The sequence below is a fragment of the Carex rostrata genome, chromosome 1 (genome assembly GCF_964058835.1).
Source record: "Carex rostrata chromosome 1, lpCarRost1.2, whole genome shotgun sequence".
Classification (NCBI taxonomy): Eukaryota; Viridiplantae; Streptophyta; class Magnoliopsida; order Poales; family Cyperaceae; genus Carex; species Carex rostrata.
Genome location: NC_135918.1, coordinates 3142526 through 3286704, shown reverse-complemented (window position 1 = coordinate 3286704; position 144179 = coordinate 3142526). Strand labels below are relative to the sequence as shown.

Here is a 144179-nt window from a genome sequence, read left to right as displayed (position 1 = left end):
GCTCGATATGTCTATTTGGCCCATGATTTTTCTATTTTGTGCCGATCTGCCATTTTGGCCCCAAATAAAAATAGATTTTCGAATACAGATGAAGAAATTTACAATTTGAATATTATATGAACATCAAACAAAATAGATAAAATATTTTATAATTTAGATATACTAGAAGTACTATGAAACATTTTTCAAGTAAGATTTTTTGCGACTGTAAAAAAAAATTAATATATTTTCTCGTGTGTTACTGGAAAAAAATAAAAATATTTTAGATTTGTGTTATTGATCTCAGTTCAAAAATCACTTCTGGTTAATAAAAATTTATCATGATAATTATAGTACATTTTCATTCTAAGATACTCCTCTACAGAAAGATACTCTATCTATTTCTCTAGAGGAGTATCTTAGAATTTGAATGTACTAGAAGGACTATGATATTTTTTTTTATTTATCCAGAAGTGATTTTTGAACAAAAATCAATAACTCAGATCGAAAACATTTTTATTTTCTTCTAGTAACATATGAAATAATATTTTAATTTTTTTTTACAACCACAAAAACTCCTGCCTAAAAAATATTCGTAGTACTTCTAATACATCTAAATTATAAGATAGTTTATCTATTTTATTTGATGTTCCTTCTAGGTTCAAATTGTAAGTTTCTCCATTCATTTTCAAAATTAACAAAATAATAAATAAAAATCTTGGCCGAATTGTTATTTAGGCACAAAGTATAAAAAAAAGAGTAAAAATATCTTTGAGCCGAATTGTCATTTGGGCACATAGACCTTAAACCAAAAGCCACAACATTTATTTCAAAAATCTGTGAAACATGGATGGACCGAATAGGCTGATTGGCACAGAAAAATAAAAAATATTTCACGAGATGCCATTTCAGTAAATATGATTTTTTTAAAATCAAATCAATCTAAGTTAGTTTGATAAAAAAAATAATATTTATGGTTTCTAGCCACCAGCCGATAGGGCAACTGGCTGTTCCTCGGATAGAGCCGGGCCAGGTTTGCCCTCTTGAAGTTCTTCTTGTCAGTTGTCCCTTTTATTTTGAAATTGTGGGCAGAGTTTAGAATAAGAGTTGATCTAACTGCTTTTATTTCCTGAAAAGAAATGATGGCTAGACTTGAAATAAGAGCTTGCTTAATCGTTTTTCATTTTCTAGAAAGGCATAGTTACAGATAATCTGACTTCAACGGTTTGTAGTTACGAATTACGATAGCTATTGTTGGTAGAAAATTATGAGGCCAAAATATGATTTTTGTTTTTTTAATGTCTTTTTTTATAATGTTTTGCTCAAGCAAGACACTAATGCTTAACCACATTTAATTAAGATCGAAGGAAACAGAAACGGAAAAAGAAAAACAGCGTTAAAAAAGGATACATGACTTATGTATTGCAAACTTTGCAGCTAAAGGTGTAATGAGTTAACAAAACAAAGTAAAGCAGACGAGTAGAATTTCGACTAGTTACATGGTTGAAAACAAGCACGTAAATGCAGCGGAACTGACACGCTAAAAAATGAATTCGCATCCCCTCAGGTTACCTTTTTTTTTTGAGGAAACCCCTCAGGTTACCTTACTGAGTACAATTGAATTAGACGGTCTAAAATTAGAACTTATAACTTGGCACGAATCTCAAAGAACAAATAATACTGCTCCTGCGACATCTCAAGTAAACACCGATTGAGATTAAATCTAAACCGTCCGTTTCAATTGTGTTGAGTCAGGTACCTGAGAGGATATGCTCGTGGGTGTGCGTCTGCCACGCCCAGTGGGCCTCGTCTCGTGTCGCGTTTGTCGTCGATTCGACACTCACAAGTCACAATGTCTCGCCAACGCATAATTATTCCTCCTAAGCCCCTACGACCGAGATGTGCGAGAATTGCATGTAATAAATGGCTACAATTAGTTACTTTTTTGTCTAACAGCACGCAAGGCCTTGCGCAGTTGCGCTCACGAGTCACGACCACAACCTCCTGTAAACTAACGGAAATAGTATTTTCTATAAAACCGCAAGGCTTTTTCAGTGGCCCTGAAACTTTCCAATATAGAATGTTTGAGTAAAACTAGTGTGTTTTTAAGCTCACTAAGGTATTTGGTGAATTTAACTCAAAAATTTATTAAATTGACTTCAAACAACAAATTTAAACTGTTCAAATCCATCTACTTCACAAGTGATGAATTTACATGCAAAGATTTTAAGTTTTCGAATTATTTTAGTATAAAATCAAGCGGTAAAAATTATAAGATTTATAAATTAATTTTGGTGCATCCATATTTTTTTGAACTTTTTTGACTACTTGACTTTATATAAAATTTATTCATAATTCTAAAAAATTTACATGTAAAATCATCACTCGTGAAGTAAATCGGTTTCAATGGTTCAGATTTATTGTTTGAAGCCAATTTAATAGATTTTGGAGTTAAGCTCACCAAACACCTTGGTGAGCTTAAGAACACCCTAGTTCTACTCTAGAAGGTTCTATTGATACAAGTTAATTTGATATTTTAATGCATATATTTTCTGCAACAAACTAGGGGTGTCAATGTGTACGATACAAGTAGAGTGGAACCATTTGCATACCCATATCATATTCATACCTTACCCATACCCATTAAGAATTTAATTTACTCTACACTACCCACACCGTTAAGATTAATGTGTAACGAAACGATAGTGGACGAACATGGCCGGTCCTGAAGATTTTGGGGCCTGGGGAGAGAGGGAAGTTTGAGATCTTAATATAAACAATCTTTTTTATTAATATGTCAATAGGTCGTATAAAATAGGGACAACATAAAACTAATACCCCTCAAAATAAAACATATACAATGAGTTAATGATTAATATACCTATATCATGTTTCTTGCTACTTGTTTTGTACTTCATGCTTCTAAAAAGTACTCTTCTACTTTTATTGGGCAACTTGCAACATCAACACATCTAATTACCAAAGTCATTTGTTTTGTGTGCATCAGAAGTGCAATCAAGAATCACAAAAAAGTATTTAGCTTCTTTAATTTTATGTATTATTGAATTCTTGACATTTGATTCCAACGTAGCAATTAATTCCTGACATTTGTTTCTTCATGCACCTCACTTTTAATTTGGTTTTCCAAAAACTATGTGGTTTAATTTTCTTCCAAAGTTTTTGAGTAGAACCTTTTTGGGGTTTTATTTTTTTTCTTCTCCCTCTCTTTTTTTGTTTCTTTTTTCTCCACCTGATGCATATTTTCTAAGAAGCATTGTTTTAAATTAAAAAATAACACAAAGTAATAGAAGGGTAGAACCTAGGTGATTAGGCAAAGACAGTCCAATTCAGAGGCTGTGGTCCGCCGCCTTGCCTCACTCAGTTCAATTGCTACCGTACTACCGCGTTGCTGCTGCCGCTACTTGTGAGAAAAGCTAAATTTCTTAATTTCTTTTTCACTCGTTTATTAAGAGAAGAGCAACATAACTAGATTTTTTAATTTTTTTTTTCTTCTACAGCGAGTAGAACTGATTTACAGAGATTTTTCTTCTTACACGAAACTAGATTTTCAATAATTTTTTACCCTGTTGTTGCCTTGTGTTGGATTGGTAAGTTATTCAAAAGAAAAAAACTTTTTGGGCAAAGAAACAAAGAAATGAAAAAAAAAGTAAATAACGAAGTTAAAGGATTGTAATTGTAAACCTTTAATTTGGGCGACAATTGAAGAAACGAAATTATAGCAAGATTGCTTGTTCTCATTATGATATATATTATTAATACCTTCCGCTAAATCTTCCAATCATCGGCTGTCTAAACGAATACATCTGCTGTTATTGTTTTTGATATACTAGTATCGTGCCCGTGCGTTGCAACGGAGACATATTATAAGATTGAATAGAATATGAAGAGACTTTTTTATTTAGCATTCACACAAAATAAAAAAAATGAAAATAAAAGACAAATTACGAGAAGATATTTTTTTATGTAAAATAAAAGTAAGTTATATAGAAGAGAGTTCCAATACAATAATTTTTATGTGCAATTTGAGTTATAAATTTTGAAATATGAATGAAAAAGTAAACTTTGAACATTTTATAGCACAAAAATTTTGTCAGAGAATTTTGAATTTTAAAAATTATTATTAAATAATATAGGAAAATTAATTGAGTGCGTCAAATTTTCAAAGGTCTAGAAGGCTCTGAGTTAGTAGTTTGAATTAAAACTTTTGAACCAGGTTAGTAGTTTAGATTCAAACTTTGAAGCCGAATTAGTGGTTTTGACTTAAACTTTGGACCCAAACTACCAACTCAATTCCAAAATTTAAATCTGAGTTACCCACTCAGTGCCTGCTAAGCCATAAAAAAATTCACGTACTAAATCTATATTCTTATATTATTTAATAATAATTTCTAAAAATAAAAATTCTTTATAATGCTATGACATTTTGTAGCAAAATTTATATTTTGTTTATATTTGAAAAATTTTAACCCATTTTTCACATTAAATTGGTTACATTGAAACTCTCATCTGCATAAGTTCACATAAAGAATACCTTGTGATATTCTTATTATTATTTTTTTATATGAATTTATATTCATTATAATGATTATTCTCTAGATAAATTGTGGTATTATTATTTATTTCATAAAAAACATTGGATTGTATTTTTCTATCTTTGTTCATTATGTGAGTTAATTTTTCAGCATTTAAAAAACTTTCTATATAAGTTAGTCTACACATATTAATGACAATTGATTATTGTAAAAACCTTCATTTGAGAGTTAACAAAATGTGGCATACACATATTAATTAGTTTTTATAGATGGCAGGGAAATGAAATGGAGGAAATGGAAAAATAAGGAAATAATTTAATTAGAAGAATAGAAGATAGCTAAGGATTTATTCAATTTTAATGTGATAAACCATGTAGCAGTCTGTGTGGTGAGCATGTTTTTAACTAAATTTAAACTTCTACTCATAAGATAGATGTATATAATCAAAAGAAGACAAATTATGTGATTGGAGGGTTGATATTCAATTTGAAAATTAATATTTCAATCTCAGCCGTTGAAGGATCAGGACAACTACGTGCATAATATAATAATGAAGATATAATTTTTTTTTTGGTTCGGGGGCCCTTTTGGATTTTGGGCCCAGGGCTAGGCCCGGCCCTGTGGACGAATAACGAATAATACAAATATAATAATTTTATTATTTTTAGTTTTATCATGTCATACATATGCAATCACAATTACCAATATATAAAATTAAAATACAAATATACAATCAATTCTAACTAATAATTTTGTTTATAAAGTAAAACAAATCAAAATCACAAATAACTCTTTTAACAAAACAATCAAATAAAAAATAACATGTTTAGCATAATATGCTTCTTACAATAACATGCATAAATTTTCTCATGATGTAATTTATGTTATATAATTACCCGTTATCCAATGGGTACGAAATAACATTTATCCCATACCAATACCCGTTATCTAACAAAAAAAAAATCCTTACCCATATCCAATAAGCTAACGAATTTTTTTTTATCCATATCTGTCTTATCGAATGCGATACGGGTAGGGGTGTAAACGGTCGGATACGGATCGGATAGTGGTCAAATCGTATCTGTATCTGTTATAATTTTTCGGATACGGATACGGATAGTCCCGGATATTAAATGGATACGGATACAGATCGGATTTCGGACGGATACGGATACGAATATCAATAAAATTCGGATAATTAAAATTAAAATACTAATGTATATTCTAGTAAAAAGTAACATCTAAATATAACTTTTTTTTTCATTTAAATTAGATTTAATCTTTTTTCATAAGTTCGTTAGTTACAAATAATATATCATGTTAACAAAATAATAGATACTACTCATGTCATATTGTTCATCAAAATATACCCATCTAAGCTGAATAACATTCTTTCAACCATATAGGATAAAAAGAAAAAAGAAAAAAGCATGAAGAGTAAAATCTGAAGCTCGTAGAAGAAGCAAATATTAAAATTACCTAAGAGAGTTCGAAGCTTGTAGAAGAAATACGAAGAGTCACAGTAAAAAGTAAAAGGAAGGCTATAAGGAAATAAATATTAAAATATATTATTTGTATATTAATTCAAAGGTGTAAAGTGTAGAATCAAATATTTGAAAATTTGATTGTAGAAGCAAATTTTGACTGTAGGCCCAAAATGTAAAGTTGATTGTAGAAGCAAATGTTAAAATTACCTAAGAAAGTTTGACTATAGGCCCAAATATAATGGTTCATTTATAACTTTTGTGCAGATCAGATCAGAGATAGTTGACTATTAAAAAATCCGGATATCCGAAATAAAGAAAATGTCGGATACGGATAATTATCCGTATCCGACTTCATATTCGAAACCGTATCTGTATCCGTTAAAAAATTATCCGAATCCGGATCCGTATCCGAAATTATCCGTATCTGAATATCTGTATCCGAATATCTGTATCCGCTTTTTTTCGAATACGGAACCGGATAAATCCGGATAATATCCGATCCGTTTACACCCCTAGATACGGGTAGGGTAAACGGGTATCCTTGACACCCCCTAAGTTACAAACATATGGTTCCGTTAATATTGTTTTCTCATCATATTTTTTCTAATTGATACAAGTAAAATAAGTCCAATGCTAAATATATTTCAAAAATATTTTTTGTTCGCTTCTTCATGGATTTTTATACTTTCCGTTAATCGTTTGTTCGCTTCTTATTGAATTTATTTAAGCAAACTAATAGAGTCAACGTAAATGACGCGCACATTCAGAAATCAAAACATGTATTAACATTTCATATAAGAAATATATTTGCATGCGACTTAATTAAAGATTGTTTTGTCTTGACTTGGGTCAGTGGGTCTAGAAGGACAAGGATAGGAAATATATTTCCATGTGACTTAATTAAAAGATGTTTCTCCCGCACTTTATCTTCAAATAAAATGCCCTTCTTAAATAATGTTATCTTGTCTGCATGTTTAATTTATTCCCCTCCAACTAGGACATGCGCACTTCGTTTAGATAGGGTAAAGTTACTTGTGCTGTGAAGTTCCATTTGAGTCTGACAAATGGTATTTCCCTTGATATTTTTGTTAGTGTTTTTATTATTTTTACCGTTGTAATTTTTTTTTTAGTTTAAACGCAGCCATTAATACGCAGAAAATTAATCAAATTAAAAAAATTATCACAGCTATTATTTTCTTTTCTTAGCGAAAACAGCTCTTTAGACAGGACCAATTTGAGCTGCCCAATCAAAACTAGAAAATTCAGATCATCAATTTGTGTATTTCCCTACAATTTGAGAATGACACTCAATGAAAGTAAATAATACTTGTAGCCTAAAGAGCTCTTTTACAACAGATGGCCAAACAGCAGCAAATTATTCCTTGTCAAAAGATTGTGAAAGTGGCTTTGCTCTATGATACTCAGTGAACCATATAACACCATAAATTCTCTGTAACTAAAACTTGTAGAACATAACTACAATTTAAGCAGTCTAATGCCGCATGAAAACTACCAGAAACCAAAAGATACACTAGGAAAAATAGAGGCAAAAGAAACCACCCAAGCATATCAAGCCCAATTTTTATTTAAATACATTGCACAGGATATCTCGAGTGACGTTGGACCCATACTCCAAAAGACACATTTTAACAAAATTACTCCATACTCCAAAAGACACATTTTAACAAAATTACTCTCTTAACCATCCATGCGAATGATGCAGCGAAGGCCTTCTCCTTTGAGCATGAGGTCAAATGCTGTGTTGATCTCTGAGAATGACACACTGTGTGTGATGAACTTCTCCAATTCCAGCTCCTATACAAGAATTGCCAGGTCAAGATGTCTATTATGAACATTTTATGGAAGGAGACACAAGCTGACCCAAACTGTAACTCCTAAGAGAGAAACTATCTCATGAAACAAGATAGGAGCTTACCCCAGTCATGTATTTCTCAACAACAGAAGGAAGGTCGGTGCGGGGCTTGTAGTTGCCAAAGAAGGTTCCCTTCAGTGTTCTCTCATTTAGGAAGTTCATTGGATGAGTCTTAAACTCGGCATCCTTGTTTGGTACCCCGACCAAAACTGCCACCCCCCATCCCTAAAATACAAAAATGTTGTCAGAAATATAGGTATATTAGTTGGTCTCAATTATAACTCTAAAATACAAAAAATGTTGTCAGAAATCTAGGTATATTAGTTGGTCTCAATTATAAGGATAGTGAAGTGGCATATTACATCATGAACACATTCAAAAGCTTGTATCATGGCATTGATGTTTCCAGTGCATTCGACAGACCGATCAACACCGCCATTAGTCATCTCAGCAATAACCTGGAACATGGAAAAAAAAAAAAAGAGCATTAAAATTTGATCTTACCAAGTACAACAAAAATGGTAAAGTATGCGTGAATATAACCTCCTGCACTGGCTTGGTGTGTTCCTTCGGGTTTATAAACTCCGTGCAGCCAAATTTCCTAGCTGTGAAAGGGAATATTGTGCAAACCAATAATTAAACCAAGTGAACTGAAGAGCTTATATTAGATTCCAAAAGAAAATATAATTTTTTTCTTACCTAGTTCAAATCTGTTTGGATTCAAATCAACACCAATAATACGCGATGCTCCTGACAGCCTGGCTCCCTCAGCAGCCTAATTACTCAAATAAATCACTCCATATTGCAGCTCAAATTAACAATCCATTGAAAAAAAGAAAGCGAAGAAGAATGGATTTACCGCCAAGCCAACAGCTCCCAGACCAAAAATTGCCACACTAGAACCCTTTGGTGGTTTTGCAACATTAAGAGTAGCACCAAGACCTAAAAAATGAGAATACAAAATAGAAATCAGATCATGTTAATCTACAATATCATAAAAGAATAATTACCTTACTATGTACTAATGGCATCAAGAAATTAAAATAGTTTGGAGCAAAATCAGAAGATACTTACCAGTCGAAACGCCACAGCTGAGAATGCAGACTTTGTCGAGCGGGGCTTCAGGGTTGATCTTTGCAACACAGCCGACATGGATAACGGTGTACTCGCTGAAGGTGGAGGTGCCGACAAAATGGAAGATGGGCTTGCCATTGATGGAGAAGCGGGACTGGCCATCACCAATCATGACGCCACGGTCAGTGTTGATACGCAGGAGGTCACACATGTTGCCCTCTGACTTGCAGTGTGCACACTCCTTGCATTCTCCCGTGAATACTGGGAGCACATGATCCCCTGGTGCCAGCTCTGTGACCCCCTCCCCCACACTCTCAACAATCCTGTCATTAAGCAATAGGATCAATGAAAACAATTGAAAAAAAAATAAAAAAAAATGATATGAAAGAATAGTTTAAGGTCTACTGTCTGGAACTGAGAAGTACACAGGCAAACAAAAAAAACCATGAAATGACTACCAAAGGATATATTGGAACTGCAATAGATTCAGTCTGTTGCAGGACTTGTGTCCCAAGCCAAAAAATTGTATATTGGAAGAGTAAAGGGTATAGTAATTTAAGTGCATACTGGATCTATTGCAATGACACTTAACAACTAGAATAGCTTGTTAAAGGGGAAAAATATTTCATTCATTCTTCCAATTTTAAACGATAATAGTAGAATGTGGACTAGTACTCAATAAACAATGTCTGAATTTCTAATGCTTAATAACTAAAATCATATGCTGTAAATACTAATTTCGTAAGATAAAGGTGTACAGTAATAAAATGAGAGAAAAAATCAAAGAAATTTCAACATACCCTCCAGCTTCATGACCAAAGATCCGAGGAAAGACAGGATTCTGGCCCTGAAATAATTAAAAAACATCTTGAATTAGTCAAAAATCATTTCCATACATACAAACAAAAAAGAAACAGATAAGAAATCATAACAAAAAAAGTTTGTAGCAATAGTAACCTTAGCTTCCCAGAAGTAGACATCAGTGTGACACAGTGCTGTATAGAGAATCTTGATGCGCACCTCCATTGCTTGTGGAGGGGCCACCTCTACCTCCTCTATTACTAGCGGCTTCCCTGCCTCCCATGCCACAGCAGCTGTAACTCAAAATTTCCCAAAATTGTTAGATCAATTTGCAAGAATAGGAGAACAATTTCAACAATTAGCGCATTGATTTCGAATATAAATTGAAGAGGTATATGTTGGAGTGATATAAACAAAATAGATCTCAACAGTACATAAATAATCCCTTGGACGTTTTTTTTTTTTTTTTGCATTTTAAGAAATCAAAGCTTCTCGTCGATCAAGTTCCCTGTAAGTTCGATCCACGGGAGTTCGGTGCTTTCGCACAGGGCAAAATAACGGCCAAAGAGAGATTAAAAAAGGTCTTAAAATTGAATTAGCCGAGCTAGCAAACTAAATCAAAAGTTTGTTTGAAAATAAACCTTTGCATTTGATAACTTTCCCAGCAGTGCTTGCCATTTCTAACTTCTCTCTCAGTATACAATTCTCAGAAATGTTAATAGCTTCACTCGAGTCTCTCTGTCTCCCTCAAATGAGTAATGATGAGAGGTGGATCAAAAGACGCCGAATATATAAAGCCAGAACCAGAAGGCACAAAAGATAAAGGGAGACGGTGGAACTGGACTAAAAATAGTACCGAGAGTGTGTGATAAAAAATAAAAATAAAAATAAAGAGAAAAGGTGGGAGCGAAACAAGCGACGTGTTTCAAAACCAGAGATGGTTTTTAGGCGAGGCTACGACACGTGGGAATCTTAAACTGCACGGCGGTGAACCCGAAACCCGTCTTGGTTTCGCACCGCACGCACCTGGTTCATTTCTCTGGTCTTCTGTGGCTGTGCCATGTTTGTAACCATGTTGTTGTCCTACGGTCCTGGCATTAAAAAGTGGAAGTTCAGATATGTACTAATGTTCACAGTTTGAAAGGTTGCACTGTGAATGAAAGACAATGTAAATGATAAATTTTGGTGCAATTTGGAAACTGTAAATAATTTTCATAATTTAAGTTTTATATTGACAGATAAATATTTTTCATAATTCAAGAAATATTACTAAGAGAGTAATTTATCTGAATATAAATTATCTAACAGTTTTATGGTGTTTGTCGGATGTTTATATAGTTCAAATAACAAAAATCTTCTGCGTTTATGCACATTTAAAAGCTCCCCATAGTCCTAGTTTTGCATGTAGTCACATCAAGCGATATACAGAAAATCAACGTACTAGAATAGATGCAAAGATCAATTCTTAATTTTGCATATTATGCCAGTTGTCAAATTGACTTGTTTCCTGCTGTGTGTACTGTGTAGTGGCTAGTGCGATACCGCGACATGACAAACTGTTGATCGCTTAGCTCATGGTTTTAAAAAATTCATTCATAATTATGTGGTTAAAAGTGCTTTATCATATTTGACAAATTAAAATTAAAAAGTGGATGGGTATGTGTGTGAACTCATAACGATTCGCTAATAATATTTACCAATTCGTTTTAAGTAATATACCGTAGCTAATTTCTCGGATAATGAACACAAATTAAAATAGTTCTTTACAAACAATAAGGCAAATATTTGCACATTCTTTTAAAGATGACCAAAAAAAAAAAAAAACTGTTTCTAGTGATTCCCTTTTCTTTTAGAGTACATTTGGATGATAAATGTTAGAGTAAAGATGTTGTCCCTCTTGAATCTGTCCCCTATCTGTCCCCCTAACAACTTTCCTTTTTTGTTCCCTCACGTGGTCAAAATCTACCCTCTTCAATCTTCAATCTTCTCACGTGGCGAGGAGAGCGTGGTGCACCGCCGAGATCCGGCGAGGAGAGCGTGGTGCACCGTCGAGATCTGACGAGGAGAGCATGGTGCACCGTCAAGATTCGGCGGGGAGAGCGTGGTGCACCATTGGAGAGGGTCCATGCTAGCCCAGCGAAGGTTGTCACAATGCAACATATGAATACTTCATTAGTTAGATATGAATACTTCAGTTGTTAGATATGCGTACTTCATGTTACATATGAATACTTCTTGGAAGAGGTGGGATGAGAGAGATGAATCTGACTTTGAATTTTGAATTGTATAAATTATTTCGAACATGTATGAATACTTCGTAATCGTCAGTATGAATAATTCTTTAGTTAGATATGAATACTTCATTGTTTTAGATATGCATACTAGTATGTTGAGAATATTTCTTGGTCCCAATCTGGGCAAGTGTGAATATTATTAGTGTCAGATGTGAATATTGTTAGTGTCATGTGTAAATACTTTATTAGTTAGATATGAATAGTTATATATATGAATATTTCATTTGTTATATATTGAGTACTTCATTAGTTAAATATGAATACTTCATTTGTTATATATGCATACTTCATGTTAGATATAAATACTTCTTGGAAGATGTGGGTGAGGGATGAATTTGATAATGAATTTTGAATTGTATAAATTATTTTGAACATGTATGAATACTTCGTAATCGTCAGTATGAATACTTCTTGGAAGAGGTGGGGTGAGAGATGAATCTGACTTTGAATTTTGAATTGTATAAATTATTTCAAACATGTATGAATACTTCATAATCGTCAGTATGAATACTTCATTTGTTTAGATATGAATACTTCTATATTTAGATATGAATGATATATAGTTTCGCTGTAGTGGTCCCCAATCTTGGCAAATGTCGCTTTCAGACGATTGCGGTCCCCAATCCAGGCTGTCACAAGACGTCAGCGGTCCCCCTGGTTGTTACTGGTCCCCTCCAGCTTGTGTTTACATATGACAAATAGTTATGATAATAAGTATGAATACTATAAATTCGTAGGTATGAATACTATACGTTTTGACTATTAATAAGATAGCATTAATCTTGCTCTTTGGTGGTAGTTAACACGTTTTAACTATTTTTTTTGTCTTTTAGTGCGGGGGACAGATAGGGAACTGAAGTAGGGGGACTGTTAGTCGATCCCTAAATGTTATTCCTAGAGAGTTATTCTCATTGTTTAATGTTTGAGTGAAAAAAATATTATTTTCATCACAAGAAATAGCTCGGATTAGCTGTTATTCCATTAAAATGTTGGGTTAGCAACTATTTCGAAATGTTGAGTTAGCAGCTATTTCGAACTATTCTTTGTTTCATCCAAACGTATCCTTAATATTTTTTTGTACTTTCTCATTTTACATTATCAATTAAAGAATTTCCGTTAATGACACGAACATGGAGTTAAATACTCTGAATTAGTCATCCATAGAAATAATTATGAATTGCGGAGCACATTTCAAAATCTAGTTCAATTAATCATTTATCTATAGCACATTTCTTATAAAAAAATTTCCCCTTTTGTTTGCCCCCTTCAACAAGAATTTGCCCAATTTACGGGGAAATCTAAACAATAATATTTATGATTATCACGCAAGATATGGCTTCCTGTACAAGAACAAAACTCAGACTTGCTGTGCAAGAATAATATATTAACTCATTTATTACCCAATAATTACAGGAAGACTCGTAGCTGACAAACATGAAACTGTTATAATTAACATTAATTTATAGCATGCTTCCATTTCCAAAATAAACACAGATGGCGAGTTTGTGACAATTCGGACTTCGTAAGTTGTTACTAACGGGCTTTTTAAAATTAAATTAGCACTGATTTTAAAACTAACTAACGGGCCGAATTTGCGCAAAATTTTTTTTACACGGGATATACCCCTGGGCTTGTTTCACAAAAGAGAACTTAAATTTTTCATTGAAAAAACATAATCTTTTTCTTAAAACTATGTAGTATGACATCATTAAAAAAAAGGTTGCGTCTTTTATTTATTTATTTTTTTTCTAAAAGTGTACTAAATTCAAATACAAAAATATATTAGAATAATTATATTGATCCCCTCACCTCTGTCTCTCCATTTAACCCCGCACTCTCTCTCTCCAAATTAACTCCCTACCTTTTATCCCCGCATTAATTCCTCTGAGAATTTTCATTTATCCCCGCATTAATTAACAATCCCCACATTAATTATACTGTCCTCTAATAACAATCCCCGCATTAATTATACTATCCTTTAATAACAATTCCCGCTAATAAATATTTATCTGTTTATTGATGTTCAAGAAAATATTTATCATTGTTCTGACAAGTATTTATCCTTATGTCTGAGAAGTATTTATCATTGTCCCTGACATGATAATACTTTGATTTGATTAAACATTACTTATTGACAAGTTCAAGAACAAAGTTCAAGAAAGTATTTATCGTTGTTCTGACAAATATTTACGATTTTATATGGGAAGTATTTATCATTGTCATAGATGTTTTACTGTAAGTTGTAATTATGTCTGAGAAATATTTATCCATGTAACATAAAGTATTTATTCATGTAACATAAAGTATTTATCATTATGTCTGAGAAATATTTATAATTGATATTTTACTGAAAGTTGCAATTATGTCTGATAAGTATTTATCCATGTAACATATAGTATTTATCAATGCATAATAAAACATTTATCCTTATGTCTGAGAAGTATTTATCATTCATATTGTACTGAAAGTTGTAATTATATATGATAAGTTTTTATCCATGTAACATAAAGTATTTATCAATGTATCATAAAATATTTATCTTTATGTCTGAGAAGTATTTATCATTGGGTGAGGGGATAGTTTATTTAATGGTCCCCAGTTGTGCGGGGACAATCCAGAAAAAAAAGGAAAATTTGTGCGGGGATAAATGACAAGTATTTATGAGGGGATTGTTTATTTAATGGTCCCCAGTTGTGCGGGGATGATTCAAAAAAAAAAAAAAATTTTGTGCGGGGACAACTAATGGATTGATTTATTCTTTCATAAATAGAGATCATTGCATAGAGATTAACACTTTGCAAATTCACGATAAATACTTTGATGCTTTAAGTTAAATACTAACAGTTTCTGCGGAGTATTAATTATTGAGCGGTCCCCCCCATGATATTTTTGACATTTTGTGCGGGGTTTTTTGCGGGGATTGTTATCAGGATCCAATATATTAAGCCATCAGATTAGATATTCATCGTTTGTTTTACGCACGTGTAGAAATTTTGACATGTCATTTTTTATTAATAGGCATCGTAACTTTATTAAAATATACTAATGAAATATGTGTTATTTTTTTAATACTTTGATCTGTATATATTTTACATTTAGAAAAGAAATAAGATAGATCAATCAATCTACTATTTTTATTACAACTTTCATTTATTTTATTGCATCCTACTGGCCTATGATAACTGAATATACAATACATTACAGACTTTAATATCAAAATGATAATTAAATGGCGCTGTAATGCTGAAAGATTTATTAATTTACTCCATTTTAAAACTGTCATACGAGACCCAATTCTTAAAATCAGGCCCATCATTTCAAAAGTAATGAAGAACCTACGAGATTTTTAAAATCATAATCGCTAAAATTTAGATTTTAACAAAACCCAAATAAAATTGCCTTACGAGGGCCCGTTTCGAAGCAACCATAACGTAAACTTCAAAACAAAAAAAAAGTTTATGAATTGATTTATGGGTTGGGATCAGATCGGTAAGATGAGAGCGCCCAATATTGTCGTAACAGGCTTTAGGCGGGCGCCCCTCTCGCAATATAGCGAGATTATTACCACTCATCATGTCCCGTTTCTGCCTGAAGGATCATGAATCTTTCAGAAGGCCTCAGGGGGCTAGTTATAGCACCGCTGTTTCTCCTATTTCTGTCCGCTTTCTTTGTGGGACTAAAACTTTGCACTCGCGCTTCTGAAAAGCCGGATACAAACTATGTGACTTGAGAAACCCTAGCCGTCAAAAGCCGAAAAGGATTTTACACTTGCTGCCAATTTCAAGAAATCCCGGAATTTTTTTTTCGTCTGCGCTGGTTTTTTAAATTAAGGAGAACATTGTTTTATTTGAAAGTTTTATGTTTAAATCCTACAGGCAGAATGGGAAAAGAAAATGTGTCCGTTAGTAAGAACATTTAAATACATGTATTTATATGAAGGAGGTGATTCAGTCACAGGGGGCTGCTGTTCAATTTAGGAGACAATTTGATCAAGTCTCTTTAGATGAATGGTTAACCATTTTACATTTGCCAAGTACCACCTCTTTTACACATTTACATGATGCTATAGCTTGGAAATGGAAACCACATAGTATTTTTACAGTTAAATCCTTATACAAGATTCTGAATTTTAGAGGGGTTTGTTATCCTAATCCTATGTTATGGTGGAAATTACCTCTCCCTCATAAGATTAAGATCTTCATGTGGTTGGTAGTTCGAAATAAAATTCTCACCAAACAAAATTTGCATAAAAGGGGTGGATAGGAGATACAAAATGCCAATTTTGTCACCAAATTGAAACAACTACTCACTTATTCCTTGAATGTCCTCTTATACAACAAATATGGTTTTGGATGGGAACCAGTCAATATCATTTTACTAATTGGCACTCTATCCAAGATATTATCTCATTTGCAGGATCTTTGACGGGACATGATAAAACAGCGTTTTTGGTTGTGTTCAGTGCATTGTGTTGGACAATTTGGAAATTACGCAATGAATCATGCTTTAACCACACTCCTCATAAAACTTTTCGCACAATCATTTTGCTAATAGTTTCCCTTCTTCATTATTGGACAGGTGTAATCAAGAAACCAATCCGAGACATAATACTCACTGACTGGATGCCGGAGGATACTGAGATCATTCCCCTGCAAGTCTGGGACCCAACTACAGCTGACTTTGACAACAATGGGATGCAGATGGTGGTGTTTCAACCATCACCACTAGGAGACGATTCTGACTCTATGGAGTCAAGGGCTTGACTTAATTAGATGCTATTATTATGTTCCGTAATATATTAGCCTCTAGGCCTTTTTGGACCTCAGTGTTATATTTGCAGTTTTTTACGCATTTATGATAGTAGTATGTTTTGTGCAAATATTTGGAACAAAGTTTGTAATGATTGACGGTTTCTCTAATGAAACGGGCGTAAAGGCCTTTTATCAAAAAAAAAAATTTGTTAATTGTTTTCATTTTTCTATTAAGCTTGAAAGTGCGAAAGTTGAAATGTATAATTCAGGGAAAGTAGGTAAAAGTAGTTTTGAACCTTCACTTGTATACTCAGACCTTCACTTTCAAATTTTAGCAAAAAAAAAATATTTAATTTACAGTAGGATGTGAACAGGTAATATTGTTGTGTAATCATATGTTAAAAATTATGATTCTCAACCTTATCTAAAGAAATGATAATTTTTATATTCAAATATATTTTTAGAATAAGGCTTAAATACTATGAATAACATAAGACTTTTTGTGTTATTATTTTAAAAATTTATCTTATAAATTTTAAACTTTGACTTAAATAGCTCAATAAATTAACTATATAATAAACTTGTAGAATATCAATTGCTACTATTTAAAAAAAAATACTATTTTTATAATTTGTGAAAGATGATAAAAACTAAAAAATAAATTAAAAATAAAAGAAAATTGTTAATATTTTATGTCATTTTTTGCCATCTTTTATAAATTATAAAAAATAAATTTTTTTATCAAAATAGTAAAAATTGATATTCTACTAGTTCATTATATAATCAATTTATTGAGCTATATAGATTGAAGTTTGAAATTTATACGATAATTTTTTTAGGTAATAGCATAGAAGGCCTTATGCTATTTATAGCATCTAAGCTTTACTCATATTTTTATATGAATATTATGTTGGACAGTTTGGATCGATTGTCTAAATAAACAGAGATGTAGATTCATAGCATAGACTGTTCCGTGCTTTGCAAAGTATTGTAACCTCACTAACCTTTCATCGAATTTATTAATTTATGCAATAATCGAGCAACTTTGAAATCTATTGAATCAACTTTTACTTCCATGTTGATGAAAATGATAAAAGTTATGGTAACGGCACAGACATATAATGCGGTGATGAAGTCGGTTGATACGGTGGTTGTGATAAAAAATAGAGATTGGAGATGGACGCGGACTTGAGATAAACACTCTTGACTTGACTTTATATCTGCTCCTGGTTGAGCTCCTATATCTCATCATGTTTTTCTTGACACAAAATTTTAAAAATAATATAATTCCAGTTTCAAACATCTCTCAATATTTTGTTTGCGGTCCACTAGTTGTATATTTTTCTTTCGCAGTCGATGTTAGTCTAAAAAAACATCAAAACAAATCTCTCCTCCTTTTTTAAAATTTGGGATTTTATTTAATCAAAGTGTAAGAACTAATCTTTGATCTCAGTCACTAAAAAATGCACTCTGTACTCTGTGCGTGAGATCGTAACTTTAAAATCTGAATAAAAGATATTTTATAAATATTTAAAAACAAATAGGTTGCTCTTCATTTTTATGATTATCTAAAAATATATTTCGGTAACTATATATAATTCTCTATCTCAACCTCAACCTTTCTACAAGTAGTTTGAAAAATATAATACCAAACGTAAATTTCCAGTGAGGATTGGATACAGAAAAATTGCACCAGAGCACTGTACGTCTGTACCCCGTTAGGCCGTTAACCCATACCTAAATAATAATGGAAGGGAGCTGGAAACAATTTAGGAATAGTTCAACCCCAGCATGGATAATTTTATCTTTTTGTAATGCAGATCATAAGTTTCCCGTGTAACAACCTTGCCAATATACAAAACCTAGTACTAGAGGAAGTCAAATTGAAATATTACACGATATTTACCTCTAGCAGTAAGCAAGCAATTTTTTCTTTTTGAAAGAAAGATGGAGGTCAAATCTTCAAATTTTATATTCCTATAATTACAATAAGGAATTTTCTTCATCCGGATTTCAAGTAAGCAATCATAGTGGTGACATATTGCATGAATTAAAATTCAGTAACTTTTTTTTTGGTGTTTATGCAGTTTTTATGATAAAAAAATTATCCATATATTTTGAGAAAAATAGAAAGCATGCAGTTGTGGTTCCCGTCTTGCGCATGTTAAGATGTTCTTCATTTTGAGAAAAACTCATTGCATACGAAAAACCAATAAATAAAGTTTATTATTTATAATTTTAATGAAGGACAAAAGTTTTGCATTTAATTCAGTTGGTAGCTGTGTCCGATGCCAATTATATATTTTCGGTGATGGTTTATGCAAATTCTTTAGACAGGCATTTAACGGCCAAAGTCCATTTTCTAGCCAATCATTTAGTCGAGCTCCCCGTTTATGCCTAATCTTTTGATTTCAAGAACAAGAATACTTAAGTAAAGATTGAAGAACCAGAAAGGAAACAAGATTGAAATGAGAACCAGAAAGGAAACTATTTATTATCAGTTAATTATCTTTCTTTCTTTTTTCCTTTCTCCTTTTCAATGCTTAAAAACATCTGACAACCTCAGTCCATGGAAAGGTGCGTTGTATTCGGTAATCTTTTGCCATTTACAAAAGATCGAAAGAGACGAAGGGATCTGTCAGGTTGGGCAAATGGTACCATATGAGCAGCACCTCGTACAGTTGCAAATGTCAGCATATTACCGTATTCGGTATACCAGCCACCAACCTTGCGGCAAAATTGAAAAAAAAAATGAAAATGTCAATATATTTTATATACACAAACCTGAATAAAACAATATCCAGTATCAGCTGATTTCTATGATGGACCCAGATTAGGTTTTTCCACTAAACTTGTACAATTTAGATGTAAAATTACCAACACCATATGGTGGATTGTATGAATGTTGATTAATTGAACAAACTGGCATTCTAGGAATGTTTCACTCAAGGTGGAATGACATGAATATTGAGGAACTTCTTGTATGCTAATGTAGAGGCATTAATGATCTGGCAAAGTTGAAAAAAATATGATATGTACCTGGCCTTTGTGAAACCAAGCCCCATAAGGCACTGTTGTTTTTAGTTTCATGTCATGTGCAAGTTCTCTCACTAGTGTTCTAGAGCCCAACAATGGCACGACAGAATCTTGGTCACCACTGCATTTAGGAAAAAGAATTAGAAACACCATATAAGTGAGAAGAAAAGAACAAGTATTGGCACAGCATGGATGCAAAAATTATACCTGAAAACCAACACTGGAATTTTATTGCTGATAATTCTCCCAAGTGTAGGCAAGATGTTGATGTTGCCATCTGTATTACTGTAATTTAAAACCCTGAAAAAAATATTTATAGAACAGATAGTGTTAACTAAATGTGAACAATGCCACACTATATTTCAGCTTTTGCTAGATGAAGGCATGAACTGGAGAACAGAAAGCATGGATAGCTAGTACTGGTTAGATTCAGACATATACCACCAGCACAGACCGATGTTGAGTGCCACTGCAATAAAAAATGGCTGCCCCAAATTCATATTGGAAGGAGTACAACACTGGTGATCCTGTAGGCGTAAGCAGTACCAAACTCCATATGAATTTTTGGAAGGGGTGGAGAAGGTGTAAGCAGTACCAAACTCCATAGCTACTACAACACTGCACCTTTTTCTTGTGTACATTGAGGAGTGGAGAAGGAACTAGGAAGGGGGAGGGATAGATAGTAGGTTGTGGGTCATGGGATTTTTGGAAAAAATTATTGATGCTTGATGCTATCTGGTCATGATTCCCAAGTGGCATATCTAGTAATTAGACCACTCTACTAATTAGAATCAATTAAGGCCGTGAAAATGAACTAGATCTGAAACTGCAACTAGACTGTCCATACCAGTATTAAAACCTATTACAAGGCACAGTTTCCCAATACTCACCTTCTTTAGTTTGGACTTTTGAACCATAAAAACAAAAGAAACATAGTGAAAGGAACATTTGAGGCAGTGTTGAAACAAAATGCTTACTGACTGCACATGCTCCAGCTATATGGCAATTTTGTCCTGTTGGCATGTAGTGCACGTTGAACTTCTGGAAGGTTAAAGTAGAAACGTCTTTCGTATGTCATGCACACATCTACACCAACACTGGTTTTTGTGGCCTAATCAAATTGGAAATAGAAAAAGAAAAAAAATAAGATAAGGAGTTAAGTCAAGCTAATTGAGGGCACATTGATCATGGACATATTAGTTATGACTTGTAAGCCCAGGGAATACTATAATTCATACTCAAACAAAACCAATCACACAACAATTTCACGAACTTATATTAGACAATAAATTATACATTAGCTCTCATTGAAAATGCTCCATTGTGACAAAATCAGGAATCTGTTGATGCTTAAATCAATATGTGGAAATAAAGCCAACAAAATAGACAGGTAATAAGGACTTGGTATACATTGGACAATTTAACTAAAAGTATAAAGTAGTTTTGTGTTTGCAGGAAATCTAACAAAAACCTCAAATTAAAGAAGTCTTATCAAAAGCATTCCAAACACATTTCATAATTTTGCAATTCAAATTTTAGCATGCTTGTTTTTCAGGTATATTGATGCTTACCCCCACCCCAAAACAACCACAAACCTTACAATTAACTATCATATTGAAGATCAAGCAAAACTTCATATAACAGCAAAATTCAACGAAAATGCCCATGAAAAAATATTTCTATTTGAAAAATGAAAATCAACGAAAGTATTTAACCCATAAAAAACGATCGATACGATACTTACATATTTCTTTAGTCTCAGCTCCTGCTCTACAATGGATGGATAGCACACATCTAAAATGACGTCATAATTGTTCACATAGTTCCCAACCACAAGGTTGGCCTCTGCAATGGCATCATTACATCTTCCCGAAACATTGTGCGGAGCATTAAAAACATAGTCTTCAAAATCACAATCACCCATGATGGCAAGGCCAATCTCATCAGAAATCATGCCATGTGACCAGAAATACTCATACGTCGCTGGTATGTCACGATCCAACTTCAATAGTGGATTCCCAATCTGTTTAAATATTAGTAGATGAATTAGTAAAAGGGAAGATATACAAGTGGAGAGATGCTTTTTGGATTCAAAAGAAATCATCCACAATATGCTACAGGGATGGCATTTTTTCACATAATAAATTATTTTATCTAGCGTTCTCTTCTTGTGTCCATCTTTTTGTAAACTTTTGACGTAATTTTGTACCCTTTTGAACCAGTCTAACAAATGGTGATCTGAGAACTTGTTCAAACCATCAGTATAAGCCCTATTGAGCAGGTTTATTACAATTTGTTTGTTTTGGAAGGTTTCTGCAAAGTAGTCCATCTATGTGTACCAAAGCATAGAGTCTGGATTCTTATTTTTTATGAGAATTTCATTTTATAAATAGAAATTAAAACTGAATTAAAGGATCAAAAAAATAAGACCGACTAAAGTTAAGTAAGATACTAAAAAAAAAATGGTATATTGAGAAGGTAGAAATGAGGCAAGAAAGGATCTCCTTACAGCAATTCCTTTTATATTAAACTTAAAATCTCTTGAGTTCTTGTTATGAGTGAGAAGAACATCAGCAAGCTGTGGTATGTAGTGCCCTACAATAGAAAGTTCCCATTTAGCAAATTAGCCAATGAAAAGAACAACTTCTAAAAAAGGTACAATGTATTAATTGCTTAACCTGCGTAGCTTTCTCCTGTTAAGAACAAATCTTTTGTTTTAAGCTCTGGAAACTTCTCAAACCATCTCAGGAGGAAAATATGCAAGTTGTTAGCTGAGAAAAGAGGATATCAATCAGCACAAAAATATATAACAAACATGAGTACAATGACCATTTTGAGTAAGGATAGGAGAAGAAGAGTTTTGCAAGAGAACTGCCACATTATTATCAAGAAAGACTGTAACATATCTGTTACTGGCAAAATATTGCAAAATACAAAACCACCGCCTATAGTTCTAAACAGACTCCTGAAAAACATAGAAAACATTTGAAACGTACCCGCAGCCATGTCGCCACTGTTGTAGTCCTCAGTGTTATTGGAATAAGACCAACCAACACCAACAGGAGACTCAATGAAGAGAAGATTTGATACTACAAGGATATGGCAAAACTGTTCAAGTCAAAGAAAAGGAACAGCAATATGGGCCCAATTACTTTGGAGTTTAAAAGAAATATTTACCTTTGTTCCATGACTTCTTGTTTTGCCTAAGGCCTCTTCCATCTCCTCTTGGGTAAAATGGGCCCAACTCTGTGAAAGCACCTCCTCCAATTGAGGAGCAACCGGGTCCTGACCATTGATCGAATTGCAATAGCTATGTTAACTTGAACCATAGCCTTGTTAACTAGGCTAGTCTAATGAAGGAAGAAAAGACACTTCTGATAGCCAAATTTGACATAATAAGAATAGAACTAGAGTGTTCTTAAGCTCACCAAGCCTCTTGGTAAGCTTAACTTCAAAACCTATCGGATTAGCTTCAAACGACTAATCCAAGCAGTTGAAACCGATCTATTGCACGAGTTGTGTGTTTCCATGCAAAATTTATAAATTTTTTAATTAAAGTCAAGTGGTAAAAAGGAATAAGGTTTATAAGTTAATTTTAATGCTTTATTTTTCATCATTCTTTGACTGCTTGACTATATGCTAAATGAACTAAAAATTTGTTAACTTTACATGTAAACGCACCACTTGTATAATAGATCAGTTTTAAAAGTTTGGATTTGTCATTTGAAGCTAATTAGATATGTTTTGGAGTTAAGCTCACCCTAGTTGTACTCACATAATAGAGTATCATACACAATATTGAATCCCGATACTAGCTTTTTTTCTTTTCAAATTGTCTATGTCGATAATTAGGATTTAGGATACACATTGCTTTACACAAAATTTCTAATTTTCTATAGTTGCAAAAGACCAGGTTTTTAACCTAGCAGGAAGCTACTAAGCAGAGTTCCTCTGATAAAGGGGCAAGCCCAAGATAAAATTTCAAATCTTTTTGTCAAATATGACAAATATAATTGGGCTCCAGAATATGGCATCCCACTCTAGCTTTTCTTTTTTCCTTTTAAAATAGTCTATGTCAATAATTAGGATATGTGTTACCTTACAAAAAGTTTGGTATTTTCAATAGTTGCAAAAGACCAGGCTGGCTTACACGACTTGCAAAAAAACCAGAAAACTACTAAGCAAACTTCCTTTGATAAGGATAGACCCAAAATATTCCTTTTCACCAAAAATGACAGAGACAATTGTGTTCATCTGTTCCCTACACGACACCCAACTAAAGCTTCTTTATCAAGGAAAAAAGATAAGTAGTATGGTGATAGAACATTAAAAACTGTACTGATAAAGCCGAGAAACTGTTGATTAGAAACTAACTTTATGTCTTTGCTCTTTCTAAAAGAAAAAGGCATTTTCTCAAATTTACATTACAAACAAAAAGGTCCTTTTCTTTTTTGAAAAAAAAAAAGCAAAAATGTTGAGGGGTCTTATAGGCATTCCTTGTTTAATGAAAGAAGAATATGCTCCTGTTGCAGTTACACGATTGGTAATTGATTAATAGAAGACTTGAAGTGTTAATAATATACTGGCAGTTATCATCTCCCTATATTAAAATCTGGCAATAGAACCTCACCCATGCACATAGCTATACAAAAGCCGTAAGTCTAGCCAAACATATCTCACAAGAAAATACAACCTGGGAACTGCGACAAGTAAAGCCTACTTATTTATTAAACTTAACTGATTCAAACAAGACAAGAAACCTTTACAAAACCAAAACATTAAATAGTCATGCATGTATAGAAATAAAATAAATTTTATGTAAGTTGCAAATGTGTTCATATGTCTCCTTTTTATTAACTAAATTAAGTGATTCAGGAATCTATGATATGATGCTCAAAATTGGAAAAATAAAGAAAAAGGACGACGAATAAACAGAGTTGAGTGACCTAGCTAATTTCCCCTGTCATTCTGACCACATTACTTGCATCTTCAATTTAAAAATAAAGCATTAACAAATAAAATCGTAAAGTAAAAAAAAAAAAAATACAAGAATTCGTTGAGAATTCCTTACGAACAAAACACAGAATTCTGACCAAGAGAAGAAAAACAAACTAAAGAGGGGCAAAAAAGAGCAAAAATATACCTCCATTAAGCCAGAGAGTGAGAGGCTTCTTCTCAGGCTCTCCATCGGCCTCAGTAAAATAGTAAAAGAGACTCCTCCCAGATTTTACATCCACATCTATATACCCCGCGAACTGCCTGAACTCGGTCTTTGGCTGCCCTGGTAGACCAACCACCAGATCCTCTTCAGGATAACCTTCTACATTACCTCTCTCTCCTAAAATCACCACCACACAGATCATTAACACACACCATTTCGGCCCACGCATCTTTAGTTTCGCAGAAGCCGAAGTATCCTGTCGCTCTACTATTTTAATGGTGAAATTGGGGAGAACAGAGAGTTTAAAACAAATGCTGATTCAGATAGAGAATGGCATGCGATGCGTGATGTAAGCTGGCAGTATGACGATAACATTCGGTTAATAAATTTGGAAGGAGACGATTCAAAATTGTTTTAATTTGGTTTGGTTCAAGGAAGAGATTTCTCACTGGTGTGGAGTTTGGGGTGCGGGAAGGTCGTTAGTTAAATGGAGAAAGGGAAGGGCACTAAAAGGGGCAACCTATGATGAAATGCGGCGGTTACTAAATTTGGGAAGAACCGATTGAAAATTGTTTTAATTTTGTTTTTGTTAGGCGATTTCTCACTGGTGGATAATTGGGAGTGCGACCTGAGCGCGAGTTAAAATGGACAAAGGGAAGCGGACATGAAATAGCCGTTGGCGTTAGGTGTGGGACTTAGAGACGGGATTATAATTGCTCGCCACGTGGCAACAAATCATATCTTCTGGAGTAACTTAAATTTTAGGTTTAGATCGGACCGTCCGATTTGTTTTGACACGTGCATTTCACCTAGAACCATATTGGTCCGATCAGTCCAAATTCGAATCGGATGGTCCAAAACTAAACTCAATATTTGTGTTACTTCAGAGCATAGAAACTCAACGAGGCAAGGGATCGGGATCTAAGAAGGGAAGACGCAGGCAGATTAGGTCTCTCAGATTTCTTGTGACATAAAATTGTAAGTGTATGTTGTCGATGGTTGTAAGAGGTAAGAACAATTTTATTCTTGTAGTTTTGTAGTTCTGTTATCCTAAGTATCTACTCGAGAGAAGAAATTTCACACGCTTTAATCTATAACTATTAATAAGTATGTGAGAAGCATAGTGACAAGATTCGCGTATTATATCTGAATAATAAATAATTCGTTTTTTTGGTGATGTCGAACCGAACGCCGAATTATTCGGTTGACCGAACTTTGACCGAAATAAACCCAAATAATTTACAAATTTTACTAACTTTTCCCAAAATTTACAAATTTTTCTCGAATTTTTCTCAGAATATATATTTTTTATATTTTCCCTTTTTTTATTCTCTCTTGCGGGGACTAATATCTCTGATCCAGATAATTCCGAATCATTTCTGAATTATACCTAAATTATTTCTGAATCACAAATTTTTGACCTCACCACCGAATCGAACCCGAACAATTCATTTGTGACTGGTGAGAACTGAGAAGTGTGAACTTGCAGAACGTTGTCAAGCCGAACCTAAGACATCAAAGTTTGTCAACAGAAGATCTATCTTAGAATGGAAATAAATCTGCTGTGATTCCAATCTCAACCATTCAAAATTTTTCATACGCGAATCTCAATAAAGAAACTTTTTCATACACAAATCTTAACGATGTTGAATGATTGGGATATGAATAACAGGACCATGTTATTCCATTGGAATCACATCAGATTTATTTCCATCTTAATTGGGGGTGGCTCTAGGTGCGTGGGGACCGTGCATAGCATTGCAGTAATGATGAACTGCAAAGGCTAATGATAGGCCCAGATCCGCTCACTGTGAACGAACAGGTAGTAGGATGTCTTCACTCTTGATACTCTGATCGATCCCATTTAGATTCGTGTTATTAGAGATCAACCGCTCATGATACTTGAGCCCTGGGCACCAGTGGAAGTGTGATGTTATGTAAACTTAGCTTGGAATACGGTGTGCTTTGTCTTCATGCGTGGGTTCATTTAATTATTCTTATCATTTAATTTGCAGTACCTTTCGCGGCCCCCTCGCTTGCTTCGCTTTCGAGGTGACAGAATTTTATATAAAAAATATATATATATATTAATAAAAATTATTGTTAAATAATATATAAAAATAGAATGAGTCAATGAGAGGTAGGAACTTTCAATATGTAAAAAAAAAAATTTCACGAAAGTAAAGTTCATACAAAAGTTTATAGAGGAAATATCTTATGAGTTCGTATTTCGACGTCTGAAACCTAGCACCTCTAATTAACCAGCTTCGAGATACCTCCCTCAAATGAAGCATTTATACGGGCTTAGCGTTGTCTGTATAAATTCATTTTTAATCTAATGCCAGGCTAATTGGCAGTCATTTTTTTTTTTTTGAAATTATAATTTTTCTCACCTATCCATCTTTTATTTCTTCTTCAAACTATCTAACTTTATATTTTAACTATAACTATCATGAGAAGGGTTCAAATGCCTCCATTTTTCTGTGCCTCCATCATGTCTTCATTTTTAAAAACTTAAATAACTCAAAATTTTAATTATAAATGTCAAAATAAAACCGTTAGATGTGATCTATGTTATTTTCTCTATATACTCATAAACTATTATTACATTTCAATTTTGTTTTCATGTGAATTAATAACTTGAAAAATCAACGTATAGAAATTATCCACATTAGTACATTTTTTTACAATATATCTTGATGATAACCAAAACAAAGTTGAAATGACGTAATATTTTACATGTGCATAGATAAAATGATGTAGATCATATCCAATGGTTTTATTTTGACTTTTAAGTTTTAATTTTTTAGTTATTTAAGTTTTTAAAAATGGAGGCATTTGAATCCTCTTCAATTACCATTTCTAACAACTTTTATTTCTTTCCTCTTTCTCCATTCCTCTTCCACCTTCATCTTCATATTCCAACTCCATCTTCTCCTCTCACCTCTCTCTCACACATCTGCCTCCACCTTTCTCTCCCACAACTGCGCTATTTGAGCTACAACCGCTATAGCGTGTAACGCGTAGCGGAAATAGCGGTCCGCTATACTACATGGGTTTATGATTTTACAATTTTAATGGGCTTTAATGTCCATATGAGTTTTTTTTTACTTTATCAAGATATATCAATACAATGGAACATGTGCAGACTATACTGTTATATCAATTAAATTTTGTATCATGCATTAATATATGGTAGTGGTATATTTTGAATATAAAATATATCGATAGTTTTTGAATTAGGGATATTTTGAATGTCAATTTGAACTTTGTATTGGTTCAATATGAATATTAAAACTTCTTAATCAATTTGATGTTTTTTTCTTGATGAGACATGAGAAATATAAAATATAATTTTTGAAATAAAACAAACGCTATTTATGATAGCTTTCGCTATAGCTGCGCTATTCGCTAAAGTTTTTTTTTTTTGGTCTTTCCGCTATGCCGCTATAAATACTATTTAGAACCTTGTATAAAAGAAAACAATCTTGGTACCAACCTGTTATAAATGAAGCCCTAAATATTAAGTCACATAAGATCAATTTATGTTTTATCTTTTGAGAATCTATATTATTATATAATAAATGAGGTTCAAAGACTCCCTGTTGAGAATCTACATTAATTTATATTGAAGCTCAAAAAATGTATGGCCTGCAATCTTCTAAATGAGAATGAGAATAAATATATTATTTTATAATGAGCTCCAGGATGTGTGGCTGCGCATGGTTTCAATCAATGTACATTGAAAATCATGAAAAAGAACTCCAAACTGTGGATATTTTTCACGGTTTGAATATTTTTAAAAATTCCGTTCAACACTGATTATTTTTATTAAAATATTTTACAAAATGGATATTTTTAAAATGTCGAGCTAGGCTGCTACTTCAAACAAAATAATACTAATAATAAATAAATAAATAACATGCAGGGTCTACCAAAAGTTAGGTAGTGTCCTAAGAAATGAGTAATCAAATTTCCAGCCGCCAAAGTGAGCCGGAATAGTCGCAGCGACCATTCAAAGTGCTAGATAATTTAGATACAATTAATATTTCTTTTCTTTGTTTTATTTTTATTTATTGTTTAAATCTCCGTTTATTCTAATGATTCTAGATTTGGGTTCAAGATCATTAGAATAAATGGAGTTTTAAACAATAAATGAAAATAAAACAAAGAAAAAAAAGATTGATTTACTTTCAAGTTGAGGAGATATAGAGGTATTCGGTCTACAATTCCTTGCTAATTCTATCTATTCGGTGTTGTTTAAATTCATGTTTGATTATGACGAGGTTTCTAACCTATGATGTTCTTTGAATAAATATTGACACCATTATCTTGGGTGGATGGTTTAATGTTCCTCAAACTCTAGGAGTTTTACCTTGCCTAGCGGGATATTTAATACACATGCTCCAAAACAAACATCAATATTTATTCTAAGAAAGCTAAGAATTGGTTTATAATTTGTGTTAGCTGGAACAAATAATGATACAAATACTTTGGGTGAACGGATTAATGTTCCTCGAATTCTAAGGCTGTCACTACCTAGAGAAATTTTTAACACACATAATTCAAAGTATATATCAATATTTATTCTAAGGTGTCCTAATTAGGTTTTGACTTCAATTTAATACTTCATCAAATCCTAACCTTAATTTCTATAGTTCCGGCTTAGATATCAAAGTTCGGTCGCTTCTAATCCAAACCTAAGGTATATGTTTATGGTTTCAATTAGTATTTTCCTTACCTAGACCAATGCTAGAATTTTAATAAACTAAAGCGAAAAGACATGATATAACATGATTTCAAGCTACTTCAATTCACTAAATCTAACCAGGTGAACTATAATTCAAGTACTAATGAAATTCATAAAGAATACATCACAAAAATTAACATTAAATCAGACAATCATCATAAAAACTAAAATCCGAATAAAATAGAATTAAACAAGTTCATGCATTGACCTAAACCCCTAGAGAGAGATCTACTCCCTCTTGGAGAGATCCATTACAAAGATTAGCAAAAATAAGAAGAAATAGAATAAAGAAATGATTACACCCTTTATCAAATTAAAAATCTCAATCTTGCTGAAATCTTGGGAAGATCTTCTCCTTCTCCTTCCTAGAAAAGCCTCTGGAACTCCAAGAATTGCTGCAGATTTATCCCTGTATTTTATAGAAATGGACATGCACCCAGGAGGAAAGAGACAGATAAGAGTTGTATTTCTTGAATGGGAATGAACCCCCCCCCCCTTTTATAGCAAAAGACCATGCCCAATCAAAAGGCATAATTGTGGGGTTAGTGAGTGCTATCTTTGAATTGTTTTACACACTGCCATATCCAAGTTTGGCTGTAAAAACGCGTCCCTAGTGCGCCAGAAATAGAAAAACTGTCAAACCGTGTAATTCTGGCTGTCTGCGAGTCCAGTGCATCTGCATTGACTCCAAGTTTCTTTTGTAAGATACTCAGATTATAGATCTTCTCGTTAGCTTTCAAAAAAGTGGTAATATGCTCAAAACGGAGTTATGAGTCAAAATCTACGGCTATTTTAAGTTCAGGCTCCAGTTTTGTGTTCTACTACAGTGCGGCCAGGCCACCCGCACTGGCTGCTACAGTGCGTTTGCACTGGGCTCGGACCAGATTTCGACCGCATCAAAATTTGTGCGTTTGCACAAATTTTGATGCATAGTTTATTATATCTTTTTAAAATTGGCGCGCATCCAGAAATCTATCTAAGTACTTAGTGCGGACATATCAAAAACCGTGCGTCTGCACGGAGCATTTTTCTTCGGTTTTATTCATTTTTCTTCATTTCCTGCAAATTAAAGCCAAGAAAACGTAGTAACTTGATTCTAGGTATATTCTATTAACTTTATATTCAAAATACAAGATATTTGGTGTTACTTTATGATAAAAACTAGATCGAATGTGTATATAATTTATGCTTATCAAAATGAATATGAAAGTGAAAATGAAGAAGAAATAGAGAAAATTTCTCACTTTGAAGAAGCACCTTTGAGAAGGTCAATTCGAACAACACAACCCTTAACGAGGCTAATGGATTTTATAACCTACAAGGTACAATATCATATAACCACACAACCACATAGCAACCAAGCCTTTAGTCCCAAACGAGTTGGGGTAGGTTAGAAATGAAACCCAATCACAATCAAACAATAAAGATAAGTAATAATAAAGTAATCATAAAATAAAAGTAATAAAAATAAAAGTGAAAGTGATAGTAATAATACTAATACTAATATTAACTATATTCTACCTAATCGTAGAAGTTAAAGTCCTAAGCTTACATCCTAGACTCCAACTTCCTACTCCTATGACCTAAGACCTATAATACTATCTCAAAATAATCCCTAACCAGCACTAGGTCATGGGTCTAGTACGTGGATCGCTAGCTTCCACGCGCTTCTGTCCGAAGCCGACTCCTTAGCTATATTCCACTCCTTCAAGTCTCTTTTTACTGCTACGTCCTATGTCAATTGTGGCCGACCTCTGCCTCTCCTTGTGTTTTCGATACGCCTTATAATTCCAGTACGCATCGGTGCTTCAGGAGGCCTCCTTTGGAGATGTCCAAATCATCTCAAATGATTTTGGATGATCTTCTCTTCAATCGGTGCTACCCCAAGTCTATCACGTATATCATCATTTCTTATGCGGTCCCGTCTTGTATGCCCACAACTCCAACGCAATATACGTATCTCTGCTACACTTATCTTCTGAACATGTTGCATTTTATAGCCCAACATTCTGCACCATATAATATCGCCGGTCTGATAACCGTCCTGTAGAACTTGTCTTTGAGCTTTTGGGGGACTTTTCTGTCACATAGAATGCCAGATGGCTGTCACCATTTGACCCACCCCGCTCAAATCCTATGACTAACATCTTCATCAATCTCACCATCACTTTGCAACATCGACCCTAAATATCGAAAGGTGTCATTCCTAGGCACTACTTGTCCAGCCAAAGTGAGATCTCCATCATCTGACCGGACACCGCTGAACTCGCACCTCATATACTCGGTTTTAGTCCTACTAAGTCTAAAACTCTTCGATTCTAGAGTTTGTCTCCACAACTCTAGTTACCTATCAACTCCTATCCTACTCTCGTCGATTAGCACCACATCATCAGCAAAGAGCATACACCAAGGGATCTCCCCTTGTATGTCCCTTGTAACTTCGTCCATCACCAGGGCAAAAATGTAGGGGCTCAAAGCTGACCCTTGATGTAATCCTATCTTAAGAGGAAAGTCATTGGTTTCGCTATTGCATGCTCTGACACTAGTCACAATGTCATCGTACATATCCTTGATGAGGTTAACGTACTTTGTTGGAACTTTCTTCATTTCAAGAGCCCATCACATAACATTCCTTGGTACTTTGTCGTACGCTTTCTCCAAGTCGATAAATACCATGTGTAGATCCTTCTTCTGCTCCCTATATCTCTCCATAAGTTGTCTCGTCAAGAAAATCGCCTCCGTAGTCAATCTCTCAGGCATGAAACCAAATTGGTTCTTCATAACGCTTGTAACTTTTCTTAAGCGATGCTCGATGACTCTCTCCCAAAGTTTCATTGTATGACTCATAAGCTTAATTCCTCTGTAATTTGTACAACTTTGAATATCTCCCTTATTCTTGAAGATTGGTATTAATATGCTTCTCCTCCACTCGTCAGGCATCTTGTTTAATCTGAAAATGCTATTGAACAACTTAGTTAGCCAAGCTATTCCTACGTCTCCAAGGCACCTCCACGCCTCGATAGGGATGTTATCAGGCCTCAACGCCTTGCCTACGTCATCCTTCACCAGAAGTCCACCATTCTCGTCCTTAATGCATTTAACTTGATTAAAGTCTCTCGTCTTCCTCTCGCGGAGTTTAGCTATCCTATAGACGTCCTTTTCGCCCTTCTTCGTACTTAGCTTCTTATATAGATCTTCATACGCACGACCCCTTGCTTCACTCACCGCCTTCTTTGCGTTCTTTTTTGCCACTTTGTAATTTTGAATGTTGTCCTCACTCCTGTGATGATGCAAGCATTTGTAGCATTTTTTTTCTCCTTAATAGCCTTTTGCACGTCCTCGTTCCACCACCAAGTATCTTTAGGTTCTCGTTTATTTCCTTTTGTCACTACAAACACCTCCATAGCCACCTTTCGAACGCAAGTTGCCATCTCCTCCCACATGCGATTTGCTTCTCCTTCTATGTTCCATGCCCCTTCTCCAATCACCCTATCCTTGTGAGGCGTCCTCGTTGAGCTTCCACCATTTCGTCCTTGTGATTCTGGCGCCTTTGTCCTGCCGAACACGTATCCGAAGATGAAAATTGGATACCAGAAGTTGGTGTTGTGAAACAACACATTCTCCAGGTATCACCTTACAATCTACGCAAGCTCGTTTGTCCTCTCTCTTAGTAAGGACAAAATCGACCTAACTAGAGTGTTGGCCACTACTGAAGGTAACTATATGAGATTGTCTCTTTCTAAAGAAGGTGTTAGCTAATATGAGGTCATAAGCTACGGCGAAATTCAAGATCTCTTCTCCTTCTTGGTTCCTATCGCCATATCCAAAACCTCCATGCACCATCTCAAATCCCCCACTAGTTGTACCAACATGGCCGTTAAAATTTCCTCCTATGAAAAGTTTCTCACTACTAGGCACCTCTCTAACCATGCCATCAAGATCTTCCCAAAATTCCCTCTTGGCTGCCTCACTTAAACCTACTTGTGGGGCATACGCACTAATGACGTTCAAAACCTTATCCCCAACTACCAACTTAACTAGAATGATCCTATCCCCTTGTCTCCTAACGTCGACAACTTCGTTCTTGAGGCTCTTATCAACTAATATGCCCACCCCATTCTTGTTTTGTTCTTTTCCTGTATACCATAGTTTGAAGCCTATATCCTCCACCTCCTTCGCCTTCTGGCCCGTCCATTTAGTCTCCTGAACGCATAAGATATTTACACGTCTCCTAATCGCAGTATCAACTATCTCTCTTAGCTTACTTGTTAAGGTCCCTACATTCCAACTACCTAAACGAATCCTACTTTCCTCGGCTAGCTTCCTTGCCCCCCGCACCCGTCGAGTAAGGTGAGAAGACCCTTGCTCATTTACCACTACATCCGGGCACCGATGTAGCGCGCCACTAATGAGGTGACGACCCAACCCTTGCTCATTTAACACCACACTCGAGTTCCGATATGGCGCGTCGCTATAAGGGTTACGCCCCAACGAAATATCTATGGGTTTCATTTCATAAGAGAATGGCTAGTTTTTTTACTGTTGGCTCGCCAAGCCTATCACGAACCCTCCTCCTTTATCTTGGCTTGGGACAGACTGTGCAGAAACTACACAGGCGGAGTTACAAGGTACAATATCATATACAAAATTTTATTACATATGGTAATGTCTCTTCCAACCATAAAGCTTTTTTGACCTCAATTGCAAAGGAACAAGAGCCAAACAATTATGAGGAAGCCATAAAAAATTCTGCATGGACCAAAGCAATGAAAGAAGAGTTAAAGGCTCTTAAAAAATGAAACTTGGGTCATTGTGCAATTACCAAAAGGTAAAAAAACCCGTAGGTTGTAAATGAGTATATAAAATTAAGTATAATTCAGATGGTACCGTAGAACGGTACAAAACTCACTTAGTTGCGAAAGGGTATACTCAAATTTATGGTATAGACTATTATGAAACCTTTGCACCTGTGACCAAAATGAATACGGTGAGAATACTATTTTCTATTGCGGTTAACCAAAATTGAAAACTATACCAAATGGATGTCAAAAATGTCTTTCTTCAAGGAACACTTGAAGAAGAGTTATATATGACTTTACCACCCGGTCATGAAAAAGAAAGAAACCATGACTTAGTTTGTAAATTGAAGAAAACAATCTATAGATTGAAGCAATCTCCAAGGGCATAGTATGACAAACTAAGCTCTTATTTAAAATTTTGCAATTTTAAGATTAGTCCTGCCGATCATTCTTTATTTATTAAAATTGAAGGAAATAACACTACCATTATCTTAGTATATGTAGATGACATTATAATCACTGGAAATAACCAAGAAGAAATCAATAAAATAAAATTTCACTTGAAGGAAAAATTTGACATCAAAGACCTTGGTTATTTAAAATATTTTATAGGAATAGAAATAGCACATTCCAAAAATGGTCTCTTTATTTCTCAAAGGAAATATACCCTAGATTTGTTAAAATAAACCGGTAAATTAGGTTGTAAACCGGCTTCAACACCAATAGATGGTAGACATAAATTAAATAGTGAAGAAGGTGAACCATTAGATGATATAAATCGATTTCAAAGACTTGTTGGGAAATTAATGTATCTAACAGTAACTCGACCGGATATATCATTTTTCGTTAGCCAAATTAGTCAATTTATGCATGCTCCAAGAACACCCCATTTGGAGTCAATAAATAGAATTCTATAATACTTAAAATGGACACCCGGAAAAGGGATTTTCATGAAAAATAACAATTATATTAAAGTGTGTGGCTATTCCGATGCAGATTGGGCTGGAAGTTTTGATAGAAAATCGACAACCGGATTTTGCACATTTGTAGGCGAAAATTTAGTCACATGGAAAAGCAAGAAACAAGGTGTCGTGGCAAGATCAAGCGCAGAGGCGGAATATCGAGCCATGACATCCACGCAAGCGAGCTAACTTGGATCAAACAACTTCTTGCGGATATTGGAATAAAAATACAAGAACCAATAAAAATGTTTTGTGATAACTAAGCGGCAAGACATATAGCAACTAATCCGGTGTTTCATGAAAAAACGAAATACATCGAAGTGAATTGCCACTTCATTAGAGAAAAGATTCAAACAAAAGAAATTGAAACTCCATTTATGAGAAGTGAAGAACAATTGATGGACATCTTTACAAATGGTTTAGATCCAAAACCATTTGAAAGAAATCTAAGCAAGTTAGGCTTGATTGATATCTACACGCCTAACTTGAGGGGAGTGTTGAGAATGAAGCATAAAATTGTATTAGACCCGTTAAGTTTCAAACCCATTTAGGAATCCTTTTAGAATTAAAAGAGAGCAGCTATAGATATAGGCACCCATTAGAATTAATAGGGAGCTGTTATGTGTCCAACAACTATTTTTTAGTTAAGCCTATAAAAGCCCCAATACTGTACAATAAAACTTAGAATGAAATTATAATTTTCTTTCATTCAAATATTTCTGTCTCAAACTCAAAAACTCAACACTTGAAATGTTTATTATGGCTGCCGATGTACCAAGCAAAAGTTTCCAATCAACATGCCTACTAAAAACAGCATATTCAGCCACTCTACTGACTGAATTCAGCGTTGTACTACATCAACTCTAGCATTACCAGTACCAATTCAGGCTTTAGAAATCTGATACACAGTCTATGCAATTTGGTAGGCATCTTTTGCTTATCTGGCATGGTTGTATTACATAGGGAGAGCCCCATTGAACATGAAACAAGTAGGTGAAATAGGTTGTGGCTACAACTTCTTCCTGCAAACATCACTGCCTGATGAACTCAAAATTTATGACCCAAAGAAAGAGACTGAGGATTCATCGATGAAGGCATTTAAGACTACGTATCCATGTGTATAGCGGCCCCCCAAATATAGTGTACAATTCGGCATTGGTCTTATATGGAGGGACCTTTCCTAGGCCATGCCCCCACCGGGAAGAAAGTTGAGTTCTATGGCATGGCACACTTTGAGGTGAAAATAGAATAATATTTAATTGTTTCTTTATAATATTTGTACGTACCTTGTCTTTTATGTATATACAATTGGTATTTGTGGTTACTAATTAATCTGCAAAGAAACGAACATTGAGCGAAAATAAACAGAAAGATAGAAAAGTTAAATATAATAACAAAGAACAAAACAGAACCAAAGTACAAGCAATACCTAAGTTTTTCCTTCCCTTAGTATAATTCTCTTTTGGCATCATTAATATGATAGGTTGATGACACATGGAAAGTAAAGAAAGCAGAATTCTTCTTCGACCGTGGCGATCTCCTCTCCGGGCTTGTTGAGGGCCCGTTGTTGCAGGGATCAAAGACAGAAGCATGTTTCTCTTCTGTGGGTTGCCCCATGATGAAGCAAATGTAGTTAACAATGCATCACTATTAACAGAGATCAGAAAATAATGAAGCAATGCTTCTTAGCTTGTGTATGCTCATGTGGTTTGTGTTAGAGCAAACAAGATGGTTAATTAATTACGCATTACACATTATTAAGTAGTCAATTCTAAATTGAAGTCATATATTATGGGATCATTGGATGCTGTAAGAGAAGTCTAGTGTTTTAGTTTTCATTGAGTTCATGCGCTTGTTTAAGAAGACCTAATAAATGATTCAAGCATAAGCATTTTAGATAGTGTCAAATCAAGGCCGGTCCTAAAAATTTTGGGACCCAGGGCAAAAAAAAAAGCTTGAACTCTTTATATATACAATTAATTTATTGATATATCAAATATGTCAATAGATCAAATCTATTTATAGAAAAATTTGATCTCTAATATTTTATTTATTTTTAATATATACAAACTAATTTTTTTTCTTTGGGCCTCCTTGGATCTTAGGGTCCGGGATCATTGCCCTGGGTGCCCATCTATATCCTAAAGTGCTTTGAAACTCCTATACAATATTATTCGAATGATGCCTTCTGTTCGGGCTTGTGTGATAAAAAGACAAACCGTTTACATTTGCTCAACCAGACTTTTATGAAACTTCAACAACTTGCCCTTCAACCCCCTTCAAGGCTTGAACATGCAACTACACTTTTGTCAAAGTTTCCCACGAGCATTTAAATTCAGCTCCAATCCAGTAATACAGATATAATGATCACGTCGTTCTGCATCGCTCATTTTAGATCAGAAGATCTACATTGGGTAAAATCATTAAAATCAATCAAAATAGCAGGTAAAGAACTGTAATATCACCAGGTTAGACCTTCACCATCTAATGAACTCTGTATGTTTGGAAAACATAAGAAATGATGAGAAATGGTACCTATTGCGTATTATGACGATGCAAAAAGTATGTTGCCGACTGGATTTTTTTTTTCTTTCAGTTAGCAGGCGAAATACCAATGACCAAATTATATAAGATCTCGACGAATGGGAAAAAACCAACGGAAATCATCTAATTGGAAGGAAAAAATAATGAACGCATTGTTGCCCTTCTCTTTAATTCTCACCCATAACTATCCCAAGTTTAAAATCAATACTAGATGTCAGCAATATTCAAGATTTTAGATATAAACCAAGGCACAGTAACTTCTCAACCAACAAAGGATCTATTTTGGGAAAAAGTTGTAGGCATGTAGCGGCGCTTCCATCAACAAAAAAGCTGGAAATATGTGTACATAATTCATTTTAACGAGAAACAACGGGCTGCACAAAAAGATGTTATTCTAGTCTATTTCTATGATATTGCTGCCAGTTTGAATTTTGCATTCTACAGGACTTGGGCTAGAATATTCTGCTGTATCCATTCCTTGCGACTCTACTTCTGATAATTTCTTGTTCCTAGAAAGAGAGAAAGGAGTCAATGCTATTTTTTTTGGTAAAAAACAAGAACTAAATAGCAATCAGATGTGAAGGAAGAATCTTACTTTGAAAATGACTCAATTTCCAGGCTGAAGTTGTCAAAGTCATCCTCAGTAAACCACTCTTCAGTAAGCTGGATGAAAATTGGAATGCAAAAAAAGCACAAAATAATTATAATGCAGCTCTGGTGACCTCTTCTGAGTTTGAAGACTGGATTATGCCATATCGATTCCAAATCTCAATAGGTTCAGTCAGGCTAGTATCAGAAATTCAGAATGCTACCCGTCTGCCAGTGGGGAAAGTTGCTTCAGTGAGTAGCCAGGCTTCAGTTAGTACCAGTCAGGCTAGTACAAGAGTACTTGATCATCTTTCTTCCAAAAATGTTTTTTTGGTAAACCAATGTTTGTACAACTGAATTTTTATTCGATATTCAAACAGAACATTTCAGTCTAAACAATAATTTATAATAAAATGAGAAGTTATTGAAATTCCTAACACTGTTAGTGCTAAGAACTATATAAGCAGTAATAGTCATTTCACCAAGTTAGCATAAGATATACTTACAAAGTACGGGTATCCTTCTTGGGTGAAATTATCTGGTGCGCTTTCTATAAAACGGTAAATGAAATAGAGAACATATGAACCACATTCATCTCCACTTCTTTGCTGCGGCACCTACAAAGTAATTAATATGACAATATTGGTTTCATTGATTTCTAAAATAAAAACATATGTTAGAAAAGAAATGCAGATTCAAAATAGACACCTTTGGAACTAGGAGAGGGATATCTGATATGCACTTTCTGCTCTCGTTCCTTCCTTCAGATTCAAAAATATCAAACACGAACCTGATTTTGACAACATGGCAACATAACTCAGTATTCTCGAACAAAATAAATGAATGGATAAAAAAAAATAAACCTTCTAATGTCAGGCTCCAATCTCTTTGGTTCAAGACCCAACAGTGAATCAAGTAATAACATGCACGGTCTTCTTGTTCTTAACCGATTCATCTCTCCAAAGTGGCACAATATAAGCAAATTCCAGTGACCCCTGTTAGTGCATAACACCAGTGGAAGTAATTTAATAAACAGCATATATAGTACTTAAATATAAGTTTGAGTTAGGCTACTATATAAATTTATATTTTTTCAAATATCTAAAAGGATTACAAGATAATAAATTTGGTCTTCTACAAGCTTTCTGATAGGTTAATCATATTAAGCGGTTTAAATCAACCATCCAAATATGAAAGTGTAATTTGGACCATTTGTGTTTAAGCCGAAATACCAACCATAATAGCCTAACTCTATAAATTTAGTTACAAGTGGATTGTTAATGAATAGAAAACAAAGCAAAGGTACACATAAGTTGAGCAAAAATGCTACAAACAGGTTTGAGACTTACCAACAAACCATAGGAACAAAAATGTAATTCTTTGAGAAAATCTCTTTATTCTTTATCCATTGAAGAACTTTTGTATTATCCTCTTTGTATAGGGAGAACCACAATGAGTCGAAGTATGCACATGACTTCCTCTTTTCTTCTGAAATCTTGCTCCAAAGATCTCTACTTAAAAAAAATAAAAAAAAAATTAATACAAAATAATATGACAACTTACAACCGATGTGCAAGGATTAAAAAGTAAACTCGTGATTACTATGCGATAAGAGATTAAAAAGTAAACTTGCAAAGTTAGTCTATATCCAGTATTCTGTTACAAAATAGTCCGATCATAGCTCGAGGAACCAAATAAGAACTGTCTGATTTTCCTTTGATAAACCACTACAAACTTATGTTACTACGTGACCGTACATGTGGTTTCCTTTGCTGAGAGCATGTAACAGACAAGAGTACTGCTAAAAGCCTAAAACTTTAACTAGATATTTATCCATATATCTGTTTTATTTATCAATCAAATTACAAGCTGTCTTGATTTAGAATCTGTATCCTCCCAGGTACCGAACTCAGTAGAATGAGCTCCCAGCCGAGCGATTGGAATTCGGTGCCAATTTAGAAATAGGGGGTCCGTTTTGAGATTCGTACCAGATTAAAACCGATGGCTCAGATCTCATTTTACTCAGTCAGGGATTGGCACTGGATCTGAATCCTTGATTTAACAGACTTTTCATTGCTGACTCACTTCGCACATTCATACCTTTTGATGAATACTGAGTATGCAGAGACAAGAGGAGAAATGGTGGCAGAGATTTTTTAACTTATTTGAAGACATATATGGTTTGTTAGAGGTCGTACAAAAATATTATGCCCTCTAGATTAAACTAAATTGAAGAAAAATATGGCTCAGGAGAGGGTTGAACAGAAAAGGAACTTGGCCCTCTCTAGCTTGGGGCCAAATAAATCTATTGCAGCCCTCTCAATAGGACTTCATAGGGTGTATCTACATGGCCTTTCCATCTTCATACGAATTGAAACGTGAGTTCCTGATTTGAATATTTTAGTTTCTAACTAAAAAAGTTCAGAACAAAAATTGACAAGAGTAGTGGTTTTTTGAGACTCTATTAAGGATCCAGGCTTCTTTTTAGTCCATGTGACCCTTGTTTTCTGCTGCAAGTGTGCCTCTTTAATATAAATCTGACCATCCAAACTCTACGTCAGATCGTCCCTAAAAGAAGATGACGTGTCTTTCATATAACACAGCTTTCATCAAGGGTTTTTCTTTGTTTTGTGGATAGCCAAAATATGGACGGAACCCACATCAAACTTTTGACACTCACTTGATTCTTAAAAAATGCAAATAGCTTTAATGAAGCATATTGTGAGTAACTCACTCTAAGAAAGACTCAAAGACATCAGTGTCTAGTTTCTTGTTGTCCTTGGATCTTCTTGTATTTCTAAACTGCCTTGTGTGTTTAATTTGGGGAAGTGAGTCAAACTCGGTATCATCAGAAGATGAAGAAGCATCGTCACTGCTCCTATTCTTGCATCTTTTAGTGGATACTACAACAAAGAAATTAAACAGGTCAGTTACAATCAAATCTAGCACCTTAACACCAAAGTCAAAACTGACATGCATATACATATTTTTCTACTGTATAAAATGGAAGTTATTTTCAAGGAAACAGGATATCAGGTATTCTTCATTTTATTAAATATGTTCCCTTCATTTATATAAGCATAATTAAGGATTCTCATATCAAGAAAATATCAGGAAAAGGAAGAGAACTTACAAATGTGTTGAAGTTAGATCTAAAACCCGCATTCTAACCAAAGTACACAACAATGATTCGATTATATTTATAAGATCATTGAAAGAGACTATACATCTCTTATGAATGAGGCAGTTAAGTATTTCAGTTTTCTTAGATCACATCAAGAAATTTATACTATGCCCAATAAGGTCTTTAAACCTCTAACATAAAAACATAAACTCTATGTCAAAACATCAGAAACAGAAGACCATACACTTGGCTTTGGGCAATATTCAATCAGAGTAAATAAAAACTACATAATTATATTTACAAAAACCAATGGAAAAAATCCTCCAAATTAGGCCCAGTATCATGCTACACATATTATACTTTCACTAGAGACCCAACCATTAATATAGAAATGGTTAAATCAAATTCCAGAAACAGACTATAATGATCGACCCAAAAACTCAATTAACCCATTAACTGATAAGTATAACCCAAAACCTAAACTAACTAATTGATTCATTTGGCATCCTAAAACCAATTAACCCTAACTGATAAGTATAACCCAAAACCTAAACTAACTAATCGATTCAGTTGGCATCCTAAAACCAATTAGCCCATGAAACATGACCTGACCCATAACTGACTGACAGGAACTCAACTAATATCACAACTAGAAACGACATGACCTGAAACCCACATCTGACCAGACAAAGAACTAAAATAACCCATTGTAAAACAGGATAACTTTTCTTAAATCCCCCACTTCTCAGAAAAAAAAAATATATATATATATATCTGTGTCCGAAATGAGCTAAATCTGGACCTCAGTGGTCAATGCCAAACAATTCTGAATATAACCCAAAGCAAAATAAAACAAACAGATGATAAACTAACAGTCTGTGACCAAGAATTAACCCCAATCCTTAATGACTTAATAACAAGCTACTTAAATTTGTGTATCTACTTGCATATTTCATTGAATCAAGCAACTAATTGCAAAATCATTGCCTGTATCTTTCTTAGTAACTACATAAATGTCCACATAATTTATAAACTCGTCCAATAGTACTATCGATACCAACATTAATGTCAATATAATTTACTAATACAAGGGCAATAATGTTAATATTTTACTGTGCAAACCTCTTTAATGGTGCAAATAAAAAGATAGATGGATTCACATGCAACTATCTCAAACTGTGAAGGCACCAATTTCAAACACTATAAACATCAGGCGTTACCTGCACTCAAAAGAGCACAACAATTTGGGTAATTTTCATTGATAAAAAATAGGAGAATACCATGTCCCGCAGCCCTCTCGGATTTCTTCTTTGCAGACGCTTCAAGATGCTCTCTGATGACCCTTTTGGCCTCCTCAGTTGAATTTGGGCATGGAATGATGTCACCTTTGATATGTGCAATGTGCTTCTTGAAGCGACTGATGCCTCCACTGGTTTTCTTCCCACAGAAACGACAAATAACAGTGTTCGGCGCTGTCTTATCCCCATACTGCCATCCTGGGTCTGTTGAGTTGGGCACAACCCTCAATTCCTCTGACGTGGCGGCTGACTTGGAGTTCGGCATGCTATCTCTATAACTACAAAAGAAGGAAGAAACAGGCAATGCTTAGATCGCATAGTTAGGATGAATCTAATCCAGGAGTTGAGTATCTAATATCAAATCAACTCAAGTAATCTCTCTCTCTTTGAAACCTTGGGAGTGACTGCCAAACTCTCTCTCTCTCTATACCTATCTATCTTTTTCTCAATCTCTCTCTCCCTCAACAAATTCTTCTGGTTATCCCTTTCCCTTCTCTAACCAATCACCGACTCTTCTTACACTTTCAAAACTCAAAAACCTCGATTTGTCCCCATTACCTATCATACAGTACCTGTATTACTCCAAAGTTCTCACAAGGAGTCGCACAATCTGATCATTAAACAGAAGCCTCCTCCTCACTTAAAATCAGTGTTTTCTAATTGAATTTTTGAGAGGTTATAACTGGGATCAGCATGGTACAATTTATAAAAATGGACGCTTCAGATTAATTTAAGCCGGATCAAATTCATTCCAGTGCCTATGAAGACTGTAGAGATTCTGCTTTGAGATTGGTGCAAGTAAAAATAACAGTCTGGATTTAGCACTTGCAACTCATGTATGATACCGATTCTATTATGTCCTTATCGTGATTTTTTTGGGGGGAATTTCACGTGTACCCCTCAAAAACTTCAAAATTACGTATTTCCTCCTCTAAATTTCATAATATCATATTTACCCCTCTAAACTTCAAAAACTCACAAATTTACCAATTTTATTACCTTTTCTACTAAAAATCATTTTAAATTTATAAAAAGTCAATTATGTCCTTCCCCTACTCTTCCTTTCAGTTCTCATATTTGTTAGAACTTGGAAATTTATAACACTCCCATGATGCTCAACGATCTAGCTTGATGCCCATTACAGAAATCCAAACCAAACATTTTTTCTAAACTAAGACAAACTTATAAATAGGAGAGACAGACATGTTGGAGCACGTTAGCAGAGACAAACTTGTTAGATATCATTCTTTAAGTAGGCTTCATGAGATCTTTGAAGAAAAATTAAAGAAAAACTCGGTTTTTGCTTGTATTAGATGATATATGGGAGTTGAACGATGCAAACTGCTGGGAGACACTACTTGATCCAATGAATTTTGAGTTGCTGTATTAAGGTTTCCGGCTTTCTTGCAGTATGCTGAAATTCTTGGTTCTAAGTTTACTGGTATAGCATTCTTATGGGTTTTTTTTATTCGTTGTTGATGGACTGATGAGAATGGTTGTTATTGATCCTTTTTTCTGATAATGGTACAGCCCCTCTTTTGCTGGTACAACCCCTTTTGTTGCTGGTTTTTTGTTTAATTTCTTATAATGAAACCTGTAGATTACAAATTAATCATATCTCTTGATGGAACTCTCGTTGTTAACATATTAAACATTATTTTTGGATGTCAAACAAACACTACTGGTAAACAATTTTATGCTCAAATTTGCATTTGCCATTATAAATAAAAATAAAAATATACACTTTTAATTAGTTTAAATTTCCAGTTTGTTATTCTCAAGGCATGACTAGTTTATTGCTAAAGAGGAGTAATTAACAGGTTAAAGTCTTCCAAGAAGAAATCAATTTCATAGGAGAAAGAGGAGAATTTAGTCAGCACAAAACCGCTGAAGAAAAACCTCATTTTAGAAGAGAAGTTTCGTATGCAAGTCTCGAGCTCGAAATCTCCTCAAAAGAACCAGTATGATTAATGAAGTATATTAGATATGGTAAGAACCGAAGCCGAATGCTTGATAGCTAAATGTCATTTAGACTTGATAATTTTTATCCAAAAGAATAAAATTTTCGTACGAAACCCTATACATTGTGAAATCAATTACCGGTACAAAATCTGACTAAAATTCAACATCACAGATGACACAGTTGCTCGGTTATAACGCCAAAACATATAGCGAAAATCACTACTTTTTAGTACGAAAAATAGTGGAAATGCGTATGCAAAGTACCCATTTTCTCGAATTATTCACCGCAAATGTGCTTTTAGGCTATTTTGACAAGTTTTGGAGAAAGTTGCTAATTTAGGCCGAAAACAGAGCAAAAATGTCATATTTAGGCCAATTCTAAAGGAGACGTCAAAATAGGACAACACATAGAGTATGCAAACACCTCACACGAAGTGCACAACATGTAACATGACAAAATTCACTGAAATTCGGCTAAGTACAGTGCCCTACGGCCTCGGGTATGTCGCATGCGGCATAAAAAGCCTATGCCATAGGGGCACACGGATTCAATCCGTGGACTGTCTAGTTTGGATTAAATCTCAGTCGTTGGACAGCAAGCTTCTAGAATGACGCGTTTCCAGATGTGGCAGGCCTTGCCTCGCCTTGAAGCCTAAGTTTAACACTCCAAATATAGCATTTTATGCTATATTTGGCACCCATGATCTCCATGACTCCTCACCCTTAGGCTAGGCTATATAAACCCCTCTTGTAATAAGAATTAGTGTGCGTGTTTTAGTTGTCTAAGTCCATAGTTTAGAGCAGAATATTGCGTGAAATATTTGGAGTCGTGGAGAAGAAGAGGCGCTCAAAGTCCAAGGCAGAAGAAGAATGAGTCTTCTAAGGAAGATGTGTTCTAGGTTCTAGGTTATGTATTTCTTTTATTAGTTCTTTTATTTTGTCATGACTTTGAGTAACTAAGCTCCTCCTCTCTAGGGATGGATGTAATGAATTCTAATTGCTCTTTACTATAATATTTATTTTTCTTTTACGTCTATTTGAGATTTCGTTATACTTAGAATGCTTTTGAAATATGTCATTGCATACATAGTTATGTCTACAGATAGTCCAGTGTCCTCCACATACCAATAGGTGTTATAAGTCATTGTACCTCGGTGTGAGAGGGGATACATGTAAGTAATATAAACACTTCGGCAAACGAGGCCTGGCCGCTGTTCAAAGGCTAGGGTTCGAACCCAGTGGGCTCCCTTGGCAAGACATAGATTAGATAGCATCTCGAGGTTTAATTAGGAATTTTTTTATTACTTATAATGAATAGGGTTTAGGGTTATTACTTAGCGAGTAATAGGGGAATATAATTAATTAGATTGGTGTGAGTGGTTTAATTACATTATACCCTGTGATAATCAGAATTGTCCCCAACAAGTCGACCTTAGAGTCGGAGAACCTTTCAAATACGCATATAACCAAACCCAAGTAATATGTAGGGAATAATAGTACCGGTATGCGGCTCTGCTCTGCGGGGTGGTCTATATCGCATACGGTAGTGACAGAAGGTCGTAGGCGAGGCATGAGTACCATAAATATTGTATTGAGTTAATTAGAAAGAATTCATCCGAAACCTTAGAGGCTCCCTAAATTTGGTTTACAACAATTAGCATCTCTACCTATAAATTCTCCAGAGTAAACTGTAAAATCAACTTGCACCTATTATTATCATTCACGCAACCCAAACAAACCCGAAGAACCTAGACTAGTATTATTGTTGTTAAACTACTAAGATCTATCCCTGTGGATCGACACCCAACACTACTACACGGTAGGATTATGCACTTGTAATCCGATAGAGTAGCATTAGGGTAATTAAGTATATATATATATATACTAAAAGTTAGTAGTCTCATTTCGAGTCATCACTCGGTTACGTTGTGTACCTGGTACAATAGCTTGTAGACCTATTAACGATTTTCGCTTCCTCAGCTAGTGAAGGAAGCAGAGTACTGGCACTGGCAAAAACGCTAGTGGGGCCAACTGTTGGACTACATTACTATGCGGTCATATTCCAGAGGGAAGTGATGGGAGAGCTGCCCCGAGCCAATTGTCACGTGCACGGTGTATATACCATGTGTTTCATGCCGATATGTGCATGAACACATGAAGTTGAGAGTTGCAGGAGAAGAGAAGGGAATGAGATGAGGAAGGGCATAATTGACATTTTATAAATTTAAAATGAGATTTAATAGAAAAGATAATAAAATTGGTAAATTTGTGAGTTTTTGAAGTTTAGAGAGGTAAATATGATATTATGAAGTTTAGAGGGGAAAATACGTAATTTTGAAGTTTTTGAGTGGTATACATGACATTCTCCCTTTTTTTTGTCAAGTAAAAACATATTATTATAGTAAAAACAGGCTGCCTGTAGGAGTGTTAACGGGTACGGGCTAGGTAGAAGCATTTTCATAACTTTATTTGTTGAGTTTGTTTTTTTTTATTCATACTCGTATTGAATTAGTTAACAACAAAATTTTAACCAAACTCATATTATCAAATACAATACAATCGAGTAAACCAATAAAAGAGTATTATTATCACTCCTACATTAGAGTAAGAGTAAGTAAAACCTATTTTGTGTTCGAAATTTTATATAGTAATTAATAAATATAAAATTATATATGATGCTTTTTATATATTTATATACATCATTTTATATAAATTTTTTCATTTAGTAAAGTATGACAAATTTGATTTATTCAAATATTATATTATATATATATATAGAGTGTGGCTAATTTGCTACCGGAAGCACTTCGGCCGAGGTGCTTCCGGGGTTATATTTTAGTGTGTGATGATCAAACAACAAATCTAAACCGTTAGATGTTCAATCTATTATAAAATCTGCTTGGAGACCAAATTTTACATTTTTTGGAATTTTTTTACTATTTATTAAGATGGTTTGAAATCGTTGTTTTTTAATGGTGCGGAATTTTAATAGATGGCAAGATAATAGGGAATTTACAACCAAAATACAACACTCCAATTAAAGGTGTTTAGTGCACTCTAGTTGTGTCTCCAGATGACATGATAATGGGGCATTTATAACCCTAACACAACACTCCAATTGAAGGTGTTTGGAACACTATTGTAGTGTCTTCAGATGGCAAGATAATAGGGCATTTACAACTCTAAAACAACACTCCATTTGAAGGTGTTTGGAGCACTCTAGAAGTGTCTCCAGATAGTAAGATAATAGGGCATTTGCATCACGAAAACAATACTCCAATTGATGGTGTTTGGAACACTATTGTAGTGTCTCCAAATGGCAAGATAATAGGGCATTTGAAACCCAAATACAACACACCATTTGAAAATGTTTGGAGTAGTCTAGTAGTGTCGCCAGATGGCAAGATAATACCGCATTTACATCCCTAAAACAACACATCAATTGAAGGTGTTTGGAGCACTTCAGTAGTGTCTCTATATGACAAGATAATAGGACATTTACCACCCTAATACAAAACTTCAATTGAAAGTGTTTGGTGCCCTCTAGTACTGTCTCTATATGGTAAGATAATAGGACATTTACAAACCTGATACAACACTGCAATTGAATGTGTCTCCAGATGGAAAGATAAAAGGGCATTTACATCGCTTAAACAACACTCCAATTGAAGGTGTTTGGAGCACTCGAGTAGTGTCTCCAGATGGCAAGATAATAGGGCATTTCAAACCCAAATACAACACACAATTTCAAGGTGATTGGAGGACTCTAGTAGTGTCTCCCGTTGGCAAGATAATATGACATTTACAACCCTACTACAACACCCTAATTGAAAGTGTTTTTTGCACTCTCTAGATGGAAAGATAATAGCACATTTACAACCCTAATACACCACTCCAATTGAAGGTGTTTGGAGCAGTCAAGTTGTGTCTCTAGATGACAAGATAATAGGGCATTTATAAAACCCAATACAACACTCCAATTGAAAGTGTCTAGAGCACTCCAGTAGCGTCCCTAGATGGCAAGATAATAGGGCATTTACATCCCTAAAATAACACTCTAATTGAAGGTGTTTCGAGCACTCGAGTAGTGTCTCAATATGACAATATAATGGGGCATTTACAACCATAATATAACACTCCAATTGAAAGTGTTTGGAGCACTCTAGTAGTGTCTCCAGATGACAAGATAATAGGGCATTTGCAACCCTAGTAAAACACTCCAATTCAAGATATTTGGAGCACTCTAGTAGTCTCTATGTGACAAGATAGGGCATTTACAACCCTAATACAACACTCCAGTTGAAGGTGTTTGGGTGTCTCTATATTGCAAAATAATAGGGCATTTACAACCCTCATACAAGACTCCAATTGGAAGTGTTTTGTGCACTCTAGTAGTGTCTCCAGATGGCATGAAAATATGGCAATTATAACCCTAATACAACACACAAATTAAAGGTGTTTGTAGCACTTTAGTAGTGTCTCTAGATGTCAATATAATATGGCATTTACAACCCTAATACAACACTCCAATTGAGGGTGTTTGGAGCACTCTAGTAGTGTCTCTTGATGGCAAGATAATAGGGCATTTAGAACTTTAATACAACACTCTGATTGATGTTGTTTGGAGAAATCTAGCAGGGTCTCCAGATGGCGAGATAATAGGGCATTTACGACCCTAAAACAACATACTAATTGAAGGTGTTTCGAGCACTCTAGTAGTGTCTCTAGATGACAATATAATGGGGAATTTACAACCCTAATACAACACTCCAATTGAAGGTCTTTGGAGCACTCTAGTAGTGTCTCTAGACAGCAAAATAATGTGGCATTTACACCATAATACAACACTCCAATTGAAGGTGTTTGGATCACTCTAGTACACTCTATATGGCAAGATAATAGGGAAATTACAACTCTAATACAACACTCCTATTGAAGTTGTTTGGAGCACACTAGTAGAGTCTCCAGATGGCAAGATAATAGGGCATTTACAACCCTAATACAACACTTTCATGGAAGGTGTTTGGAGCACTCTAGTAGTATCTCCAGATGGCATGATAATAGGGCATTTACAACGCCTATACAACACTCCAATTGAAGGTGTTCGGAGCACTCTAGTTGTCTCTCCAGATGGCAAGATAATATGGCATTTATAACCCTAATACAACACTCCAATTGCAGGTGTTTGGAGCACTCTAGAAGTGTCTCCAGATGGAAAGATAATAGGGCATTTACAACCCTAATACAACACTCCAATTGAAGGTGTTAGGAGCACTCTAGTTGTGTCTCCAGATGACAAGATAATATGGCATTTACAACCATAATACAACACTACAATTGAAGGTGTTTGGAGCACTCTAGAATTGTCTCCAGATAGCAAGATAATAGGGCATTTGCATCACGAAAACAATACTCCAATTGATGGTGTTTGGAACACTATTGTAGCGTCTCCAAATGGCAAGATAATAGGGCATTTGAAACCCAAATACAACACTCTAATGGAAGGTGTTTGGACAACTGTAGTTGTGTCTCCAGATGGCATGATAATATGGCATTTAAAATGCCTATACAACAGTCCAATTGAAGGTGTTTGGAGCACTCTAGTTTGTCTCTCCAGATGGCAAGATAATATGGTATTTACATCCCTAATACAACACTCCAGTTGCAGGTGTTTGGAGCACTCTAGAAGTGTCTCCAGATGGAAAGATAATAGGGCATTTACAACCATAATACAACACTCCAATTGAATGTGTTTGGAGCACCCTAGTAATGTCTTTACAACCCTAAAACAACATTCCAATTGAAGGTGTTTGGAGCACTCTAGTAGTGTCTCCAGATGGCAAGATAATAAGGCATTTACAACCCTAATACGACACTCCAATTGAAGGTACTTGGAGCACTCTAGTAGCGTCTTTATATGGCAAGACAATAGGGCATTTACAATGCTAATAAAACACTCCAATTGAAGGTGTTTGGAGCACTCTAGTAATGTTTGCAAATGGCAAGGTAATAGCGCATTTACAACACTAAAACAAAACTCCAATTGAAGGTGTTTGAAACACTCGAGTAGTGTCTCAAGATGGCAAGATAATTGGGCATTTACAACCCTAATACAACACTCCAATTGAAAGTGTTTGGAGCACCCTAGTAATGTCTCCAGATGGAATGATAATAGCGCATTTACAACCCTAAAACAACGTTCCAATTAAAGGTGTTTGGACCAATCGAGTAGTGTCTCTGGATGGCATGAAAATAAGTCATTTACAATCCTAATAGGACACTCCAATTGATGGTGTTTGGAGCACTTTAGTAAATGTCTGCAGATGGCAAGATAATAGCGAATTCACAAACGTAAAAGATCACTCCAATTGAAGGTGTTTGTAGCAATCGAGTAGTGTTTCCAGATGGCAAGATAATATGACATTTACAACCTTAATACGACACTCCAATTTATGGTACTTGGAGCACTCCAGTAGCATCTCTATATTGAAAGAAAATAGGGCATTTGCATCCCTAATACATCACTCCAATTGTAGGTGATTGGAGCACTCTAGTAATGTCTCTAGATGACAATATAATTGGGCATTTACAACCCTAATAAAACACTCCAATTGTAGGTGTTTGGAGCACTCTAGTAATGTCTCTATATGGCAATATAATAGGGCATTTGCAACCCTAATAAAACACTCCAATTGTAGGTGTTTGGAGCACTATTTTACTGTCTCTAGATGGCAAGATAATAGGGCATTTACAACCCTAATACAACACACCAATTGAAGGTGTTTGGAGCGCTCTAGCAGTGTCTCTTGAAGGCAAGACAATATGGCATTTACAACTCTAATACAACACTCAAATTGAAGGTGTTTGAAGAAATTTAGTAGTGTCTCCAGATAGCAAGATAAAAGAGAATTTACAACCATAAAACAACACTCCAATAGTGTTTGGAGCACTCTAGTAATGTCTTCCGTTGTCAAGGTAATATGGTATTTACAACCCTAATACAGCACTACAATTGAAGGTGTTTGGAGGACTCTAGTACTGTCTCCAGATGGCATGATAATGTGGCAATTACAACCCTAATACAATACTCCAACTGAAGGTGTTTGGATCACTCTAGTTGTGTCTCTATATGGTAAGATAATAGGGCATTTACTAACCTAATATAACACTCCAATTGAAGGTGTTTGGAGCACTCTAGTAGTATCTCCAGATGGCATGAAAATATGGCAATTATAACCCTAATACAACACACCAATTGAAGGTGTTTGTAGCACTTTAGTAGTGTCTCAAGATGTCAATATAATATGGCATTTACAACCCTAATACAACACTCCAATTGAAGGTGTTTGGAGCACTCTAGTAGTGTCTCCAGATGGCAAGATAATAGGGCATTTACAACTCTAATACAACACTCCGATTGATGTTGTTTGGAGAAATCTAATAGTGTCTCCAGATGGCGAGATAATAAGTCATTTACAACCCTGCAACAACACACTAATTGAAGGTGTTTCAAGCACTCTAGTAGTGTCTCCAGATGACAATATAATGGGGCATTTACAACCCTAATACAACACTCTAATTGAAGGTCTTTGGAGGACTCTAGTATTGTATCTAGACAGCATGATAATGTGGCATTTACAACCCTATTACAACACTCCAATTGAAGGTATTTGGAGCACTCTAGTAGTGTCTCTATACGGCAAGATAATAGGAAAATTACAACTCTAATACAATACTACAGTTCAAGTTGTTTGGAGCACACTAGTAGAGTCTCCAGATGGCAAGATAATAGCGCATTCACAACCCTAAAACAACATTCCAATTGAATGTATTTGGAGCACTCGAGTTGTGTCTCCAGACTGCAAGATAATAAGGCATTTACAACCCTAATACGAGACTCCAATTGAAGGTACTTGGAGCACTCTAGTAGCATCCTTATATGGCAAGATAATAGGGCATTTACAATTCTAATAAAACACTCCCATTGAAGGTGTTTGGAGCATTCTAGTAGTGTCTCCAGATGACAAGATAATAGGTCATTTGCAAGCCTAGTAAAACATTCCAATTGAAGGAGTTTGGAGCACTATAGTAGGGTCACTAGATGGCAAGATAATAGGGCTCTTACTAATCTAATAAAACACTCCAATTGAAGGTGTTTGGAGCACCCGAGTAGTGTCTCCATATGACATGATAATAGGGCATTTAAAACCCTAATACAACACTCTAATTGAAGGTATTTGGAGCACTTTAGTAGTGTCTCTATATGGCAAGATAATAGGGCGTTTACAACACAAATACAACACTTCATTTGATGTTGTTTGGAGAAATCCAGTAGTGTATCCAGATGGCGAGATAATAGGACATTTAGAACCCTAAAACAACACTCTAATTGAATGTGTTTCGAGCACTCTCGCAGTGTCTCTAGATGGCAATATAATGGGGCATTTACAACCCTAACACAACACTCCAATTGAGGTGTTTGGAGCAAACTAGTAGTGCCTCCAGATGGCTATATAATAGGGCATTTACAACCCTGATACAACACTCCAAATTAAGGTGTCTTGAGCAGTCTAGTAGCGTCTCCTGATGGCAAGATAATATGGCATTTACTAATCTAATACAACACTCCAATTGAAATTGTTTGGAGCACCCGAGTAGTGTCTCCATATGACAAAATAATAGGGCATTTAAAACCCTAATACAACACTCTAATTGAAGGTATTTGGAGCACTCTAGTTATGTCTCTATATGGCAAGAAAATATGGGATTTGCAACCCTAGTAAAACACTCCAATTGAAGATGTTTGGAGCACTCTAGTAGTGTTTATAGATGGCAAGATAATAGGGCATTTACAACCCTAATACAACACACTAATTGAAGGTGGTTCGAGCACTCTAGTATTGTCTCTAGATGACAATATAATGGGTTTTTACGACCCTAATACAACACTCCAATTGAAGGTCTTTGGAGCACTCTAGTAGTGTCTCTAGACAACAAGATAATGTGGCATTTACAACCCAAATACAACACTCCAATTGAAGGTGTTTGAAGCACTCTAGTTGTGTCTCTATATGACAAGATAGTAGGGCATTTACAACCCTAAAACAACACTCCAATTGCAAGTGTTTGGAGCACTCTAGAAGTGTCTCCATATGGAAAGATATTAGGGTATTTACAACCCTATACAACACTCCAATTGAAGGTGTTAGGAGCACTCTAGTTGTGTCTCCAAATGACAAGATAATAGGACATTTACAACCCTAATACAACACTCCAATTGAAGGTATTTGGAGCACTCTAGTAGTGTCTGTATATGGAAATATAATAGGGCATTTGCAACTCTAATAAAACACTCCAATTAAAGGTGTTTGGCAAGATAATAGGGCATTTACAACCCTAATACGACACTCCAATTGAAGGTGTTTGGAGTACCCTAGAAATGTCTCCAGATGGCAAGATAATAGCGCATTTACAACCCTAAAACAACATTACAATTGAAGGTGTTTGGAACACTCGAGTAGTGTCGCCAGATGGCAATATAATAAGGCATTTACAACCCTAATACAACACTTCAATTGAAGGTACTTGGAGCACTATAGTAGCTTCTCTATATGGCAAGATAATAGAGCATTTACAATGCAAATACAACACTCCAATTGAAGGTGTTTAGAGCACTCTAGTAATGTCTGCAGATGGCAAGGTAATAACGCATTTACAACACTAAAACAACACTTCAATGGAAGGTGTTTGAAAAACTCGAGTAGTGTCTCCAGATGGCAAGATAATAAGACATTTCCATCCCTAATACGATACTCCAATTGAAGGTGTTTGGAGCACTTTAGTAGTGTCTCTAGATGACAATATTATATGGCACTTACAACCCTAATACAACACTCCAATTGAAGGTGTTTGGAGGACTCTAGGTGTGTCTCTATATGGCAACATAATAGAGCATTTACAAGCTTAATAAAACACTCCAATTGGAGGTGTCTGCAGCACTCTGTTAGCTTCTCCGGATGGAAATATAATAGGGCATTTACAACCCTAAAACAACATTCCGATTGTAGGTGTTTGGAGCACTCTAATTTTGTCCCCAGATGGCAAGATAATAATGCATTTATAACCCTAATGCAACACTCTCATTAAAGGTGATTGGTGCACTCTAGAAGTGTCTCCAGATGGAAAGATAATAGGGCATTTGCAAACGCTACAATTGAAGGTGTTTGGAGCACTCTAGGAGTGTCTCAAGATGCAAGATTATAGGGCCTTTACAACCCTAATACAACACTCCAATTGAAGGTGTTATTAGCACCCTAGTTGTGTCTCTAGATGACAAGATAATAGGGCATTTACAACCCAAATACAACACTCCAATTGAAGGAATTTGGAGCACTCTAGTAGTGTCTATATTTGAAAAGATAATAGGGCATTTGCAACCCTAATAAAACACTTCAATTGAAGGTGTTTGGAGTACTCTAGTAGTGTCTCAAGATGGCAAGATAATAGGGCATTTACAACCCTAATACGACACTCCAATTGAAGGTGTTTGGAGCACCCTTGTAATGTCTCCAGATGGCAAGATAATAGCGCATTTACAACCCTGAAACAACATTCCAATTGAAGGTGTTTGGAGCACTCGAGTAGTGTCGCCAGATGGCAAGATAATAAGACATTTACAACCCTAATACGACACTCCAATTAAATGTACTTGGAGCACTCTAGTAGCATCTCTATATGGCAAGATAATAAAGCATTTACAATGCAAATACAACACTCCAATTGAAGGTGTTTGGAGTACTCTAGTAATGTCTGCAGATGGCAAGGTAATAACGCATTTACAACACTAAAACAACACTTCAATGGAAGGTATTTGAAGCACTCGAGTAGTGTCTCCAGATGGCAAGATAATAAGGCATTTGCATCCCTAATACGATACTCCAATTGAAGGTGTTTGGAGCACTTTAGTAGTGTCTCTAGATGGCAATATTATATGGCATTTACAACCCTAATACAACACTCCAATTGAAGGTGTTTGGAGGACTCTAGTAGTGTCTCTAGATGGCAAGTGTCTCTACATCATTGTAGATGTACGTGGGCAGAGTGGTTTAAAAAATAATTTTGTAAACCAGAATATGGATTTATATAATTTTTGTATAATTTAGTTGTACATGAATTTTGTATAATTTTTTCTATAATTTAGTGTACATGAATTTCGTTTAGGGGTTTTGGTATTCTTATTTTGGAAATTCTCTGTTTTGGAATTGATCTGATTTTAAATGGCTAGCAAACTGGTGGCTAGCCAAAAAAAATATAAAAAATATAAAAAAAAAATAATACAATTATACACGGACATTTAGCTAAAGTACGTGTAGAAAGGTATTTAAACATTTAACTAAATATCCATGTAGAACGGTATTTAAACATTAAAAAAATATTAAAACAAATTAATAAAATAAATTAATAAATAAAAAAATAAGAGAGCTACATGTAGCTAAATATATGTGTAGAAATGTATTTAAACATTAAAAAAAATATTAAAAAATATTAAAACAAATTAACTAAAAAATAAGAGAGCTACACTGACATTTAGCTAAATATCCATGTAGAAAGGTATTTAAACATTCAAAAAATATTAAAAAAAAATAAGAGAGCTACACGGATATTTAGCTAAATATCCGTGTAGAAAACGTAACATGGACGTTAAGGTAAATGTCCGTGTAGAATAGTAATGATACATGGCTTTTTATGTAATAATCCGTGTAGCTCGGTTATGGAGAGCGCCACTGTTAAGGAATTGTACACGGCTGTTTATGTAATAATCCATGTAGGTCTCAATAATCGCACATGGGTAAAATATTCGTGTGTAAATATTCAGGGATTTCTACACCCTCGCATTCCACACGACAGGAAATCCGTGTAGCTCGCCTGTTTATGTCCGTGTACAATCACTTATTCTGTAGTAGTGATACCAAAACACACTTAATAACTTCCTAGAGACTCTAAAAAGACTCTCCTAGAAACCACAAAACAAAGCTGGATACAAACACATTTTTTACCATATTAAAATCCTACTAAAAACTCACAACTAACTAAGTAATAACAAGTCATCTTAAAACAGATCAGTTCTGTTGGCATGCCTGTTTGACCATGATGATATGTTTAGAATCTGGACAAATGTATCACATAAACGTTGTAGAGCTTGTTGTCAGCTTTCCACGGAATTTTGGATCACCTAAATTGGAGCTCGTACGAAGAATCGATGGCCAAAATACTAAAGACATGTTAGTCAGTGCAATGCTGGACGGATAAATTTGCTACTACTGGACACATTCAGTTTTATTTTAGCAACTAGTTGTTCTCAAGACCTGTTGAAGCATCCCATATGACATATCACTGAATGATAAGCCTATCTGCTTCAAAAGTATCAGAACGGTGCAATAAGGTGGTGTAACATGAAAAGGTCTTTGTTAAACTAGGTTCATGCAAAGGTTATATGAAAGAAATAGAAAATAATGAACTAATAATGGATTAAGACAGCCTCATGAGAAATGAGACTGAGCTTCAAAAATGAAAGAAAGGAAAGATTAAAAATTCAATCTTTTTTTAATCTTTCTGCATTAAGCTCCAATTACAACGATGCTCAACCAATGAACTGCTGTCCATTCTTATCATATAAACATTGACATTTGAGTTTATATCAAGTACTTGTTTAATGAAAGCAAAAACACGTCAACTTAGAAATGATTTGGTTGTTCTTTTGAAACAATAAGGGGCAAAATTATAAGTAGTGTATGATTCTGCTTTGACAGTTGGGTGCTACGTTACAAGTGTCAGTTATAGAAAAATGTGAAAAATGCAGGCTATGATTTGCATACACAGTAAAAGAATGGTGTTACTTGGTACATACAAATCAATGAATCACAGATTCCAGGCTTATTATTTAAACATACAATTTCTTTCTTATGTTTTCAGGCTTATTACTTGAACATACAATTTCCTGTGGAAAAGGCACCGACAGAGATGATAACACTATCAAGGCTGAGTGGTGCATCAGAGAATGTTGTCAAGATCTCAAGATTGATGAACTATCCAGTAAGGAGCCTGGTTTTCACAGAAGGCAATACCATTGGAGATCTTGCTGACGTGGTGGCCAATGCTTGCATATGTCTACAACTAAACAATATTCCTTTTAATGTACTCATCTCTGATTATGGCCATCGGGTTTACCTCTTCCCCCAGGTATGAATCTTCACTCCTTGTGTGCATAATTTTATGGAGGAGTTTGTCAAAAGGCCTTTATTGGGCGAGAAAGGGAATAGGAGAGAATTTAGTGGTGATAATTGAATGGGTTGTGTCAGATTCGAGTCTGGCCGGGTTTACTTTTGAGCAGTGCCAAGCTTGGATCAGTTTGATTTTCCAATAAGTTCAAGTTGAGTGGGTCGAGTAGGTCGAGTTCTTCGGGTTGAGTTAGATTTGTTACTTCCAAAATAAAAACAGACGTGTCGGATCATATTCAGGTCGAATTGGGTCGAGTTTGGTGTTGGGTTCTGCGGGGTGCTAACCGGAAACCCTTTTAGGCTTAAGGTGCGGAATGACCGTAGAACAAAAATTTCTACGGCCAACTTAAGCTTAGGATTAAACGGGGTATGTCAGGAAACTTTCCAAGGCGGTCCACCTTCAGTATTCCTTTGGCATCAAAACCCAATTTAATCATTTTACAGATCTACTCCATGATTGATTTCTAAAACTTTAATCTACTTACAAATTAAATAGATTAATATAACATATTTATACCTTGTTTCCAAATCACAGTTGGAATGCAGACCGAGCGAGTAGAGCCTCACCATGGAAGGAATCGACTCGGAGTATCACACGTGTGATACCTCTATCGGTTATCCACCAGGACTAACCAAAGAGCGGTTTATTTCTTCTGCCAGAAATACCATAAACCGCGGAATTCTGCAAAAACACTATTCACGGGAATAAGACGAAAATCCATAAACACGAATTTTCGGTTGCTCAGTTTCATCAATATGCAAAACTGACATACCGCTAAATTCGGTAAAACACTATTCATCGATCCCGTAAATATACTCCACAACAACCCGCAAGATTATACGTCAACTACGTATAACTTTCTTTTCTCAACCGAAACACTATTTGGGAGAGAAACCGAGAAAGAGAGAAAATACCGATTCGTTTCTGCACGAAAAGATACATGTGAATGTGCATATATATATATATTTCTCTCTACCCCTCCACCCCTATTTATAGTGTTTAGATTCGGTTGCAAAAGACCAAAATGCCCTCCAAGTTCGGCCTATTTACAAGATATGTCATTGACACCTCATCCTTTTATATGTGAAATGACCAAAATACCCCTTCCACACCCTTCCACATTCTTCTCCATGCTTCTACACATGCAAGGTGGCATAGGTGTGAAATGACCATTTTGCCCTTGTGGATAGGATTAATGACATGTCATCTGGATAGGATCAATGACGTGTCATGCGGATAAGGTCGAATCTGAAAAGACCCGAATGCCCTCGGCCCGAACACAAATAATATTCGTATAATTATTCTGAACAATTATATATATATATTTCTTTCGGTTATTTGTTTCGGTGTCGATGACGTGTCATCTGGATAGGATCGATGACATGTCATGCGGATAAGGACGAATCTGAAAAGATCCGAATGCCCTCGGCCCGAACACAAATAATATTCGTATAATTATTCTTAATAATTATATATATTTTTCTTGCGGTTGTTATTTCGGTAATTTATACAATGTGTCCTGCACATTTATAAATTAACCGGTTAACTTTTATACAACGTGTCATACACGTTTATAAATTAACCAATGTTTTTGCTTGTTATTTTTACATAACATTTATAATTTAATTATAACATGTATAATTAATTATAACCATCTTATCATTGATCATAACCAATTTATAATCAATCAAAATAAGATTCTCCGATTAACTCCTATATGGTGTGACCCAATAGGATCTGTGTTATGTTGGTAAATAGAGTTAAAACCGTTTTAACTTCTATAATCATGGGTGACGTCTGGCAACACATCATGACCATCCAATTACACAGATGATGCTGTACTGTACAATATCACGATCCAGTAAACAATTTACTTGTGTCTGTTCTTCTGTCTCATAGCTATCAGATTAGTTTCAAGGTAGATGTGTGTCATCCTTGCTAACTGAATCTTTTCTTGATCTTGAGCAGATTATCAAATATAATTACTCTTGTAATTATACCGCTAGCAGATAATCTTACTCTATCAAGGGGCCCAGTGATGCTATAGCTCGTATAGAGATACGAGGGACAAATAGTATTCTTGGTAAACTATCACTTCCTCAGCTAAGCTATACATATGGAAAAGCTACCGTTATGACTGCTTTTTACGGACAGCGGTGGATAACAATCACACATACATATTTCTCAGTGGGAACGATAAATACCTCATACTGTAGAACGTGACACTGAATGAAAACATAAATGACACGAACACAATTCTATTTAATGTTTCATTCGGGGTCTGTCAAATACCATGTTTCTAGAACATGTATCTATGTGATGAAAATGACATCTCGTGTCAGGTGGTTTGTAAAACTTAACCATCTTTTAATCCACATACTAACCTTATCGCGGTAATTAGTGTTCCTGCTAATTACCTTGGTCAGTGACCTTTTAAGAGTATATATTATCTATATTATGGAGTTTCACAATTTCAGTCATGAACTCGAAATGATCCATAAATTCAATAATACTCAAGGCAACAAAATGATATTAATCATCCAATTCATGAACAAAGCTTTATGATAAATTATCGTATTATTGACTTCTAGATTATTACACTAACATTTGGTTCATTTGATTTTGGAGAATTGTCGATTCACGGTCCAAATTGGATCATGCCGGGTCATGTTGGGTTTTTAGATTTTGTAAGGTCTCAGGTCAGATTGGATTGGATTGGGTCAGATTTTGCCAACTCTAAGGGCAATTTATGGGTCGGATTCACGGTCCGAATTGGATCATGCCGGGTCATGTTGGGTTTTTAGATTTTGTAAGGTCTTAGATCGGATTGGATTGGATCGGGTCAGATTTTGCCAACTCTAAGGTCGATTTACGGGTCAGATTGTAATACTGTTTTACTACCTTAAAATTGGTGTAGTTTTGTTAACTGAGTGCCCAATTTTTATAAAATATAGTAAAATTAGAGTCATCTAGATCTTCAATTTTTAAATTGGGGTCTATTTGAAAAAAATGTTTTTCCAAAGGAACCATCCTCTAATACATCATATATATTCCTTTTTTCTAGTGCTACGCCGAGAAACAAGCATTAGGAGAGGTAAGCCAAGAGCTCCTCGACACGCAAGTAAACCCAGCAGTGTGGGAGATAAGTGGCCACATGGTGCTCAAACAAAGAAAAGATTACAACGAGGCATCTGAGGAATCAGCATGGCGGCTCCTGGCAGAGGTATCTCTCCCCGAGGAGAGGTTTGGAGAGGTGGAGGAGTATATTTTTGAGGCCATATGTATAGTGGAGAGCAAACATGAGGTAAGCAAAGAAGTTGAAGTGAATGCTGAGGAAGACGATATGCTGGGTAGAAATGGTTATGAACCGGTTACATCTCATTTTCAGGAAGGATGTATTGTTGTTGAGTAAAGCAGAGTAACATATATGAACCTTGAAAAAAAAAATTAAAGAGCAACATATATGGATATGTTTATTTGGTGAATCTGCTTAGGCGGGTAATGATGGCGTACATGTGCTATGCATACTATTTTATATTGCTTTGTAGTGTTATTGACATTTGTGTGCGCATCATTTGTATGAATCAGATATTTACTGGTATGTTATGTTACCAGTGACACTGTAATTAAATTTCAGTTAAATAATGGGCAAATAAAAAAGTTGTCAATTTTTCAGAGTTTAATATAAGCTAGTTTTATCCAGGAGGTGGCTTGTTGTTCTCGAATTCAGGATTTTTTAGGAAATCAATTGAACAGGGAGATCAAGATGGGTTTTCACTAGAATGAAAGATAAGTTGATCTGCAAAATTGGCCACCATACCTTCAAAAAATATATATTGATCTGCGAAATATATAGTAATGGAGTTGTGTTCGAATAGCCATACAAATTATATGAATTTTAACCTGGGAGATCTATATAACAAATTTACTTCACGAACTTGACAACCGATAAAAAAAACAAAATTACAAATTTGATACAAATATAAGATATGTTGTTATTAAATTAGACGACGCTTCCTCTGGTTTTGGCGTAGTATAGTAAGGAAAAGATATTCCTTGATAAGTTGGACTCGAGTGTGTAGAAGTAAAGATTTAGGGGGATTGGGTGTACTTGATTTGAAAGTAATGAATGATGTTCTTTTAGCCAAATGGCTTATGGGATTTTTCGATGATAATGTTGTAGGTAATTGGAAGGATATAATGAAAAGTACGAATATTATAGACGTTAGTACGGATTGGCAGGTAGGCAATGGGCATTCGATATGTTTCTAGCTGGATAGATGGGTAGGTAACAGTGCTTTGGCTACTGTTTATCCAAATTTGTTTGATATTGCATGTGATAAACAGATTTTGGTTTCACAGGTATTCAGTCCTGCAGGTTTACATATTGACTTTTGTCGACAATTAGTAAGCACATATCATACAGAATGGTGTGCTTTATTAACTCAATTTCATAATTTTCAATTAGGTACCATTAACGACCACATTGTATGGCGGTGGTCTAGCACTGGTAGATTTAGTGTCCATTCCTTGTATACTTGGCTTATATTTGGTGGAATACCTAATTCTACATTCACTAAAATTTGGAAGGCTCATATACCCCTCAAAATTAGAATCTTTCTTTGGTTGGCTAAACAAAATAGAATTCTAAGTAGGGATAATCTTAGTAAGAGGGGATGGCAGGGAGACCAATCATGTATTTTCTGTCATGAGCAAGAAACAGTGTCTCATTTGTTTCTAACTTGTTCCATGGTAAGTCAGATATGGTACTGGATAGCTAGGTACAATAATTTTGTGTTTACTTGTGTAAGTTTAGATGACTTATGGGATATAGGTACTTGTATACCTATGAAGGATGATAATTTGGTTATGATGCTTATAGGTGCAATCTTGTGGACTATGTGGCTCAAGAGAAATAGGTTAATTTTTAAAGGGGGGTTGCAAAAGGTCCCCACACTCTAGGTACACAAATTATAGCGTTTGTTAAATTTTGGTGTTCCCTTCATAAATATGAGGCTATAGAGAAACTAATCTATATCTTACCTCCTGATGCAAAGGACCTATTAGGGGGTTTACTTGCTACCCATATAGAGGATACTCGGGCTATAATCCCTATGCTTGGGACAGAAAGCATAATGGAGGATGAGGCTACAGATGGAGGGTGAAGATATTGAAGCTGCTATATGTGTTTTTGTTATAATAGTATCTGTTTTGCATATTTTGCTTTGATGAACTGTTTTGAGATTTCTTAGCTTGTAGGCTCTATTATGCATATGTTGGTCTATTGGTGATATGATGGCTTTTCAGGGGTTGTTTTGCTTATTTTCTTAGGTATATGAGTGATATGCAGGTTGTAATAGGATTTAAGTGTTCTGTTTTTTCTTTTGGCATATTTTGTTTGTTAGTCTAGCTTATCAGTATGCTTGTATTGTACTTGGTTGGTACCACTAGTACCAATTAACTTTGTAATGGTTTCTTGCAATGGAAATCGGTGGCATAGCCCACTTCTTTCAAAAAAAAATGATACAAATTTATAAGTTGATTGATCATCCATCGGACGTTTGAAAAATTAACGATTCACCTTATTAATGGCAGGTTTAATTTATTTGACATGTTGTTTTTAATTAGTAGGCTTAGAGCATCTCCATCTCAGCCACTAAGATGAAACACTAAATAACTTTTAGAAATTAAAGCCTCTAAAATTTATAAATTTTCATAATTTCTGAAATTAATTTTAGAATTTCTATTAAGCCACGTTAGATTATAAATCATGTATTCTAAATAATTTGAGCGAATCGTTTGATCAGCATTGTGTTTAGAAATAGTTTCTTAATAAGAAACTTTGTCCAACAGTTTCTAAATAAAAACCGCTATGTCACATTAGAAATCCATAAAATTTCAGAAATGAAGATGCTCTTAGATTATGGTAGATTAAAATAAGAAGCATGTTGTTCAATTAAGAAGAAATAGGTTTTGTACGTATTTAGTATGTTTGATAGTTTTAAGGGTTTATTTTTGTTAGTTCTTTATTTAAACAGAGAACATGTATTGCTATAAATAAGTCATGTATATTCTATCTAATTAAAGTTAATTTGAAATAATTTTCTTCCTCATCAAACTTGTCTTTTGGCCTCTCTTTAATTTTTACGTCTCCCTAACCTTAACAATTGGTGATCAAATAATATATTATTTGCACATAATTTAATACGCTATAATTTGTGATCATTATTGATAATTTGTATGCATCTGAAATGAAACCCTATCTTATGACCACAATTTGTAGAACTTTAGCCGTCCAGGGTGGTCAACGCATGAAGAACTATCCTTTTGACTGCCAAAATCAATCTATGACCTGACCTCCTTTATCTCTAACATAGGCCAGCTAAAGGCTATGGGTCAATAAAGAACAACTCCAAAATAAGGCTATGAGGCGTGTAAGAGCCTAAAGGACCCAATGAGAAATTTACATATCTACAAAAAAAAAAATGGTTTTCCCTTGCCAACACTGCAACACAACCCAACTCTCCCTTTGTGCCCCGTAAAAACTAACAGAAGGGAGCAAATAGTACAACTCTTGTAATAAATAAGGTTCGTAGAATAGCTGGTCGAATTAAATTACATTATATTGCTTCGTATTACTGCATATTTAAAGGTTTTTTTTTAAGGTTGGCTGAAAGCCAACATATATTAATCAAGAAAAAAATATATACAGAAATGTAAAAAGAGATGAAATGTAAATTATTTACATAATCCTGTCATATTTAGAATTATCTCTAACCAGCATCTAGGATCGTCAACAGTGAAACAAAGTCACTTGCCTGATCAGTACCACCTTGGCCTCTTGAGTCGTTAAATATCGTGCAGCCACCGCATGATATCATTGGTCATATTATCGATTTACAAATACACTGGTTTTAGTTTATTGGAGAAAAGCCTTCTATTTCTCTCTCCAAATTGCCCAGCTTCCTGCAGCCCAGACAATTCTTCGCAGCACCCTTTCTTATGGGGTTAAGTTTGCCATGTCCGCTAGCCATAGGTCTCTCGCGTCCGTTCGATTGTCCCACCTGATGTTATAGTGAGCACATAGCCCTCTCCAAAAAAGTCTCGCATAGTTACACTCCCACATGATGTGGTTTGTAGTTTCCATCCCGTTAAGGTGACACAGGTGACAACCTGAAGCCACATTGCACCCTCTTACCTGTAAGATCTCTTGTGTCAAGATTTTATTTTCGAGCATTAGCCATAGGAATACTCGAACCTTCAATGGAACCCTCATTTTCCCCAGGATTTTGTGGTTTGGCACAATTTCTCCCGTGTTGTGCATCATCTGATATGCAGAAGCACAGGTATAAGTATCCGATGTAGACCACTGTCATCTGCATTTGACTGCTAAGGGATCAAAGACCGTCGAGACATTGAAGAAAGGCAATAGGTTGGCCAGTTCTTTCAGGAAGGAAGAAGATGTCGCATGCGTTCTTACCTGGCCGGCGCTACTGATTCCATACAGCCTCCTAAGGGTTGAAGCCCATAACTCTTCCGGGTTGTTGTTAATTGATTGTTAGTGTTGGTGTCCTAGACCCAGATCATATCTATGATATGTTTAGTTTATTAGTGAATGATTTAATCATTTTGTACCTTGAGTATTCATATTAGTGGATCATTTGAGTTGATGACTTAAATTGTAGAACTTCACAATGAATAAATTTGTTTACTCTTAAATGTTCCTTATCTTGGCAATTAGCAAAGGTACACTGGTTGACCATATAAGATAAGTGTGGTGATTAGATGATGGCCATGTTCTATAGGTTATACGATAAGGAGTTATCGATCTAATCACACATGTGCATACATGGAGATGTATGGCACTGGACAGACCCAAGAATGAAATATCATATGGATTGTGTTATGTGTCATTGATATTTCATTGTGTCTAGAATTCTTTGGTTGAGATATTTATTTTTCTTACATAAGGGATGTGTATTGTTGGTACTGTCCAACGCTCTCTTTAACCAGGAGTTATAAAGGCAGTTACTGCAGTGCATATAACTTATGCGGAAGAACGATACGTATCAAGAAACCATTGTCCCTTATATGTTAATATAAGTGATGATATCTCTGGGCCCCTTGATAAAGTTTATATTATGTGCATGCAATATGATTATATGATAATCATATCATAATTAAACTTCAGGAAATCAAGAAAGAATAATTGGTAAGGATGACACATTCCTACCTTACGATTATTTGGATATCATGTGGCAAGGAATTGACACAACAACATTTTTAATGTTACAGGGATCGTGATTTTGCATTGTGCTTTTTCATCCACGTCATTTGGGTAATCAATATACCATGGCTAGTTGTATCATTGATTTATGGAATTAAAATGTTTAATTCTATTGCCATAATGATGGGATCCCATAGGGTCACACCATATGAAAGATTAAAAGAAAATATATTAATAAAGCATATGTGATATGTATATAATATGTGCTATGTTAATTATAAGAAGTTATAATTAATTTGTACAAATTATATGTTATTAATATATGAACAATTTTATGACATGGAGATGTTATAAAATAATCCTAGTAATATTTAAAGTATGTGTGACATATTTTAAATAGCTTTTGACACATGAGAGATGCATATAAATTAACATGGAATATTAATTTATATGTTGGCCTCTTTTAATGTATGGGATTGTGGACTTAATTAAATATTAATATGATTAATATGTTTAAGACCAAAGCCCAAATATATGCTGGGGAGAATTGATTAGTAATGGCATGATTTAAGGAATATTTAAATATGTCATTAAATCTAATCAATCTCATTAAAGAGCAAAGAAATTTCTGGACAGATTCTTTAGGTAACTTTGAACTGAAATTTGAAAGGGCAAATACTAATCATTCTGGACGCATGACTATGTAATCTATAGCCCTTGGAGTCTAGAATCCAATGGTGAAGATTTCAAGTCGTTTGGAGTTACCTAGAAAAAGATATAAGGATTTTAGTACCGAAAGGTCAGAAATTCTGTGAAAGATATCTTGGCCAAAATTTGCTCTTTTCTCCTCTCTTCCAATTTTTCTCATGTGTTGAGATCTAGAAATTCTCTAATAAGTTTTTAGAAATTAAGAAGAGGGTTAAAACTAGGATTAAGGTTCTACTTGTTAATCTCTTACTAGCCTTAGAGATACAAGTATTTCTTTAATCTCTCGGTGGATACCTAAGGAGGCTTGTCATTTGAGGGGCTAAAGCACAACCACCATTGAAGGAGGAAGGGAATAAGAAGTTGCTAAGCAAGACAACTCTTCTTGATTTGATTTGGAGATCAAATCCAAGGTATTATGTTATTCCATTCTTGATTAGGCTAATTGAGATTGTTTCTTGCACTTATAATAACTAGATCGTTTGTTTTGAGTCGAATAAATTTTTGTTTTATTCCTTGCTATCTAAGCATCAAAACTTTCAAATTGACCATAACCACTTGATGAGTAAGGCATCATTTTGGCATCCTAGGTCGATAATTCCCATACCACCATTCAATTTCATTGTACACACCCTATCTCAGTTAACCAAGCAATTTATCCCTTTACATACCTCGTTTCCTTTCCACAGGAATGATCTTCTCATTTTGTCGATATGTCAGATAACCCCTTTTGGCACTTTCAACGCTTGCATGTAGTGTAGTGGCATTATAGTAAGTACCGCCTTAACCAGGGTGACCCGTCCCCCATATGACGGGAATTTCGCCTTCTATCCTTCCAATTTATTCTGTACCGTAGCTATCATTGGTTGGTAGTCTATGGTCCTCGATTTCTTAATAGATAACGGCAGACCCAAGTATGTTATCGGCAGATGTGATGATGGCAAAGAGAAGATATTCTATATGACACCTATGAGTTGTGCCAGGATGGCAACCGGTACAAAATTGCTTTTTGCCATGTTGATTTTTAGGCCTGACAATAATGCATATGCTTTCAATACTGTGTGATGATCTTCAAAGCAGCCGAGTGCGCTTCACTTACAATAACTGTATCATCAACATATTGTATTGTCTCAAGTGCAATCCTTGCATATAGCGGCATGGCCTGCCTGGCCGCCTGTAGGAACCTGCTCAGTTTATCCGCCATTAAGATGAATAGCATTGGCGATAGCGGGTCCCCTTGACGCAAATCCCTCTGATGGGTAAAATAATTAGTGAGGTTATCATTTACCTTTATTGCCGAAGATGAGAAGCGGAGTATACCAAGTACCGCTGATGTCCAGCACGATGGGAAGCCTCGCTCAATGAGAAGGTTGATCAGAAAGCACCAATCAACCGTGTCAAATGCTTTCTTAAAGTCAACCTTATATAATACCGCCGGGAGTTTTTCCTCTGCCCAGAATGACATGAACTCTTGTGCCGTTAAGAAGGATTCCATGAGCGATCTACCTTTAACAAAGGCAGTATGGTTTGGAGACACCAATTTCGGTAAATGTTGTTGAAGCCTATTTGTCAAGATTTTCATGATTAGTTTGGCAATTGTGTTGATCACACTGATCGGTCGATAATCTGATATTCCGGTCGGATCTTGTTTATTTTTTATCAGTGTAATTGCTACCTTATTCACCACGTGGATGGTAGCCCCCTTCTGATGGAAGTCAGTGATGAAATCCATGACATCCTTCTTGATGATGTGCGAGAAGGCCCTGTAAAACTCTGCCATTAGTCCGTCGGGGCCGCTGGCCTTACCATTCGGCAACCCTTTAATAGCAAATAGAACTTCTTGCTCCATGATTGGATCATCTAAGTCTGCCAGAGCAGCTGTGAATGGCGGACCCACTTTATTTGACAGGTCAAAAGGAGTTAAACGGATTCTTTTTTTTCCCCATTAAATTAGTGAAGTGCCTTAGTATGAAATCCGACAGGTGCTGTTGTCATATTCTTTCTCCATTTGAAGCTTGTAATGCTATTAAAGAGTTGGAGTTCTTTGTGCCGTTTGCTACCGCATGGAAATACTTGGTATTGTTGTCACCGAGCCTCAACCAAGTGTTCCCTGATTTTTGTTTCCACCTCGCTTCCTCAACTCTATCTAAATCGAAATTCTGTTGTATTTAGTACCTTTTGTTTCTCAACTCTATCTAACATTTCAAGTACTCATTTTGATCTTTTGAGGTAGGTTTCCTTCCATTTTAAATTTTTCGTGTTCCCAACCCCTCAATGCATTCTAGACTGCCTGTATTTTCCGATGTATTCTCTTGATCGGGTTGGCTATGGATACTGAGTTCCAAGCGTGTTGAACTAAAGGGTTGGCCCATAATTCTGATTATTATAATTTTAATTGTTGTAGTAACTGGACAAGAAGCCTTCGCTATCCTTGGGACTTGGGAGAGGTCTCAAAAGAACATAATTTGTTTCAATACTTGAACTTGGAATTAGTGTTCTCCCGATACTATTTTCAATTGTCAACCTCAAGAAAAAAAGAAAAGAAAATCAACAAACGTGAGCAAATTGAATAATTCGACTTTTGTATATTCATTTTCCTGGGAAAATAGCTTAGCTTGCTGTCTTTTATTTTTTTAATAAAGTCAATCTTTCTTCTTGAAGAATATATATTTAGTGAGTTTACTTATAGAAGCAATCGTGACGGCACTAATCAGGGGCAAATGTTCTATTTAAAGTTTGAACACGTAATAACATCTATTTTAAAAAACTTGAATTTATTATTATTTGTTTGATTTGTTCTGTTGGTCTTAATATTATGCATCGCCATGCCTATTACACCCTTCGTTGAAAAAAAAAGGGAAAATTAGTTCCATTCCATTCTAAAATGGTGAATTTAGAAAAATGTCACTTCAAAATTTTTTTTTTGCTAAATGCCACTTCAAATCACATTTATTAAGAAAATTGCCACAAATACCATATTATTATACATTCGTAATAAAAAGTAAACATAATATGTTGAGTATTTTCGTATATACCAAAAATACCCTCGGTCCCTAACCCTTTTCGTTCATAGCTTCATCTGGCGTTAATTCTGTTCATCTTGTTGGAGTTAAATTCCGAGTTACGATCAAGCTGGTAAATTCTAAGTTTCTGAACAGACTGACACTATTGGAGTCTTTAGGGGTTTTGTTGGAGTTTTTATGGAAAAGTTTTGTTTAGACAGATGCACCAAATAAATTTTGAAGTTTAGTACGCGTGGAATAGATTGGTAGAACTTTCACAGCGATCGAAGTTAATTTGGAGGACGATATTAGATTTTCACAGTGATATTCTGTTCACAACGATCAAACTTTCACAGTGATATTCTGTTCATCTTGCGTTAATTTTGAAATCACGTTTCTAAGGAGAATAAGAAATTTGGATCAAGGTTATTTTGGTAACTTCAGTTATTATGTAATTTGTTAATTAAAATTATACATTAATATGGTATTTGTGACATTTTTCTTAATAAATGAGATTTGGAGTGGCATTTAGCAAAAGAGAAATTTTAGAGTGACATTTTTTTAAATTTACCATTTTGAGGTGGCATGGAACTAATTTTTCCTAAAAAAAAATAGTACTTTTACTCAAAAAGAAATATTATAAAAGATTCTCAGGAAACCGAAAGAACAAAACCAAATAAACCAAAAATCTTCCCCTGATTTGGCCCATAGTTCTGATTATTATAATTTTAATTGTTGTTATTATTAATTGTTGTTATTTTTGAAGAACTCAACGGACCGGACTGTTTGTCGTCCCCTCCTCTCCTTGACTGGACCCTCAAGTTCCAAACCCGGTCTTTTTGCACCAATCTCACTGACAAGTGGACCAAGGTACTGTATTGTTACCGTACTTCATTTAATATTTCTTCTTATATTTATATAAAATAGACAAGTTCCAGTGGACCAACTCCCTACTTATGGGAGAGTTAGTCTGCTAATCGGGTCCCACGGTTGGCCTTTTGCTAGCTCCCCGTACTTGAACAGAAGACTCGTCACGATTGGTCCATTCGTCTATACTGTCACTGACAGTGGGGTCGAATATCGTTAAAGTGGGTACCACCTCGTCACCCCCTGATTCCCCGAATAGTATTCTTCAACCCAGTCTCCAGTTCTCCCTCTTAAATTCTTCGTTCCTTCTTCTCCAAGCATCATTGCCCGCATTCCCGTCTATCGCTGAAGAAAAGTTCGATCTTTGGAGATGCAGAGCGGTCACATGCTTATCGAGGAGCCTGTACGGCTGGCATCCGTACTTACCCCAACTAAAACCGTACGATCTCTCTTGAGCTTTTCCTTGTTTTGTCTTTTTTTTTTTTTTTAATAAGGGTCTTCTCGATTTTTAGTTTAATGCGTAGATGCACTCTGTGTTTTGTTATTATACGACGATTCATCTGATGCGTCCAATTCAATTGTTAGCGGGGTCACACCTATTTTCCCCGATTTTGACATATTATGGAAAGCTAATCAATGAAAGGTTCTGCGTGTTGATTCATCTACTTGGATCTGGAAAAGCTTAAAAAGCATAGTGTTGTCAGGTTAAGCAGCTAGGAACTACTTATTTTGAAACGTTCTTAGATAATACCTTTTATAACAACATTTAGTTACAGATCCATAAACAAGTTCTAAGTTCTAACCATAGTTATTGATCATTTTACAAAACGTTTTTTGTTCTAAAGACTGTGTTATGTAATTCATCGTGGACCCTATTGTTGTTATGTTTTGTGCTCTGCGGTAGCACAAATATACTTGTTGTTGACATTTATCTAGGGCTTGTGTTTGAATAGATAGGTTAAATAGGGTCCATGATGCAAAATGGGTGTGGGCTGAGGCCTGAATCAGTGCCTCCTGTTCCTGAACCAGTTTACTGGTACGGTTGAGGAAGGAGCACTGATTCTTCTGATGAGGCAGTGTCATGTGTTAAGACCTTGCACCTATCTATCTGGGTTTCTATGGGTTTTAGGACTAGTTATTTTCTTTTCGGATCTTTTATAAACCTTTTCTTTTATTAATGCTATGGGCCTTTAGAGCCTTTTCTTCAAAATATTATCTAACAAATTTTCTTTTAATGAACTCTAGAAATTTTTTCCCTCACTCACGAAAATTGTTGCCACACTCGGGGCAAAGTCACGGTCTGTTGAAACACTTGAGCAATGTTTAAAAGCTGGAATGTCAGGTTTGGTTTCAGTTCTTTTATCACTTGTTTATTAAAATTCCCTTTTGTATTTTGAACCTCTCGATATTTAATTCAATGCATCATGTGTATAATTAATGAACTAATATTAATTATTTTCTGTTTTGGTAGTTGCAAGGTTTGACTTTTCATCGATGGATGCTGCATACCATCAGGAGACCCTTAACAATTTGAGGAAAGCCGTTGATAATGTCAAGCAACTCTGCGCTGTAAGTCGAACTTTCTTAAATATATTTAAGCCAGCACCAGTTTAGAACTGAAATAAGAAACTTTCTGCCCATCTTTCAACTGCCGCTTATAATTGTCCAAAGTTTTGCATTTTGAAAGATTTCTTTTGAAAACAGAATTTACAGCCCATGAAAGCCAGTTCAATTTAGTCAAGGGAAAATTTTAAAACCATAGCTTTGACCTTGAAACATTTAAGAAGTTACAGAAGAATCCTGTAAAATGTGTTAAGTTGCCATCATGCAGAGAACCAGATTTTTCTGAAATATTTTGAATTGGAGTCCTTTCCTCTTATGATTTTCAGTTAGCTTCAGTTGATGGTTGTTTTAGTCCAGCAAAAATTAATTGCTATTTGGACTTGTAAAGAATTATAAAAAAAGCCCCCGTGAAGATTTTCTTTACACCTTTTTGTGATGAATTATTCTGCTTCAGGTTATGCTTGACACTGTTGGGCCTGAGCTTCAGGTCAAGAATCCAACTGGAGAGCCGATAGTGTTGGATGCTGGAAATCGTGTGACAATTACACCTGATCTCTCTAAAGCTACTTCAGCCGAAATCTTTCCGCTTAACTTTGATTGTCTTGCCAAGGTCTAAATCAAGGACACCAGACATACACCAGCCTTTTCTACATTTTATAAACATGTACCTAAAATATATTCAACTTTGTGTGTTAACAGGCTGTCAAGGCTGGGGATACTATTTTCATGGGCCAATATCTTTTCACCGGAAGTGAAACTACATCTGTGTGGCTTGAGGTGTGGATATTCAACTTGGACTTGTTTTTCTCTGGAACTTTCTGAGAGATTTTAAGTGCTTATAACTGCTTTTCTTTATCTTTTGATATATTTTAGGTTTTGGAGACTTCAGGTCAAGACGTGGTATGTGAGATAAAAAACACAGCCACACTAGCCGGTCCCATATTTACCCTTCATGCTGCTCAAGTGCGAATTGATCTTCCTACCCTTAGTGAAACCGACAAGCAGGTAACATACTGAGGACATTAATACGTTAACATTGATTTCTGAAAGGGGTAATACTTTCAAGGGTCGTGGGCTTAGACCCTAGTCCTAGTTGGCAAAAGTATGATGTTGCACTTGAGAGCCTTCTCTCTTTGTAGTACAAAAGATAGGGGTTATTATCTATACCTAACACCTGTTTGGTTCCCAGGAGGTGAGAGAAAAGGGAGGTAAATGGTTGAAGGGGATGGAAAGGAATAAGGAGGTTGCCATATTTTCCGCCCTCTTATTTTATTGGACTGGTTTCCTTCCAATACACCCCGATTTGAGGGGTAAGTAAGATAAGCTTTAGGAGGTTAAAAAAGCAACCTCCGTTAATTTAATTTTTTCCTATCAAGAGTCCGACCAAACAAGAATAATTTATCAAGTTTTCTTTCCATCCCCTTCCCTTCCTTCCTCTTCACACCATCTGTATCTTTGGATTGCATATTCTCGTTACTTACCATATCACAGTATCACCCTTGAAAAGTTGGGAAAAATCTCATCTACAGAGTATGAATTCATAAACCTGTTTTGTTATCCCCTTCCACTTTGATGGCTGTTCTTCTTCCCACTAATAGACAAAAGGCGAGGGGGCTTTCTAGGTACTTTTAGAGGAGATCAGGACAAGAGAGATGATTTTTCATGTCTTAAGTGTCATTTCAGATACTATCTCATATTGTTGGGGAACTTGGGTTAGTGAACAAATGTTGATGTTTTGCAGAATCCTGAATTGTCTCAAATAAATCCAATCCGGAAAACCCTTTATGCTAATTTTGGTTTGAATTTGTTATAACTGGATAGATCATATCAACTTGGGGAATGGATAACAAGGTCGACATTATATCTCTTTCATTTACCCGCCATGCTGAGGATATAAGAGAGGTGAGTTCATCTGTAGAATTTCCACCATTTTGCATGTCTCTTCATTTATGTTCCTCAATAAAGCTTAATACTAATATATTGTAATTTTATCTTATTTTTCAGCTTAGAGCCTTCTTGAAATCGCACAAACTGGATGACACACAGATCTTTGCCAAAGTTGAAGACTTTGAGGTTCACAAATTTCCAATTACTCCTACATGCAAAAGGCCCTTTTAGGACTTATTACATCCTTTGGAAGTGTTTGATAATTTTGTGATTGTAAATACTTTGGTTTTATAGGGTTTGGAGCATTTTGATGAAATCCTTCAAGAGGCTGATGGCATCATTCTTTCAAGGGGAGATCTAGGGATAGACCTTCCTCCTGAGGATGTAATTCTAAAACTTAAAAGACTACAGAGATATTCCTTCACTGCATACTAAGAAGCATTACTCCTTTGTGAAATACCCTCAATTTATAGTTGATCTTCTTATAATTTTTCAGGTTTTCTTATTCCAAAAATCAGCAATGAGGAGGTGCAATTGTGCTGGAAAACCAGCTATTATCACTCGAGTGGTAGACAGCATGGTGAACAACCTACGCCCTACTCGTGCTGAAGCTACTGATGTGGCTAATGCTGTCCTTGATGGTACTTTGGCCCCTGTTTATAGCTTTTGCCTGAATTTGAGTCCCTTGTATCAACATAATACCAGTCAAGCATGGATGTTATTAGCTGATTTTAGATAGATAATCTCCTTTCTTTTTTCTGTTTTCTGAGTTATGTACTGGCTTCATAGTTGATACCAAGCCACCTGGTTCTGATCAGGTTTATATTAGCCGGTATGGTAATAGGGCAGTATTAGAATACTTTACCTTATGAATTAAATCTTTGTTATTTAAAATAATACAACCTGATCATAGTTCAACTTGTCCTAATATCAGACCTGGGTAACTTCACGTGAGAGATGAATAGAATGTAGTACTATTATAGCTTTTGAATTTTTGCCTTACAAAATAGAAGCCATTTAAGATGTAACACTAGTTGTCATTATAGTCGATAAAAGGTGGGTTATAAATATTTACAGGTACAGATGGAATTTTGCTTGGGGCAGAGACACTCAGAGGCCCATATGCAGTTGACGCAATAAAGACTGTTAGCAGGATTTGTGGTGAAGTATGAAATTTCCATTTTTTAAAGCATTAGCATTAATTTATTTATTGGTTTACTTCATATTGAACCATCTGAAGTTCTTTCTTTTTTTAAGTTATTCAGTAGTTCAAGAAATTTCATTGATATATTAATGAACATTTTATTATTTTGTTGTTCTTTTATTCTGTAGGCTGAGACGGTGTACAACCAGCCACAGGATTTTAAGAGAATTCTCAGAAGTGTAGCGGAGCCAATGGAGAATTTGGAGTCAGTTGCATCTACAGCAGTAATTAACATACTTTTTTTTAAGTATTGATTTAAGTACAAACATAGCCCCCTACTGTTATTTACATTTCATATAAATGAGTACTGTCCATGAGTTCTTCTGTGTTATAATACTTCGATTTTTTTATTCTTTGTTTAATATTAGACAACCCTGGTTGTTCTCATTTTTTAATTTTATCTAGGTTCGTGCTGCCATCAAAGTAAAGGCTGCTGCTATAATTACTTACACCACTTCAGGCCGGTCTGCTAGGTACTTGAATCTCATAATGATTTATTATAAGTTGGCATTGTCTTCTCTGAACTGGTATTGGTGGTATCTTTTGTTGATACCGGTTTGAAAGAATTTCTCCAATATGTGCAGAGATCCTGCCTATTTTATTCTAGTAAAGACTTTTACTTTCTTTTTGGGCTTTAAATATTTTATATCTATATATGTACAGGTTGATTGCAAAGTATAGGCCAACAATGCCTGTGCTAGCAGTTGTTTTTCCCCGTAATGAAAGTGATTCGTCATCTTGGACCATAAATGGAATTGGAAAGGTACTTTTGCTTGCCTTTACAGTTAGTACCCTACAAAAATTTGATAGGACTTGCGCAAAAAGAAGTAAAAAGGAATTGTTTTTAATATATTTTGTTCATATCTCATGTAGGCTCGGCAGTGTCTTTCTTTGAGGGCTGTCTATCCTGTCCCAACAAATCCCAATGATGTAAGCTATTTACATTGAAAATGTAAATATGTGTTTTTTCATTTTGTTAAATTTGTGCCACGATTTTTTTCCTTTTTGACAGGTTGGAGCAACTTCTGAGGCTGCCCTAAAGCTTGCACTAGACTATGGTAAATCAATCAATATTTTAAAGGATTGTGACCGAGTCGTCCTTTTCCAAAAGATCGGTGATTCGTCTGTTGTGGAAATCGTGGATATCGGAGATGTTGTCTAATTTTTCTTTTATTATTATTCATCACGATCTATAGCACTTTTTTTTATAGATGGAGTGGTCTGTTTTCTTTTCTTTTCTTTTCTTTTTATTCACGGTATTTAATTTTGGATTCACTTTTGGGGGTTGATTTCAGAGGGCAATGTGTTCCCCTCGAGTTTTTGTTTTGCTTTAATAGCTTTAATAACAATATCGCTATAACAAGATGAAAGAAGCACCTCATTATGTATGAGCAAATTTCAAATGTTTTTGTTATAAAGAAAATACAAAGAAGTATTACCGTGTATTTTTTTTTTTTTTCTGTTTTTTTAGTGCCTTAATCTGCATAAGAACTGTCAACCTGGCTATTTAAAGTTAATGATTACTTTTCGATAGGTAAATTTATGGTTACTTTTTCTATAGTATCGAAATGGAGGAGTGTTGTTATTCCAAGCTACCAAAACAAAAAAGGGAATGACTAACCCCCATTTAGTCCTCTATCTGTCCCCACTAACTGACGCGCACGTGCTAATTGCCACCAAAGAGCAAGATTAACGCGATTTTATTAATAGTCAAAACATATAGTATTCATCATACCTACGAATTTATAATATTCATACTTATTATCTATAATAGTCAAAACTAGAGGGGACCATTAATCTTGGGAATCAGTAACGACCAGGGGGACCGCTGGCGTCTTATGACAGCCTGGATTGGGGACCGCAACCGTCTGAAAGCGACATTTATCAAGATTGGGAACCACTACAGCTATATAGTATTTATATCTAAAACAATGAAGTATTCATATCTAACTAAAGAAGTATTCATGCTGACGATTACGAAGTATTCATATATGTTCGAAATAATTTATACAATTCAAAATTCAAAGTCAGATTTATCTCTCTCACCCCCACCTCTTCCAAGAAGTATTCATATCTAACATGAAGTATGCATATATAACAAATGAAGTATTCATATCTAATTAATAAAATATTCATATGTTCTACTTTGACAACCTTCGCTGGACTAGCATGGACCCCCTCCAATGGTGCACCACGCTCTCCCGGCCTAATCTTGACGGTGCACCACTCTCTCCTCGCCGGATCTCGACGGTACACCACGCTCTCCTCGCCGGATCTCGACGGTGCACCCGGATTAATTAATGCCAATCATTAATAATTACTTTTGTTAGTTAGGACAAGTTGGGCCGGGGAGACTGTTAGGGGACTATTTCTAGGGAGACAATATCTTTATTCAACAAAAAAATTGGGACTTAATTTAACTCTCTGAGGAACCAAGAGAACACTAGCTAGTTCAACAATCATTTAGCTCATTTTCTAGTCGACAACTACCAAATTGTCTGTTCATATTCCCAAATTTGCATTTTTTTCCCCCCTTTCCAATCAAGTTTAGTTTAGTATAAATCTCTTTTGCTCATCATGATCTCTTAAATAAAGCAAATAAATAGTTTCCTCAACAAGAAGTCAGAGATACGATCAAATAACAGATCGATATGAGCTAGGTTGAAAGCATTTCTTAAGACATTTTTCAGAGGTCAAACATAGCCAAAATCCAGATTTGGTCACAGAACTTCAATATTTTCTCCGGAGTCACTTGTATTTTATCCAGATTTAGTTGCCTGTTTCTTTGACATTCCTTCTGTGCAATGGACAGAAATGATGACAAGAGTAAGACCAATGGAAATCATCAATTTATACTAGAAAGATTCTCTTATCGGTTCAAATTCATGATCTAATCTGGATAAACTACAAATTCAACAGTAAAATGAGAATTTGGAGCAAAAGTACACCTTCAAAGAATTTTAACCATGTTTATAGCATCTTCTGTACGTTTTTAGCTTTTCTTAAGTTTACATCCAAGAAAGAAAGCCTGTCTAGCTAGCATCCTAGCAAAGGCTCCTTTCAAGGCAAGGTAAACACTATAAAGAAAGAGACGCAATCCAACATCCAAAGGCAAGTGCTTTCATGCCTGATTTCTGAGCTTCCTACCATTCAACATGAAAACTGTTTAGAAAAAGTAACTTATCAAGTATCAGGTACGAATCTTGATAACACTACTATACAACTTAATTTGCTTTTAAATCCATGAGTACTACCTAATAAGGTTCTTTGAAAACAACCACAAAGATGAGACATAGAATGCAGAAGAAAATAATCCCAATATCAATGGTCAGAGCTGCCAATGCCTGGTCACTTAGCTTCATATTTCTCCCACCAAGCCGATCGACCATGTCAGGAACGGGCTCGTAATTTATAATATCTTGTTCGAAAGGATCTTCCAACTTTGCCCTCATCTGCTGTATTCGCCTGCTCTCGGCCTCTTGTGCTAAAGTCCAGTCGTAAAATCGCCGACGTTCTTCATTGCTTAGAATGTTATATGCCTCTCTCAATCGAATGAATTTTTCAGATGCTGATTTCAGAGGTAGTGTGGTTGTATCAGGGTGGTACTCTTTTGATAGGCGACGGTATGCCGCTTTGATCTCCTCCATGTCTGCTTCGACAGGCACTCCTAAGAACCTATTTGTAAAGGTTACAGGGAAAAGATTCCCATGTTATAAAACCTCTATTTGCATCACCAAATGTGCCTAGTTCTTCAACTCTTTTCTTGATAGTCCATCAATATTCAAATTTTCATTTTGATGAAACCAGTATTATGGCTTGCCAAATTATCTATTTTACCTATTATTCCATAACATTACTCAATTTTCCAATTGAGCGTGCAATTCTTAGTTAAGGCATGTTATAGTTGCGACCGTTAAATAAATTTTTTAAAAAAAAAAAAATCAAGAATCATATTATGTGAGGGAAAATTAATAACAGAGACAATAGAAGATCAGACAGAATCAAAATCTTAACTGGTAATGAGACTCAGAGGCTTGACTAAGGAGATCCGCAAATTTCCTGCCCAAAAAATCCTCTTTATTCTGACTTTTACCGCCATTACCGTTTTCTCCCTCGGTTTCTTTCTTGGTTTTACCACCAATCCAGCCTTCATCCATGTTGTCCCAGTGAATCCTCGTATCCACCCTCCGTTTCCTCTTTTCCGTAGTGGCAGTTGGTTCATCTGACGGCTCAGATGCTGCGAGCACTCTCACTTCCCGCCTCCTGAATTGAAATCGCGATTTTCTGTTTGTGTGGAGGAGCGGGGAGAGGAAAGAGGAGGCCGTTGAGGCCATGTCAAGGGTAAGCAATGAGAAAGTATTGAGAGATTTTGGAGCCTTTTTATTTTTTCTTTCGGTAGAAAAATTAGGTGGTCACTGTAGTGTTTTAAATGAAGGAAAATGGTAGCCACTGGCAATATCTTTCTCCAAAAAAAATACTGAAGGAAAACGAGGTTGGGAGGGAGGAAAGATTTATCGAGACCGCCATTCACCTGATTGGGTTGCTGATAAACAATTTAAATTTTACTTTTCAATTAACTTCCAGCCACATGTTTTCGTTTGGTTACAAGAAGATCGGGAGAAAATAAAACATAAAAGGCCTCATAAAAACGTGGAGATGCGGGGGATCGAACCCCGTGCCTCTCGCATGCAAAGCGAGCGCTCTACCATTTGAGCTACATCCCCATTTTGTTACATATGATTTTGGTTATTATATCATAAAACTTTATACTAATAAATTATCATATAATTTCGCTTAATATTAATATTTCGTTAAACAAACCAAAATAAGTTAAAGAAGTTATTTACATGATGAAAGTACGTATATACTGGCGAATAAAATAAGAGATGGGCAAATAGTAAATGAAACTACGTGTAGAAAAGAAAACAAATTGTCATCATACATGTCTCTCTATTTTTTTCGAACTTATGACCTCTCACACGAAGATATAATATTAAGATACAATTTTGGAGCGCTGGTTAGTTCTCAAATATGTCATTTTTTTATCCTTTGTTTCACTTGGTCAAAGACAAAAACATAGAAAAAAATATATATAAGTTGTCAAATGCGATAAAAATTAATCTGGATTTTTCATATATAATATGTTAATACCCTATATATTTTGGAGATAACTAATAAATATTAAAGATGTCATTGTTAGGATAAAGACTATCTAGGTAATCTCGTAATATACTAAAGTAAAGTTTCATGTGTAATATATATTTAATTGACCAATGAACTTCTAATAACAAAACGGTTTAAATTTAAAAATAAAAATAAGAAATTAAAATATTATAAGTGTTGATTTAGAATATTAGGTTGGTTTACAGCAACGTATGTCCTCTCAATTTCGATATTTATAATTGAATTTGAAGTTTATATATAAGGAATATATTTTATTCCATTTTATGTGTTGTTCATATTTTCTCCAGTAAGACACCTATAAATATATGTATGAGCACCTCCTTTACCAGCATCGATTACAAAAACTATATTACAATAGAATATAAAGAAAGATTAACCATGAAAAGCTTGACAATTGTTCCTTTTGCTGTTCTTTGCTTTTTAGCATAAGTGTTGAGTGCACAAGGATATGCCTATGATTTCTTCTACTTCGTTCAACAGGTAAATTTATTAACATGTTTCAATAGATTTCTAGGGAAAAATGAATTGTATTTTTCTTTGTTCTCATACAAGCCTATATAGGCGTTACATCTTTCATTCAAGTCCCTAAACTTTTCTATAATCCTTTTTACCAAAAGGACCCTATAAAACCCAAAATACCGAAAACATACAATAAATCTCAACACTCCCCCTCAAGATGGGCAAAAGATATACATCAAGCCCATCTTGTCACATAACCTAGCTAGATCTATCGAGCTAAGTCCTTTGGTGAGGCAATCAGCTACTTGATCTCCCGTAGCTACATGGCTAAGCTCCAATAGTCCACTTTCCAGCTTTTCCTTTATGAAGAACCTATCGATCTCCACATGCTTGGTTCTGTCATGCTGCACAGGATTGTTGGCAATGCTGATCGCTGATTTGCTATCACACCACAACTTCATTTTGGCTCCGTGATTCACCTTGAGATCTTCCAGTAACCTCTTCAGTCACAGCATCTCAGCAACTCCCAATGCCATAGCCCTGTACTCAGCTTCTGCCGTCGATCTCGCAACAACCGGCTGCTTCTTGCTCCTCCAGGAGACCAGGTTGCCCCCTACAAACATGCAGTAGCCAGATGTGGACCTCCTGTCATCTTGGCAACTAGCCCAGTCAGAGTCACAATAGCCCTCAATGTTCATGTGCCCATTCTGCCTGAAGATCAAGCCTTTTTTCCGGTGCACTCTTCAGGTACCTTAGGATATGATACACTGCGTCCATATGGCCCTTCCTAGGGTCATGCATGTAGCGGCTCACCACGCTTACTGCAAATGAGATATCAGGACGAGTGTGACCCAAATAGATCAATCTGCCTACCAGTCTCTGGTACCTTTCACGATCAACCTGTTCTCCTGCCTCTACACTCATCTTGGCCTTCACATCAATTGGAGAAACTGCAGGCCTGCACCTGTCACACCCCGGGACAACCCGCCACGTATTTACACGTAAGGCGTGTGCACATCACATACATTATCAATAACAATATAAGTAAAGCCACATTTATTTCATAATGAAACGAGTTTAACAAACGATCATGGCGGACATGGCTAGTAACACAAACACTGCCATGCCTGCTCAATGTATCAATTATTGAATCATGGGAACAAAAATAAACAATATGTGGCATTTATCAATCATAAGCCTTCCCGTTGATTAGTCTCACTCTTGTTCTTGCTCGACTTCTTCATCTTCATTACCTCTGCTCGTTGACCTCCTAATCCACGCCCCTTCTATCCGTGCTCATTCCTGGCCTCATCATTTTCTGGAACCCACATAAAAGTAGAACGGGTGAGAGATCGAACATTCTCTCAGTGCGGGATTTAGTTCCAGCCCGGATATTTGTAAAATCTTCCTTTTTAATATATTAAACAACTTTATTTAATCAACAACTAAAATGCAATCTATATTACCCTATCATGCAATGACTACCATTCATATGAGTACTTGTTACTTTAAATCTTATTATTCACTGATCATTACTTTGCTTATGATACGTTATATCTCAAACCCGACTGCAACTAGCATTCCCTGCATATCGGTCCCGATCGCGACTAGCAATCCCCGCGTATCGGCCTTTCAAATATCAAACCCGACTGCGACTAGCAATCCCCGCATATCGGTCCCGACCGTGACTAGCAATCCCCACGTATCGGCCTTTCAAATATCGAACCCGACTGCGACTAGCATTCCCCACATATCGGTCCCGACCACGACTAGCAATCCCCGTGTATCGGCCTTTCCAACATCGAACCCGACTGCGACTAGCATTCCCCGCATATCGGTCCCGACCGCGACTAGCAGCCCCCGCGTATCGGCCTTTCCATTCATTCATCTCACAGCGATCGTTCGTTTTCTTATGCTAATGTTATACTCAATCGATATATTCTATTCATGTCATATGTTCCAAACGAAATAATCATATAATTTATTCTCTAAACAAAGCCAAAGGGGTTGTTCGAATCAACATGCACAATTTCATAAATAAAAATATAATGCACACAAAGGAATAAGTAAATAATTTTACAAACAGTCCAGGAAACCCGCACCTGCTACCGTGGTGTAGTTCACTCCCGCTTTTACGTTACTCTTTACTTCAGTACTCGGACCTAAACCATGTAACACGATTTCCAAATTAATATTTATACATATATTTTCATTTGTTAGTTACTAGACCAACTATTGTTATGTACAATCTGAATTGTAAATCCATATATACACATAGTATAATTTTATCATAGGATCACACATATACTAAAATCTATTTGACCGAACAAATTTCCTAATATTTAAATAGAAACATAATTGTTACTATAAACATAATGGATTTATTTTCTCAAGAAGAAAGATATCTATATTATTGATAAGCTTTTAGAATATAGTTCCTTGTAATAAAAATAGTTCTAGGGTTATCTATGAAAAATTACCATCTAATAAAATAATAGATGCAAATCAAAGATTTTGATGAAATTCCGTGGGTGTTTAAGAACAATCTAAACAAATCAGAACTTCTGACAAATTTTGATTATGAACATAATATATCATTTTAAAAATAATTAATCATTCAAAAACAAAATCAAAACTCTGTACTTCATGAAATTTCAAGAATTAATGAGTATTGAAATCACTACTAATTTCCAACTATTATCAAAAGATTATCAAATAATATAATACATCCTAATATATAAAATCATTTCAGAAATTATTGAAATCCTTATCAAATAAATAAGTATAACATAACGAAGTTTATATAATAGGATAAAATTTTGTACGAATAAATAAGTATAATATAAAAATTATATAAATAGAAGATAGAGGAAATCAAACCGGTGAGTATTATAATTGTCTAATCAGTTAAGTAATAATTGAAAATCATCAATATTAATTAGCGGAGAAAATGACCAACTATAGATATCTAACCTTGTTTCTTAATCTTCTATGAACAATTAGCGAAGAGAGTATGGGACACAGAAGGCTTTTTAATTATGCAAGTGGTTCATTTATAACGGGAGATGTTGTTCAGACGAATAGGCGCTATTTAAATTTGTAACTTGCATATCAAACAGGCGGCATATTACGATCAGTTATTTTGGAGGTTATCAATTTGAATTTAGGTATATCTTATATTACAACTCTTGGCTGTTGAAACAAATGGATTGTATTGGTTCCAAAATTAATTTGCTACGATCCTCTATATAGGCTATTTAAATCATGATCTACAATGGAATCTATTAGTTTCTTTTCACGGCATTTTAATTTATAAAATTTATTACTTTGTTAAATTAAATAAGTGTAAGAAGAAAAATAACATAGAAGAATGAATAACTATATACACTATTTATGTTGTACCTTAATTTAATATTTTAATTTATGTGGCGTTACAGCACCCCAACATGCCTGTCTCACTGAGTAAGTCCAGGACATACTTCCTCTGAGATAGAACAATCCCCTCTGCTCCACGAGCCACCTCAATCCCATGGAAGTACCTAAGTTGTCCCAGATCTTTTACCTCGAATTCCTTCCCCAATTTTTCCTTCAACTGTGCAATCTCCCCCTCATCATCCCCGGTAATGATCATATTATCGACATACACAGCCAGCATAGTAATGTGACCACCATGTTGTCGAAAGAACACCGTGTGGTCGGCATTGATCTGCTGATAGCCCGTACCTACCATAGCCATCCTGAATCTATCAAACCAGGCCCGAGGGGACTGCTTCAGTCCATAAAGAGATTTCTTGAGCCTGCACACCTTACCCTCCGTTTGTTTTGTGCCAAAACCCGGTGGGACCTCCATGTATACCTCCTCCAGCAAATCACCGTGAAGGAAGGCATTCTTCACATCGAGCTGGTGCAACTTCCACCCCCCATTCGCTGCTAAGGAAACAAGTGTCCGTACTGTGCTCATCTTCGCCACGGGTGCAAAGGTCTCATCATAGTCGATACCATAAGTCTGACTGTACCCCTTCGCCACCAATCGGGCCTTGTAACGCTCAACCCGACCCTCTGGGCTTTGCTTCACAGTAAAGACCCACTTGCATCCAACTGCCTTCTTGTCTGGTGGTAGTGACACAAGCTTGCAGGTTTTGTTCTTAGCGAGAGCCTCGAGCTCTTCTAGCATGGCTGCTTTCCACTTTGGATCCTCCTTAGCAACCTGCCAACACTTGGGTAAAATAACAGAGTTCAACGATACAATAAATGCTCCATGTGCTGGTGATATGCTAGAGTAAGAGACAAACTGGGCAATGTCATGTGGAAAACCATAGCGATCAGGAGGATGTCCCGCATTGGACCGAGAGGTCCGTCTCAATGACATGGGAGTGGGAGGAGAATCAAGAGGAATTATATCACCTGAGTACTCTGAATCTGAGGTGGATGGTGTAAGTGCCGCAGGAGTCGAAGTAGGCATGGACAAGGGACTTGGCACAGGTGGCACTATAGGCACGACTCCCTCACTCTGCTTATTTCTCCTCACATACACCTCACGGTATCTCGACTCCCCCTGAGCCTGAGTACTACCACCTTCGGGCTCATTTCTCTCAACTTCCGGCTCACCCACAGCCGAATCCTCCCTTTGCGGCTCAACCCTGGCCGAATCCTCATTTTTCGGCTCAACCCTAGCCGAATCCTGCTTTTCCGGCTCAATCCTAGTCGAATCCATCAGTGGGCAAGGAATATCACTCACACTCACCATCCTCCTCTCACCATCACTACTACTCTCTCCCTCTCGCCTCATACCTCTTGTATCGAGCGAGTCTCCAAAGGGTGATGTAGTCTCTGAGGAGTAGTAAGGTTCGAGCTCACGAAATGTAACATCCATACTCACAAACAATCTCCTCTCTACTGGACTCCAGCACACATAACCCTTTTGAGTACCAGAGTAACCCACAAAGATGCATTTCACCGCTCTGGGATCCAACTTTCCCACTGTTGGTCTGTTGTCTTTCACAAAGCACACACAGCCAAATACCTTTGGAGAAATAATACCCCCATTATCTCCTTTCAACATCACACACGGAGTCTGCCAGTCCAACACTCTAGATGGCATTCTGTTGATCAATTGTGCGGCTGTCATGACTGCTTGTCCCCACAAATGTTTCGGAACATTCATGGAGATCATCATGCACCGGGCTACCTCCAACAAGTGTCTATTCTTCCTCTCTGCCACTCCATTTTGTGCTGGTGTGTAAGGGCACGTGGTCTGATGATGTATCTCATGAACTGACAAATACTCCTCGAATGCCTTGTTTGTATATTCGGTCCCATTATCGGATCTCAGTGCCTTCACCACAGCACCGAACTGAGTCTGAGCCGTCTTATGAAAATCCTTGAAGCAAGCAAGTACATCATTCTTGTTTTTCATCAAGTACAACCATGTGACACGAGAATAACAATCGATGAAAGTCACAAAAAATCTATACCCATTTATCGAAGTTGTTGAGCAAGGCCCCCACACATCCGAGTGTACCAGATCAAAGGCATGAGAACTCCTAATTCCTGAGCTTGCATACGAACTCCTTGTGTGCTTCCCAAACTCACATCCATCACACACAAGTTTCTGTTTGTCAGCTTTCTCATACTTTGATGGATACAAATGTTCCAGTAGGCTGAAGGAAGAGTGCCCCATCTGTCGATGAATCAGAAGCAACTCATCATCCACACTCACCCCAGATCCTCCTGCCTCCACTCTATCGACCACAGATGCCAGCGCTGTGTCCATACCTTTTCTATCCATGTACCACAACCCATCACGCCATGTGCCAGTTCCAAGTATTCGACCTGTCCCCTTCTCCTGAAAGACCATCTTTGGAATATCAAAGGTCACAATGCATTTCTGCTCACGAATAATAGCACTAATGGACACCAGGTTTACGGGAAAGGAAGGAGCATGCAACACATTTGTCAGAGTCACTGAATCGATACATCTCACAGTACCCTTACCAACCACGGGCCGGACAGTACCATCGGCTATTTGAATGCTATCTGGGACTGCTAGGTAACTGATATCGAATTTTTAGTTCATTTTGATACCAAGGTGAATTTAAACACCAGTATTGAGTTGAATATTCCATACATATAGAAGGTTTGTTCAAATTAAATGATGAATGTATATTTTTTTTTTAATATCAAAAATGTTAGCTTCAATGAAGTGACTATATAGCTTCCAAGTAGGCGTGCATTATTTCATGGTATTCATATTTTCAGTAGGGAGATAAATCTCCCATTTTGTGACATATACAACAGATCTCCGATCATCATATATATTACTCTTTAAGAATTTAGTAAAAAATGGAATACACTTTAATTTGTGAAAGGAACAAACAAAATAACTATTTCTTTTGCAGCACCAAGTAGAAGCTATATAATACATCAAATTAGCTACAATTTACTTTATGCAGTACAATTATTTGAAAATAACAAGATCCTCAAAGAGATCATTGAGAAGTAGTAATTTATTTGCAGATTCAAGATTTACTTAGCAGCTTACAAATAAATTGGGCATCATTTGCTGATAGTGCAGCGATAGCACTTCATTTTGGCAGTACGAGTGGGACAAGCACGGCACATGCTCTGAAACTGTTCTGGATGAGCACTCTTATTTCCTAGATGCACTCACTCTCAAGAGCACAACTAAAGTTCTTTCATGCCTCAAAACTGCAAGTAATGAAGAAGTCTTTTTCATTCACAAAAAAAAAAAAAAAAAAAAAAAAAGTTTCTTAAATAGTCCAATTCATAGGACAAAAAATAACCAAATTGCATTTGCATTTTGATGAAAACAAAATTGTTGATTTCTTGACATGTATTTGCCAGATATTTCGCGGAACGGTAGATCCTATACTTTAACTAGCATTAAGAATGCAATCACCTCATGTATTGGTCATGTACCTTGGATCGAGTGCAATAAGGATGCATCGGGTCGCTACCAATTGTATCAGGTCTACATCTGTGTTGACCATTCTGGCACAATATTGATAGATTGTCCTGTTTTTCCAACTGGTGCATGTGGTTCATCGATTATCTTCCCAACCTTCTAATGCTTCTCGAATAAAGACAGGATCTATAGGTCAATTTCTATGCTATTGACAGAACAATTCCATTGATCTTTCCCTTGTTTCCTCAAATGAATAAATACAGTTCCTCTGCTCTGTAATGGATGCAACTATTTTTCTAATTTTTAATAAATGTGAATAATATATAATTATCACTCTGTATTATTGTAACAAAATTGATCTCCTGTATCAACGGACTGTTTCATTTTTTTCTAATTATTTTCATGTAATTATTGCAAATGTATTCATGGTTTGTCTTATTAGTAAACAAAAGTTTGTTATTGGATTGAACATCAGGTCTACTGGTTGAAAAATTAATCTTACTTGTATTCCATCCTCTTTTTTATTAAAATGAAACGCCCTATAAATCGGTACTCACCTTTTGCTTGGAAATACCAATACCACAATTAATTAGAAAAAACTTGGTGAAGGGTTCTTCTGTGATATGGTGAATTTTTTTTTTTTTTAAATCTGACTCATTGAGGAAAAAGTAAAGAAAAATGTTCTGAAACAAGTTGATCACACATGCTATATTTCACCTGATTCAGTTTAACTTGTAGTTAGAAAAAAATTTGGCAGCCCCTGCCAAGTTTCTCAAAAAAAGTAGAAAGTATATTGTTTTTTATATTTCCATGTTTCTTGGACACGACATAATTAGATTTGAGAGACGTGACAAAAGTTTCCACAGTAGCATGGATGAGAAATTTTGTCTACTTACAAGTGAATAGCACATTTTTTTTCCTTTTCTTCACAGTTAAATATATGGGTGACAAAAAAATGGACCAAATCGACTCTACAGAAAGAAGTTATATATCCTCCAACACAATTGTCCAGTAGTCTAATTATACGAAGAAATGCTAAATTTAATAGGCTTGCCTTGGTGGAGAATGTAAAATGTTTGGTTTGCCGAGGAAAATGTAACCATGACTCGCCTGTGAAACAAAGTAGCAACATATTCCATCTATTTTTTTCAAATTTATTTCTTCTAGTTCGACTGTTATTTTCATTGATCACGGTTTATTTAATTTCATTACTTATATCAAGTTTGTATTAAAGTTAATACTGCATTCGAGAACAACCCACTCAACCTTGCTAGCAATGGGCTGAGCTGAGTCTCAAGTGTGTTGAGCTAACCATGTTGCGTTGCGATCACGTTGAGCAAACTGAGTGTTTATTTTACGGGTTCAGTAAATAAGTTTATAAGTTGGCGAAGCCTACTTCCCTCAAAAAAGAAAAAATCTTAGTAAGTTTAATGTCAAAATACATATTGATTCCGCTATTAACAGTTATGTATACTGTAAAATAAATGTGTATTATACATTTTGATTCGCTATTAATAGTTAGGGACAGGTGCGAGGCGCAATGAACTTTGCACAAATTGAAAATTATTCTTCTCTCACAAGTTAGGAACAGGTACCAGGTGCGAGGTCCAATTAGCTATCAATTTACGAATCCGCATCACCCCAGGTACCTGAGGTGCAAGTGCTGAATCTGGACCATTCATTTCACTTGGCACGAATCTCAAAGCAGGCCCCCATAGCCTCAACAGCTACCAGATTGAGTTTAGCCTGGATGGAATTAATCTGGGTCGTCCATTTTTATAAATTGCACCTCAGGTACCTGGGCGGATACGGACTCTCAATTTACCGCCCTGGCACAAGTTATTCTTCTATTCTTAGGCAAGCCATGTCAATGTACAATTTTTTTCTCCTGCTTTAGTTTCACAACTTCCGTACACATCATTTATGAAGCTTTAAAAGTCTGAACTTTAATCTTGGACAACCTAACAGATTTTTTAAAAAGACAAAAGAAAAACTGACAATAGCTGCTGCGCTATACAGGAACAACAAAATTTAAGCATCAAAAAGCGACTAGTATTAAAATGCTCATTTTTAAATCTTGTAGATGTACAATTTACATATAATAGGTAGTTTGGATCTTACATAAATTTCCAATGAGTGGGAATTTACAAAATTTGTTTCGTATTACTTTCACACTATACATGCTTAACTAACGTATAGAAAAATTGCCTATGTTACTGTGTTATATTAGCCCTAAAAGTTATCGGCGATCAGATAGTACAGACTCACTCCATGAAAGCATAAAATCTCGAGTAACTGAAGGTAGATCTGCATTGGAAGGAAGATTATTCTTATTAGATATAGATGAAAGCAATGCATTTCTTTTTTTTGAGAAAAGTAGCTATATAGCTACCTGATTCATTAAACAATAAACATGAAACAAAACACCTACACTCTTTACAAGATTACGATATAGAGCTATCAAAGAAAAAAACTCCAAAATATAGAAATTCCTCTGAGGATAAGGTCTCATTGCTGCCTCACTATTTTGCAACATTTTGCAAATATATGAGACCACTCATTTTATTTGTGCCTACCGGTCATCAAAGGCAATGCATTAATTTCTAAGACTATGAAAAATACAAAGACTATAGAAAGGTATTGTACTTACCTTGTAGGACCTCAAAAGCAACTGATGGCATGTCTATTTGATCTTCAATCAACCTATATACATCTAGCAGCTGCAAAGTTGAAAATTTTCATAAATATTAGATCAATTAGAATCAGACCTTGTATTGCAATCTTCAAAAAACTAAATTTACACTTGCATTCTGCTTGATATATTCACATATTGGTCTCGGAACGCCCATAAAGTACCAAGAATTGGCAACCCAAGTAGTCCAATGTTAATGTTAAAAGCAACCCCCCACTCCCCCACGCACCCAAAAAAAAAAATGGTATGTAGATAATAATATAATTTATTGATTTTTTAATGTTACATACCTCTTCAATATGAAGCTTGGAATCTTCTGTTAAGGCCATGATAAGCTGTCTCCTTATACCTGCATCAATCAGAAACGTGCGGGCCCCATCCTTTATTGTCTCTGTCAGATCTAGTTTCTTCTCAAACTGCCAGTTTCTATCAGTTTGCCTGTTTTCACATAGGAAAAATTATAAGCATCTAAAGGAGCATTTATTATAGCCCTCTTAGCCCAATATTCCTATGACAGTCTAATCTCATAAGCAGACAGCACCAGCAGCCATCTACAGAAATCTAGTTAAGGATCAGGGCCAGATCTACACTTCGCCCAGGGGTGGATAAGCCACCCCATGATTTAATTTTTTTAATAATGTATATTGAAATTTAATTGGATTTTTCATTTTTCTAAGTTTTTATATAGTTCAGCCCCCCTCGTGAAATGCTAGATGTCATGCAGTCTAGTGGTTATAACTCTATTTTGTGATTGTGGAGTCTTTGGTTCAAATCTCACTAACTACAAATTATGCATTTTAAGTTTCAGCCCCCCCCCCCCCCCCCCCCCCTCTCCCCGCATCTAAATTTTCTAGTGTCGCCCCTGTTAAGGATCAATTACTCATTCTATGGTTGAACTAAGGCTTAATACAGGCTAATGTGTATCCTAGGATAAGAATCAATGAAATACCTAAATGATTACCATTGAATATAAACTAGCATGAAGGGTTTTATTTTGAAATAAGGATCAAAGGTATTGGACTTTTGGTAGATGGGTGTCGAATGGGACGATTGTGTTAGGTTCAAATGGGTCAAATCATGTCTGGGGCATTTCAGGTCCCAGGCCTTTTAATTGTGGTCGTCATGGAATTATGGTTTCACATTCAGTTTTTGGGTCCATTTATCTAAGCTCAAGTTCAGGTTCACGTCTTGGATTGGTTGCCCTCACATTCAGACCCTTTCATGGAACTTATGACAAAGTTGTAGCTAAGTTAAATTTTAGGGTTTGATGGGATTATATTGTTGGTTCAGGCATGTTTGGGGTTCTTGCTCAGGATAAATTGGTTTTGGTCAAATCAGGTCCTTGAAAATTAGGATTTGTTGTTACTTGCTTACAGGTCAGAAGTGCTTACTGGTTACTGGGATCGTAAGTTGATTTAAGTATAGGTCAGGTCAGGTTCAGATCATTGGCTTTTTGTACTAAAATTTGGGCAGGATTACATTTTGGATAAAGTCAGAATTTGCCAGCTACTAGGTTTTGATTTTTTATTACACTGATTAATGGATAAGTGCAATTGGTAGTTTAAAATAAACAAGTTGTAAAATAGCTTACGTGTTTTTTACTTGCAATGCAGGATTTTGGCTCATTTTATTCACATTTTCCTTCGCAAGAATAATTAGGTTCTCAAGCCTCTTCCACTGGAACACTCCATCTTTAAAGAGCACCTACACAACAAGAAACTATTAGTGTCATTTGTTTTCACCACATTACATTGGTGTGCTAAAATTCAGATGCCATCTAACCACTGCCCCACCTGTTTTGTATACATTATCTTTGAATAGCTACAAGTTCCGTGGCATCTCAACAAAAGTACTTACCTGAATTAAGCGTTCACGCAGGGCAGGATTTGGGTCTGTCAGAAGTCGCTTAGCTATATAAGGATAAGCAACCTGAAAAAGGAACGAAAAGGAGATATTGGAGAAAACTCTGAAAACTTACAAACTTATTCAACAAAAGTAAAGTCAAGAAAGTAGGGGTGCAAACGGATCGGATACGGATGCGGATCGGATATCAGTAGATATATACATAAATATTTTCATAATATATATTAAACTATATGGTATATATCTACTATTCATATATAGATGATTAAAATTCAAAACCGTATCCGTATCCGCATGGATATTCGGTTATCGGATATCCGTATCTAATTTTCAGATACAAATCAGATACGGACGGATAATATCCAGCCTGTTTGCACCCCTACGAGAAATGCTGCAAGTAGCAGTTTTCAAATATAGTCAAACCTCAAGAAACTTGAAGTCTGGCTCAAGTGTAAAGCAAATTCCTTCTTGAGTCAATAAAGATCGGATGACAAGAGAGAACCTCTCAGGGATGCGAATCGGGAAGTTGTACACAAGCTGGTTAAACTTCCCTGTTACATAATTTCAATAAGGCATATTATGAAATGGATAAGAAAGTTCGGAAATGAAACATGTTTGAGTATGCTTCAAATGGCAACATGCATGAGTGAAGCATGCAATTTTCCTTCTTTAACTTCAAGAATTACATGTGTCTTTCAATGCATTGTCACATTCTGTCCGAAAACTGATAATTAACCTGGAAATAAATAAGAAAGATAATACGCAAACTAACGAGGCATAATTTGTTTTGGCTGCAGTTAAGATTCAAATTTGCAAGTAAATCCCCAATTGCATTACTAAACAACAACCCCTAAACTGTGCAAATATCACCTTGTTTAAATGAGAGCAGCCGATAAAATAAAATAAACAGAATATATTGAAATGGGCACAAGGCACAACCAATGCTATAAAAAAAATTAGTCGGCAAGATTTACCAGTAACACTTCGGAAATTGAAGTCTGCCAGTCCTTTTCCAGCTGAATTCTGCCAAATAGCTTCTAAAGCAGGAATTATAGGAGCAACATCGGTGTCACTTGCCAGAAAGCCAAGTCTTGTGAAGTCATTTGCCATCTCAGCATAATCTTCATTTACAGCATGCACCACAGCATCAATCAAGATCTGCTTATTTTGCTGAAATTTCCAAAACAAAAAAAAGTTCATCGAAAGCAGTAAACTCAGCATTAAAATCATTAACGACAATCACTGTGAAGCTCCTGCACGGCTCTCTAAGAAAAAATCATTAACGACAAGTAGTCAGAAATCAGATACGGGAAAATAAAATGCAAACCTTTACCAGACCAAATTCTACAAAGAGCAACTAGGTTCAACTTTTTTTTTTTTAAAAAAAAAAAAAAAAAAAAGAAGAAGAAGAAAAGAAGGCGTGAGTCATTCAGGTATGAAAGCATTAACTCAAACTGGTCATCTCAAACAAGCCAGAAATCTTATGAACTATGCTGGGGGACTCGGTAACATAATGTGTGTTGTACATTGAACTTGAATTGATTAGTTGCAGATTGGAACATAACTTTTGTCTTAATTTTCGACAAAGTTCAAGAATAAGCAAGCAATATTATACTACTTCCCTCAAAAAAAAAAAAAAAAAAAAGCTAACAATAGCCTGATATCATAATCTAACCAAAATAATAGATCCCTATTGGAGATGTAATTCATTAGAGTACCAAGCATATATCAAACATTAGGGAGACATGCATCCACAAATCCAAAAGAAAGTACCTGGCTTAGAACAGCTACATTTCCAAAGTCAACATAAGCAATACGGCCATCTCGCATGGCAAAAATATTTCCAGGATGCGGGTCCCCATGAAATAACCCAAATTCAAGCAGCTGTCGCAAGGCAGCACTTACACCAACCGTCAGAAAACCATTTACATCAATTCCAGCATCTTTTATGGCCTGCCTAAGAAATCTATCAATCAAGATCTATACAATAAATGGCAGGGGTTCCATTCTGCAGATCTACCTTGTTACCTTTGTTTACATTATTTTAGTTTGATTTATGCTAATTCTGAATCATATAAAATATAATTATTTATGATCTTATACAAGTACACCATAAAGTTGCTAACCTGGGGATCAGTGCACCTGATTCCATCAATCCATTCCATAGCAAGAACCCGTGAACCCGATAATTTCTTATAAACTCTTGGAATTTTCACAGTTGGATCATCCTTGAAATTTTCCAAGAAGTCCTCAATATTTCGAGCTTCCTGCCAGTTTTTTCATGGGTTAACTAAAAGAGTAAACAAGGAATAAAGTTCTTCTGTTGTCCTTGAATGTTGAGTAAGAATATAATTTAATCGAGATGACTGATACTTTAGCTTCCATGAGCAATCAATTAGATAACTAGTTTTTATCATTGAAATATGAAAGATCTCAACATTACTCCAGAAGTTATAAAGTTAGCAATTTAAGCTAGGAAGAGTGTTTAGTATTTAAAAAAAAAAAAAGTTCCAATGATTCAGGTACATTTACAGACATGCTGTGTCAGTAAGTGTAAAATTTCAGGATGTAACACAGAGTTCAATTTAAGATAAGGGTTAAATACACCTTTTTGGTTATCCAGAATGCCCAAAATTAAATAAAAGGAAAAATTGAGAAGGCTTACAAGAGTGTAATCCAGCTCCTCCAAGAGCTTCTCACCAAATTCATCAACAATAAGTTCAGCATTGCATCCCAATTTTTGTAAGCTGATTCCATTTAGAAATGATGCCAAGGTACGAAAAAGGAATAGATCCCGGTATATTATTGGCTCTATTCCTGGTCTTAGTACCTGCACAAACCAGCATTCATCAAGGAGTATAAAAAAAGACATAACAAAATATTGAATTTGCCGGTCAAAACAAGAAGCACAACATACCTAAATTTGGTAGTTTTCATTTAAGTTCTCAAGAATAGTCAAAAATGTGAAAAATTAATTTTATCTTTAGAAAATCAATTTGGGGGGACTGGTCATGATTGTTTATGCCATAATCACTAGAAACTTGGAGATCTCATAATTCATACTACTGAATTCCATTAAAATTTGATTCAAAGTCACAAAATTTAATTAGCTGACTACAAATTGAGCAATAAAAAATTGGACAATAAAAAAGAAAATTGCATCAAAACTAGTTGATGAACACCTTTATGGCAACATCCTCTCCAGTGTCCCTCAAAGTGGCACGGTACACCTGGCCTAGACTAGCAGCAGCTATTGTTTGTGATGAAATTCTACTGAATACCTGCTCCAGAGGTTGCCCAAGTTCCTCTTCTATTATTGCAAATGCCACCTAAAAGAGAAAGCAGGTCAAGTAAACAAGGTGCACAGTGCATATAAACTCTTTGCAATAATCTTTTTGAAGGAAGATCATTTTTGGTAATTAGTTATTAGTTTACCAGTACGCACCTTATTAGGAAAAGAAGGAACATCATCTTGGAGAATACATAGCTCATTCATGTAGTCTTCTCTGATTATGTCAGGCCTATTTGCTAAAACCTTAAAAGCAAAAAAAAAAAGTAGAACCAAGTTTCTTTAGAGAAATGAAATATGATTATTCCCTTTCCTCTTTTGAATTTACATATTTGCAAAGCAAGCAATAGAACTCAATCAGGAGAATGCAGATGATAGCTTCACAAAATTAATAAATTTTGCACTAGTATATTAGAAAAAAGTGGCAATTCCAGGTGTACCCCTGAAAACTGTCAAAATATGATGTATAACCCTCAGAAATAAGAAACATGATAAATACTAATATAAACAGTTATCCCAATGCCCCAACAATCATGAGAAGATATCCTCTGTTGCTATTGTCCATATCCATAGATCCCCATTTACTTTAGAAGATGCCCAATTCACCCCCTCCATTACTATCTAGTATCTACACAATGAGGAGAAGGGTAAAGTTTGGCATTTAGAGAAATTAGGATATGGGATACGTGATATTTTCATCATTACATGTTTGAACATGCAAATTATATCTTTCTCATTTTGCAAGAGTATGATTGATATTACTATCCTGTAGATGTGTGCCCTAAATTCGTCATAGATAAAAAGGACCAGTGGTGAGTGCTAACTACTAACCTGACCAGCCTTTATAAAGGATGGTCCCAAATCGCACAAAAGGTTTCGGAGCTGGCGGGCTCGATAAGGTACCACCTCTTTATCTCTCCCAGCCAAAAAATCGTACATAAGAGCTGACCAATAAAGTCCCAACTTCCAAATAATCTCCACTCCTCGACCCATAAGGCCCAGTATTGACCCTCTTGACTCCAGCACTTTGTTTCTCACCTAATCATAATCATAATCATAATTAAAAGAAATGAGCAAGCATGATTCCATTACTGGTAAAACATATCGCGACAAAGACTGTCATAACCACTTATATCATTACACTTTTACAGTAAACATTAGAATCTTTAGCTGTTATAACTTGTAATTTAATATTTGGATTATATACTCCCTGACTTGGCATTTGGCTGGACAAAACAACTGGTTGATAACTAACACGATATCATTTTTCTCAAAGTCTCATAACAAAGTAAAAGATTATCTTATGTATGGCAAAAATTATCCTTAAAAGAAGTGAAATATTACCATCTGGGGGCTATACTTCCGAAACGGGATACAAACGCCACGTTCAATGTCGAGCTGTTCCAGTGCACTACTGGAAGATCCATTTGATGTGTTTTTGCCTCTCTTTTCCAATGGAATTAATTTTTTTGGGGAAACAGAAACGGCTCCAGAAGCTGCATTTAAAACTCGAAACAATCTTGACTGTTTATCCCTTGATACAATTGAAGATCGATGATACCTTTTAGGTAACAGAAGGCGAGACGAATCTGAAGTGGTTGGTCGAAAGATTGTGTACAGTTCCATAGTTCGCTTTGCAACGCAGTAAGTTCAAATGGTTTGTCGGGGGGGGGGCGCGGCGCCGAAACGGAGCGTTAAAATTTGTAAGCTGACTACGCTATCATCCCAAATCAATGGGGGAGAAGCAGGTGGGACAGTGAGAAACTAAAACTAATCCCGAAACTGTAGATTTATAGTTTGATTTAAGAGAACGTTCTCGCACAACACAGTATCGTGGAGTCGATTGATAGTTTGATATATCCAGTTTGCACAATTCACAGTACCGGAGACTCCAGTTTGCTTGGTAATTCTGGTATAATAGCATACTGGTGACGAAATAGGGGGCACGTCGCGGCCTTTTGAGTTTGGGGGGAAAGCAATGCTGACCACCCAGACGCTCGTATTTTCGTTGTCTTTATCCTGGACTCGTGCAATAATTAATTTCTTTTAAGAAATAAAATAATATATTCAGAAAATTGATTGGCTGGGATTAGCCTGGGAAACATATGTACGGAATATACTCCCCTTCTCATGTGAAAGTATCACAAAAAACCACATAATTCATGTTTATCTACTAGCAATCTACCTTCGTCACGGAACTACATGATAAAAATCTTATATAAAATCAATATATATCCATAAGTTATAAATCAAAGCTTTTCATTTCCGATATAGCTGGCTAGGCCGTGATTTTTATTGATAGGAAAATTGAAAAATAAAATATTAAAAATGAAAATGGGTCCGTGAAAATTTTAAAAACAGGAAGGGGTACACGGCCCATGGCGTCCCTCAGGGACGCCATGCCAAATTCAAGTCCGACGAAAAAAAAAATTGAAAAACTAGGGACGCCATGGCATACTCCAGCTCAAGAATTTCAACAAAAAAAAATTAATTAATTAAATTCTAGGGACGCCATGGCATACCCAATCTCATATACAAAAGCTGAAAACGAAACTTTACTTAGCGTTTTTCAGCTGAAAAAAGAGCTTTCGTGAGGTTTGTATATGGGACTGGGTATACCATGGCGTCCCTAGAATTTAATTTTTTTTTTTTTTTGCTGAAATTCTTGAGCTGGGGTATGCCATGGCGTCCCATGGAGATTAAAAAATAGCATGGCGTCCCTGGTTTTTCAAAAAAAAAAAAAAAAAATTCGTCGGACTTGAATTTGGCATGGCGTCTCTCAGGGATGCCATAGGCCGTGTACTCCTTCCTGTTTTTAAAATTTTCACGGACCCATTCTCGTTTTTAATATTTTGTTTTTCAATTTTCCTATCAATAAAAATCACGGTGGCTAGGGAGTAGGGACAATAATAGGAATTCGTATCCTGAGTTAACTCAAATTTTGAGTTAAAATCTGGACCGTCCTGATTTAAATCCGCACTGATATTAAAGGGTCTGTGTGTTATAGGTGTCATCGGATTGGCCCAGATTCTGATTGTAAGGTTGAAAAAATTAGGTCGAAAAAATTAACTCATATTGTACGTTAATGCAGAGGATGCACATTCCAATAATAAAATTTCATATTCTCAAAGCTAACATAATATTTTTGTTTAGATACGGACCGTCAATGAGAATCCGGATCAATCCGGTATGAGATAGAAAACACGAACAAAGCTCCTTTAGGCTCGGCTTTAGAAGGAAGTACCCAGAGGGGAGAAGGGAGCAAAGATTGATGGAGGTGTGACCGGATCTGCCCATATTCGATTCTAGGGTGTTCAAATGGTTCGGCTTATTTGGTTTTTAATTGAACCGGAAAATTTCGGTTTAAATGGTTCGATTTGATTCGGTTTAGTTGAATTTTTGAGTTGAATCAATTTATTTTTTTTGAAAAAAAAAACATCTCCATTCTATCGTATTGCTCTCCCTTGTAACTCACCTAATCGCCAAATCCTATCAAATCACCGAACAATCCGCGTCTACACAAGCACAGTGTCTTTAGATCTTACCTCTCTCTTTACCACATCACACATCTAAAACCCTACTCATCTCTCCTGTCAAATCACAAGGGCGATTTGTCTCTGCTACGTCCAAGACGTAGCGAAGCAACATAGATCATGAATTGAACACGAGAGTAGAATGAATTGAACACAAGAGTAGAACTAGGGTGTTCTTGAGTTCGTGAAATCAAGTCTAAAATTCGTTAAATCGACTTTAAATGACGAATCTGAATTGTTGAAACCCCTCTACTTTACGAGTAATGCATCTACGTGTAAAAATTTTAAACATTCAAATTAATTTAATATAAAATTAAGCGGACAAAAAAGTTCAAAAAATTAATGCATTAAAATTAATTTATTAACTTTTTAATTTTGATCAATTGAGTTTATACAAAATTAATTCTAATATTTAAAATTTTAACATGTACACAATAAACGTATCACTCATAATTTAAGTAGATTTCAACAGTTTGAATTTATTATTTGAAACAGATTTGATGGATTTTAAATTTGAGTTTACCAACGAACATGGTGAACTTAAGAAAACCCTAGTTCTACTCTGAACACAAGACCAAGCAATTCGATTCAAATGTACATAATTTAATGAAGAAAAGATGAACTCTCTACTGGACAATCTAAACGACACCACCACCTGCCCAGGCTGCCCTCAACCTCCCAAACATTTATTCGTACAAATTCCAAATAAACAATAAAAATCGTATAACAAAACAAATCATTATAACCAGCGGAAAGCAAAATATAAATCAGTCCACCTCACCCGCCGAAAGACAAATGACACATCACATAGGAACCCCATCTCAACTCGCACCAGAAAAAACTCTTTCCAAAACCGACCTAAGTTTCCTAGCTTCTCCCTCCACATTCTCTCTATCAAACAAGGCTGAGACCACCGCCACCCCTTTCAAGTTCTTCATGCCGATCTCCATTACCAAATTGGCATTCCCAATCCCAATCCCACCAATCGCAACCACTGGCAATTTTGAAGCCAAACAAATCTCCTTCAAGCCCTCCAATCCTATTGTGATATTATCCTTTTTTGTGTTAGTTGGGAAAACACCGCCACAGCCGATGTAATCTGCACCATCCATCCAGGCCTTTTCGGCCTGGGCCACAGTTTTACATGATATCCCGATTATTTTACCCGGCCCTAAGAGGGCTCTGACTGTATGGGCCTGCATGTCAGACTGGCCCACATGCACACCATCAGCATTGCATGCCAGGGCTACATCAACTCTGTCATTGATGAGAAGTGGGATCTTATGCGGTTGACATACCTCCATGCAGGCTTTGGCCGTTTGAATAAATTCTTGGGTTTTCATCTCTTTCTCTCTGTATGCAACATGAAGAAAACTAAAATGTTAACATGCTATTTGGAGCCTTTGTGGCAATACAGGCCTTGCATTATGACCTAGTTTGTAGCAGTAACACCCCTTACTGGGTACAGTATGGCAATACAATGCACGCATCACACCATAATCTCCTTACATTTTTAGGCTGAAAATACACTTAACTTAATCTTAGAGTCTATGTATTTAGCCACAAAGTGAACCCACTAGGAAGATGAAGCGAGAACAATTCAAGGTAAGTATTGAGGCAGCATATGAATTAAAAAAAAAAAAAAAATCATGTTCAAATAACAAATCAATCAATCAATCAATCAAGGAGAATGCATAAGACCTCAATTGAATAATAGTTGCACCTCCTTTGATAGCAGCCTTGACAGCATCAGTCATGGACCTGCCCCATTTTCCGTTCATTCCTGAGTCTGTGACGGCATACAGGAATAAATCATCAGGGTTAAATTTCAAGCGAGGCTCCACATTATAAGGTGAGCTCTTTAGCCTGAAGAGGTGGTCAAACGGGCCTTGCGGCCCACTTCCCATTGCTATGTCTTTACTGTAATGAAGTGCACTCTCTACGAAGGCTTTGGCTGCCTATGAAATAGATTATCTCTTAGTTAATCATCCCCCTAAATATCTCCCAAGAAGCTTAAGTGAAGTTCTATAATTGGCCCCTGATATTTCACACTTTGATTAATATAGCCCATTAACTTTTTTTTTTCTCTATCAGGCAAGTCATAATAGTGATAATAATGAGTGAGGCTATTGTACTATGCATGGCGCGTATTGGCCCACGCTATGGACTCAAATCTTCGACTGGAAAGTCCTAACTATTGATTTGAACCATTCAACATGGTCTAAATATGAATATGTACTTGTAAACTAAATTTTACATTTTTATAATATTTTTAGTATTTTATTAGATGGGTAGAAAATCACTTGATCTGAAAACAGTGATTTTCTACCCATAAAAAAATAGCAAAAAAAATTCTAAAAAATATAAAATTTAGTTTACTAGTACATATTCATATGGAGACCATGTTGAATAGTTTGGATCGACCGTTAGGATTTTGAAAACAAAAATATTGATCCGCAGTACGGACCAATCCGCGCTATGCATAGTACCATAGCCTCAATCGATAACAATTAACAAGTGTTTGGACACAACATCGATCCTATAAGAAGAATAAAATCAAAATTTAGAAAAACCCAGGGGACTTTTGTCTGCAACGTCAGTCTCACATATTCAACTTGACTGTCTGAGCTCTCCACTAGCACTAATGTAAGTATGTAACAATTAAAAAAAAAAAAACCCAGGAGCAACATTGAATAAAAGACAAAAGTTCAGGGCATGTTATTAAACTTTTATCTGGTTTAAGTTGAATGAGAGAGAGGGAAACCTTCACAGCATGCAGCATTGGATGACCTTTAGCTAGTTCTGCTGCTATGCAGGAAGCGAGTGTGCAACCAGTCCCATGAGTGTTTCGTGTCTGTACACGTGACCCATGTAACTCGTAGCATGTCTCACCTATTAAACAACAAACAAGCTTTTAATTATTGAAGGCTACAAGCATCTGTTACATACCAATAATTTCTTAGTAATTTATTCAGGATGCCAAGAACAAGATTATACCATCAAAGAATATGTCAACAGCCTCTGTAGATCCTGAGAGATCACCGCCTTTCACAAGGACATTTCTGCATGAAGGATACAAAAGTCAGGTATATTTGACAGAAAAGTCAGAAATTCAGGAAGGATTAAAAGAAATTATATACTTGGGGCCAAATTTATGTATTGATTTGGCTGCAAGAGACATGTCGGAAACAGCTTGCAATTGCATCCCCCCAAGTAGAGCTGATGCTTCTTTCAAATTTGGGGTTACTATATCAGCCAAGCGAAAAAGCTCATCCCTAAAACATAAAGATATTCATTTCAGATAAAGCAAAAATAAAAACATAAAGATGTTATAATACAATGAACTCCTAACCTATAGCCAGATAGAGTAGATGGAGCAGAAAGAGTATCTCCACTAGTAGAAACCATGACAGGATCAACCACTAGTGCTGACTTTGCATAAACAAATGGATATGAGTGAGCTAACGGGGGTAGAGAACATTTGATCAAATCATGAGTGTATGAATTAAATTATATATAAGAATCCAAAAAAAAAAAAAAAAATTAAATTATACCTTTTACAGGGAATCTTTTGAGACTCTCACATAATACTTTAATCACTCCAAGAGATGGAAGCATCCCTGTTTTTACCTACTACAATCAACCATTAGAACAATGAATATGTCTTCAAAGCAGCAAAAAGTGTTATTGCTTGGTTTCAGTGCACCCTTATTTGACTTGTTATTGCACAACACACATTTCCAATACAGTGTACCTTTTGAAAACAGTACTTGCTATTTTTCAAATAACCTTCGTTACTGTTTGTGACTTCTTATCATGATGCAGGCATCATCTGATTGCAGAACTCTTAAAAAAGGAGACAGACAAGGAAATAGAATATGAGTTATGCAAACTTACCACATCAACTTCCATATCAGATAACACCGATTCCAGCTGTTTTTCAATGAACTTCTCTGGAACAGGATGAACACCCTACAAAACATGAATTTTTTTGTTGCTCAGCCCCTCTGAAAGAAATTTAAACTGTAAACACCCCCCCCCCCAAACCCCCACAAGAACAAATAATTTCTAAATTTCCGAAACAAAGCTCACTTAAACAATCAGCAAATATCAGGGGGAAAAAATGATTTGCAAAATTTGGATACCAGTAACTTGCTAAGAACTCAGTCCAGATAACACCAATTTCGCAGTTTTCTAAACAACCAGAGCTGTCAAAAAGGTTCTGCTTTCAAAAGGAAATTTCACAGTGAAAAGATCGCTTGCGTTTTTTAGACAAAACGTTTCTGCGAACTACATCGCGAAAATTTCCTCCCAGAATCACAAACTATTCGCGCGAAATGTGGTGTATTTTTTCTACTAACAATAAAATTAGTTGCGTTAATCAATAAACACACGAAGCTTAGTTGGGTTAATCAATAAACGTGATGATAGAATAAAATAACGAACCTGTACTCCGACGGTGTTCTGAGCAGTAACAGCGGTGATGACAGAGGAACAATAGACACCCATGGCGCCACAGGCCTTGATGTCAGCTTGAATTCCAGCGCCTCCGCCGGAGTCGGAGCCAGCCACCGTCAGCACGTGCGGGAGCTTGGTGCACGTCGCCGAAGCGGGTTTCTCGGCCATGACGGTGGTTGAGAGAGAGACTGATCGGCGATGCGGGGAGAGGCGCCCTGGGAGGAAGGCACGGAGGGGCGAGTAAGAGACGAGTGGAGTCGGAGAAGAGAGAACGAACGGTTGAAAAAACAGCGTTGATGCCATGGTAACTGCTGCAGGGTCTTATTCCGACTCCGGTAGCAGGTAACGGAGAAGGTCAACGAAGTGGGCCCGGTTCTATGGATGCAGTATTCCCGTCCATCGCTCAATTTGATCTCAACTTGTTGAAGTTGCAGGCCTCAGGACATTGGGCCTTTTAAAAGAGAGGGAATTTCACGTATATTTCTCAAAAATCTCAAAAATTACGTACAAATACAATAGAAATATCACATGGTGGTCTACTGGTCTGATGTAATTGTCCTTATTTTTGTCTCAAGTGTGTGTACGAATTGAATGATACGATAGAGCTAGATGCATATACGAATAAAATATTTAATGAATGTCGGTATAAATACGAATACAATTTAGATATAGAACACTTAACACAACATCCACAAATTCATACAATACAAAAAAAAACTTATTATGAAATAATTTTCTTTATATTTATAAACAAACATTCATATATGGTTAGCTTTGCAAAATAGATTCTTTTATTTTACTATGTCTGATCAATTAGAAGATAGGATTATATGGAGATGGTCCACAGACGATAACTTTACTGTTCATTCCTTTTATAAATGGTTAGAATATGGGAGCCTGCCTAATTCTGAATATAACACTATATGGAAATCTCACATTCCATTAAAAATTAAAACATTTTTGTGGCTTGTGCGAAAGGACAAGATTTTGACTAAGACTAACTTAGTAAATAAAGGCTGGCAAGGAGATACGAAATGTATGTTTTGTGATCAAATAGAGAGTACAGAGCATCTTTTCGTTCAATGTTCTTTCATTAGCTTTATATGGAATTGTATAGCAGATCATAATAACTTTAGTTATAATTGTCACACTTTGGAGGATTTATGGATTATTGATGCTTCTATTCCTTTAAAAGATAGATTATTAATTGAATTATTACGAGGTGTTGTTCTATGGACTATTTGGTTATAACACAATAGATTATGTTTTAATGTTAGTTCCCCTTATTCTATTAAGGTTATTGGTACTATAACTTTGACTCAATTTTGGTGTAAATCTAGGGAGGATGATTCATTCTCTAAATTAAATCTTATAATGTCTTTTGATGTTAAGAATCTCCTAGATCTCCTTCTGCTGGAAGAGGAAAGAAGCCCAAATACAACCCAAGCTTTGGACCTCCTGGTGCAGGGTTCTGGGGATGGCAACCCCCCATATCCAATGTCTGGCAACGAGGACGAGAATGAAGACTTATTAGATTTGTACTACTTAGTTTTATGCATATTATGGTGTTTTGCGTTTTTCTAGGATTGTTGTATTCTTGTATTGTGGGCATGGTATGATGTTTTGGTTTTCTCTATTGTTTCTGCTTATATTTTGAACAACTGTGAAGACTTGCTATATTTGATTTTGGTACCAATTTTAAGTACTAGATCAAATATGCTATGGTTTTTTATTTCAATGAAATCAATGGTAAATACCACTATTTTTCAAAAAACAAACATTCATATCATATATTCCAACATTTATTATTTCATAATTATTTATTAGTTACCAATCATATATCTATCTGAAAAGATATTTTAGTTTTCCGAAACTATATTTGAACCTGCTTCCAGATCTAAAAATTAATAAGTAAAGCTAGTGTTACATCACCAAAAAGATTTGATTAGCATAAACTTCAAAATCTATTGAATTGATTTCGAACCACAAATTTAAATCGTTGAAAATGATCTATTTCATGAGTGATGTGTGGACATACAAAATTTTGAAATTCATTTAGTATAAAGTAAAACGGTTAAAAAAATTGAAAAATAAATGCAATAAAATAACTCATAAAACTCATTACCGCTTGAGTTTATACTAAATAAGTTTGAACATTTCAAAATATTGCATCTACACGCATCACTCGTGAAGTACGTCAATTTTAACAGTTTGAATTCGTCGTTTGCAGCAAATCCAATAAATTTTGAATTATACTCACCAAATATTTTGATAATAAACATAGCACGCGCTAACTTTGCTAAAAATGAATTAGCATTTGTATTCATAAATTATTCATGTTTAAACGCACTGTTGAAACAGATGTATACACGGTCCGTATACACCTATACACGGACCGTGTACCTACGCCGCCAGACCAAAGAAGGAAGGCGGCATATTATTTCCTTTATTTATGGGTTATTTGTTTCCTGATTTTTAGAAGATTATTTCTAAGATTGTTATTTTTTTTCTCTATATATTCTTCTCTGCCACTCATGTAAAATATACATTAAAAAGAAAAGAAATAAAAAAGAGTGTGTGTGGGTGTAGAGGACGTAGGTACCAAATTGGTACTGAACCTCGTTAAATCTTGTGACTGTTTCAATCCATACAGACTTCGCTCCAGCTTACATACCAACTTATCTTGTTCTTGGTGTGTGTATCCTGGTAGAATGATAGATCTCTTCCTTCAGATCTCTATGCAAGAATGCATTCTTCACCGTGTCACGATAGTAATTCAACCTAGTACGAGAGGAACCGTTGATTCACACAATTAGTCATCGCGCTTAGTTAAAAAGCCAGTGGTGCGAAGCTACCGTGTGCCGGATTATGATTGAACGCCTCTAAGCCAGGAACCAAGCTCGAACCTTGCGCAATTAGGTGCATGTTTGTCGGGTATGGTAATAATCAGAAAGGATATAAATGCTTTGACTTAGAAACCGGAAAAACCTATGTGACAATGGATGTGTCATTTTTGGAACATGAACCTTATTTTCGAAACCAATCACTACCCTCTCCAAGGGAGAAGGAAACAAACCAGACAGTCTGGTGGGAGGATGAACAGGAAAACACGGACCGTGCAGAGTCTACTCCAGGGAACACTGACCGATGTGCAGACTCTAACCCAGAGGAGTACAAGGACCGGATTGAGGGGGACACAGACCGTGCACCAGAACCTGAGAGAACCAGATTGGAAGAAGAAGTGATACAGTCGGGCAAGGAACAAGAAATACCACGCTCAAGCTCTCCAGAGGATGTTCCTGAGGTAAGTTCTCTTTAAACTGAACCTGAAAGACGGTACCCTCTAAGAGCCACTCGAAATATACCACCAAAACGGTATAGGGAAGAGGGTAATAGAAAAGAAGGATATGCAATATCCAATTATACAAGTACTGTTGAGTTGTCCAATATGGTGAGAAATTTCACTGAAGAACTATCAAAGATTCAAGTACCAAACAGTGTAGATGAAGCCTTGCGAGACCCCAAATAGGTTAAAGCAATGGAAATAGAAATGAAAGCCCTCAAAACCACAAAGACATGGAAGTTAGTGAAACTACCAAGTGGAAAGAAAACTGTTGGGTGTAAGTGGGTGTTCTTGGTAAAATATGATGCTACAGGTAAAGTTGAAAGGTACAAGGCAAGGTTGGTTGCGAAGGGGTACACCCAGACATATGGAATAGATTTCCATGGAACTTTTTCTCCAGTTGCAAAACTTAACACAGTTCGAGTTTTATTATCTCTTGCAGCAAATTAGGACTGGCCACTACATCAATTTGATGTGAAGAATGCATTCTTGCATGGAGATCTAGAGGAAGAGATTTATATGGACATTCCACCAGGATACACACACTAAGAACAAGAGAAGTTGGTAAATCCGGGACCAAGTCGGGTATATAATCTATCAGTTACCAATTCTTTATTTTGCAGCTATGCTCAGTTCTTATTTATACCATTTAAAGCACATAAACAATTTATATGTTTTAAAATCAGATATTCTTTTCGGTCCATAAAGCAATTTGGTAACGTGACAAAGTTCCTTTTGGGCCAGCCATTAGGACACGTGAAAGGGGCTCCCATGAAAGATTGGGGTCACGAGGACCGCTTAGACTCAATCTTTCCTAGACAGAACCATCTCTTTCTTGTGTGGAAATGACAGCTCTTACTCAGGTACTTTATTGCTTCATCACATTCTTCGATGAACTTTACTTATCCGAAGGTTTTCGAAAAGGCAAAAACTTACACTAAATTTTGCCATTTCAAAAGCATAGAGTAATTTGGTAACGTGACAAAGTCCCCTTTGGGCCAGCTATCAGGACACGTAACCGAGGGTTAGACGAAAAGTTGAGACTTTTCTTGTCATTAACCTTGTCGTTCACGGGTGGAGATTAGCAGTTCTTACTTGGGTACTTTATTGCTTCATCACATTCTTAGATATACTCAAATGCAGTTGAAAGTTTTGAAAACGAAAACATAAAGAAAGCATAAAATCCTATTTTATCTTTCTCGGTCGGAAAACCGATCCAAGAAATGTAAAAGTTTACATTTCATAAGAAAGCATAAAGAAAACTTAAATCTAATTTAACTTTCTTAGTCGGTAGAACCGATCCAAGAAAATCTCATTTCTAATCGGTTTTGGACTTAAGCTGCAAATGTAAGAATTAAACTGATATGCGGTATATGCACCTAATTTGCATAAGTTATAACTTTTAGAAAATCAATCAGCGGGAGAGCCTTGTGCTCTGATACCACTGTTGGGTTTTACGGTGCTGTAACCAAAAACCCGTTTAGGCTTAAGGTGCGGAATGACCGTAGAACAAAAATTTTTATGGCCAACTTAAGCTCAGGATTAAACTGGGTATGTCAGGAAACTTTCCAAGGCGGTCCACCTTCAGTATTCCTTTGGCATCAAAACCCAATTTAATCCTTTTACAGATCTACTCCATGATTGATTTCTAAAACTTTAATCTACTTACAAATTAAATAGATTAATATAACATATTTATACCTTGTTTCCAAATCACAGTTGGAATGCAGACCGAGCGAGTAGAGCCTCACCAGGGAAGGAATCGACTCGGAGCGGAGCATCAGACGTCTGATGCCTCTATCGGTTATCCACCAGGACTAACCAGAGAGCGGTTTATTTCTTCTGCCAGAAATACCGTAAACCGCGGAATTCTGCAAAAACACTATTCACGGAAAAAAGACGAAAACCCGTAAACACGAATTTTCGGTTGCTCAGTTTCATCAATATGCAAAACTGACATACCGCTAAATTTGGTAAAACACTATTCATCGATCCCGTAAATATACTCCACAACAACCCGCAAGATTATACGTCAAGTACGTATAACTTTCTTTTCTCAACCGAAACACTATTTGGGAGAGAAACCAAGAAAGAGAGAAAATACCGATCCGTTTCGACACGAAACGGTACGAATGAAATTAGTTATTTTCTCTCTACCCCTCCACCCCTATTTATAGTGTTTAGGGTCGGTTGCAAAAGACCAAAATGCCCTCCAAGTTCGGCCTATTTACAAGGTATGCCATTGACACCTCATCCTTTTATATGTGAAATGACCAAAATACCCCTTCCACACCCTTCCACACTCTTCTCCATGTTTCTACACATGCAAGGTGGCATAGGTGTGAAATGACCATTTTGCCCTTGTGGATAGGATTGATGACATGTCATCTGGATAGGATCAATGACATGTCATGCGGATAAGGACGAATCTGAAAAGACCCGAATGCCCTCGGCCCGAACACAAATAATATTCGTATAATTATTCTGAACAATTATATATATATTTTTCTTGCGGTTTGTTATTTCGGTAATTTATACAACGTGTCATGCACATTTATAAATTAACCGGTTAACTTTTATACAACGTGTCACACACGTTTATAAATTAACCAATGTTTTTGCTTGTTATTTTTACATAACATTTATAATTTAATTATAACAAGTATAATTAATTATAACCATCTTACTATTGATCATAACCAATTTATAATCAATCACAATAAGATTCTCCGATTAACTCCTATATGGTGTGACCCAATAGGATCTGTGTTATGTTGGTAAACAGAGTTAAAACTGTTTTAACTTCTATAATCATGAGCGGCATCTGGCAACACATCATGACCATCCAATTACACAGATGATGCTGTACAGTACAATATCACGATCCAGTAAACAATTTACTTGTGTCTGTTCTTCTGTCTCATAGCTATCAGATTAGTTTCAAGGTAGATGTGTGTCATCCTTGCTAACTGAATCTTTTCTTGATCTTGAGCAGATTATCAAATATAATTACTCTTGTAATTATACCGCTAGCAGATAATCTTACTCTATCAAGGGGCCCAGTGATGCTATAGCTCGTATAGAGATACGAGGGACAAATAGTATTCTTGGTAAACCATCACTACCTCAGCTAAGCCATGTATACCGAAGAGCTACCGTTATAACTGCATTTTACCGACAGCGTTTGATAACAATCACGCATATACATTTCTTAGTAGGAAAGATGAATACCTCATACTGTAGAACTTGACAATGAATGAAAACATAAATGACACGAATACAATTCTATTTAATGTTTCATTCGGGGTCTGTCAAATACCATGTTCCTAGAACATGTATCTATGTGATTAAAATGACATCTCGTGTCAGGTGGTTTGTAAAACTTAACCATCTTTTAATCCACATACTAACCTTATCGCGGTAATTAGTGTTACTGCTAATTACCTTGGTCAGCGACTTTTTAAGAGTATATATTATCTATATTATGGAGTTTCACAATTTCAGTCATGAACTCGAAATGATCCATAAATTCAATAATACTCAAGGCAACAAAATGATATTAATCATCCAATTCATGAACAAAGTTTTATGATAAAATATCGTATTATTGACTTCTAGATTATTACACTAACAAATGTATCCAATTTAGAAAAAACGGACACTTGGATATTTGGGGCTACACAAATGATGATTGGGCTAGAGATAGAATCGACCGAAAATCTACATCTGGATACTTCACCTTTGTGGGAGGAAACCTTGTCACTTGGAGAAGTAAGAAGCAGAATGTAGTTGCCTTATAAAGTGCAGAAGCGGAGTATAGAGGAATATCCAAAGGTCTATGTGAACTCCTATGGCTGAGGAAACTCATGAGCGAGTTAGGCTTTAAGCCGAAAGAAGGAATGCAACTTTATTGTGATAATAAATCAGCAATTGAGATAGCACACAACCCGGTACAGCATGACAGAACAAAGCACATAGAGATTGATAGACATTTCATCAAGCCAAATAATTGGAAGAAAGGATCATCTCATTCCCATTCGTGAGATCCGAGGAACAACTTGCAGATATGTTGACAAAGGGAGTGTCGACAAAATGCTTTGAAGAATCGATTGTCAAGTTAGATATGATAGATATCTACCTACCAACTTGAGGGAGGTTGTTGACACAGATGTATACACGGTCTGTATACACCTATACACGGACCGTGTACCTCCGTCGCCAGACCAAAGAAGGAAGGCGGCAGATTATTTCCTTTATCTCTGAGTTATTTATTTTCTAATTTTCTTAGAAGATTGTTTCTAAGATTGTTATTCTCTTTCTCTATATATTCTTTTCTTTCTCTCATGTAAAATATACATTTAAAAAAAGAAATAAAAAAAAGTGTGTGTGGATGTGGAGGACGTAGGTACCAAATTGGTACTGAACCTCGTTAAATCTTGTGTCTGTCTCAATACACACGGATCGTATACATCTGTATACGGACCGTGCACTTTACTCATACTTGAATTCTTACCCGCACAACGTGTGAACCTATAAGGGTTTCGAGCGTCCAGAAGCAACTGTATCTAGAATATCAAGACTATTATGAAATGCAGAGATTGGATGTAAATATTGATGTACATTTATTACTCCTCTTAATCTTTTTTTTTTCTTTTTTTTTGTACTCACTACACAAGAGGAGTAAGCAGAAACGGAGACTTTTGCCTCGAAAAATGATACTAAATCAACCATTGAATTCAAGGAACAAGGATCTCACTGTTTCCTTTTGAGTTCTAGTTTTTAGTTTTTTTTTTTTTTTTTTTTTTTTTTTTGAAGTCTGAAAACCCGTTATATTTACCGGAACTAGTTTTTACAAATCTATGTTGAGTGCTAGTTTAATCTTTGGAGATTGATAGTTTGATACCCTTTTAGGCTAAAAGTTTTAGCCCACAGCCCCAAAAAATATATATCAGGGAGCAAAAACAGAAACAAAAACAAGCCTCCCCGCATATTTTTCCACCGTTATGCATTATGTTTTTCTGTAAGACAAACTTGTATAGTTGTATTCAAGCTATAGAATGTGTTCATTTGAGTTAGAATATTAATCTTCCCTTTAATTTCTATTCGCTTGTTTTACAAAAGTTATTTCCAAATAGAGGAATCTTAAATTTATTGTATTACTTGCTTTTCATACTCCTTTTTTTCCAACAAGTCAAGGGTGGAGGTAAAAAGAGAGAATGGGAATCAATTGATCTTTAATTTAATTTTTTATTTATTTAATTATGATTTTCGATATAATTTAAAGTAAAATGTTAAGAAATTGTAAAATTGATTTCTATTCTGTACACAAAAATTTTATATAATTGATTTCATATGTATTCGAGCCCAAAATTTGAAAGTCTGACGGATTATTTTTTATTTTTTATTTAATTATGATTTTCGATATAAATTAAAGTAAAATATTAAGAAATTGTAAAATTAATTTTTATTATGTACACAAAAAATTTATATAATTAATTCCTATTTATTTGAGCCTAAAATTTGAAAGTCTAACTCCGACATACATCAAGTAATACGTGAATTTATTTGCTACAACGTAATAACCAATAACAATGCGCAATCTATTTCAACTTACTTTCACACCGTTCCTTTCAACCCGGTAAATAATTTATGCACCGCTTTTTCTCCAAAAAAAAAATAAAGGACACAATCCTTCATAATCGAAATTTTTTTATAAACCATAAATAGAAAAACAATTTTTAGGGAACCAGCATGATTGTTTTTTTTTTTTTGAAAAAACCACAAAGACCGAGTGGAGCATTCGGTCTCCACTTTTTTTTTCTCCACTTTTTTTTCTCCAGACCGAATGCTCCACTCGGTCTCACCATTTTTTTCAACTTTTCACAGATTCGGCCACATAAGATCCGAATAATCCTTTTATGTATATGTATAGAGAGTGACTTGAAATTTTAAAATCCAAAAAGTCGATCCGAACCGTTCATCTTGTTTTCCATATTAATATGTGCTTGGAGACCAAATTTTACATTTTTGTGAATTTTTTTACTATTTATTAAGTCACTTCGAAAATTGTTGATCTAACGGTGGCTTAACAAAACAGTAAAATTAGTAGCCACCGTTGGATCAATAATTTTTGAAGTGGCTTAATAAATAGTAAACAAATTCAAAAAAAATGTAAAATTTGATCTCCAAGCACATATTAATATGGAAAACAAGATTAACGGTTCGGATCGACTTTTTGGATTTTGAAATTTCAAGTCATTCTCTATACATATACATAAAACATATGCCATACCGTTTGCCGCACGGAAAGTTGAAAAAAGTTAAAAAAAAGTTGAAAAAAAAATGAGACCGAGTGGAGCATTCGGTCTGGAGAAAAAAAAAAGTGGAGACCGAATGCTCCACTCGGTCTTTGTGGTTTTTCAAAAAAAAAAACCAATCATGCTAGTTCCCTAAAAATTGTTTTTCTATTTATGGTTTATAAAAAAAATTCTTCATAATCTATCTGTACGATCAATTTTAAATGAAGAAAGAGCAACTTTTCAGACCGCATAATTAGCACAAAAAATTCCTGCTACGAACAGCTGAAACCCTCTTTTTTTCACTCTTGACATGGATGAAAAAAATTGCCAGAAAAGCCTCATTACCATTATATTTCGATCTGAGAACGCCAACAACATTTCCTATAACAAATTATGAACAAAAACTATACATAAACTATTGCAAAATAATAATACCAATAAATTACCAAAATATTGGGATTGTACTGAAAGCCAATAAATTAGGATAGATTATATAATGTAATCAGAAAAGAGCAAGTGAGCAACCACCATTTATTTAATCATCTTTTTTATTTTTGAAAAGAAAAAATATCTTCAATTTAAACATAATGTTTTTTCACAAGTAGAATGTTACTCTTACAAAGAAGAACTTTATGTACAAATAAGGACTCCAGGTTTTCAAGTACAACGAAAAAATAAGAAGGAACCAAACTAGTAAGACCAATATTATACTTCCATTCTTCCTAAATCAAAGCTCCAAGAGATTTTATTTCCTTTACTGCCTCTCCTGAAAATAAAAAGGTGCACCAAAAGAACATTTATTCCATTAAAAAATTCACAGCAACAAAATATTTCATGAAGAATATAAACTGTGCCAGATTTACCTGGAACTGGCATGAGATGGCCAGAATGTACACAGCATCAGCAATTACATATCACCGCAAGTGAAAAACAAAGAGCATAAAGTTAAAGTGTGTACCTGCCAGGGGTCCTGGGGCACTTGTGTACGCCCCCCATGAGCATCACCAGCAGGACCTGTGCCATAAACAGGAGGGCCTTGAGAGAAGTTTCTCTGTTCACGAGGGCCAACATGACCTCTTTGCCCCTGGTCGAAATCCCTCTGGTAACCACCATCCCTTCCTCCATGTGGCAGGTCACCCTGTCTGGGTCCCTGGGGGTAATTTTGAAAATTTCCTCGTTGCTGGGGATAGTTTTGGAAATTACCTTGTTGTTGAGGATAATTGTGGAAATTTTCTGGCGGTGGCCTCTGTTGCTGTGTATGGTTTTGGAAATTCCCTGGCTGTGGCCTCTGTTGCTGGGGATAGTTTTGGAAATTCCCTGGCTGTTGCCCCTGTTGATTGGAGAAGTTTGGTAAATTACTTGGCTCCTGCCCCTGTTGTTGAGGGTAGTTTTGGAAATTTCCCGACTGTTGCGGGGGGTAGTTTTGGAAATTCCCTCTATGTTGTTGGGGATAGTTTTGGAAATTGCCCTGTTGTTGCTCGGCCACAGGGCTGCTGTAAGGACTGTTTCGCTCAAATCTGTTTGTATTTCTACGTCTGTTTTGGGTGCCAAATTGTATCGGAGGTGGCCTTGGGGTGATCACGCCATTATCATACTTATCCCCTGTGTAGTCGGAGAAAATTATATATCATTCAACTGTATGACAGAATCTGGTCAGGTGCATTTTGGTTACCCAGGTGCAAGTCTTTTGAAGACAACAAAACCTCTGAGCTTCAGCATACATATTCTATAATTAGTAAATACATATCAATTATTTAACATGACCATACAAATGTTGCTATCCATATACTATGCCAGTAGATCTCATACGGTCATACCACTTAAAATCAACTACTTCTTCTAAGGATCTTTGCTCTTTGTTGTTGTAGTTTCACAGCAAGAGTTAACAAATCTGGAACAGGTATGTAAACGTGTATGCATTTATTAAGTCTCCCCTCTAAGTCATTTTATACAACAAAACGAGACAAGGAGTAGATGTGCTTACTATTTTCTATAAGGATCCAAACAAGAGTACAAATAATTAGATAGATGGTGTTAAAATATAAAATACCTCCATACTCCTTTGTTTCAGGGTATAAGTATGAATCTGGTAAAATGAACACAACTCCGGGTAAACCTGTCATTTAAATAAAACAATATGAACGAAAAGAGAGAAACACTTTTTTTTCCAAGTTATGAGAAATAGAAAAATGAAAAACAAAGGGATTAATAAAGCCGAGGAAGTTACCTCTAAACTTTTCAGACATTTCTTCAGTCATTTCAACTTGGAAACCATTATATGTTGTCGTGCTACAGGCATATATCCTCTTCTTTGCCTCCTCCACGCTAGAATATAGCAAGCAACGATTATTTATACAAAAATTACTTTGCTTTAAGACAGCCAAAAGGACAACAGACTAAACAAGAAATTATTACATGCTTATGAAGGGATTGGAATCAACAGGAAACAGCTCTAGCTGAAATTGAAGTCTTTGTATTAGACTATGGCTCCGTCAAAATGATTTTAAAAATAATACACAACATGACAGTACTACTACCAGTACCAGTACCAGTACTACTACCACTACCACTACCTTACAAATCAGTCTGGTGAGTAGTCTATGTAATGATGCAACAAATAACCAGGAAAAATTAACTATACCTTCCCACGACCTTGGCACAGGTCTGTACATAGGTCTCTACCATCTCTTCTGGCGTAGGCTTGGGATCAGTTCTGTTAGAAAAATCCATCGTGATCAACCAGTGGTTATAATCACATCCCTCAAACAGAATCTCATCTGGAGATATCTTGTTTTCTTCGCCCCTAATGTCAGATCGGTAATTGAACAGATGAGGCGAGGATCTAAACCCTAGGGTCTGAAGAAGTGAATTTGGAGGCCGGATGGGAGGAGATGACGCGGGGAGAGCAGGAGGGAGAGACTTTAGAAGAGAAAAGGAAAGAGGAATGGTGCGGCGGAGGTGGCGAGACAGAGCAAGCGCCATGGCTGGCTAAGCGAGCAGGACGGAGAACGACCAGGGTTTAAGCCAGACGCTCGGATCGCAACAACGACTAGGGTTTTAGTAATGATAATAAATATTCCGGGCTTCTCTTCGCGGATCAGGTTTGGGCTTATAGATTTCTTTCGCCGTGGAGTTGACCCAGTCCAAGATTATAATTCTTTTTTTTTTCCTAAGACATAATATGTCTATTTATTTTAGGAGGTCAATTAAAATCAAATTTGCAGTGCATCGAATAAAATATTCTTTAATTGTTTTTCATATCGAACTTAGATAGAAGTATAGAACTGATTGATGGAATAAATCAGATTAGTAGTGTACCCCTAGCAACCTAATATGCGGTTTATTAAAGAAATACACAAAATTTTGCCATGCTTGATAATTTTCTCAACCCCTTGTGGAGGCTTAATAGTCTAGTTAGATGGTCTTCTGGTTTTTTGTTACATACTTGTCTAGTATCTAGCCAGCGGGTTATCTTAGCTCTCTACTTTTGTTATCATATTTTTGTGATGCTATGTTTCGCTATCTACATTTTCAGAGTTATATACTGTAATTCTAGTTAGATGATTTTGGTCAAGGTTGTAAATTAAAAACTATTTTCTTCAATGAAAATAGACTTCTGCCTTTTTAATCAAAAAAAAAGAAATACACAAAAGATTTGATGGCTTTACTCGTGGAGGGATGTTAGGAGGTTTCAGATTGCCACCGGTTCAAGCCATGGTAACAAATACGAAATTCAGAGGCAACTTTGAAAGCTTGAAAATTGGAAGTTCGGTTAAAGTTAATCTGTCGGTTTTGATGATTAAATCGTTAATAATGTTTAAATTGTTTAAAAGCTCAAAACATATACAAAAGAACACTAAATATCTTTTCGAGCAATATATAAATATTATTGGATGTATCATTTTGATTAAGCATGAATAAATTTATTCATTTACAAAGGACATGACTTATATAGGAGGAGATCTCAAGTGTCTCATTGTTTTCATACTCCAATTACATTATACATTTTTATCTCCGATTTTAAAGTCCAAACAAGCTATCTAAACTGCTCAACATGAAATTCACATTAGAATATGCTTGGAGACCAAATTTTTATATTTTTTTTGAAACCTTTGTAGTTTTTACTACCTTTAAGATGAGTAGAAGATCAAATGTTTCAAAGAAAATATAATATTTGGTCTCCAAGGACATTTTAATATGAATATTATGTTAAACGGTTCAGATCATGCGTTTGAACTTTGAAATCAGATATAAAAAAGTGAAATGTAATTGGGGCATTGAGCCCTGCTCCTTATATACTATTTGTTAATTTTGTTGATCGCATGATCATAAAGGTTGTCCTTGTTGATTAAAAACATGTACAAAGTCGCATAGTGAAAGAGCCGAGCTCTAGTTAGTATTAGTCATTTTAGGATCACAAGGATCAAAAGACACGTTCGGTAATAGAAATTTTAATTTGTGGATATTAAAGTTATTTAACTTATAGAAAATTTGTTAGGATGTTGATTTTTTTCTTTTTTTTTTTTATAAAAATATATAATACTAAAAATAAACTATATTAAATGTAGTGATATTAATCACTAATTATAATTAATATAATTGTATATATCATATTTTCAAAAAATCCAAATAAATATATTGGCTAAACATTACAAAATAATATCAGAATGACTATTACATATTGTAAAGTGATAAATAAATTAAGGGAAAATTTGTTATTTGCCACTCCAAAATTTTCAAATTGTAAAAATGTCATCCCAAAATTTGAAATTGTAAAAATGTCACTCCAAACTTTATTAATTTGTAATTTTATCACTCCAAATAATTAATGACTAAAATACCCTCCCTCCTTCTCCTCTTCTTCTTCTCCAGCCTCCTCTTCTTCTCCTGCCGTGGCGAAAGGCCGATTCTTGTTTGTTTGTTGTTTTCCGCATCAGTATTCTTATCCATACCTTACGCGTCTCACTGTTTTAGGAAGAAATGTATAGTTGAGCAAATGGACAATAAATGCAACAATTACTTGGTCTACTCTTCCTATAGTGAAGTATATTTTTCAAATATCAGGTACGAAATAAACAGCTAACAAAGACAACCAAGATGAATACAAATTGGAACTAATGTGCTGCGTTAAATCAAGTCAAAAGAAATAGTGCTAAATTTTCTAATTATCTGTTTGATTCGAATTAATAATATAAAATTCATCACTCCAAATTTTAATTCATTCTAATTGGAAATGCACAGAGAAGGCACGAGGAAATCATAAATACAAATTGCAAGCTTTCAACTACTCATTTGTTTTTTATTCATTAGTCAAACTGAAGTGATGAATTTTATATCTGATTCGGAAAACAATTAACAGACAAGAATCGGCCTTTCGCCATGGCAGGGAAAGAAGAGGAAGCTGGAGAAGAAAAAGAGAAAAAAGGAGGGTATTTTAGTCATTAATTATTTAGAGTGGCAAAATTACAAATTAATAAAGTTTGGAGTGAGATTTTTACAATTTTAAATTTCGAGATGGCACTTTTACAAATTACAATTTGAAGATTTTGAAGTGACAAATAACTAATTTTCCCATAAATTAATCACACACCAAGAAGTGACAAATAAGTGCTGACGAAGTTATTTGGGACCGAATCGTCTGCCTCCAGAGTCACTGCGGGTGGGCCCAAATTTAAAAATAGTAACAGTAATTAAATCCTTTAACAGTAACTGGTTCCACCCCGCAGTGACTCTAGGAACAGGAATTTCCTGCACCCCGGGGGGCCGGAGATTCGGTTCCAAGTTATTTTTCCAATCAAAACTCTTGGGAATCGAAGCTACCAAACATGTCCTGAATCGATTAAAAAAATGAACGATCACCCGTGGCCATTGTAAATATACCATCGCAGAATTTTATCTGTAATATCTTATGTATATGTCTGATTTAGCACAAATAAACTTTCTCACATGTAACGGATATTACTCGGACATTATCAGTAATTTTTGGTAATTTTGGAATGACAGAGTTCCTAAATTGATTAAAAGTCTGAATAGATACATACCATGAATGTTCTTTTGTGAAATTTTATACATAATATTTATATATTGGTTTAATATAACACGGATAAATTTAGATATTATAGTCAGTTTTGATAATTTTTGAACAATAAATCTTTCATAAATTTATTAAAAATATAAATGAATACACATGTTGCGTTGTAAATCACTATTTTAAACTTTGGTGGGTACCAACCAACCAATGCTATGATTTGGTGGCATTTACCAATTCCCCCCAGAATAAGAATATTCATGTGGTTAGTGACACATAATCTCATTTTGACCAAAGATAATCTTAATAAAAAAGGCTGGATCGGTAACACTCAATGTCACATTTGTGGTCAACATGAAACAGCAGATCATTTGTTTCTTAATTGTGATTTAGCTCAAAAGGTTTGGTTCTGGTTAGGAAAAAATCAAGAGGTAATGCATCTCTGGCACAATTGGGATAGTTTGATTCAGTTTGCTTACTCTCTTAGTCTTGCTGATCGCACAGGTTTTCTAATTGTCCTCAGTGCTGTCACTTGGACACTTTGGAAAAATCGTAATGACATGTGTTTTAATAATACTCAAGTTAAAACAGCTAGAACATTGATTACTATGATAAAATCTCTTTGTTTGTATTGGATAGGTGTGCTGAAAAAGAAGACCAAGGACTCTGTTGAAGAGTGGTTGCCAGTGGTGGAGGATGCGATTCCTATTAGCCAGTTCATGCCGTTACATATGGTGATACACCAACACACTGACCCAGCTGAGGGCTCTGAGGCCCCTTGATGGATGATGAATACAGTCTTACCTTTTTGCTCTGACTACTTAGCTCTGACTACCTAGTCTATCCTAGCCCTTATGAGTGGCTTAGTAGTAGACAATCTATATTACTTTTGGATATAATCTAGATTACTTTTGACTTAGTGGTAGCCCTTATGAGTGGCTTAGTAGTATGAATTTACTACTTTTTCTGGTGGTTTTGATATATTCTGGTGCTTTTTCTGGTGGATGATGAGACTAGTGTTTTGTAATTATTCAATTTCAATAATATGAAATGGGCTAATGCCTCTTTTAAAAAAAAAAAAAATGTTGCGTTGTAAATATAGTATAGTTGAAATATATAAATAACATTTAATGTAACCATTTAATTCAGTACGAATTAATTAATATACATGTAAAAATATAACTAAAATATTATCCGTCATAATAATACAATCATAAATATGATATTAATTAATTGAAAATATAAACATAAACGTCTTTTGATCCAATCACAACCGTCACTCTTCAGTGGTCAAACAGATCGTGAGATATCATCACTCAAAAATTGCTCGAACTGCTGAAGGAGTGCTTCTGAGTCCAACTTTGCATCTCTGGTTAGCATAGGAAAACATCTTCAAAAATCATGAAAATTAACCGACATGTAGTCTTGAAATCGTAGAACAAGACTGTAAAGTTTCATACAAAATCTCTAAACAGATCGTGAGATATCATCACTAAAAAATTATCTCGGCCATTTGAAAAAAAAAAAAAAAACACCGGACCGCAAATATTCTATATGGTCCAGAATTTTAAATCAGGACCGCAAATATTCTATATGGTCCGGAATTTTAAATCATGACCGCAAATGTTCTGTGTGGTTTGGACATTTTTATAAATTTTGCTAAACTGTAGTTATTTATAATAAAATATATTTTTTTTTGATAAAAATAAAAAACTCGGCGCAGATAGTCACACAAATTTCATCTCTTTCTTCTCCTCTCTACTTCTATTATAGATGGACCCCACCCAAAAATAGAGTTTTCATTGAATCCGATTTATTTAATTATCAACTGAATCGACAAATTTCGAATTTTATGATTTGATTTTTCGGTTTAAATGGTTAAGTTTATGAAACTTTTTAATTACTTCAGTTTTTTATATTTTATTTGTTTTATTCTTATTCCGGTTAAATCAAATAAATCAAAATATACTTAGTATTTACTTCGGTTTTTCATATCTGATTCAGATTATTATTTCTTATTTCTTATTTCAGTTTAACTGATATATAACTTGATATGTATTTTATGATTATTAAATATATTTATGCATATATTAAGTTTTGATATTTTGAAATTTATTATTAGTTCTGTTCAACTAAATAAATCAAATTTTACTTCAGTTTTTTTTTATTTGTTAGACAATTTTAATTTAGTTAGTTCGATTAAATTTTCTAAAACTAAATAAAATTTAATTGACTATTTTTAATTTAGTATTAACCGAGCTGGTTCATTAAGAATATGTTCTTAGACCATTAGCTTTCTCTGTCCCCACCAAAAGGCTTATTATTCGTCTTTTACCCAATAAAGTGAACTGTGCCGAACTGCCGATAAAGAACACGAGGGAACTCTTTCTTCCCGTGACTCGTGCAATCAGGCGGCAGTGACACAGTGTTGGATTCTTTATGCGCGTCTTCTGGTAGCCTTTGCTATTTGAATCCACGAGATTGTAGACTTTATTTTGGTATTTTTTATCGCTCAGGTGAACTTTCAAAAAATACATTACGAAAATATGAAAAACAGAACTTTCAACAAATACATTATGAAAATATGAAAAGCAATCCGCAAACACAATATTTTGATCGATTATTTTCTATGTACCGAAAATATAAAAAAAATAAAAATGTGCTAAATTTTCACGATAAAAGTTCAAAAAATACCATAATTATAATATATTTATGTTTATCGATTTTACTTTCACGATAAACATCTCGCGTCAACTGTTCTTTATATACTTAGGTACATAATTTGGATCAGACTAAACTCAAAAATCTTGTATTAAAATTAAATGTTTCTAAATATATAATAGTTAACTCTTAGAGTAGAACTATGGTGCTCTTAAGTTCACCAAATTTCTTGATGAACTCAAGTCTAAAATCCATCAAATCATGACGAATTTAAACTGTTGAAATCCATCTACCTTACGAGTGATGCGTCTACATGTAAAAATTTTAAACATTTGAATTTATTTAGTATAAAGTCAAGCAGTTAAAATTAGAAGGTAAATAAATTAATTTTAATACATTCATTTTTCGAATATTTTTTTTATCACTTGACTCTATGCGAAATTAATATCAATTTTTTTTTTTTTATATATAGACGCATTATTTTACGACGAGTTTCAACTGTTCAAATTCATCATTTAAAGTCGATTCGATGAGTTTTAGATTTGAGTTCACTAAAGAGTTTGGTAAACTTAAGAACACCCTAATTCTATCTAACTCTTATATTAATATATTTTATCACACTTTCACAATGCAGTCGTATCGACGCAAGTTAAATTATTTTAATAACTTTAGAATTAATATATAGAAGATTGTTAGTTTTAACTAGAGTGGAAAAAATATGTCGTGACTAACACGCTGTGACTTTGGTCTCGTGCCGTACTGTGACCAAGTTAACAGTGACACGTGTCGTGACCAAAATGTCAAGGGGTGATCACGGCACGCGAGTCACTCCGTGACTCGCCTGCCGTTTTCAAACGTAACTGATCATATTTCTCACGTTTAACTATTTTTTTCATAATTTAAGTTAGTTTATTCAAGATTCACCACTTGATTAAGGCCTATCAATTCTAATTGCACGTGACTCACGTGATCACGTGCCGTGCTGTGTCAAATTTTTAAAAGATGATCACGGCACGAGACACGCGAATCACAGCCCGGAACTGTCGCACGTATCATACTGTTTCGTGTTGTAACCATGCCATTCTATGACAGAGCCGGCTCTGCAGTGCCATTTTTCCCACTCTAGTTTCAACCTTTACATGGCTTATAATATTTTAATGAGTCCGGCTAGTATGACATCAATGTCATTTCAGCCTATATAACACCAATTCTAAAACCTATCGAATCGACTTTAAACGGTGAATCCAAACCGTTCAAACCGATTTACTTTATGAGTGATTCATTTACATGCAAATTTTTTATAATTTCTAGTTATTTTAGTATCAAATCAAGTGGTCAAAAATGTTGAAAAATGAATGCATTAAAATTAACTTAAAAACTTGCACATTTGACTGCTTGACTTGATACTAAATAAATTTGAAAAATTATAAATTTTGCATGTAACACACAACTAATTAAATAAATGGGTTTGAACGGTTTGGATTCACCGTTTGAAGTCGATTCGATAGGTTTTGGAGTTGATCTTATATAGGCTAAAATGACACTGATGTCATACTAGCCAGACTCAATTTTAATTATAAGAGTATGTTATGCATCATTCTCTCTCCTCTCCGCAGATCATTTCATAACCTGCTCTTCTAGTTTTATTTTTTATAATAATATTATTCCGTGTAATATGTTTTATCAAACACAAAAAAATTATTTAGAAGAATGCTGAAAGAGCACCATTTCACTACTTCAAGAAGAAAACATATTAGTTTGGTGAATTAAAGAATAATACTAAAAATAGTGATATTTGAAACAATATGGCCAAAAATATTAGTTAAAGGAATATTGTTCAAAAGAAATACCTGTCTAATAATAAAAGATAAAATAATACCGAAAATAAATAATATCATTCATCTCTCCTCTATTTGAGTAAATATTACTATTTTTCTAAATATGATATTTTTTGATAAATTAATCCTTCTCAGCTCATTTGTTATTTTTATTTTCTTAAAATACTATTAATTACTCTAATTATTTTCTTAAAATAACAACATAGTGCTATATTAAGTACTATTCTAATCATTCAAAAGCCTTTTTACTTTTGATAAAAAAATATCCAGGAAACCTCAACATGTTAGAATTGAACACGTCTCTCCGAAAAGAGACGGGAGCTCGTACAACCGAATCAAATATGCAATTCTTTCTAATCATCCAATAGTAAATTTACGATCAAAGATAATCTTAATCGAAATAATACTGCTATTTAAAACAATATTTAAAATAATAAATTACAAGATACATCCAATAACAACAACAAAACACAAGAATACTTCGTCCAATATCATCCTATCCTTTAATTTATCCAACATACTTCGCTTCTTCCAAATTACACTTTATCTAATTTACCTTTCTAACAACCATCTTACTCTTATCAATTACCATTCTTATAATAAGGCCGACTATGAAAATCGCAAAACGCATGCCACACAATTACACAGAGAATCCTGATCGACAAGCATGCGACGCTATATTTTTTTTGGAATGGCATGACAGAGGCTGTCTTTTTAGAATCCTTTATTATATTATTATCTACCTGATAGCTTCTATCGGGATTTCAAAAATATATTATTATCGGCTCAATCCAGCAATCATTCTCTTACCGAAGCCCAACGCAGGGCTCATACAAGTATACAACCCCCTGGAATTGAATTGAATTTATTTTAATTAAAAACTAAACAATTTACACTCCACTCTTTAGCTGTTCTTACTATCCGTCTCAAGCGATATTTTGTTTCCCTTTGTGCGAATTAACCATGGGAGAATCTAACGAAACGTCAAAAGCTCTCCAAGCTATTTGCTACCAGCGCGGTTCTCTCCGCCTCCTCGATCAGGTCCAATTTAATTTTTCATCTACTTCTTATTCGATCTTTACAAAGTTACAATAGATATCGAACTCTTTTTTTCTTTTCATATGCAAGTAGTCATGGTTTTTTTTTATTTTGTACGAATATCAGCAGCGATTACAGCTTGAAGCGGCGACGGCGTTCGGCCTGTTTAAGCGTTAAACGTTTGTAGTTGTTTCTTTTCGTTCGCAAAATAAGAGCTTTCGTTCCCTAAGACGAGCGATGTCTTTGACCAATTTAATCATTCGCAAAATCTGCTTCACTCCTTTCTGAGCTTGACTTGGTCCTCTCGCGTATAAACTGAAAAACCCAGACGAATGAATAAGATTATTCTAGAATTTTTTTTTAGCTTTGTTGCTTGCTCAGTTCGGCTAACAAGTCTTCCCTTTTCTTTTTCCTCAACATTGTTCCTTTTTATTTGTTCTTCTTGAGTCAAGGACTGTACCTGATCCAAAGAAAGGAACATCCTAATGCACAACGCGTTGAAGCCAACACAATGCATCCTCCTGAAAGATGGCAGGGCAATATTGTCAATTCGGAGGCTGATTTCCCTTTGAAAGACCTCTCCATTTCAGACCCTCCAGTCAAGGCTGACCAGCCAGCTAACTCCGCTTCCGCCCTTTGCCTGTGCCTCCTCCCTTGTTTCCTTAGAAACCTGTAAGATAAACCAAAAATGAAAGCAGAAGCTGTAATTGCTGCTGATATTCGTACAGCTGAGTTTTTAATCTGTTTCCTCTGTTAAGTTAAATAATCATATGCTGATATTCGTGCAGCTGAATTTTCCATCTATTATTTTATTTCTCTTTCTCTTTTTCTTTTAACTAAATTTATTTTGGTTTTGACAGAGAAAACTGCCGCTGGAGAGTGTTTACCTTAATATCCAGGATTCCAAGGATGGATGGTTTGTTTACTGTTCTCGCCAACTTTCTCTAGTGTTGATCATTAATTCAATTTTCAATTTCCATCTTTTTAGCGTGCATGTTACTGATGATCAGAGAGCTTCATATCATAATCGGGCAAACATTTACTGTGGCTAAATTAAGTGCTACAAAGCTGTGCCTATGGAATATTTCATTTTAATTCAACACACTGGTCTAGTTTGTGACACATGAATCTAATATTGATATGCCATTTTTTTAACTTTGATACCTGTTAGGAAGTGCTTATTTTGGCTCCGCCTGTAAGGCCTGTTAAGTTTTCTTAATCAGCAAATCTTTAAGGAAATTTATATCCCTGAGTCCATAATTTCTAGGTTACTCTGAATGAGACTCATAATTAAATTGTGAATTGTTACCTCTCATATACCTTTATTTCTAACTGTTTCTACCTCCCTTATTTCATTTTGTTAACAGAATGTTGTTAGTAGGTGCTTTGCCTACTATGTCAAGTAAAATTCTGTTAACCAAGCAAAGCTAGTTGTTACTTTGGGTTGTCTGGGTTAATACTCTTTACGATATACTCTGTAGAAGGATGATACACTTCTTAAATATATAAATAATAATGTCCTTTTGGCAGAGTACCAATAGAAAAATTAAATAGTGAAATCATACATTCACCTTTTCAATCTCTGTATAAAAATTGTAGCATGTTTTTTGGTTACTCTGGTTCTGAAATGTTAATATGGATTTAGTTAGACTGCACTTATTGGGATATTACACCTTGTTTTTCCAATTACCAAGATAAACTCAGCATTAATTCGAGTGGTTAGTTTCTGAAATCAATCCATTTTCCTTCCATTTGGAGCTAATCCATATGCACATTATTTTATGCTTGTGATACACCATCAAGGAATGCAATAAGAGATATGGTGGTTAGAGGTGCTCCAGCAATTGCAATAGCAGCCGCTCTTTCTTTAGCTGTTGAAATTCACAGTCTTGAATTCAAAGGAGCTCCTGCTGATGCTGCTGATTTTATTGTCAAGAAACTAGAATTCTTAGTTTCAAGGTAAAATTGTATATCGGACCTGAAACTTAAACCATGTTTACAAATATTTGTGTGATGTTCTGTTTCTGTCTGAGCTGCCAATTAGTTTTGGTGTCTACGACTACAATACTGTCAGTGCAAAAGTCGTGTTAACATTTATAGTTGACACTTTGCTTTACCAATGTGAGGTTTGGCCAAATGTTTATCAACTAGTGATACAAGAAAGATGTTAATGTGCAGGCTATTTCATTTTGGTTCCAGGTCAGGCCATACCTGCAGCAGTCAGTAAATTCAAGTCGTTTTGTAAATTCTATAGAATAATTTCCTTGTATTTAATACTTTCTAGTCTGAAACCAACTCAAAATGAGACATCTAGTTTTTGAGTTCGACTTGACTAATAGATTATTACCCGTCTCCTCGCTTACATTGAGGAGATTGAAATGAGCAAGCAATTAAACAAATTTAGAAAGAACCAAATTGAAGTTCAAGTAACCAAGTTAGATAATTCTTCGACTTCCCACGCATTGTTTGATTCAGCAGTACTAGATTCTTATATGTGCTACCAGTTGACCACTTTCAAGTTATCCTAAATTTCCACTAAATATTCAGCTGCTGTACCTTTTTTACTCTCTGGTGTTTTGGTTGACCTCTATATGCTTTTGTGGCAGCCGGCCAACTGCTGTGAATCTCTCTGATGCGGCAATGAAACTTGGAGATTTAGTTCGAAAGACTTCTGAAACCACAACTGAGGTCAAGACCGTATTTAAGGTAACAACACAAATTACCTTTTCGTATTCCATTTTCTACTTGCAGTTATTGCATTTAACTGGTACTTCAAGAGATGCCATATTCTGCACCAAGTCAGCTCAGGTTTTTGTGACACCAGCCTGTCTTGTGAAGTTGGATCCCAATAATTTAAACAAAACATTTAGGCAACTAAAGACTCTGCTAATTTCTGTACTGGATTGTAAGGTATTTGATTCATTAAGTTTTCATCGATAATTTTTTTTTTAATTTAATCAGGTTTTTGTTGAGGCAGCTGAGGCGATGCTTGAAAATGATGTTGCCGATAACAAGGCAATTGGGTCCCATGGTGCCATCTTTCTTCGAAAAAAATCTGAGGGCTTAGATAAATTGTGCGTCCTGACGCATTGCAACACTGGCAGGTATGTCCAACAAAAGTACATTTATGAAGTGGCATATTGGACAAGAGTTCTTAATCTAACTCTAATTTTGGTGACAGTCTGGCAACAGCTGGCTATGGAACTGCACTTGGTGTGATTCGTGCTCTTCATGCAGGAGGTTATTTAGATAAGGCCTTTTGCACCGAGACCCGACCATTTAACCAGGCAAAATTCCAAGCTATTTGGTTATCTCTTGTTTTACATGCATTTTTTATTATCAAAAGCTTGTGCTTACATTTGTTTTAATGCATCACTTGCAGGGGTCAAGGCTTACGGCTTATGAGTTGGTTCATGATAAAATCCCTGCCACTCTAGTTACTGATTCTGCAGTTGCAGCACTTATGAAATCAGGAAGTGTCAACGCTGTTGTAGTTGGTGCAGACCGAATTGCTGCAAATGGTAGTTAAAGCTATTTTATCCTTTAGTTTATTCAAATGAAGCAAATTGTCCAAACTATGACCAATAAGGAAGAAGAGAGATAGGGTACAGACCCTGCTTGCTATTGCCATAACAATACCGAGCCTGACAGTTATAGCTCAGATACTGTATAACCACTAGGTATTAATTTATCATTGCTTTGATGTTTTCTCACACCTTCTTTCATATTAAAGGTGATACTGCTAATAAAATCGGGACCTATAGCCATGCACTTTGTGCAAAGCACCATGGTGTGCAATTTTACGTGGCAGCGCCTTTAACTTCCATCGACCTGTCAATATCTTCTGGTCAGAAAATTGTGATAGAGGAGAGGTCGCCTAAGGAGTTACTTAATTCTGAAGGAGGTCTTGGAAAACAAGTTGCAGCAAGTGGAATTGCAGTGTGGAATCCTGCTTTTGATGTTACTCCAGCTAGCCTGATAACTGCCATCATAACTGAAAAGGTATCTCTCTTTTCTGTGAGTTGTTGTTAATTTATGGTGACAATCACAAAACATTCACAAAAATAATAAGCCAAGACATAGATTCTCAATCCAATGGCATATGATATAGAGGATATTATTTCGTATAACTAGTTTCTTTACATTTTTTTTTACCAGATGGTTTAGAACTGAAAAGCCTTGAAAGTAAAATTCCAGGTCTGGGACCTCTGCCTTTTTCGGTTTGTTAAATTTAACAACTGTTACTTATATGCTGGCCTGTCCTTGTCCTTTTGCATTCTCTCGCTCTTTCCTTCTCTGTGTAAGCTCTATTGAGTTTTTTCTTTTTTCTTTTGAAAGAGTCGCATCAAGGCTTCATTGATTCCATTAAGTCATTAAATGTTACATAGCCAACTTCATTGAGTTAATATTTCATAATTGCAGGGTGTCATCACAAAGAGTGGTGATGATGTTTTTGACATAAAGAACTTTGTAGAAAGCACAAGAGGCTGACGATAGAGTGATATAAGCAGTTATTGAATTTCCTTTCCGTTGGATTACCGTACTGTAATTTATGGACCCTTTCTCTAAATAAACTTCATATTGTAATTTGGGCACCTCTTTAGAAAATAAAGCTCAACTAAGTTTTAACATATTGATGAAAATGATGGAGAATAGCAATGTTCATTTTTATTGGTTTACCCAGGTTTTATTATACCTTGGTTGTGTATGGATTATTTTCACCTCAACAGTTTACGGGGGCATGGACCTGTGGGAAACGCTATCCTCTGCGGAGGTTTTACCTGCGGTGCTGTGCGGTGGTTTTGATATGATCCGTTCGTTTTGGATTGGACGGGTTGGATTAAGGGTTCACCAAATTTTGAGTTTTTTTAAAATTCGGGCAAGATCTGATCTGGTCCGTCCGATCCGAAACGAACGGACCAGATCAAAACCACCGCACAGCACCGCAGGTAAAACCTCCGCAGAGGATACGCTTCCGGACCTGTGGACGGTGGTAAGAATTATTTCATGCCCTTCTACCTTTTGAGAAGTCAATAACAATTAGTATTGATTTATTGTAGTATCTCATATCATAAGATCGTACACATTGTTAGTATTAATGAATTTGCTAACCTAGACGTCATTTCAGATAATAATATCTAATTAGTGACTAGTTACATGCTTTTGGATTACAGAACAAGTGAATGCATAGCCTTTTGTGTTCTTTGAATTGAATGTTATGTCCATGACGCTCATTGTCTTTTTTTTTTAAGACAATGTATAGAGCATCATTATCTAATTATCTGGAAGTGTAAAGCCAATCCTTGAATAATAATAATAGAGGACAGACAAAGTCAACCAAAGGGCACGAGTGTAGAAATTCCTTTTTCCTCGTGCCCCCAATCCTTTCACAGAACTTACTATATATAATTTAGACACGAGAAACAAAACTATGAGGAGGATTCAAGTGCAGCTAAATTTTTGTGCACTCAAATACATCTTATTTTTCAAATCTTTTTTCTCCATTTTCAAAGTCTGAATAGTCAATCCGAACCGTTAGATGCGATCTATATATTAAGATGTGCTTGGAGACCAAATTTTACATTTTTTGGAATTTTTTTACTATTTATTAAGCTACTTTGAAAATCGCTGATTTTACATTTTCTGGACCATTAGATCAGCGATTTTCAAAGTGGTTTAATAAATAGTAAAAAAATTCCAAAAAATGTAAAATTTGGTCTCCAAGCACAACTTAATATATAGATCGCATCTAACGGTTCGGATTGACTATTCGAACTTTGAAAACAGAGAAAAAAGATTTGAAAAATAGAGTGCATTTGGGTACACAAAAATTTGGGTGCATTTGAACCGTCCTCCAAAACTATAGGGCCTTTGTAGTTTGTAGTTTCTATAAAATACGAAGCATTTTGTTTAGTTGAGTTTCCAGAATTAAAGTCTTTCCTGCCTCTGTCCTACCATCAGTATTGAGTTCCCAGAATTCGTTTCGTAGCTGGTTAAGGTAATTGTTTGGTAACCAGTTGAACCAGACTATACCATCCAAACTGCTCTTTGTTACCAGATTAATACCCCCAAGTCCCCAAACCCATTCCCCCTTCTCTGACTCTGTATACTCGTACGGTACATGATTATTACCGGACTAATTTTAATGAATCTTAGACGTTGACCAACATTATAACCGTGGAAGCATGAATATCAATGATTCAATGCAAAGGATTGAGATTGACTTCCCTTTCCTCCTCCAAAGAAAGTTAATGTTAAATAGAATAAGAGTGAGGCTATGTCACTATGTATAGCGCATATTGGTTCATACTATGAATCAATGTTTTGATTTCAAAATTCTAACGATTAATATGAACCGTTCAACACAGTCTCCATATTGTAATTGTAAACTAAATTTTACATTTTTAGAATTTGTTTACTATTTTTTTAGATGGGTACAAAATCGTCATTTTTGGATAGTCCAGAATTTTCAGATCAAGTGATTTTGTACCCATCTAAAAAAATAGTAAAAACAATCTAAAATATGTAAAGTCTAGTCTACAAGTACATATTCATATGAAGACTATGTTGATGGTTCAGGTCGATAGTTAGAACTTTCAAACCGAAAATTTGAGTTCATAGTGTAGATCAATATGTGCTATGCATAGTACCATAGCCTCACTCATAGAATAATAACGATGATGTTATTATTATGGATTGTTGATAGTGAAAAATTCAAAAGGGACATTGGACAGCTGAGGTTGAACCAACCTTCTGCCTATGTCATTTGCTGGATTTGGGACTATAATAAACTTTCTTATCCTTTGTTTCTTTTGCCCCTTATTTTTTTGCAAATGTTTTGTCCCTTAATTGGGTTTGAAATTTTCACTGCAAATTGTTTGCTGTTTGAAATTTAATATTTTACGCGTACACGTATGCTCGCATATGATTTAGTAGACGTTCGTACACCCTCGAACTAAGGAACGACGTTAAAGTGTGCTGTTAACTTAAATTGTAAAAGGTAAACATTTTAAAACGAAGGGGTCTATTTTAAGATAAATGGATATGTAGTCAAGCATACAACATTGATGCCTGTGTTAATTAGAAAGCCAAACTCTCGTTAATTGAAGAACTTAAGACGGGGTGTGATCTGATAATTTAAATCTTAATACTATGTAAATTTAATTGTAAGGAATATGATTCTATTAAAACCCTCCCATCTTAATCTAAAACTCAAATAAGATTATATTTAGCATCTTCTAACCACCTACAAAAAGATTTTAACAATTATGTTGGACAAACACGCAACTTATGGTGAAATGTACATCGTTCTTTTTCTTTTTTGGTCTCTATAAACTATCTAAGCAAGGCAAAGAAATTAGCAGTAAAGTGGGTGATTTAAAAATTTAATCCGGATGTTGCCAATTACATAAATTCACAGTCACGGAATATAATTGACATTGTCCATTGCCAGTGTCAATTATAGTCATTTTTTTCACAAGTCATTTATGGACGTTGATAATTGCCAACATCAAATTTGGAGTTCAAAATCGCCGACAGATCGGCCCAAATTTGTACATGGGGAATTTTTTGAGATCTTATCCAAGAATATCAATTAAAAGGTAGAATGTGTTCAGGTCTTGCACAACTAAGGTAAATAAATAATGAAGTGACTGAATGTAAAGACTTAAATATATCGATCTGACACTGAACCTGTCTGGTTAACTGGTTTACAGTAGCTACAACTGTAGTTGCATATCATTTCCATTTGAGATGAAAAAGAAAAAATACAGAAAGAAAAAAAAAAGTATTTAAAACGTGCGAATCCGGTTTGGAAGGAAACGAAGTCTGTTATATATATCTAAAAAAAAAAAAAAAACACACGAAGTCTGACAATCGACAGTGGGTATCCGATGGTTTTTTGGAGTTCACCACACATGGACACGTGAGCAGCATGGTGGGATCCACTGGCAGTATCAGCCCAAACGGGTATTGCACCTGTTACGGCGGGCCCACATTTGAGCAACCTCTTTTTCCCTCCTTGGCGTGGTCGTGACCACCGGGGCCCCCTCGCCAGTGGCCATGTGGGGGAGCTCTATGCACAAAATGCAGAAATCCTCCAATAGATTTGTTCCTTCATTGAATTTGCGCACTGACTGCTGTTGCGAATTAAATCTTCAAATTAACATGATATGTTTCTTCATTGAATTCTGCTATGCAATTATTTTGTTTTTTTTGGAAAAAAATAAAGTTCGCCAAGGTAGGCCTCAAAGGAACCCACGTTCCATGTATTTAATTGGTTTTTATTTCATAATACAATTTTGGTTAATAATTTGTTTTATCCGTTCATTACGGGGTAGAAAATGAGTCTGATTCGTCCTTCACAAATAGTCAAATAGCCAATTTACGGGTTTAAGCGAAAAATAAAATGAAGGGAATATACCGGTTGCCAGTACTGGACTTGTATAATGCCAGCTACAAACAATAATTAGCTACGAACAATAATTATCTACAAACAATAATTAGTTATCATAATTGTTTTTGAGTAGTAATTAGCTACGAACAATAATTAAATTAAAAAAAGAATGAAATTAAACAAGAGAAAAATGTGATTAATCTGATGAACAATTTAGTTTTTAACTGAAGTTTTTATGTTGATTTTTAGGAACTTTTTTTTAACAAGGTTATTTAAATAGCAACTTCGACATATCTAATTTTGACTATAATTCTTTGAAAAAACATGATTTCCTATTGAAGTAGATATAAAAAGTTTATAATTATTTTTCATTATCAAACAAAAAGAAAATAGTAATTTAGGCAATGGTCTTTAAAGTATTGCTAATTCATTATTTTTGTCATTTAAGTTCTCAATTAAGTACCAAATTAGTCCTACATGTTTTTTTTTTTTTTTGCTTGTTAATTAGTCCTACATGTAGCATCCACCGAAAAGATGATATTTTCATCTATCGCAAGTTCGCAAGATTATTTCTAGCATTACAACCAGCATGGATGTAGTCTCACAAACTACACAGATAATATGTAAGAAAATATAATTATTCATAACATCATTTTTCAATTAAATTGATGCTATCATTGATTTCAAATAATATTCTCATCATTTGTCATAAATATTATTATGACTTGAATGCTAACATGGATCTTTTATTGATGTTTAACCAATGATAATGATAAAACTAATTTGTTACGAATTGAAAACTTTGAGGATTAGAATAATACTTTTAAAATTTTAAAGATTAAAATAATAAGAATCCTTTATATAATTTGCTCAGAATAAGAAGAATCATCACTACTGCTAAAATATGTACATGTTTTTGCAATCTAAAACTTTGAGATCGCACTTGCTGTATCGTGGAATGAGATTTTTACTAAAAAGAATTTGATTTATATTTTCGGGGTTTTTATTGAGGATAATTGTGCATGAATGAAATTTTCAATTCTTTATATTAATTAGAAATTATCTTGTGCATAATAATTAGTAGCATTATTGATTTGTTAATGCAGAGATTTTCTACAATGAAGTTGGCTACGGTGCTACACGTAGCATAAAGAGCCTCCGTGCAACAGCTCAATGTTTGAGTTTTCAAAATCCTAACAGTCGATTCAAACCGTTCAACATAATCTCTATATGAATATGTACTTGCAATCCAAATTTTACATTTTTTTAGAATTTTTTTATTGTTTTTTTAGATAGGTAAAAAATCACTTGATCTGAATGGTACAAAATTTCCAGATCAAGTGATCTTCTACCTATCTAAAAAAATAGTATTTTTTTTTAAAATGTAAAATTTGATTTGCAAGTACATATTCATATAGAGATCATGTTGTATGGTTCGGATCGACCGTTAGGATTTTGAAAATTCAAATATTGAGCCGTTGCACAGAGGCCCTCTAGCATATTAGCATTTTCATATATATATATAGAGAGAGAGAGAGAGATGGGCTATGGTGCATTGCAATGCATAAGCACCCTTGTGCATTAGACCATAATCACCGATTCAAAGTCCAAATAACCGATCCAAACCGTTCATCTTGTTCTCCATATTAATATGTGCTTGGAGACCAAATTTTATATTTTTTAGAATTTTTTTACTATTTATTAAGCCACTTTGAAAATCGCTGATCCAGTGGTCCAGAAATTTTTACTGTTCATCCGAATTTTCAGATTTTCAATAAATCTAAAAAAATAGTAAAAAAATTCCAAAAAATGTAAAATTTGGTCTCCAAGCAAATATTAATATGGAAAACAAGATGAACGGTTTGGATCGGTCATTTGGACTTTGAATCCGTGATTTATGGTCCAATGCACAATGGTGCCTATACATTGCAATGCACCATAGCCCATCTCTCTCTCTCTCTCTCTATATATATATATGAGTAGAACTAGGGTGTTCTTAAGTTGACCAACCTTCTTAGTGAACTCAAGTCTAAAACCCATCGAATCGACTTCAAACGATAAATTTGAACTGTTGAAATCCGCCTACTTTACGAGTGATGCGTCTACATGTAAAAAAAAATTGAAATTAATTTTGCATATAATCAAGTGATAAAAAAAACGTTCAAAAAATATATACATTAAAATTAATTTATTAGTATTCTAACTTTTACCGCTTGACTTTATACTAAATTAATTCGAATGTTAAAATTTTCACATATAGACACATCACTCGTAAGGTTTGCGGGTTTCAACGGTTCGGATTCTACATATAAAAAAAAGTTAATTTTGAAATTAATTTTGTATAGTCAAGTGGTCAAAAAATGTTCAAAAAATGGATGCATTAAAACTAATTTATTAACATTCTAATTTTGACTGCTTGACTTTATACTAAATTAATTCGAATGTTTAAAATTTTCACATGTAGATGTATCGCTTGTAAGATTTACGGGTTTCAACCGTTCGAATTCGTCGTTTGAAGAAGATTCGATGGGATTTATATATTCTACGGTGCTTTACAAATGGCTTACGCTTTCTACTTCCGAAACTCCGTTCGTAGAATTTTCTTTTGCATGCTACAAAGCAGCATTTTATATAAATAAAGAGTCTAAATTTATATTTCTTTTGTAGTGAAATAAAATATATATTCACGGTTGCAAAATTGGAGTTAATAAGTATTCAGCTACTATTAAAACTCAATAAAATAATTGTATATACTTATATAACAATTACAATTTCAATTGTAGTACAATTGAATGTTTGCTAATTATTAATTTAGTAATTTGGTACCAAATTGGTTTCAGTTGATTTAAAATTATCATTGTATGGTGTAACTTGAAATTGTAAAATCAATACATAAAATAGAAATTAGATTTAATTGTAAAAATAGATATGGCACGTAATTTATTGAGAGATAATAGAGATGCTTTAAATACGTTGACGTGACAAAAAAAATATCCTTTAAAATATTATAGATTGAGATGCTTTAAGTTTATGGAAGATGGAAGAATATTTATATAATTTGTTCAAAAATAACATTTATATTACTTTCTGTAAAATTTAGTGCATAATCAAGTAAAAATAAGAATAATTATTTCAATTCCCACACTCCAGTACCTGCATTGTACTCACAACAATAATAAAAAAATGTTGTACTATAGTCCCTACTAATTATATAGTCTTTTATATTTTAGTCCCCACACTCGTCTCCACGTTAACTTTCATAGGTATAAGTACTTGGAACATAAGGTATTAATACTTGCAAAATAAGATATTAATAATTGCATGTGTAACTTGATACGATCATTCATTTTTCAGTCCCCTAATTGTCCCCGTGTCAACTTTTTTCTAATGAAGGTGTAGGGATCCCATATCCCCGCCTCAACATCCTCCAATTGTCCCAGCATCAACTTTCCTCTAACAATAATAATTGATCTGACAGGTATAAATACTTCAGTGCATAGGTATAAATATTTGCAATACTTAATATTAATACTTTCAGATGTAATATTTGCACGACGTGATAGAAATACTTGCGTGACGATTAGCCCAAAAGTACGTTATCATGGATCTCATTCGAAAGAGAAAATTGTGTATAAAATGTTTGTGGTCCTCACATATTGTTAGAAATATAGACGAGGTTGAACGGAGAAAAAAAACACTTCTAAAAATGCATATGGCCCCCCATGTTAGTTTGAGTGGTCCCCACAGGTTTTTATGGTGCAGATACGTTTTGAGATATTTAATTGGAGAGACAATTATTTACGCAAAAATTATATATCTCATAAATATAAATATTTAAAAAAAATTCAGTATTACAGATTTTGCGATTCCCTAAATAGTTATGACAATTAAGATACAAGTACAATGCGAATACTAAATTGCGGGTACTCATTTCATCTTCCAAAAGATAACGCACCACTGAATTAAGGCTGCGAAGAAAACGAAAATAAAATATGTACTGCCAGATCATGGCTGTCCTGAAACTTTTGTTATAAGGCAACTCGATAGGACAACAAGATGGAGAAATCACGTGAGCTGATGGCTAGCACTTTTGCTGAACTTCAAAATTCTAAAAGTTGGTAACATTATAGCAGCTATTTATTTTATATTATTTAAAAAGAAGCGCTCTTATCCAGCAGCTATTTATTAGTTCTACATTAAATTATTTAAAAACCTGAAGACAAATTATGGAAAAAGGAAGGGCGGACTTGTTACGGAATTCATATCGAGTGCAATACCTGATTGCTGATTGTGTATAATGGGATCTGAATTGTCCGTTTTAATCTGGTATGCCTCATCCTAATTATTTTGTTCTAAAATATTTTTTTTATATGCTTTGATCAAAATAATATAAAAATTAGTATTCAAAATAACTATAAAATTATGTCACATCCGAAAATTTACCATATTTGGCTCCGACTCTGTATATAAGAATAATTGTGGTCAGAGACCAATATTTTATAAAGGGCCATTTTTTTTCCATTTATAAGATATAATATTCAAATATAGCAACTTATTATTTTTTAAATTGTAAATTTTGAGTCTAGGAATCAAAATTTTGATCGATAATTTATGATCAGGCTCAAAATTAAAGCAAAAAATCAATGCAGAAAGCAATACTGTTGCAAATGCTTGATGAAGTGTACTTGTTAAAATTGATCATCTAAACAGAATTATCATCATCATCAATTTCTGAAAACAGTACTAATAATTGTCCTTGACTTGAGAACTCTTCTTTTAGCAAATTATTTTGGCACGCTTAACTACAAGAAAATAATTTTAAGCCGATTATAAATTCCTTATTAAGGAACCCTTGAAGATTATATATAATTTGCAATTATTTTATAATTTATCTTTTTTATGAGCATGTAGAAGACATATATTGGATTTATTTGACAATTTTTTGTGATATTTTAATCATAAATGTCATCTAATTCACTAAAAACATTAAAAAAAAACAAACACAATACTTTGTAAAACTATTTTAGAAGAATTATATACGTAATTTGTAATGTATTTCTGAGTTTTTTTTAAATATAAATTTATGGGTTTGTAAAGGACATATATTAAATGTTATATGACGATTTTAATGATATTCGAAATATAAATGTAACCATAATTTATTTAAATATCAACAAATACACACAATACACTCTAGATGTAATTGGAATAACTATATGAATAATTCTTGATATATCTCTTTGATTATTAATAAAAAAATAATATTTTAAAATTAATCAAAGAAGCACAAGTTACCCCTATAAAGGAAAGGATACACTTGTTTGACAACTTGTGACTGCTGAAGGGGGCAACTGAGACAGAGACAGTTTTGCATTCTCATCGAATTGAAAAGGATTTAAATGAATATCTTTTCTTATCATTTTTCAATAAGTTTGTGTGTGTCGACTACTTGAGCAATGCAGACCAAGAAAAATAAGTCTGGATATATTTTATCTGCATTATCTCACCCTTTTTAAATTGGAACTAAATCTCCTGTTTTTTGTGTTTACAAAAAATTTCTGCTCTTAAAGTCACTGACACGTGGTTCTGAGATAGATTTCGAGACAAAATTATATTCAATATTTAAATGTTAAAATTCACCCTGATCTACGCATCAGTGACTTTAGGAGGAAGAATTTTTTGTCCACAAAAGAACAGGTGATCCGGTTCCTTTTAAATTCAGACTGTTTAACTGAACCAATTAATATAACCTAATCTGTAAATCTGTAATGTATGAGATCCCGTTAAATTTTGTGTTGATATGTAACAAACTGACAGGATTCAAACTCATAAAGTATAAATTAGCTTAGACGATATTAATTGAGAAAACAAATCCAATCTGGACACCGTCCATTTAAATTTTGGGCTTTTATCTGAGGTGTTACTTCATGAACTCGTCATATTGACATTGCTCGACAAATTTTAGCGAAAATTGAATTTATAGTTCACATTTTAAGGTTATTGTTTTTTTTTTTTTTTTTTTTTTTTTTTTTGTCGAGACTCTCTATTGAAACAGGATCAGAACGGGGCGAAACTTTATTAAGACACAAGGAGGCTCAATACTCCGTGTAAAGATATTACAAAATCATTATATATTTAGAATTTTGCAATATTATAATATAATTGTATTATAAAATGAGTGAGGCCACTGTACTTTGCGTAGCACAGATTGGTTTGTACTACGAGTCAACATATTTATATTTATTTTTAAAGTTTAAATAGTGGATTTGAATCATTTAATATGATTTCTATATAAGAAAAGACTTGCAGATTAAATTTTATATTAATTAAAATTTGTTACTATTTTTTAATATAGATAGAAAATCATTACTTTTGAATAGTCTAGAACTTTTACCTCAAGTGATTTTCTATCTATTTAAAAAAAATATAAAATTTAATGTACAAATATATTTTTATACAAAAATCGTATTGAACGGGTCACATTAATTATTTGAATTTTAAAAGTTAAAATTAGTTCAAAGTACAGACTAATATTCACTATAGCTTTGCTCTTATACAACTATCATTTTAATATAGCCCTCAATTATTAATTTAGCTCAATTTTCGTTACTGAAATCGGAGGGCATGGATGACAACTTTGTGGGATTTTGAGTCCCTGTGGGTTTAATTTTTGTAGTTATTGACTTTGTAAAAGCTTTTGTTAATCAAAGCCGGTGGCTGTTGAAAGCTACAATTTTTTTAAAAAAAAAAACCGTGTTTCGTCAAGATTTATTATATTATTTAAAAATAAAAATTAACAACCGGATGTGTCCTGATTCCTGAACGCGTTCTGATTTTAAAATATAATTTCGGACTGTTCGATTAAAATTTGAATTAATCCAGTCCATACCTGTAATGTGCTCTTTAAAATTAGTGCTAGTATAAAATGGACGGTCTGAATCTAAATTCAATCAGTGCGGTAACGCAGAGAATATGAATTCTTATGACAAGTGGGTTCAAACCAACGATTCAATTTTATGTCATGAGCTCTGAGTCTCGGAAGTTACTTTTGCCTCCTTTTTCATATTATGGAATTGTAAGAAAGTTAAAAAGCCTACGGGGCATGTTGCATTGCAAAATAAAAAGAATTGCAAGAAAGTGGTAAAATATTTTTTAATGTACTTTCACATGAATGAAAGATAATTAAAGAAACATAAAAAAAATGCTTCTCTCGACTTTTATTTTGGTTTACGCGTGATAATTCTATTTTTTTTGGCATAATTTGATTATTTTTTGTTTTAGCATACTACATCCTTTCTTTTTGTTGTCGTGCGTGGATATTGACCTATGCACCTTTTTTTTTTATTGTATACGGCTTTGAAATGGTATAAACGAACACGGACCATCTATTGGCGATTTTTTTTTATTTTTTAGAAATTAAAAAATTAAATTATCATAAACAAGATGTATTACTTTTTTTCTATCTCATAGACGGGACTGAACCAATGATTCGGTTTCATCGGGTATTTTTCAAGGCCTAATTCAGTAGTTTTTGTAAGTTGCAGCGTGTTTTTGTCATAAAAAATTGAAAGTTATTAGTCCTCGTAACAATGCAAAGTAGCCCTTTAGTTTATATGATCGATCCTACCATGTTTCTCTTTGAAAAAAAAATATATATATATATGATCGATCCTACTACTATTTACTATATAAGAACTTTAACTTTTGATACTCGTGATTACGAAAATAACAAATTTTAACTGTGATGAATGTAAATTTGGATGCTTGTTAGTATTAAACAACCCAAAAGTAAATTTCAACTTCTGCCCTTGCTGGGAAGTAAATGCATTAAAATTATCTTGGGTGTGAGGAAGGTTTCAATACAATCAAACCTTTTCATTTCATTTATATTTTAAAATTTGAAGTCCAAATATCACATCTAAATTATTTTTTTATTTTCAATGGATATAACAACTAGATTAAATTTTTGTTTGCCATTTGATTTAGTATAAAGTGAATACCAAAAACCATAAAATATTTCTTGAAAATATACAACATTAACTGTTTAAACTCAATATTTAGATTTCAAATTTTAAAATAAAAATAATATTATTCTATCATTTTGTGACATAAAAAGTCAGTGGCATTAAAATTTCTCATCAACTGTAATGCAATGCAGATAAACAATTAGTTTAGTACTTTAGTAAGGGTCAGGGATGTGGTCCTAAAGTGTTTTTTTTCCCAAAACCACAAGGCAGTTCCACTGCAAGTTGCACAAGTGCATTTCTCCGTTGCCAAATTTGCTTAGTGAAGCAAAGGTCTCTTTCTTTATTGGTCTGGTCCCCTTTTTGGGTATGCTTAAAAATTCACTGGTTAATTTCATACATTTATTGCCATTGTCATCTATTTAGGAATCATCTTGGTAATGGTTGAAACCAAACCAACTGTATAATTTTGGTCAACGATATAGTCAAGGGGAACAGCTGTCCGATGGCCATCGGACCAAAAGTGATTCTAATGGGTTCGCTCACCATCAGATATGCTTTATGATTCACGTCCGCACTTTTACGTATGCTTTAAAATTCGTGCGCACAAATTCTAAAACAGATCCGATGGTGAGCGAATCCATTGGAACCACTTTGGGTCTAATGACCATCGGACCCAAGCTGAAGTCATAGTCAAGAAGGTCGATTTGTTTTTCTTCCCTTTTATTTTTCGTTTTACTTTTTTTGTTGTGCCTTTTTTTTTCCGAAAGTTTCAAATATTGAGTAAAACTAGTGTGTGATGATTGCTAAGCATAACTCTAAAATTTATCAAATTGATTTCATAAAACGAATTCAAACTGTTGAAACTGATTTACTTTACGAGTGATGTGTGTAGATACAAAAATTCTGAAAATTTAAATTTGTATAAAATATATATTTTTTTAAGTTAGTTTAATACATTTATTTTTTGACCGTTTGACTCTGTACTGTATGAATTCAAAAATTTCAAAAGTTTTAAAATTTCAAATGTACATGCACCACTTGTGAAGTAGATCGGTTTTAACAATTTGAATTTGTCATTTGAAACCAACATGATATATTTTGAAATTATGCTCACTAAAGCATAGCACCGGTTTTTTCCCAATATATTCTTTGTTGTTTTGAAAATTGATTCACATCGTTAGTTTAATTAGATAATTAGCTATAAAATTAATATTATAACTGATGATGAGTATTTATAGAGTTACTAAGTTGTAATAGAAAGGGTTTGATTGAGAATCTAAATATTTAATAATTTAATTGAATCAAATACAATAGTTGTTGAAGGATCAATACGTAAAGGGCAAAACTAAAATAATGTACAAAATCTGCTCTTTTCGCCGAAACAACACTTCTAAATCTAATAAGGGATAGCATCCAAAAGCATCAGAACTTAAAACTATGATCCGTTCTAGAGTTGGATTAACGGTGAACACACTTGGTTTGATTCCGAGCAAAGCATACGATCAAACTAAATTCTCATCAACTTTATACAATTATACAATTGTACACGAACAGATTTAAAGGGGATCAATGGTGACTAACTCCACCTATAGTTAAAAAGAAACAGTTAAATTTTATGTGTAATTAAATTTTCACAGTTTGCTCCTCTAAATTAATAAAATATTTCTTATTTTAAAATATATCTTGTTGAATATTTTTTTAATTCAGTTCTCGCTATAGTAAAATTTATATTCCGTCACTGCAATTGTAATGAATTTTGGGCATATCGGTCTGAAAAAGAAATATTTGTAAGCCATTTAAAAATGTTACATTGGCACTTTTCAATGTTTCATGGAATGCAAAAATTTGCAATGGATCTATTCTGGATATGTTTTGAGGAAAATAGACCATGATAAACATGGAATTCGTAATCGAGGTACAATAATTAAATCCAGACCTTTTTTTTAGGAAGCAGCTAACAGTCTTCCAACTTCAGTCTCTCAAAAATTCTCGGATATTTTCAATTAATTCTGTAAACATCAATACTAAATCCTATAAACTAATTCAACAAATCCTGTCAACATAAAAGCGCGTGAAAGCTGTTAAAAACGCGTGACAGCTGTTGGGGACCACCTTCTGTGAACATACACATAGTATCATGTGAACATACACATATTATCCTGTAACATACACATATTATTCTGTAAACATACATATTGTACTTGAAATTATGGCAGTTGTGGCAGTTAAAAACGCGTCAGAACTAAGCTAAAAATGAAAGACTTTTATACACGGAGATTTTCGAGGAACTGTAGTCCAGAAGACATTACATTTTCTCTTTTTTTTTAACCTGGTACGAATTTCAAATCAGACTCCTCTATATCTTCTATAGGCATCAAATTGAATTTGATATGGCTGAGATTAATCTAGACTGTCTATTACGCATTGCACCCGTCAAA

At 34.9% G+C, this 144179-nt stretch overlaps 9 protein-coding genes, 1 long non-coding RNA gene, 2 other non-coding genes and 2 pseudogenes across 18 annotated transcripts; 4 read left to right on the top strand and 10 right to left on the bottom strand.

The window, feature by feature from the left end:
* Positions 1–7453: 7453 nt before the first annotated feature.
* Positions 7454–10592, bottom strand: LOC144552444 (alcohol dehydrogenase 1). The gene is made up of 10 exons (XM_078300431.1): positions 10409–10592; positions 9924–10060; positions 9767–9813; positions 8967–9289; positions 8752–8834; positions 8592–8667; positions 8436–8497; positions 8255–8350; positions 7956–8117; positions 7454–7834 (listed from the first exon to the last, which is right to left on the bottom strand). Exons 1-10 carry the CDS (start codon positions 10443–10445, stop codon positions 7718–7720), a joined length of 1140 nt encoding a protein of 379 aa, XP_078156557.1. The 5' UTR covers positions 10446–10592; the 3' UTR covers positions 7454–7717.
* Positions 10593–15538: 4946 nt separating this feature from the next.
* Positions 15539–15641, bottom strand: LOC144566660 (small nucleolar RNA Z279/snoR105/snoR108). Its single transcript, XR_013515248.1, has one exon. It is a non-coding gene; the product is annotated as a small nucleolar RNA Z279/snoR105/snoR108 (small nucleolar RNA).
* Positions 15642–19281: 3640 nt separating this feature from the next.
* Positions 19282–25608, bottom strand: SCPL42 (serine carboxypeptidase-like 42). The gene is made up of 10 exons (XM_078300384.1): positions 24992–25608; positions 23026–23133; positions 22845–22937; positions 22527–22619; positions 22358–22443; positions 21593–21871; positions 20826–20959; positions 20056–20148; positions 19852–19969; positions 19282–19539 (listed from the first exon to the last, which is right to left on the bottom strand). The coding sequence occupies exons 1-10, from the start codon at positions 25236–25238 to the stop codon at positions 19375–19377; spliced, it is 1416 nt and encodes a 471-aa protein (XP_078156510.1). The 5' UTR covers positions 25239–25608; the 3' UTR covers positions 19282–19374.
* Positions 25609–31389: 5781 nt separating this feature from the next.
* Positions 31390–32036, bottom strand: LOC144564505 (uncharacterized; annotated as a pseudogene).
* A 4592-nt stretch (positions 32037–36628) lies between these two features.
* LOC144565070 (uncharacterized) lies at positions 36629–37160 on the top strand. The gene is made up of 2 exons (XR_013514832.1): positions 36629–36757; positions 37004–37160. It is a non-coding gene; the product is annotated as an uncharacterized LOC144565070 (long non-coding RNA).
* A 1098-nt stretch (positions 37161–38258) lies between these two features.
* LOC144552366 (ubiquitin-like-specific protease 1D) lies at positions 38259–43741 on the bottom strand. Of its 6 annotated transcripts, none has more exons than XM_078300392.1 (9): positions 43633–43741; positions 43057–43352; positions 41387–41555; positions 40002–40166; positions 39516–39647; positions 39361–39442; positions 39159–39269; positions 38660–38727; positions 38259–38573 (listed from the first exon to the last, which is right to left on the bottom strand). In XM_078300392.1, the coding sequence occupies exons 2-9, from the start codon at positions 43337–43339 to the stop codon at positions 38459–38461; spliced, it is 1125 nt and encodes a 374-aa protein (XP_078156518.1). In that variant the 5' UTR covers positions 43340–43352; positions 43633–43741; the 3' UTR covers positions 38259–38458. The 6 variants fall into 6 exon arrangements, with proteins under 6 accessions (XP_078156518.1, XP_078156514.1, XP_078156535.1 ...); XM_078300388.1 differs by having other exon boundaries at positions 43057–43346; positions 43642–43738; XM_078300409.1 differs by having other exon boundaries at positions 40002–40163; positions 43057–43346; positions 43642–43738.
* A 27627-nt stretch (positions 43742–71368) lies between these two features.
* LOC144552292 (pyruvate kinase 1, cytosolic-like) lies at positions 71369–77201 on the top strand. Its single transcript, XM_078300380.1, has 16 exons — positions 71369–71554; positions 72361–72457; positions 72587–72684; positions 73133–73288; positions 73378–73455; positions 73552–73683; positions 74500–74580; positions 74683–74751; positions 74860–74949; positions 75062–75206; positions 75643–75731; positions 75898–75993; positions 76175–76242; positions 76433–76532; positions 76643–76699; positions 76782–77201. Exons 1-16 carry the CDS (start codon positions 71486–71488, stop codon positions 76929–76931), a joined length of 1575 nt encoding a protein of 524 aa, XP_078156506.1. The 5' UTR covers positions 71369–71485; the 3' UTR covers positions 76932–77201.
* Positions 77202–78870: 1669 nt separating this feature from the next.
* On the bottom strand, positions 78871–80263 carry NDHT (Chaperone DnaJ-domain superfamily protein). 2 transcript variants are annotated; one of them, XM_078300381.1, is made up of 3 exons: positions 79784–80263; positions 79024–79444; positions 78871–78912 (listed from the first exon to the last, which is right to left on the bottom strand). In XM_078300381.1, exons 1-2 carry the CDS (start codon positions 80101–80103, stop codon positions 79024–79026), a joined length of 741 nt encoding a protein of 246 aa, XP_078156507.1. In that variant the 5' UTR covers positions 80104–80263; the 3' UTR covers positions 78871–78912. The 2 variants fall into 2 exon arrangements, with proteins under 2 accessions (XP_078156507.1, XP_078156508.1); XM_078300382.1 differs by having other exon boundaries at positions 78871–78903.
* A 157-nt stretch (positions 80264–80420) lies between these two features.
* On the bottom strand, positions 80421–80493 carry TRNAA-UGC (transfer RNA alanine (anticodon UGC)). The gene has a single exon. It is a non-coding gene; the product is annotated as a tRNA-Ala (tRNA).
* Positions 80494–87321: 6828 nt separating this feature from the next.
* Positions 87322–88500, top strand: LOC144564469 (ribonuclease 1 pseudogene; annotated as a pseudogene).
* A 1899-nt stretch (positions 88501–90399) lies between these two features.
* LOC144552217 (protein ACTIVITY OF BC1 COMPLEX KINASE 1, chloroplastic-like) lies at positions 90400–98174 on the bottom strand. The gene is made up of 14 exons (XM_078300367.1): positions 97526–98174; positions 97013–97219; positions 96338–96427; positions 96075–96221; positions 95558–95722; positions 95019–95159; positions 94666–94845; positions 93867–94062; positions 93316–93443; positions 92887–92958; positions 92621–92733; positions 91320–91467; positions 90988–91057; positions 90400–90644 (listed from the first exon to the last, which is right to left on the bottom strand). Exons 1-14 carry the CDS (start codon positions 97805–97807, stop codon positions 90577–90579), a joined length of 2007 nt encoding a protein of 668 aa, XP_078156493.1. The 5' UTR covers positions 97808–98174; the 3' UTR covers positions 90400–90576.
* A 2072-nt stretch (positions 98175–100246) lies between these two features.
* Positions 100247–104530, bottom strand: TH1 (thiamine biosynthesis protein). Its single transcript, XM_078300356.1, has 9 exons — positions 104161–104530; positions 103612–103686; positions 103269–103344; positions 103067–103142; positions 102855–102989; positions 102712–102776; positions 102479–102606; positions 101416–101672; positions 100247–101067 (listed from the first exon to the last, which is right to left on the bottom strand). Exons 1-9 carry the CDS (start codon positions 104473–104475, stop codon positions 100536–100538), a joined length of 1659 nt encoding a protein of 552 aa, XP_078156482.1. The 5' UTR covers positions 104476–104530; the 3' UTR covers positions 100247–100535.
* Positions 104531–114344: 9814 nt separating this feature from the next.
* On the bottom strand, positions 114345–116901 carry MORF1 (multiple organellar RNA editing factor). Its single transcript, XM_078300345.1, has 5 exons — positions 116456–116901; positions 116042–116139; positions 115865–115930; positions 114773–115416; positions 114345–114580 (listed from the first exon to the last, which is right to left on the bottom strand). The coding sequence occupies exons 1-5, from the start codon at positions 116794–116796 to the stop codon at positions 114569–114571; spliced, it is 1161 nt and encodes a 386-aa protein (XP_078156471.1). The 5' UTR covers positions 116797–116901; the 3' UTR covers positions 114345–114568.
* Positions 116902–125124: 8223 nt separating this feature from the next.
* LOC144552275 (NagB/RpiA/CoA transferase-like superfamily protein) lies at positions 125125–130087 on the top strand. The gene is made up of 9 exons (XM_078300379.1): positions 125125–125382; positions 126240–126295; positions 127183–127338; positions 127986–128085; positions 128341–128483; positions 128561–128666; positions 128762–128900; positions 129113–129381; positions 129802–130087. Exons 1-9 carry the CDS (start codon positions 125305–125307, stop codon positions 129868–129870), a joined length of 1116 nt encoding a protein of 371 aa, XP_078156505.1. The 5' UTR covers positions 125125–125304; the 3' UTR covers positions 129871–130087.
* Positions 130088–144179: the final 14092 nt, after the last annotated feature.

Bases quoted from the DNA above. Each gene is read 5' to 3' on its own strand.
- LOC144552444 (XM_078300431.1), bottom strand. From the start codon at position 10,445: ATGGCAAGCACTGCTGGGAAAGTTATCAAATGCAAAG. The intron at 9,814-9,923 runs GTTACTATTGCT...TAATTATTTCAG, and splicing joins TCTACTTCTGGGAAGCTAAG to GGCCAGAATCCTGTCTTTCC. The intron at 8,351-8,435 runs GTTATATTCACG...TCCATGTTCCAG, and splicing joins ACACCAAGCCAGTGCAGGAG to GTTATTGCTGAGATGACTAA.
- NDHT (XM_078300381.1), bottom strand. From the start codon at position 80,103: ATGGCCTCAACGGCCTCCTCTTTCCTCTCCCCGCTCCTCCACACAAAC. The intron at 79,445-79,783 runs GTTAAGATTTTG...CTTTACAAATAG, and splicing joins GCCTCTGAGTCTCATTACCA to GTTCTTAGGAGTGCCTGTCG.
- LOC144552217 (XM_078300367.1), bottom strand. From the start codon at position 97,807: ATGGAACTGTACACAATCTTTCGACCAACCACTTCAGATTCGTCTCGC. The intron at 96,222-96,337 runs GTGCGTACTGGT...TTTCTCTTTTAG, and splicing joins TTCCTTCTTTTCCTAATAAG to GTGGCATTTGCAATAATAGA. The intron at 91,468-92,620 runs GTAAGCTATTTT...ATGTGAAAACAG, and splicing joins GCATTGCAAGTAAAAAACAC to GCAAACTGATAGAAACTGGC.
- SCPL42 (XM_078300384.1), bottom strand. From the start codon at position 25,238: ATGCGTGGGCCGAAATGGTGTGTGTTAATGATCTGTGTGGTGGTGATT. The intron at 22,938-23,025 runs GTAAATATTTCT...ATATCCTTGTAG, and splicing joins CAAGAAGTCATGGAACAAAG to TATCAAATCTTCTCTTCATT. The intron at 19,540-19,851 runs GTACATATCATA...TTTTGCCGCAAG, and splicing joins CTTGGTTTCACAAAGGCCAG to GTTGGTGGCTGGTATACCGA.
- LOC144552292 (XM_078300380.1), top strand. From the start codon at position 71,486: ATGCAGAGCGGTCACATGCTTATCGAGGAGCCTGTACGGCTGGCATCC. The intron at 72,458-72,586 runs GTTTGGTTTCAG...CTGTTTTGGTAG, and splicing joins TTTAAAAGCTGGAATGTCAG to TTGCAAGGTTTGACTTTTCA. The intron at 76,700-76,781 runs GTAAGCTATTTA...CCTTTTTGACAG, and splicing joins TCCCAACAAATCCCAATGAT to GTTGGAGCAACTTCTGAGGC.
- TH1 (XM_078300356.1), bottom strand. From the start codon at position 104,475: ATGGCATCAACGCTGTTTTTTCAACCGTTCGTTCTCTCTTCTCCGACT. The intron at 103,687-104,160 runs GTTCGTTATTTT...CATGTTTTGTAG, and splicing joins AGAACACCGTCGGAGTACAG to GGTGTTCATCCTGTTCCAGA. The intron at 103,345-103,611 runs GTAAGTTTGCAT...TGATTGTAGTAG, and splicing joins CTGATATGGAAGTTGATGTG to GTAAAAACAGGGATGCTTCC.
- LOC144552275 (XM_078300379.1), top strand. From the start codon at position 125,305: ATGGGAGAATCTAACGAAACGTCAAAAGCTCTCCAAGCTATTTGCTAC. The intron at 125,383-126,239 runs GTCCAATTTAAT...TGGTTTTGACAG, and splicing joins CTCTCCGCCTCCTCGATCAG to AGAAAACTGCCGCTGGAGAG. The intron at 128,667-128,761 runs GCAAAATTCCAA...CATCACTTGCAG, and splicing joins AGACCCGACCATTTAACCAG to GGGTCAAGGCTTACGGCTTA.
- MORF1 (XM_078300345.1), bottom strand. From the start codon at position 116,796: ATGGCGCTTGCTCTGTCTCGCCACCTCCGCCGCACCATTCCTCTTTCC. The intron at 116,140-116,455 runs GTATAGTTAATT...GCTATATTCTAG, and splicing joins TGTGCCAAGGTCGTGGGAAG to CGTGGAGGAGGCAAAGAAGA. The intron at 115,931-116,041 runs GTAACTTCCTCG...TTTAAATGACAG, and splicing joins AATGTCTGAAAAGTTTAGAG to GTTTACCCGGAGTTGTGTTC.
- LOC144552366 (XM_078300392.1), bottom strand. From the start codon at position 43,339: ATGCCGAACTCCAAGTCAGCCGCCACGTCAGAGGAATTGAGGGTTGTG. The intron at 39,443-39,515 runs GTTTATTTTTTT...TGTCAAAATCAG, and splicing joins TTGGAGCCTGACATTAGAAG to GTTCGTGTTTGATATTTTTG. The intron at 39,270-39,360 runs GTGTCTATTTTG...ATTACTTTGTAG, and splicing joins TCCCTCTCCTAGTTCCAAAG to GTGCCGCAGCAAAGAAGTGG.